General features: G+C 47.5%; 1 protein-coding gene across 1 annotated transcript; it reads right to left on the minus strand.

The window, feature by feature from the left end:
* Positions 1–2,159: 2,159 nt before the first annotated feature.
* Positions 2,160–109,237, minus strand: PAK5 (p21 (RAC1) activated kinase 5). The gene is made up of 10 exons (XM_056856119.1): positions 109,192–109,237; positions 73,817–73,898; positions 63,248–63,462; positions 37,245–38,030; positions 15,603–16,103; positions 14,957–15,090; positions 12,366–12,492; positions 4,157–4,282; positions 3,402–3,536; positions 2,160–2,315 (listed from the first exon to the last, which is right to left on the minus strand). Exons 2-10 carry the CDS (start codon positions 73,896–73,898, stop codon positions 2,160–2,162), a joined length of 2,262 nt encoding a protein of 753 aa, XP_056712097.1. The 5' UTR covers positions 109,192–109,237.
* Between the last annotated feature and the right edge of the window lie 34,942 nt (positions 109,238–144,179).

Below are 144,179 nucleotides of genomic sequence, written 5' to 3' on the forward strand. Positions count from 1 at the left end.
AACTCCATAATGCAAAATGATCTAAGGTGATATGTCCAATTCAGAGTCCGATATAATTTTCAAGTCAGATCAATAATAACAAAAAGAAAATACATGGCTTTCATATTATGCATCAGTTTTTTTGGGGAAAAATAATAATTAAATCAAGTCTTCCATTGTTGAAATAAATATGGAGCACTTATAAGGACGAATCTCTATAGGCCTATGGTTAACATGCAAATCTATCCGACGAGTAACACAAAATTGGTTGTAGTAGTCACTGCTGAATTAACATTCCAAAGGGGTTCAGACATTCCCCCTCGTATGGCAAACACACATCGACATATTCTCACAACACTTTGTTTCAAATTGGAAGATGCCCCCACTCAGCAGCAGGACTTCTTGAGCCAGGTGTGATCCCCAAAGCATGAAATATAGTAATGAACACTAAGGTTAAGCCGGTGTGGTCAGCACAGTTGAACGTGAAGAAAAGTCCATGTGGCCAGTCAACTCAGATCTGCAACTTTTTGGGGGGGGGGGGCGAGGATGCACGTCGTGTGGAAAACGGTGATAAACGACTGCGTTTCAGGAGCTGTGAGCCACAGTAGGGCGCGTGGTGTGAGTGTGTGTATGTGTCCACGTGCAACTGGATGCTTTTCCTTTTTGTGCAAAAATTGCATTTGCTGCCCGGACTGCAAAACTGTAATTTAGAAGAGGCCTGTACAATCTGTACAACTTGCGTATCACCCACCAAATTGAAAGCTCCCCAATAATTCATGTACTGTGGTACCCCCACCCCAATGTTTTTGCAGTCCGTGTTAGGCAGTGAAAACAGGATTGTTGGATTCTGGCACGATAAAGCATGCACTTGGTAGGATAAATTTAACTTCCTGGGGCAATCTGCAGGGCCAATCCTAAAGGCAGTGGCGTGTAATGGTGGGAGTGTAGATGTAAGCAAAACCACCCAACTGCTGCCACTGCAACTATATACCGGGCCTGGCTTCAGGTTTGGAAGGGCCACTGCTCTATCATGCGCACAGATGTGCATAGCCTCCTGGAGAAAGGCGTGGAGTGTGATACTTTCAAGCTCCCATAAGTCACACTAGTACTGGCAAGGCTAAAAAGGGTGTAAAAGAATTACGCTCCATTCCCTCGAGGACACTTCTTCCAGCATGAAATGGGAGAAGCCACCTGCAACCACACAATCTCCCATTCATAGTGCAAGTATATAAACTTTGGGAGTTGGCATCAGGAGATTGCGCTACCAAGCCAGCTCTTGCCACCAGCTCAGGTGGGTGTAGTTATCAAGTATCAGATGGCAACCAAGCATTCTGGGACAGATGATTTGTGTGGCGTTTCCTGCGAGTTAACTACCACACAATAGCAGTGGTTAGGACATGATAAACATATCGATATGAAACAGCCCTTCACATTTTGCAAGGTCTTTAGCTCTTCTGAACAATACTGAAATACTTAAATATTATCTTAAGAAAAGGGAAATGTACTTTGCAATTGAAACTTTTGCAAAATGAAGATGTCCTCTTGACTAGAGCAGGTGAAAAAAATCTGGTCAACATTCTGAGCCTCTGAAAGTTTTCTTGAGTCCCTGACTCTTCAAAAGACATAAAAAAGTAGGAAAAGGTCTCGCTCAAACGCTTGCTAAGTTTATACCCATGACCTCTACTAACACGACCGTTATGACATCAAAGTACTGTAAATTATCAAAAGCCATGTACAGAAAATTACAAATTCATTTCAAAATACGTCACACTGCTACAACCGAGATAAAAAGGTGCTTCTTTTTTTTGTCAGAAAAGTGTTCTTCTGAAGTAGAAATGCCATTTCACAGATTCTAAATAAAACCCAGGGGTTCCTTCTGTTGTGCTGCCAGCCCCTCTCCCCATTTCCAAGTAGGGTCACGTCCTTCTGCTTTGTGAGCCGGTAGGCGAAAACACCATCCGAGCGTAGAGGACGCTGCCCAAGTAGGAATTTGGGCTGCCGACACATCTGGTTTACAAGCGAAGGAATCCCATTTCAAGCCTAGAGCGGCCCTCCTTCACATCCACTGCGGCCGATGATCTCTCCCCATGAGCGCTTTCCGCTCAGTGTTCAGTTTCCCTGACGGTTTCCGTGCCACAGAGAGAGAGAGAGAGAGAGAGAGAGAGAGAGACTGGCTGCCCTCAGCGGTGCCGGTATTGCCTCATGAGCGGCACGATGCACGATGGAGGGCCGGCCAGTTTCAGGAAGGGATGCCTCAACAGTTCTTGGGCTGTTCCTCTCTGGGAAGGTTCCCGTACCAGCATCAAATCGAGAAAGCTGCGGAGGACTGAGGAGACCTGTGGAAAGCCAATGGCCGTCAGGTAACAGGTACGTTATTGACACTGTATGTTATTGACACTCAGCACCGGATCACTAATGGAGGAATTGGCAGACCCTTTAGAGAAGGAGTCGGCAACCCCTAGGATGCGGGCCAAAGAGTGGCACATGGGCCACAAACACACACCTGGGAAACTGCCATATACTGAACCAGACCACTCATCCCTCATGGTCAGTATTCTCTACGAGCAAAAAGAGAGGGGGGGATGACGCACCAAAACAAAACGGAGACAATTAAACAATTATGAAGCCAATTAATTGTTTTATTGCTTGTAGGGGATGCTTGAGCAGAAAAAGATCCCCCCTGAAGAAGTTCGTGCAAAACATGCAGGGGTGCTTCATTTATTAAATTTTGTTCCCTTGCACTGTTCATTGCTTTTTGTCTCCTGCATTCTCTACCCCGACTAGTAGAGGCGCTCCAAGGTCTCAGGCACCGGTCTTTCCCATCACCTACAACCTGGTCCTTTTGGCTTGAGATGTCAGGGGGGTGAACCGGGGACCTTCTGCATGCTGAGGAGAAGCTCTACCCACGGCCCCTCCCCAACGCTGAGCCATTCTGCTGGGCATGCAGGGACGGCCCTTTGCCCAAGGAGTCACAGACAGCCCCTGAAGCAGAGGCAAGAGGACAAGGCCCTCCCTCCATCTCTTTCCTAGGCCCAGCTGGGGAACAAGATGGCACCTTCCTGGTTGCCTCTCACTGGGCATGCTTCGTACACCCCTGCAAGGATGCCGCATTTGAAGATGGGCATCTGTGTGTGTGCGCGTGTGTGCTTAAGGCCACACTGACAATTCAATTCTTCCATTTTATTTGGTATATCATTTGCGCTGTTTAGCTGTTTGGATTTTATGCACGCACACTTTATCCACACATCCATGTGCTGATGTACCAATGGGGAAGATGTGAGTGGGGCAATTGGGAGAGAGCCTCCGGTCATCCTCACTTGTGATCAAAACAGAGATAGGCCCAATATTTAGGCTCCATTTGCCCATGAAGATGCAGGAGAGGATTAACGGGACGCGTTCCATGAGAATGTGGGCAGTCTCACCTTGTGCAGATCCTTCACTCTCGGTGGTAAATTGTCTCTGATCCTGCGCATTGCCTGGAGAGGCGGCTCATTGAAATACGGTGGCTCTCCATCGATCATCTCTATTACCATGATACCAAGGGACCAGATGTCCACCTGCAATAGACATCCATTGACCAGAAAAGTGAAATCGGTTGGGTACCATTAGCCCTTTACAGATGATGAAGAAGAGTTGGTTTTTATACACTGATTTTCTCTCCCTTTTAAGGAGAATCAAACTGGCTTACAGTCTCCTTCCTTTCTTCTCCCCACAACAGACACCTTGTAAGGCAGGTGGGGCTGAGAGAGTTCGGAGAGAACTGTGACTCGCCCAAGGTCACCCAGCTGGCTTCATGTGGAGGAGTGGGGAAACCAACCCGGTTCACCAGGTTACAGTCCGCTGCTCATGAGGAGGAGCGTGGAGTCAAACCCAGTTCTCCAGATCAGACTCCACCACTCTTAACCACTCCTACGCCATGCTGGCCCTCTGGCTTAATGCTTCATCATAAGGGCCTTTGTCCTTCTGATTGCATTAAATATGTATGCTGGGACGTTTGGAAGCTAAATGTGTGTTTATGGAGACCAATTCCATTATCTGTTTTGAGAGACCAGAACCGGCAGGAAAGCAGTGGAGACACGTTGAGAACTGAAACTAAAATTAAAGCACAGAAATATTGTTTTTGTTGAGAGAGCTGATATCCGTTGTGTCTGCAGCCACGTTCCCAGTTCTTACTTACTTCTGTTCCATAAGGCAGCCTGGAGATCACTTCCGGGGCCATCCAGTACGGAGTTCCGACAAGTGATTTCCTCTTTGGAACGTCTTTTGAAACTTGGGCACAGAACCCAAAGTCTGATAGTTTTATCTGAAAAAGAAATAGTGCATCAGAAAAATGACAGCAGCAGGCCGGGAGTATCGTCCACACTCATGTCATTAGCAGAGTTCCATAATTCCACTTGTTATATCAATAACTCTCTAAAAAGCTAAAATCCTGCAAGGCTGCTGCGTGTTGTGAATAGTGATGAGCTCTTATGACACGTTTATCTCACGCAGCCTCCAGAATGATCTGCGTGGCATATCTGGTCTCCTCACAATCACCCTGTGAGGTAGACTAGGCTGAGAGGGAGCCAAACAAGGCCACCCAGGGAAGGTACAAGGAGGCTGAAGGAACATTTGAACCCAAGTCTCTACCGTTCTAGTACAACCCTTGAACCATGAAGCCACACTGCAGAAGCGCACCATTCCAAAACTGATCACAAAGGAGAAAAACATTCCTGCCTCCGCAGGGGAAGGGGGCTCTGGGGCCTCCGTGCCCTGCGGTTGGCTCTCCGAGACCATCATGTTAGACAGGACACCGCATTAGATGGACCTCCAGCAAGGCACTTCTTATAGCTTTTGGCATCATTTGCTAATGAAAACAAACAAATAAAGGGAGGAGAAAAGACGTAGAGATGTGGTGACCCCCCCCTGGAGTTGTTAAAAACAACAACATTGGGCTATCTGTCCTCCCAAACCAGCAAATTCCTTGGTTTTGTTTGAACCCTGTGCTGCGTTTGTGAAAGGTCTTGTGTAGCCCTCATAAGACCATAAGGAAAGCCCTGCTGCTGGATCAGACCCAGGCCCATCAAGTCCAGCAGTAGGTTCACACAGCCAACCTGGTGCCTCCAGGAAGCCCACAAGCAAGACGACTGCAGCGGCATTATTCTGCCTGTGCTCCATAGCCCCTAATATAATAGGCCTGCTTCTCTGATCCTGGAGAGAATAAGGATGCATCTAGGGCTGTTGGGAAAAAAAATCGGTAAAATTCAGATTCGGCAAAATTCAGCCCGTTTTTATTCGGGAAGTCCGAACTCCCCCGATTTGGATTCGTGGAATTCGGCACCAAGTTCTGAGTTCGGGGAAAAATTCAGCCGAATAAAGCCATTAAAAACATATTCGAGCCTTTCCGCGGCTCCGGGGGGCAATTTTGGGGGTAGAGGTCCCAAACTTTCAGGGTAGCTTGAGGGGACACTTCTTGCAAGAACCCCCATGTTTTGTAAATAATGGGTCGGGGGGTCCCGAGATATGGGGCCCAGAAGGGGTCGCCCCCTCAAAAAAATCGCCCACAGGAATAAAGCCACTTAAAGCACATTGGCGCTTTTCCACAGCTCCGGGGGGCATTTTTGGGGTTTGAGGTCTCAAACTTTCAGGGTAGCTTGAGGGGACGCTTCTTGCAAGAACCCTCAAGTTTTGTAAAGATTGGGTCAGGGAGTCCCAAGATATGGGCTCCAAAAGGGCCCCCCCTAATGTGCATTTTTATTCCATTTACAGCACACATTCAAGCCATTCCGTGGCTGCAGGGGGCGCATTTTTGGGGGTACAGCCCCCAAACTTTCAGCGTAGCTTCAGAGGAGTCTTCTTGTAAAAACCCCCAAGTTTTGTAAAGATGGGATCGGGGGGGGGCAAAATATGGCCCCCCTTTTCCCTATTGGGATGAATGGGATCAGGCAATCCTATGCATCTAGAGAGCGGCAAATCCAAGGCAAAACCTCCCGTGCTAACCATTGCAATGCAAAGCAACATGCGAGCAAATGTATTGTGAGAGTCAGATTTTGCAAAAACATTTTTGAGCGAGCAGCAAAACAGACCGTGCAAAAAAAACCCCCCCAGACTTTGTATTTTCTGCCCTGCTCCTTCTTCTCATGGTGGAGGGACACTCCCCCCTTATGCAAACGATCCCACCAAACTCAAGCAAGTCTCACCAGCACCACCCCCCACCTCTCCAACCAATACGGCGCTGTGGTGCACCCCCCAAACGGGGGGAAAATCCAAGACGCAGGGGATCTCACGCAAGCCGACCAGTTGCACTCAACCCCAGGCTAGGGGCAACAACAGGGAAAAACACCAAGGAGGAGGTGCGGCCTGGGTGCCGAGCGGAGAGAGACTCGCTAGCCGCCGCACAGACTCAACTTTAAACTTTAAAACTTTAAAAGCAGTACACACACTCCCGCAGAGGTGAGCGGTCACACACCCCTTGGCAGAATGGGCGAAAACCTCCTTTGGCTCCCCCCCCACAGAAACTGCCCCCCCCCACAGACTCTGCTTCCCCCCACATACATACGGGAAAAAATTAGAGATTAAAGCAGGGGTGGGGAACCTTTTTCTTGCCAAGGGCCATTTGCGTATTTATAACATCATTCGGGGGCCATACCAGGCGTAGCTCTCCCGGTGGAGGGGGGGGTAGAAGCTAGGGTTGCCAGGTCTCCAGCCACCACCTGGAGATTGGCAACCCTAGCAGAGGCTATGCCGAGTAGGGAGGGAAGGAAGGAAAGAAAGAAAGAAAGAAAGAAGGAAAGAAGGAAAGAAGGAAAGAAAGAAGGAAGGAAAGAAAGAAGGAAGGAAACAAAGAAGGAAGGAAAGAAAGAAGGAAAGAAAGAAGGAAAGGAAGGAAGGAAAGGAAGGAATGAAAGGAAGGAAGGAAGGAAAGGGAGGCTTCCCCTCCCCAACACACACACATCCCTCATGGGGCTCTCTCTCTCTCCCCCCCGGGCCACCCAGCAGCCCAGGATCACACACACACACCCACGCGACAGGGGGAAGCAAGCGCGGGGCCCGGGAAGAACGGAGCACGGGGGTAGGTGGGCGGGAACCTTCTGGCGGCGGCACAGAAAGCGCGGGGCCCGGGAAGAACGGAGCACGGGGGGGCTCGGAGGGGACCCTCCAGTGGCGGCAAGACTAGCGCGCGGGCCAGGGGGAATGGAGCACGGGGCGGGTTGGGCGCAGCAAGCACACAGGGGCAGGGGGAAAGAATGGAGACAGGAGCTTTGGCCACCCAGGGAACATTTAAGCCGCGGTGCGGCAAGCACACAGGGGGCGGGGGGGGGGAGAAGAAGGCAGGAGCTTCGGCCGCCCCAGCAGCTTCAGACGGTGGTATGGGGTTCCACTCACCTGGAAAAACCTGGCAGCGAAGGGGGGGGGGGCTGAGAGAGCTGGCCAGACGCACGTGTTCTCTCTCACGAGGAATCGAAAACAAGGAAAAGGAAGACGGGAGACTTAGGGGAAATGCCCCCACAATCATCCAATCCACCTTCCGTTTTTTGTGCATGCGCTCCCGCTTCCCTGTGAAGCCTGAAATGCCAAGAGGAGGGCCTGGCTAGCGATAGCTAGCTCCGTGTAGCTCCTGGCCTCGGCAGGTGGGCTGTGGAGCTCCCAACCTCGGCAGGCGGGCCGGGGGCTTGGCAAAATGATCTCGCGGGCCGGATCCGGCCCCCAGACCAGAGGTTCCCCACCCCTGGATTAAAGCCCCAAAAGGGGTCTTACTGTGGATGTCTTCTGTTCCATCAGGAGGGACTGGGAGGAGTGGGTAATCCAATACGATTCCATTTAAGCACGGGAGGTTTTGCCTTGGATTTGCCGCTCTCGAGATGCACACAGGATTGGCTGATCCCATTCATCCCAATAGGGAAAAGGGGGGGACCCCATATTTTGCCCCCCAATCCCATCTTTACAAAACTTGGGGGTTCTTGCAAGAAAGCTCCTCTGAAGCTACGCTGAAAGTTTGGGGGCTATACCCCCAAAAATGCGCCCCCTGCAGCCACGGAATGGCTCAAATGTGTGCTGTAAATGGAATAAAAATGCACATTAAGGGGGGACCCCTTTTGGGGCCCATATCTCGGGATCCCCTGACCCAATCTTTACAAAACTTGAGGGTTCTTGCAAGAAGCATCCCCTCAAGCTACCCTGAAAGTTTGAGACCTCTACCCCCAAAAATGCACCCCCTGCAGCCACGGAAAGGAGCTAATGTGCACACGCCCCCCCCCACACGGGGATTTCTCTCTCACACAAACAGATACTCTCTCTTTCTCTTTCTGGGCCATGCAGCAGCTGGGCTCGCGTGCTCAATCGCGACTGATTGGCCAGAGGAAGACCCTGCTTGGCCACCGATTGGCTGCGGGAGAATGCTGCTTACTAACTGACGGTTATGCTGCTGCGCCGAACCCTGAATTTGCTGAATTTATTCGCTGAACACCCCGAACTCGCTGAATTCGGCTCCCCGTTTTCCCGCCTTTTTTGAGTTCGGTTCCATCCGAACTAAAAACTGCCGAATCGGGGGAAATTAGGCTGTTTTTTGGTTCGGGACAAACCGAATCGACGGCCCTAGATGCATCATGACTAGTATTCATTCTGACTAGTAGCCATGAATACTCCTCTCCTCCATGGACATGTCCCCTCATAAAGCCTTCCAAGTTGGCAACCATCACCACATCCTGGGGCAGGGAGTTCCACTCCTTTCCTGTCTTGTGCAAAACACAGAAACTATCTCGTCAGGGGGATTACACACTGTTTGATGGGGAGGAAGAAATCACTTTTGTCCGTGTGAGAGAGAGGCCAAAGACTGACTATAAGCAGGAGTCGGGTGTACAGATGATGTGGCGTTCTTTGAGATAGTTGCGGCTGTAAACAACAGAGTGGAATCACTGCTTGCTGGGTGAAGAAAGCTCTTCTGAAGAAGTGAGCTGTGACTCACGGAAGCTCACACCCTGCTAGAAATTTTGTTTAATTTTAAGGTCCTACTGGACTCTTGCTCTTTTCTACTGCTGGGTGATGTAGTCTGGTAGGACAGGAAATAGGAACTAGAAGGGAGATTTGGCCTGAGCCCACACTGACTTACTGAGTGATGCTGCAGTTGTTATCCCTGCTAAAGCCTGCAATAAACCTAGTTTGCAACTTACATTGTACTCTAGAGTTGCCAGGTCCCTCTTTGCCACCGGCGAGAGGTTTTTGGGGTGGAGCCTGAGGAGGGTGGGGTTTGGGGAGGGGAGGGACTTCAGTGCCATAGAGTCCAATGGCCAAAGTGGCCATTTTTCTCCAGAGGAACTGGAGAAATTTCTATTGGCTGGAGATCAGTTGTAATAGCAGGAGATCTCCAGCTAGTACCTGGAGGTTTGGCAATCAAAATAAAGACGAGTGCCCAAAATGTAGCTACTGGAAAATCACAGGCACTTATGGCAAAAAGCAACACAATGGTGCAATTATTCAAACTGTATTGTGTATGTAAGCACTTATCCAAACTGTTATGTATGCAAAATTACAAACAGTATTAACAGAACATATGTTCTGAAGAATTATTACGTGGAACGCCATTGATGAAAAAGAGAATGCGAAATAGGAACTTACTGGAGACCTATTTTGGCTTTCACCATTCAGCTTCAAGGACCTTTTGAGTCTTGCAGCTTTCTTCATTCAGCTTCTAGGACTTTTGAGTCCCACGGAACTTTGATGTAACATACTTAGAATTGTATGAGGCTTCACCTTTTGAGAATTGTGATATTTGTGCCTTTGCATTTAATACTGTTTGTAATTTTGCATACATAACAGTTTGGATAAGTGCTTACGTACACAATACAGTTTGGATAATTGCACCATTGTGTTGCTTTTTGCCATAAGTGCCTGTGATTTTCCAGTAGTACCTTAATACAACAGATGAATATTCAGATATTAACTAATGGGATCCCAAACTGAAAAGCTTCTTTTCTTTAATATAGATATTGCAACAAACCAAATAAATGATAACTGGTGACCAGTAACGCTTGGAGTAGAGTTCAGGCTGTCTTACAGCTCAAAGGAGTTGCACAATTCCACTGAAGCGAATGTGTTCAGAAGGGCATAACTCTTCTTAGGACGGCACTGTGAAAGACCCTTCGGCTGTGAGATCGCTGGTAGATGGCAGCTAATACTGAAATCTGATTTAATGTGTTCCAGTGGTAACAGATGTTGAAAGGAAGGGTCAGAAACAGAACAAATGCCTATGCGGAGGCATGAGGATGGGGAACAGTAGTGGAAATGAGTTCAAAAACAGTAGTTTAAGTGGCTCAAGGATTACACAGCACATCTGCTTTTTGATGAAGCAGTTCTCACAGTCTGTGGAAACACATGTGTTTTTCATTCTTGGCTCTCAGGAGCTCAGTCTGTAATGGCTACCATGTGGGCAGAGGCGGCTGGCTCGGTGGGCATAACCGTGCGCTTTAAGCATATTAAGGAAGCATTCTTTATCTATTTGAAGCAAAATCAATTCTGCAGAAGGCGGTTGTACATCACGATGGCTTAGGGGCTGATGACGGAGCGCTGACTTCGTGTTTGCATGTCAAAAATGGAGACTGCAGCCCCTCAGACAAACAGCCCATTTGTCATGTCCGGAAGCAGTTGGGGATCTAGAATGAGGAGCCGCAAGAAGAGTGAAGAAGGCTGCATCTCATAAGCGACCACGTTGTGGGAACTGGGGAATTTCATTATCGGCCTTGTCAATCTCGTTCTGGCACCAGTGCCGATGGAGAAAGAAAAATTAGGAAGAATAGTTGCTATTTATAAAACAAAGCCAACCACAGCCAAAGCTTATTTTTGGGAGTCAAAGAATAGACGGAGTGATGCATAGTCTGGGTGCCAGATCCATTTTGGGGGAGCTCACGAGGCTTTTATTTTACTCAAATAAAAGAGATGCGTGTCGTAAAAGAAAAGATGATTACACAACATCCCCACAACAAAAGTGTGCACTTCGCATAATAAGTACAAGGGCAGGAAGCATAATGAGGCTTTCCCTGGGACATCTGGAAAGCAGAGATCAGATCATGGCTAAATTTTAGCAGCACAACTACAAAGACTATAAACTATAACAACAAAAGGACATTCAGTGGTCTGGAACCTTCTTTTCTTTTGGAGGATGGCCTTGACCCTCCTGTTATGCTCCTGGGGCCTCAAATATACATCTCAGTATGGGAGGGATAGGGTTGCCAACCTCCAGGTACTAGCTGAAGATCTCCTGATATTACAACTGATCTCCAGCTGATAGACATCAGGTCACCTGGAGAAAAATGGCCGCTTTGGCAATTGGACTCTATGGCATTGGAGTCCCTCCCCTCCCCAAACCCTGCCCTCCTCAGGCTCCACCCCAAAAACCTCCCGCTGGTAGCAAAGAGGGGCCTGGCAACCCTAACCCCCTGGGAGGGATTTGAGGTATGCAAAATCACTTCCAGTGAAAAACCAGACATGACATCATTATGTCAGACAATGCTCTAGGATTTGTCCCAAACTCTATGGTTATTTCCCTCCATTTAATTTGGTTATTTCCCTCCGTTAATTTCATTTTCTATCTTTACAGTTTTCACTCCCTCTATGGCATTTCGAATTTTAATTATCAGCTCCAAACTACATGTTTATATATTTTTAAAAATCCAAAATTTCGAGTTGTTTAAGGGGGGGGGTATTGCAAAGTGAGCTGGAGAACGTAGAAAATCAACACTCAGTTGTCCTTGCTGAAAAGAATGAAGACCTGCCCATCTATAAGGGACCAGACTTTTTACTCTGGACAGAGATCTTGCCTGGATATGATCATAAAGGTAATGAAAATGCCCTTGATTATCTGGTGAGTCTTTTACAAAACCATCTGACCGGGGTTACAGGTGGAGCCACTACCCAAATTCATCATGGAAGAGAGCTGCCTCTACTGTTCCAAAATCTTTATAAGGTTCTTATTGTTATATTATGGATGTTTTATATGTTCCTCTGAAATACATGGTCGTAATGTTTGTTTGCGGCACTGGGGAGGAGTGAGTGAGTGAGTGAGTGAGTGAGTGAGTGAGGCACTCTCTGAAACAGAAGTTCGGGTTCCTATTCTGTGGCTGGGATCCAAAGCCTTGGAAATGGGGGCCTTTTCAGTTCCAGCAGCCTGCTCTCCAATGTCCAGCCTCCCCCGCCCCCCACATGGCCAGGAATATCATCCTTTTGAGCAGAAGTGCTTCCCAGGTGGGTGGGTGGGTGGGACCAGACTGGGAGGGTGTATGGATCCAGGATAAACCCCGGCCTATTGTCTTCTAGGGCTCCTTTCCACCCGTGTTCATGCCCCGCACGGCACAATCCCTTCCTGGCATCACCACCACCACCCATCAGTGCTAGAGGAAGCATTAAATACTTACTCGCCCATCACTCGTAAGGAGTATAGAGTCGCTCTTTATATCCCGGTGGATGACCCCTTGATTGTGCAGGTAAGACAGCGCTCTGAGGACAGACAGGCACACGGTTGCTATCTGTTCTTCATTCATCCTGGGATGAAGACACACACACACACACACACACAGAGAGAGAGAGAGAGAGAGAGAGAGCATGTGAGAATTTAGTCTGAAGTACCAACTGAGAACCCTGACCTGGATGGCCCAGGCTAACCCAATCTCATCAGATCTGAGAAGCTGAGCAGGGTTGGCCCTGGTCAGTATTTGGATGGGAGACCACCAAGGAAGTCCACGGTAACTACGCAATGGGTAAACCACCTCTGAACATCTCTTGACTTGACCTGGATGACCCAGGCTAGCTCGATCGGTTCAGATGGGAGACCACCCAGGAAGTCCAGGGATGCTATGCAGAGGCAGGCAATGAGAAACCACCTCTGAATGTCCCTTGCCTTGAAAACCCTGCAAAGTCACCATAAGTCTGCAGTGACTTGACAGAACTTTCCATCACTACATCAGGGGCAGCCTCGGACATTTGGGTGCCCTGGGCCAACATGAGGAGGGGGCCCTGGAATCAGTAGGTGGGGGCAAGGTGTGGTGTGACCCCCTGCCCTGTTCATTGCCACCACTAGGGCTGTCATGGGAAGTGGGGGGGGGTCCTCCCACCCCCTACAGATGAATGCTCGGTGCTGTAAGTCTCTCACTGTCCTTGTCCACTGAGGGAGGGGTCCCCAACAAGGCAGTTTGTGGCTGGGGCCCCCTCCCCAGGGCAGGGCCTGGGGCAGCTGCCCTGATTGACCCATGGGAAAGGCTGTTCCTGGGACCCCTGCCTGGGGCCACGCCATTGACTGTGATGGACATTTCTCCCCGCCCCCTGCCACCATAAATGTTGCAAACCCTTGAGTCAAATCTTAGAAAGAAGGCCATAAAAATGTTCAAAAGAAGATTAAGGAGTGATTCTACTGCGTCCAACCATAATGACAGCACTCGAAAAAAAGAGTTTCTCTGGAAGCATCTGTTTGCAATTAAAGTCCTGTCAAAATATTTGGCACGGTGACGAACATTTCGGAAAATAGCTCTTAATGAAGGCTGCGGGAATCTTTGTGGTCTGTGGGTAAAAAAATAAAAATAGCTGCAGTTCTGCATAAGAAAAGTCACCGAACAAATGAGATAATGGGGCACAGTTTTAGGGCCAATTAGTGTGCCAAATGCAGCATGCAAACTTCCAGCTTACACAGAACTCTTCCTCAAGCCGAATACTCAAGAAAGGCAAGGCGGAGTTCCAGACTCAGAGTTTCAGGGGCTTCTCAAAGCTCCAAAGGGTGCCGGACTGTGAGCTCGGCACTACAGGCTGTCCATCGGGAGTCCTATGCAAAGGCCTCAGCTCGCTTTTATGGCAGTGTGGTATAGTGGTTAAGAGGGGTGGTTTGGAGCGGTACATAGCCTCTGATCCATCAGCAGCTATTAACCACACGCACTACAAGAGACCTCCCTGTTCAGAGACCAGTGACCGGAGGTCAATGATGGGGAGAAGTTCCACCTCCATGCCTTCGTACCTCTCTCGTACCTTCCCATCCCACCTGGATTCCAAGTCGCTCAGCCTAGGGTAGGTGACCTTCCCTCCCCCATTTTATCCTCCCAATACCCCCATGAGGCAGGTTCTTCTTCCCAAATAAAGTGACTGGCCCTGGGTCACCTAGCAAGCTTCAAGGAAGTAAAAAAAAAAATGAGGTAAAGGTAGTCCCCTGTGCAAGCACTGGGTCATTCCTGACCCATGGGGCGATGTCACATCCCGTCGTTTCCAAGGCAGACTTTGTTTGCAGGGTGGTTTGCCAGTGCCTTCCCCAGTCATCTTCCCTTTACCCCCAGAAACCTGGGCACTCATTTTACCCACCTCAGAAGGATGGAAGGCTGAGTCAACCTTGAGCCGGCTACCTGAAACCGACTTCCGTTGGGTTCGAACTCAGGTCATGAGCAGAGCTTTTGACTACAGTACTGTAGCTTACCACTCTGCGCCACGGGGCTCAAGGAAGTAGAGGGGTTTAAATCTGATTCTAGTCCTACACTTTAGCCCCACTGGCTGCCAAGGAGACCTGCTCGTAGGCCTTCCAGGGGAACCGGTTGGCCACTGAGTGACGTGACAAAATAGTTCGTTGGTCTGATCCAGCGGGCCTGCTCTCATGTTCTGAGGTGCATCTGCAGGTAGAGGAACAATCAACATGTTCTCTGTAAATCCACAGGTTGCCATAGAAACCGGTGAAAGCATTAACAGGCATTATAGGATGTACCTAATCAGCCCATCCTCCTACACTTCTTCCTCTGTTGCTGATAATGACAGAGAAACACCAGAAACGGCTGCCTCTTCCTTTCCTTTTCCATTAACTTGGAATTCTCCGAGGTCCCTTTGGACGGGTCCCTGGTGCTGCCACACATACAGCAGAGGAGTTCAACCCTGATTCAGCGCCTTCCAACAAGCTCTGCAGGTGGCAGAGCTCTTATGAGGCTCCTCAAAGCAGCCGCTTGCCAAAACCGGCGCATGCAGGATCCCAAACGGAGCCTACCTGGTATGAGTCACGATGTCCGTCAAAGCGCCGCCTTCCAGAAACTCCATGACGACCCACAACTCATCTCCCACCAGGTAACTGTTGTACATGTCGACCACGTTTTCATGATGGTAATCTCGCATGATGACGACCTAGGGGAGCAAAAGAGTCCTTAAAGAATTGAGATGGTTGAAGAGGTGTCTTGGCCCTCTCTCTGAAGAAGCATTTTCCAAATGCTTGACTCACAAATAAACACATCTTTGCCATCAGGGAAATCGGCATTTGTACGAGAAGGGTGTGACACTAGTCTGACACTTTAACCACTACGCCACACTGTGTCTCGGCATTCTTCCCCTCTAAACTGCCGGCACCCTGCACCGTGTTCTCTCTGAGTTTAGAGCAGGGGTGTCAAACATCAGGCCTGCAGACTGGATCCGGTCCCTTGAGAGCTCTTACCTGGCCCACGAGCCATCCAAGGCATATGCTCGATTAACTTCATTTTAAGTACCTGGGGGTTGGCAACCCTATCCCTGTGGACAAAGGGGGGGGGGGTGAGACTGAACAGGAATCTGGCAGGAGCGAACCCATTCTGCTTTCGGTATTCCCCAGGACGACACATGTAACCAGCTCTCCCAGAAGTCCAGGCATCCACAGAGTGACTCACCTCGTTGAAGAGCAGCTCCCGCCTCTGCTGTTTCCGGAGATCCATCTTCTTCACGGCCACCTGCTTCCCCGTGTGCTTCTCGGTGGCGATGCAAACGATCCCCGTGGAGCCTTCCCCGATTTTGATGAAGTTGTCCAAGTACTCTCGGGGGTCCCCGGGGCTCACGACCAGCTGCAGGGCCGCCCGGAACTGCTCGTGGGACACCCGGGAGGGCTGCTGGTCCGAGGAGGAGCCCCAGCTGGGTGGGGGGTAAGCGCTGGAGGCGATGCTGGGGGAACTCGGGTAAGAAGCCGTGGAGATGTAATGGGAGCTCTGTGGCTGCTGCGGGGGAGGCTGGTGGTGATAGTGGGAGAACTGGTGGTAGGCGGCGGGGTACTGGTAGGCACTGCCGGAGTAACCGGCCTTGCTCGGGCCTGGCAGGAGCTTGGAGGGGCCCCTGGGGTAAGTGTCCGAGCTGGACAGCGGCGGGCTGACAACCATCTCTGCTCTCTCGTAATCCAGCTGCGAAGAGAGGCAAGAAAAGAAGTCAGTGCAGTTTCGCACACCTGGGCGGCTGGAAAGAAGGAGCAGGAGGAAGTGGAGACTTTTGGCTCCACTGGTGCTTTCCCAAGTGGGACTGGCTCACTAAATGGGGCATGGCAGGAGTCTCCCCAGAGCCTCCTGCTGTCTCCCAAATGTTTCGTGCTCCAATTGGTACAAAAGAAATCATCCCAGTCATAAAACTACCCTTGTGCATCTTTGCCCCCCCACACACACAGGTAGCGGAGCAAATGCCATTCCTCAGTGGTCAGGAAGGCAAAGCCTGTGGACAAAAGCACCAGAAGCCCCCCAGGCAGGGGGCTCAATCCCTCAACAGCACACAAAACATATGTACGTACAGAGTAATTGAATCACAGAGTTGGAAGGGACCACCAGGGTAATCTTGTCCAACCCCCTGTACAATGCAGGAAATTCACAACTACCTCCCCCCCCTCACACCCCCAGTGATCCCTTGACCCCTTCTCCATGCCCAGAAAATGGCCAATCCCCCCTCCAGGATCCCTGGCCAATCTGGCCTGGAGGAAAATTGCTTCCTGATCCCAAAGTGACGATCAGCATTACCCTGGGCATGTAAGAAAGGGCCACCAGAGCCAAGCACTGATGCAACCCCTCCTGCCCTCGCTCTTGTGATCTGCCGAAGTCCACAGAACCAGCACTGTTGTCAGATGGCAATACGTCCAGTCAACCAACTTCTGGCAACTCCAGCAAGGGACATGCAAAGCAAGTGATGAAGCAGAGGGGGTCTGCCATTGCCTTCCTCTGCAGAGTGTTTCTTGGCAGGGCCCCTTCCAAGTGCTGACCCTGCCTAGCTTCTGAGATAGGATGAGATCCAGCTGTCTCATGCTGCCTTCCCTCATGCACAAACATATCCAGTTTGCAAATCTCTCACCTTTTTGGGAAGGTCAATGAAGGCTCAGTGACAGGCCTCACACCAAAGCTCCCAGGTTCAAGCACAGGCTATCTCCAGTTAAAAGGCAGAGTAGTAAGATGGGGAAAGATCCCTGCCTGGGATTCTGGAGAGCTGCTGCCAGGCAAAGAAGATGAGGTGGATCTCATGCTCAGTGCGGCAGCTTCCTTTGTAGGGAGCTTTCCTAGGTCTTGTTTTCTCAATTGCGCGGTTCTCCAACTCAAGCAGACTCTACTCAGCCCTGTAAACAGTGCTGCCTTCTTCTGCAGATCCCCTGCTATTACAACTGATTTTCAGCCAATAGAGATCAGTTTCCCTGGAGAAAATGGCCTCTTTGGCAATTGGACTCTATGGCATTGAAGTCCCTCCTCTCCCCAAATCCTGCCCTTCTCAGGCTCCATCCCAAAGACCTCCCGCCGGTGGCGAAGAGGGACCTGGCAACCCTAAGTATGGTCCACTCTTAATGTTGCCATAGAGTCCAATTGCCAAAGCGGTCATTTTCTCCAGGTGATCTCTGTTGGCTGGAGGTCAATTGTAGTAGCGGGAGATCTCCAGCTAGCACCTGGAGATTGGCAACCCTGCCCATTCTACCACCTCATTTTGCTGCATTTCTAAATCAGTTTTGTTCTTCTCCTCAACAACAGCCTTTTAATGGCTTCCTAGCATCTAGGATCCCTGGCCTGGACTGTCCAGGCGAGCCCTATCAGATCTCAGAAACTAAGCAGGGTCAGCCCTGGTTAGAATTTGGATGGTAGAAGACAAAAGAGGGGAATAAAGCCCAACTTAGAATTTGGATGGGACACCAAGAAGGAAGTCTGGGGTTGCTATGTGGAGGCAGGCAATGGCAAACCACCTCTGAACGTCTCTTTTCTTGAAAACCCTAAGGGACAGTAAATTGGCTGCAACTTGGCAGCACATTACACACACACAAAGAGCATTTAGGGTTAATTAATCAACAGAGGATTTAATCGCAGATTTAAATTTTCCTGCTCTGATTTATCTCTAGGATTGATGACAAGCGAAACATTCAACAAATGCTTGTCCTTGGATTGTTATGGTAGGCCTGGATGTCTTCCTCTGTGTGCCATATTTGATGAAAAGAAGATTTAAAATAGTGCTTCTTGTAAGTTTAAGCTAGCATATATATATATATACACACACACACACACACATATATATATATGAGACAGATGAAACTATTATTCTAACTGCACGATCCATTCATGACTGAAGCTGCATTCCCATTCAGCGCCAGCACTCCAATATGTCTTTTTGATCAATCTACTATAATACCGATGGAACTAGAACTTGTTTATTCTTGGAAGACATTTTAACTCTGGTGCATTACTGCCAATAAGAGCTATTGCATTATTATCAAATACAATTAATAATTATTATGCTATTTCACACTTCTATTGGGTCAGACTAGTCATCATTCTGGCCCAGTATTAGCCATTCAGAGCTAATTCTTTTAGTATCTGTTGGTATCTAAGGTGCTCCTGGACTCGAAAGTCCTTGTTCTAGTGCCGATCAACACGGCCACCCTGTGAAACAAGACCTTTGTGTTTACCCGGAGGCAATGTTACCTGAGGCAGAGTTCCGTTCTGGCTCTTCTGACTGAGATTTTTTAAGAAGAGATGATGAAGGTTGGACATCGGACTTTCTGCATGAAAGAAAATGTGCTCTACGGCTGAGCCACGCCTCTTCCATTAAGAGAGGTACATTGTTTACTCACTGAGAAGGTCCTTTCCACTCTGAAGTAGAAGGGCATCTTGATCTTTGGGTGTTTCTCGCACATTGCTAGGGGTAGGCAGGACTAAACTAACAACTTCCTGTCTCCAGGCAAGGAACACCTCCCCTTCCAGTTATTCTACAGCAAACTCAAGAGATAGGGAAAGGCACTCACAAACAAGGAGTACAAACAACAATAAACTAAACGATAAACTTAGAACCATTCTATATTTATTGCTACAATATTATTAGGCAGATCGTATCTGTAGGCCAGTTTGGTGTGCTTCAGTCCACCCTTGTATGATGATGTTGCCATCTACGGGTGGGCAAGATGCCCTTCTACTTCAGAGCGGAAAAAACCTTCTCGGTGAGTAAACAATGTACCTTTCCCACTCTGAAGGAAGGGCATCTTGGTCTTTGGGATCTCCAAGAGCAATGAAATAACGGGTGGGAACTCAGTCCTCATCATGTTCCACCATGTGCTGTAAAATACGTCTGCCGAATGCTGCTTCGGCGGATGCCATAGTATTGATTCAATAATGTCTAATGAAGGTAGTCACGTTGGACCAAGTAGCCGCTTTACAAATCTCTTCAGTCGAGGCTTGTTTGAAAAATGTGGCCAACGTGGCTGCACTTCGCAGTGAATGGGCTGTGATCCCATTCAGAACTTGGAGACCACTGGCTAGGTAGGCTTCTCTGATGCATTGTCTAATGGATGTGCTGATAGACTGTTGGGACATGCGAAGTCCCTTGTTGGGTGCAGAAACGGAGATAAACATAAATTCCATTTTCTTAATGGATTCAGTTCTAGATATATAAATATGAATAGCTCTACGCAGGTCCAAGGTGTGCCAACTCCGCTCTCTGGGAGTAGAAGGATTAGGACAAAAGGAAGGGAGGTGAAGTTCCTGAGACTGATGAAACCAGGAACCCACTTTGGGGGTGAATGAGGGATCAGTACGTAGCACAACTTTATCTTTGTGAAAGATACATAAGTCTTTGCGAATAGAGAGGGCACCCAATTCTGAAACCCTCCTGGCAGAGGTTATGGCAACTAAAAATAAGGTCTTCATCCGTGATAATCATAAGGGAACTTCTCTCATAGGTTCGAAGGGACTTTTGGTTAGAGCAGAAAGTACAGTGATCAGTCTCCAGGTAGGGAAGCGGTGAGTCACCGGAGGGGTAGATTGAGCCACTCCTTTTAATAAAAGCCTTAACCTGAGGGTGCGATGACAGAGGAATCCCATCAATATCTGGACAGACTGAGGCAATAGCAGACACTTGCTTTTGTAAGGTTGCCACTCTAAGGCCCTGCTGCGCACCGTTCTGTAAAAAGTTCAGTAACTGAGGTAGTTTAGGAGAGATAGGGTTGATCATCTTCCGGTGACACCACCTGGAGAAGGCTTTCCAGGTGTACTGATATATCCTTGTAGTAGAAGGACATCTGGCTTTAAGGATGGTCCCCACCACCTCCACGAAAAGCCCAAGGGCTAAGAGCCTTGCCCTTTCAACCTCCAAGCAGTCAATTGAAACCATCCAGGATCTGGATGAATCATTGGTCCCTGTTGAAGGAGATCCGAGGATGTTGGAATCTGCCAAGGTGCCCTGGTGGAGAACTCCATGAGTGCCGGAAACCATGGCCAGCGAGGCCAATTGGGAGCGATCAGGATGCCTTCTGCTCTCTCCGCCCTTATCTTCCCGATGACTTTCGGAAGGATAGGCAGTGGTGGAAAGGCGGATAGGAAACCCGGAGGCCACTGAGTCAGAAGAGTGTCCACTTGCTCTGCTTCCGGATGGTAGAACCAGGAGAAGAACCTTTCCACCTGACGATTCTGGACTGAGGCGAACAGATCCACCGTGGGCATTCCAAACCAGCTGGTGATGGCTTGAAAGACTTCAGTATTCAGCATCCATTCCCCTTCCTGGAGGGTCTGACGGCTTAACCAATCTGCCTGAGTGTTGTGGATGTCCCGTACATGTTCTGCCCTCAGAGACAAAAGGTGTTTTTCTGCCCAGATCATGATGGCCGATGACTCCTGGTGCAGGCGAGAGGAGTGAGACCCACCCTGCTGGTTGATGTGGGCCTTGGTCCTTGATTAGCACATGTTTGTTTCTGACAAGGTTGTGGAATTTGATGAGGGCTAAATGTACTGCCCTGAGTTCAAGGAGATTGATGTGGAGAGATGTTTCTGACTGGCTCCATACACCCTGAGCAAAGGAGTCTGCCACCGTGGCTCCCCATCCCTCAAGGCTGGCGTCTGTAAACACCTGGACTGGCTGTTCATGTAGATACGGTTGTCCGACTGTTAGATTGTCGACTTTGGTCCACCATAAGAGGCTCGTCCTGGCCACTGGACTGAGGGAGAGGGTCTTGTCTATCTTGTGTATGATGAACAGCTGGAATGGACGCAGTGCTGCTTGAAGTGGTCGGGAGTGGAAGCGAGCCCAAGGAATCAGGCCTAGACATGATACCATGAGGCCTAGGAGCCTTGTCAGAGCCATCAGTCGATGTCGTGATGACTTTACCGTGGACTTGGCCACTACCACAATTTTGTGGGCCTTGTCTGTTGGGAGGAATACTGAATTGGTGGTGGAATCTATGACCACTCCCAGATGTAGGATCCTCTGCGACGGGCTTAGCAAGCTTTTGGCTTTGTTTATAAGAAAGCCGTGCGTTTCGAGTGCCGTGATGACTCGAGTGGTGTGCTGAAGTGCTAGGTTGTATGAGGGGGCGCATATGAGTAGGTCGTCTAGGTAGGGATGTACTTGGATTCCTTCCTTCCTTAACATCACCACAATAGCCACCATCACTTTGGAAAAAACTCAGGGGGCAGATGTCAACCCAAATTGTAGAGCCCTGAACTGTAAATGAAAGTATTGTCGAAGGCTTTCACGGTCAGAGTTCATTGGTTCTTGTAGGTTATCCGGGCTGTGTAACCGTGGTCTTGGAATTTTCTTTCCTGACGTTTCGCCAGCAACTGTGGCAGGCATCTTCAGAGTAGTAACACTGAAGGACAGTGTCTCTCAGTGTCAAGGGTGTAGGAAGAGTAATATATAGTCAGAAAGGGGTTGGGTTTGAGCTATTGTCCTGCAAAAGTATTGTCCTGTAAGTATCAAGATAATGTGCTAATGAGGGTATGGTATGTTAATATGGAACCATTGTATCCTGAAGTGATCTGTTAATGTGTGTAATCCAAAGCTAATCTGTATGGCTATTGTTGAATGTTGTCTTTGTCTGGAGGTTTTTCAGGGCAGGAAGCCAAGCCTTATTCATTCTTAAACTCTCCTCTTTTCTGTTAAAGTTGTGCTGATGTTTATGAATTTCAATGGCTTCTCTGTGCAATCTGACAAAATAGTTGGTAGAATTGTCCAGTCTTTCAGTGTCTTGGAATAAGACCCTGTGTCCTGTTTGTGTCAGTCCATGTTCAGCCACTGCTGATTTCTCAGGTTGGCCAAGTCTGCAGTATCTTTCATGTTCTTTTATCCTTGTTTGTATGCTGCGTTTTGTGGTCCCGATGTAAACTTCTCCACAGCTGCAAGGTATACGATATACTCCTGCAGAGGTGAGGGGGTCTCTTTTGTCTTTTGCTGATCGTAGCATTTGTTGTATTTTCTTGGTGGGTTTAAACACTGTTTGTAGGTTATGTTTTTTCAAAAGTTTCTCCATCCTATCAGTGACTCCTTTAATAAATGGCAAGAATACCTTTCCTATGGGAGACTGTTTTTCTTGAGTTTTCTGATTTTTGTTTGGTTTAATGGCCCTTCTGATTTCATTCTTGGAGTAGCCGTTTGCTAGCAGTGCGTGATTTAGATGATTAGTTTCTTCCTTGAGAAACTGTGGTTCACAGATCCGTCTTGCACGGTCCATTAATGTTTTGATTATTCCTCTTTTCTGTCGGGGGTGGTGGTTGGAGTTTTTGTGTAAGTAGCGATCTGTGTGAGTTGGTTTCCGGTAGACCTTGTGACCTAACTGAAGGTTTGATTTACGGATGACAAGGGTATCAAGAAATGGGAGTTTACCCTCAATTTCCTTTTCCATGGTAAACTGAATGTTTGGATGGATATTATTAAGATGGTTTAGAAAGTCCATTAATTTTTCTTCACCATGGCTCCAAATGGTAAATGTATCATCTACGAACCTGAACCAGACTGTAGGTTTGTAAGGTGCTGATTCTAATGCTGTCTTTTCAAAATATTCCATGTAAAAGTTTGCTATTACTGGACTGAGTGGACTTCCCATAGCTACTCCATCAATCTGTTCATAAAATTCTTGATCCCATAGGAAATAACTTGTTGTCAAACAATGGTGAAATAAGGCTGTTATATCTTCTGGAAAAATCTGGTTAATCAATGAGATTGTGTCTTTTACTGGAACCTTGGTAAAGAGGGATACAACATCAAAACTGATTAATATATCCTTTGGATTGAGTCTTAACGGACTGATTTTGTTGATGAAGTGAGTTGAATCTTTGATGTAAGAAGTGGTTTTTCCAATGTGGTCCTGTAGGAGGGTGGTCAAATATTTAGCTAATTCATATGTTGGGGAACCAATGGCACTCACGATGGGTCGGAGTGGAACGGAATCCTTATGAATTTTTGGTAGTCCATATAATCGTGGTGGTTGTGCTTCAGTCTTGCATAGTTTTCTGTGTGTGTCGGGATGAAGAGTGGAATTCTTGATCAGAATGCTAGTTTTCCTGGTAATTTTGCAAGTTGGATCTCGTTTTAGTTTTTTGTATGTGGCAGGGTCCAGAAGTTCCTCAATCTTCTTTTTGTATTCTTCTGTTTTCATGATCACTGTGGCATTGCCTTTGTCAGCCGGTAGAATAATGATTTCTGGATCTGCATTGAGGGTCTTGATGGCGTTTCTCTCCTTGAGTGTTATATTGCTAGCAGGGGGCTTTGCATTTCGTAGAATTCTTGCTGTCTCTCCTCTTATTTCCTCAGCATCTTCTTCAGTATATATCGTATACCTTGCAGCTGTGGAGAAGTTTACATCGGGACCACAAAACGCAGCATACAAACAAGGATAAAAGAACATGAAAGATACTGCAGACTTGGCCAACCTGAGAAATCAGCAGTGGCTGAACATGGACTGACACAAACAGGACACAGGGTCTTATTCCAAGACACTGAAAGACTGGACAATTCTACCAACTATTTTGTCAGATTGCACAGAGAAGCCATTGAAATTCATAAACATCAGCACAACTTTAACAGAAAAGAGGAGAGTTTAAGAATGAATAAGGCTTGGCTTCCTGCCCTGAAAAACCTCCAGACAAAGACAACATTCAACAATAGCCATACAGATTAGCTTTGGATTACACACATTAACAGATCACTTCAGGATACAATGGTTCCATATTAACATACCATACCCTCATTAGCACATTATCTTGATACTTACAGGACAATACTTTTGCAGGACAATAGCTCAAACCCAACCCCTTTCTGACTATATATTACTCTTCCTACACCCTTGACACTGAGAGACACTGTCCTTCAGTGTTACTACTCTGAAGATGCCTGCCACAGTTGCTGGCGAAACGTCAGGAAAGAAAATTCCAAGACCACGGTTACACAGCCCGGATAACCTACAAGAACCAATGTAAATGAAAGTTCATATAGTTGAATCTCAGAAGGCGCCGGTGGGACTGATGGATGGGGATATGCATAAAGGCTCTGTGAGATCTATGGATGTCATGAAGGTGTTTGGACGCAGTGCCTCTATGAAAAACACATTCGCTGCTTTCCACGGCTCCTGGGGGCATTTTTGGAGGTAGAAGTCCCAAACTTTCAGTGTAGCTTGAGGGGACCCTTCTTGCAAGAACCCCCAAGTTTTGTGAAGATTGGATCAGAGGTCCCTAGATATGTGGACCCCCCATCTGCTCATTGGAATGAATGGGAGCAGGTGATCCATAATGTGCATCTAGAGAGCGGCAAATCCAAGGCAAAACCTCCCATTGTTTCTGGGGCAGCCAGAGAGAGACTCACCACCTACCCACACTGATCTCCAGGCGAAGGTGGCAACCACTGAAAACAGCAACAATCACACTCGCAAAGAGATAAAGCCCCCCCCCATCAGGACAGGTCACCCCCCCTTTGGCTTCCCCACACACACAGTAGAAGCCAGTCCGTGGCTTCTTAGAGCCGATGTAACTACGCCGAAAGTGCATCCTGCTCAAAGCGTAAGTGAACAGCGTAAGTATCATGGGTAACGTACGTATCTTTTCATTTCAACACAGCCAAAGTGCATCTTATAAAGTTACTTGCATAAGTGCGACCTGCGCATATTGCGTATCTTCAGTATTGATAGATTTCATGCTGCTGGATTCAAATCTTCCACAGCAACAATCACACTCGCAAAGAGATCAAGCCCCCCCCAGGACAGGTAACCCCCCCCAAATCAGACTCCACAGAGGCAATCAAGCCCCCCCCCCAGCAGAATAGCCCTCCCTGAACCAGAAGACGCAAATTCCAAACGAATGAGAAGAACGGGCCAGACAGAGAGACTCGCTGACATGGGATGTACTAAAATGAATGACAGGCTAGCCCATTATAAACAACAGGAGCGACTGCACAGCCCATTAGAAACAATAGGAGTCAGCCAGAGAGAGACTCTGTTAACCCACAGTTAACTCCAGACAAAGTTGGCAACCGGTGAAAGTACAGTCCCACACAGAGGCAATCAAGCCCACCACCCGGCAGAACAGGTAAACCCACCCCCCTTTGGCTTCCCCACTCACACACACACACACACAAAATCTCCCCCCTCCACATACACACACACAGGAAAAAAGTTATAGAGAAAAGCCCCAAAATGGGTCATACTGTGGATGTCTTCTTCTCTTCCATCAGGAGCAGGGACTGGGAATCAGGAGTAATCCAATATGATTCTAGCAGACTCACACATACAGACTCTCTCTGGCCACTTATGCACGGGAGGTTTTGCCTTGGATTTGCAGCTCTCTAGATGCACATTAAGGATCGCCTGCTCCCATTCATTCCAATGGGCAGATGGGGGGGACTGCATATCTCGGGACCCCCTGACCCAATCTTCACAAAACTTGGGGGTTCTTGCAAGAAGGGTCCCCTCAAGCTACACTGAAAGTTTGGGAGTTCTACCTCCAAAAATGCCCCCAGGAGCCGTGGAAAGCAGCGAATGTGTTTTTCATGGCTTTATTCCAATGGGCGATTTTTTTTGGGGGGGGGACCCCTTTCGGGGCCCATATCTTGGGACCCCTGACCCACTCTTTACAAAACTTGGGGGTTCTTGCAAGAAGGGTCCCCTCAAGCTACACTGAAAGTTTGGGACCTTTACCTCCAAAAATGCCCCCCGGAGCCGTGAAAAGCCGCGAATGTACACCCCCCCCCACCCACAGGGATCTCTCTCACACACAGACACTCCCAGTCTCTCTTTCTCTCCTCGGGCCACGCAGCGGCCGGGGTCACACTTTCATCCATGACTGATTGGCCAGACGAAGACCCAGCTTGGCCACCGATTGGTCGTGGGAGAATGCTGCTTTGGGGGCGCCGAACTTGTACGAATTTATCTGGCGTTCACCCGAACTCACCGAGTTCGGTTTGTCATTTTCCTGCCTTTTTTGACTTTGGTTCTATCCGAAGTAGAAACCGCCGACTCAGGGAAAATTCAGCTGTTTTTCTTGTCGGATGGAACCGAATTGACAGCCCTAGTTGTGAGGGGCGGTTAAATCTGTTGAAACATTGAAAGGAACCTCTTTGAGGAGCCCAGTGTGGGCGTCTCTGATCCTGTCTGAGCCTGGATAAGGTATGGTAGGATCGAAAGGACTGAGAGTATTGGCCAGGACGGGGTTCCTTTTTATGGGATTTAAGGATCGCCTTATTTTTATCCTTAATTTCGGAGAGCATCTTATCTAGTCTCTCTCCAAATAACTTTCCACCCTTGTATGGGTGACTCATTAACATGGTCTTGGACCTGTACTCAGCCAACCATGGCCTTACCCATAGGGCCCTGTGAATGGCCGTATTGGAGGCGACCGCTCTAGCAGCGAAGATCACTACGTCCAAGGAGGCATCTGCCATAAAGAAGGAAGCCATTAGCACTCGAGACAGGCCCTTGGCTATTTTTTTAAATCTGTGGTGGGTAGAAGCTGAGTGAGCTTCTTTATCCAGGCATTTGAAGCCCTAGCCATGAGTGCTATAGTGGTATTGGCCTGAATAGACAGTGCAACTGCCTCATGCACCTTTCTGGAAAGAAATTCCATTTTCCTATTGTGCTGATCTTTAATAAAGCCCACTCCATCCTCCACCAGGAAGTCAGAGAATTGAAGGGCAGAGATAGGAGCATCTACCACAGGCAATTCCAACATATCCATTGCATATGAGGCCATATAATCTAGTTTCTTGGCATTGCCAGAGAACTGTTTATTATGTAGGGGTTTGTCCCATTCAGCTCTAATAACTTTCTCAAAGTATTCTGGTAAGGAGACCTTAATAGTCTGGGCCTCACATTGTGGGAAATATTCCTTGGAACCTTAACGTCTGGATTTAGGCTTAGATTCCTCAGGAGCTTCAGCTTCATCAGATAGGTCTAAAGCAAAAAGTGCCTTGGCCAAAAGAGGCTGGAAATCATCAAAACAGAACAGCCGAGGCTGCTGTTCTTGAACAATGGGGAGTTCTTCGTCTGAAACAAACTCTCCTTCCTCATCGTCAGCCCCAGAATCCCTATCCACAGGGTAGGTTCCATTTCTCTGCTCTTGGATATTTGGCACTGCTTTCATAGCTGCCTTAGTGGGCCACTGCCTAGAGAGGGTGTTTTGGCTGTAGCCAGGCTCCTCCTGCATGGGTTCAAATATGGCTGAGGACCCAGGGGAAGATGTCCAACTATATGAAAACCCTTGAGGAAGTGGCTGAGGGAGTCTTTGAGGAGGGTAACCCTGCTGGAAGGGTAGGATAAGAGATTGGAGCCTCTGAAAATGTCTTTCCATGGAGCCCTCTATCATATTATGTACCTGTTCAAATGTGGGGTTCTTGGGGGATCTCCCTTCCTCAGAAGGGTGGGTTACTTTACCCTCTGTAGATATCCTGGGCTCCACATCCAAAGGCACAGCAGAGGATCCGGCGGGGACTTAGAGGTCGAAGTGGAACTCTGCTTAAGCTGGCGCTTGCGGCTGCCACCTTTCCCCCAGCCATTAGACTTGTTTTTCTTCAGTGGTTTTCCAGCCGAAGTAGATGGCGGCGGCGACTTTCCGGTCTCCCTCTCCGATAGTCCGCCAGGGCGGCTAACGGCGGGAGCTGATTTTAAGGCCAATTCTTGATCTGCATCAGAAAGGAGCTCAATGTCCTCCGATGCAGCTTCTCCGGCAGCCATTTTTCCCGCAGCTTAGCTGTTTCTCCTGCGGCTCAGCTGATGGTCGGCAGAGCCGGGAGCTTAAATTTAAAAAACAAATGTACCCAAACGAGAGGGAGGGTAGGGAGGAAAAACAATTGGATACGGCAAGGTAAGGAAAAGAATCTATTCTAACCTAATTTCACTAGACCTAGGCAGCAGCTATGGCTGCAACGCTCTCACCCCGGGGGAGGCAGGAGAAGAACTGGAAGGGGAGGTGTTCCTCACCAGGAGACAGGAAGTTGTTAGTTTAGTACTGCCTACCCCTAGCAATGGGCGAGAAACACCCAAAGATCAAGATGCCCTTCCTTCAGAGCGGGAAAAGGTGTATCCCATATCATCAAAAGGCTACCATGTTTGAGGTTTTATTTTTAAAAAAATTCAAAATGAAAAGATACACACAGCAAATATTTCTCTAGCTGTTTTTACATATATATTTTTTTTACAAATCTGCAATTTTGTATTTTTTTACTCTTGTCACGAATATCATGCAACTTGGATGAAGGAGCCCTACAGAATCTAAGAGAAATGGTAGTGTAGCAGATCCTACTGATATCTCAGAGAAAATGTCTAACGTGAGCCCATAAAATAGGAGCTCCCTCTGCAGAATTTACACTGGCCTTCATTTCGCAAAGAAATACGCAGTAGTTTGCTGTTTGCCGAATGGTTTTCATGTTGACACGCTAATTTTTAAAATTAGGATGATTTTGATCTATAATCAGAATCAGTCTTGGAGGAAACTGCAGGAGCAGCCCTTTAAAGACTGCTCCAACAATGGAGTTTTACCCACACAACAATGATTTCAGTCTGATTCACTTTCAGGTGATTCAGATTTAAGCTGCTGCATTCTCCGTATATATTTCCATACATGCATGTCTGTGTATTTTATAAGAATATAATATACACCGAATGCATTGCCTGGCTTTCAAACCGTTCATTCCTGATATTCCTAGATGTTCCTCTGAGCCTTTATAACCCAAAATGTAATTCTGTGTGGGTGCAGGATTAAAAAAAAAAAAAAGGAAACCATTTCTGAAAAGAAAGACTTCTTCTCTGCTTTAAACAAAGCACAAAAGAGCTTGAGAGAATATGTGTAACATCACTGAGGTGGGTGGAGGCATTAGACACACGCTCATGATGTAGCGCAATTACAAATAATTATAGCGGTGAATTTATTTAATCCATCACTTTCAGCCGAGGAGCAGAGGGGTGGACGGAGCACAAAGCTCCATGCGGCTCTTGGCCGCTACTACTCCAGCTGGCTGTCAGCCAGAAGGTCCCCGATCCATGTTAGTTAAATGCACATTAATCTGAATTTGGCAGCGTAATCAAGGGCCCAACTGAACTGTGAAATTGAATTCTGCGGTGGAACATCATTTGACCGTTTTATGTGACGACTGTGGGGAGAAAGAAACCTCCTGCCGCAGCAACCATTTGTCACCGCAGCCCTGCCGCACAGCGAGGGAGTGCGCACCACCGGGCGGATCCAGGAGCGCAGAGTCTGAGCAGGGCTTTTGCAGCCCCCGGCGTCCAGCCGGACCGCCTGCCCTCCAAGGAAGCTTTCATGCAATAGGGGTTTCGCTTGCTCTCAGTAGACCTTCTGGAGCTCGGAGCCCCTTTTCTTTCTTCTAGATGCTCCGGAAACGCTGACTCAACGGCTGCCACCGCCTACTGCCTCTTAGCGCAGCAGACTCTTAAGAAGATAAATTACTTTGATCCAAACAAAAGTAGGTATAATTATGGTGTGGGCTGAGCTCAACCTGTGGGGCAGAGCGCAACCAACCTCCCACAAGACAGTGCGGAACTAGCAGGGGTGTTCTTGTCACTGTACAGAACAGTAAAATGGCGGGCCTCCATGGGGATGATGAAAACCACACAATGGGGCCACCCACCGAGCAGGTAGGGGTCTCTACCTGCTCAGGAGGCTCCCCAGGTATGGAAAAAAGGAATTTGTAAATCAAACAAAAGTTAATGGGGGGGTATTTGCAATAACAAACTGGTGAGAACTACCTACAGTCCCGAAGGAAATGTGGAGAGTAGCTGAGTATCAGCTTAATGGGGGAGGGACTGACCTGCTTAACACTTCGAGAGCTTGGAGAGTCCTCAAGGGAGAGATTTTAGCGAATGGAATTTCTAAATCTTGTTCCCCCTTTTTTGTGGATTTCCAGCTTATCAACAATGATGTTGTTTTTTAATTTTCTCTTTTTTCTTTTTAATTTCTTTGTTTGTAACTTTTTTTTATATTGTATGTTTTGTTAAAACTTAATAAAAAATTAAAAAACCCCAGTATATTTAAGATAGAAAACTGACAGATAATGAAAGGGAGGTACACTTGTTTCTGATCTTCTGCCTCTTCTCAGATTCAGGGTGAGGCCTCCTATTTACCTGCCCAGGGCTGAGAGTTACTTGCCTCCAGTCCCAATTTCTAGCTCCCGAGTAGGGTTGCCAGGTCCCTCTTAGCCACCAGCGGGAGGTTTTTGGGGTGGAGCCTGAGGAGGGCGAGGTTTGGGAGGGGAGGGACTTCAATGCCATAGAGTGCAATTGCCAAACGGCCATTTTCTTCAGGTGAACTGATCTCTATCGGCTGGAGATCAGTTGTAATAGCAGCGAGTACCTGGAGGCTGGCAACCAACCCTACTCCAGAGTGATTGAGCAACAAGATAAAAAATGGCCTCCAACTCTAGGAATTTCCTCTAGTCTCTATGGTAAAGACCACAGAGACTAGAAAGGAAGCCGACAGCACCACCCACTAGTGAGATCACATCTTCCTCAAACTCTGCCCTCCCCGGGCACCATCACCAAAATCTCCTGGCATTTGCCAAGGTGGTGTTGGGAGCCTTAGCTTGAGTCCATAATATGATCCTTTCAGGATCTGATCTAGTCTCCATTCAGCCCCATTTCCAAAACGTATCTCACCCAATTAAAAAAAGAATCAACCCCTACAGAATAACAATGGCACGCTACAAGTAGCTATTGAGGGGGAAAGAGACTGGCCTTTTTACCTACAGAAGGCCTACTCTCCCTTCAGCCCAGTCCCCAGCAAATAGCCCAACATATTTTTAAACCATCTATCTACAGGAGGGACTGAAAGTAGCCAACCTCTGCACTACATCATATGGTGACCAAGCGAGCACTGAATACGCACACAGTTGGTGCCATTTAAGCAGATGTAGAAAGCTGCTCTGGTCTTGGGCCTGGAATACATTTGTGGAAATGGGAATTTTGGCAGGCAGAAGTGTGGCACGTGTTCAAATGTGAGTTTCCACACAACCGTGAAAGATCCAGACTATGCTACAATGGGTGAACAAAGGTCCTACCCCTTTCTATCAACCACAAATCCCTTTTATGCCTGTTTGGGGTGTCTGCAGAGTGCTAACAGCCAGTCAGATCCCCTGGGACGCTGGAGGAGAGGGGGGAGAAAAATCCATTAAACCGCCAGTTTTAGTCAGAGAGGGTTGAACCTTCTGAGTCTGAGGCTGGAAGGACCCTTCCCGTGTTGTCTCCGGGCCTGAGTTTCCTCAGAGAAAGCAGCTGGATACACCCTGCTTTAGGAGACATGGTTTGTGCCTTCCAGTGGTGAAAAGACATCCTTTCTCAGGAGACTTCCTATGTCTCAGAGCCTAGCTTCCAGGGAAAGCTAGCTAAAGAACTGGCATTGCTAGGAAGAATTCACACACTATGAATTTTCCTAAAGCTGGGTAAAAGTCAAAGTTTATCTCAGAAGTCTAACACGTCCTGCCCTCAGAATGAGTCAACTGCACCGTTATTACTGAGTGAGCCCAGTTAATGCTGTGTGCTATAAACAGTTTCTTTGCTGAACATCCTTAATCTCCTTGCCAGGAAGTCAATAAAAGTCACTGTTTTTCCTGTTTCTCTCATGTCTCCTGCGAAGTCCTGGGGAGGGTAAGACAGTTCTTCAAGTATAACTTTAACAGGCAGCAGCAACGCTAATGAAGCTGTGGTCAATTCCCCCTCCTGTACTAAAAAAGCTATGTTTCGAAGCCACAACTTGGGATCTGTCAGACAGAGGCTGAGATAGAGGCCTCACCGGAAAGTGATTTTGGGGGTGGAACCTAAGGAGGGTGGGATTTGGGGAGGGGAGGATATAATGCCATAGAGCCCCACCCTCCAAAGCAGCCATCTTCTCCAGGTGAACTGATCCCCGTCGCCTGGAGAGCAGCTCTAATAGTGGGAAATCTCCAGCCACCATCTGGAGGTTGGCAACCCTAACCATGAACACACACATGAAGCTGCCTTCTACTGAATCAGAGCCTTGGTCCATCAAAGTCAGTACTGTCTAATCAGACCGGCAGCGGCTCTCCGGGGTCTCAGGCAGAGGTCTTTCACATCACCTACTTGCATGGTCCCTTGAACTGGAGATGCCACTGGAGATTCAACCTGGGGGCCCTCTGCATGCCCAGCAGATGCTCTACAAACTGAGCCACAGTCCCTCCCCTTATCAGTACTACTCAGACTGGCAGCGGCTCTCCAGGGTCTCAGGCAGGGGTCTTTCCCATCACCTACTTGCCTAGTCCCTTTAACTGGAGATGCCAGGGATTGAACCTGGGCCTTCTGCATGCCCAGCAGACGCTCTACCACTGAGCCACAGCCCCTCCCTATCATCCAGTTCTTCCCTGGGGACACATCTGGCACCGTTTCCACTCCTGCCTGGCATCCCCACACTGCCAGCGAGCCTTTTTTGCTTTTCAAACAATGATCAGTAGTAGGCATATCTGTTAAAACACTATAGCAGTATACAAACCAATAAAAAATACCCTTCAAAAAGCCAGCTATAGGCCGAGTGGTGGGGCTGGGGCATGGCCGGGGCTGAGGGGGAGAAAAGGGAATTGCCTTTCTTGTGCGAAGCAGAAAGCCATCTGGTTCTGTCAGCTCACAGCACTGTAAAAGGCTACCAGAAACCGACTGCTGAAAAAGCATTGAGGAACAACAGACGTGTGTCCCCCCCCCACCCCTGTAAGCCTCTTTTTTTTAGCTATTGTGTATTAACTTCTCTCCATATAGGAGGAGGGCTCTCCGCAAATATCTAAGGAATAGAAGGTAGAACTGAAATGTTTAATCCCTTTAAATTTCTTATTGCTTTATGTCTTCTGTGAGCAGCTCAAGACTTTAGACACAAGTTAGTTGCCTTTCAGCGTTAGTGACTGGAAATTTATTTGAATGAATATACTGAATATATAAATATATATATATATTTGCATGCTAAGACTACAAGACACAGATTTAACAAAGAATAGAAACAAAACACACTTTTATAAGAGGTATTCATGCAGGCCTTTGGCACATACGTAGGATGCAAGATGATCCATGTTTTTACTCGCTGCAAGATGTATAACAAAATATCTCTAAGTAAACCTGACACGGCTTACTACCTATTAAGGTAGTATCTGTGACATCGCAATAGGTATCTGTGACATCGCAAAGTCGTAGAAATGTGCACTAGGTCGGGTTTTGTTCTCTGTGTGCATATTTACATTTATGTTTCAATTAATCTCCCAAAGGGAATTCTTTTAATGAGTGAAAAACAATAAAGGCGAGGGGGGGGGGAGAAATTCTCTGTTCTAGTTCAGCCGAGCAGATTAAGTTCTGACAAGAAATCCATCAAACGCACTGCAGTGAAACGGAGCCGGCTGCCGCAGAAGACTCCGCAGCGACTAGTCTTAATGTCACCGAAGCAGGAACGGCTCCCCCCCCCACACACAACAGACCCTTCAGTGGCTAAGAAAATGCTATCATCTTTAAAAAGTCGTTTCCTCTCTCTCTCTGTGTGTGTGTGTGGGGGGGTGAGTAAAAAGGAATGCCAAAAATGCCGCCACCCCCAATAATCCCAGCCATTTTGTTTCACTTTAACAGTGCAATCCTAAGCAGTTATACCCTTCACAGGGATCTTATAAGAATAAAATAGAGGAGAGGGAAATGAGGAAAGCCCCCTTAGGCCCCCAATGGGGAGAAAGGTGGGCTATAAATGAAGTAAGTAAATACGTAAATAAATAAATTGTAAATCCGCTGAAGTCAGTGGCTGTAGAAGAATCTACCTCTTTTTAGGATTGTATTATTAAAGGTGTTCAGTATAAGAGCTGCAGGCAAGGGTGGGGAGGGCCACTGGTTCTCATGCAAATAGGGGCATCCATCCCAGAATCTCAGCCTCTAGGTGGATAGGAAATACCCCAGTGGGACTGCGCCAAAATATACCCAACATCAGACAATGGAGAACTCACATATAAATTACAAGCGCCCACTGACTCCTCCGCAGCTGATTCACGCGATTCATTGTGTGTCTTGAAATGAGGACGGATGGCTTGTGATGGTTCAGCCTGTGATGAAACGGTCATGGATAGGTGCCACCGGGTTTCATTACGGGCTGAACTGGAATATGGAGTGGATTCAGGGCAGGCAAAAGGAAGAAGAAGAGTTGGTTTTTATATGCTGATTTTCTCTACCTTTTAAGGAGTCTCAAACCGCATTACAATCTCCTTCCCTTCCTCTCCCTACAACAGACACCTTGTGAGGTAGGTGGGGCTGAGAGAGCTCTAACAGAGCTGTGACTAGCCCAAGGTCACTCAGCAGGCTTCATGTAAAGGAGTGGGGAAACCAACCTGGTTCTCCAGATTAGAGTCCGTTGCTCATGTGGAGGAGTGGGGAATCAAACCCGGTTCTCCAGATTAGAGTTCAATGCACTTAACCACTACACCAAGCTGGCAGTTCCTCATGCAAAGATTTTGGCTTTCAATGGGAACAAGACAAACGCAGGGAGGAGAAGAAGTCTACCACAATGTTTGTTAGTGATGGTAGTTAAATAGTTTAAAGGCAGTCTATCTTGGGAAATAAAAGTCCACCTGCCGCCACATGACTGAGGAGAGCGATATCCTGCCTGTGTGGGCTTCTCAGAGACATCCTAATGACCACAGTTGAAAAAAGAAGATGGCATGGGCAGTGCCATCCTAAATGGAGTTATATGCTGCTCAGACCATTGACTCCAATGGACAAGACGCATGGAACTCTGTTTAGGATGGTGCTGCTCAGCCTAATCTCACAGAACCCGCTATAGAACCCACATGCATCATCCAAAGTTTAAAGGTTAAGCAGGTCAAGTAAACTGGCCCTTTCTCTAGAGTAATCTTATTAAGTCCAGAGGGGTGTCTGAGGGAGCAGAGGCTCAAAGGCTAAAGGTTCTTAAGCCAATTCATTTGCACAGTCAAGGGCTCAACTTCTTGCGGAGAGGTATTATATGAAGCTGACCAATACGATTACATGCAAGACGGCTACCTACAGATCTGCCGACATGTAACAAACTAGCAATATGAAATTATTAAAAACCAGGAAGGCCCAAAATACTGTTGCTGTTAGTACAGTTTTTGAATTGGGGTGTGTGGGTAACAGTCCACAAATGCAAATAAAAATGGGGTGGGGGGTGGAAGCTCCAGAGTACATTCTTAATTGAACGTAGAAAACACTGCCATCTTTACTTAGGGGTACTTCCACGTTCTTCTGAAACAAAGCATTATTAGCTGTCCTGAAAAAGTCCTGCTTTTAGGAGACTGATAAATTGCATTTTAAAAGAAAGCCACCAAATGTGAGAGGGGATCTTGCAATTAGATGGGATTTATTACAATGTGTTCAAATGCTCCTCATGGAAGAAGGGAGAAACATCTCAGTCGTCTGAAAACCAGGGCATCGCACACAGAATAAGGCCATTTTAAAATCTGCAAGGACACTAAACGTGCCCCCAAACCTTAGAAGCTGCAGGTTTAGCCCCCTCTCTGTCATGTCTATATTTCCCTGGCTCTGCCCCATAAGACCAGGCGCTGGTGAGAAGCAAGAGGTCCAGAATATCTTCATGTCAGAGCGCCGGAAAACTCTTAAGAAAAAGGGGGAGAGGGAACCTAACCATTTGTCAACTGGTTTTGAGGACAGCCATACTTTTCGTGTCCCGTCCAGGAATATCACAATAATTGAAGTGGTCCCATTTCTAGCCTAGATCCTGGAGACACCCTGGGACACGCAGGTATCCTAAACCCAGCTTCCTTCCAGGGCTATCTGATTTTATTTTCCACTGGGGTTGGGGGGGAATATTGGTGCATATTGTAGCACAAGCTGATTGGGGAGGGGAAACAGTCTGAGAATCGTTATGGACAGTGCCTGGGTCCATGTAAATGCACATCCTATTGAAAACAGTGACGCCTATGCCTGCATCTAGATCCATATTAGGATGTGCATCCAAATGGAATGCACTAAATGCCAAGGACGCCCAAGACTTTCTACAGAGAGCCAAGAAACTGCAGCGTGCAAAAAATGAGATCTCCATAGAAAAAGAAATGGGAAAGGTGCGCCCCATCCCTAGCTGATGTCTACTTTGGCCTTACAATGATAATCCAAATATACGCCTTGTATAGTTTCAGTCCTATTTTCAATTACTGTGTTGGATCAAGGAACCCATCATTGGAAAACCCTGGGGGTCATGAATTTTCCCTGCTTCCCCCATCTCTACAGCAGCCATTTCCAGCCCCAGGAACCTTCATCCCCAGACCAGCAGAGGCTGCGTGGAAGAACAGCCCATGCAAATCAACCGCCTGCAGTGAAGAGTGGGAAGGAAACGAAAGGACCAATCCTGCCATCTGCAGAGCTCCACTGAAGGAAGACTGGGGCAGGGGGTGGGTGGGATTTAGTTTTCCCCTGCCTCACCGTAGCTCACTGAACCCCTCCTCCCACAGCTATTACTCCAAGTGGGTCCCAAGATCCTGAAAATCAACTTTCCCAGAATCAGAAGGTGGGAGGAGAGAGCAGAGAAGATCCATGATCCTTTTGCGAGAAGATCAACGGATCCACCCCCACTGGGCAGAAGGAGCAGAGTTGCATTTAAATACAAAAATGTGGGTCTCTGGTGAGAGACTGTTCTTCACATGCAGGTCCTCTACATCAGCTTCTTCCTTTTCCATCTCTCTGTGATATCAACAACCGAAGCGACAATCTACCTAAGTTCTGAAACACCTGGACTACAGTGGACTGCAAAATAGGTTTTGAACTCCAGATAATGAACTGACCACAGTGTGGAAAAGGTCGATCTGTAAACGTTTACCTTTGGAATGCCTGTCGCAGTTTCTGATAACCGAGGATAGGTATATGAGCTATATGAGTGGCCTTGCTGACTGGACTTAAAAGCACTTGCTCCATAGGGCACGGCAGGCTCCTGGAGGCCAGAGCCTGACCGGGACCTCTGCCTCATGGTTGGTTGAGGGCTTGCCGGGTTTACATAGGATGACTTGGGTCTTTTCTCATAATCATCCTTCCCCCATTCGCTGTCACTGTATTCTAGCCTTTCCCTTGAGCACTGGCTGTGGAGGGAAGTTCTAGAGGGAGTGTAGTGAAAAGGTTCTTTGTAATCCAGAGAGGATCCACTAGTCGCCCTCTGGTATTCCAGCTTCAGACCTCCATAGTCACTCAGTTTGCTTTTTGTGTCCAGGTGAGCATGATAATCCGGTAGGAATCGGGAGAGATCAGACTTCAGAGCCCTTGCTTCTGAAAAATACATATCACTGGGATGCATTTTCATGACGTGCCCGTTCTGTTTTGTGGCATAGCTGCCTCGGGAATATTTGTCCAGTTCTTCCCCGGGAAGGCTCTTGTCTCTGTATTTTTCAGTAACAAAGTCCATGGCGGTCTCCGACTCGCTCGAGTACTGGGAATACGTGATGTAGCCATTTTCTTGCTGGTGACTTTCTACGTGGTTCGGATGTCCCAGGTGAGGCGTGGGGGGGCTCTCCTTCCGGAGGGAGTTGGAACGCGTCACAGAGATATTGTCAAATTCTTCTAGCAAGCCGTTGATTGAAGTATCCTTGCAGGGTTTATTTCCTCTAACGATGGTCTGGGAACAGAAGATAGCTTTTGATTAAAGACGGTCGTAGATTTAATGTCATACTGATAAAAACTATTGAGCAGAGCAATTTCAATGATACAGCAAGAAGCATACTGGCAGTCCCCAATGTATCACTGTGGGACAAAAAATGTCATTTTCCTTAAAGATGCATTATTGCATACACTTGCAAACTCTATGCACAACGACAGACTATTACAATAAATGACCATTTGACGGTAGTCTATGCAATGCTAACAACTAGTTTGATGCCCTACAGTTGAATGAAAAGCAATGACTCCCCTGTTTGGATTCACTTACACAGGTTATTACGGAGAAAGTGGTTGAATGGAAAATGGTGTAGCTATTACTGAGAACTTTATACTTCCATAAAAAGTTCATGTAGGGTCACACTGTCCATGCAAAGTGAGACACATCTAAGACACCCAAATCCACTTTTCCCCACTACCATAGATTCTCAGTCTAAACAATAATACTTTTGAATCCCTCAAAGGGGCAGAACTTTCTTTGTGGACATTGTCTGCAGTGGGAAACTTGGGAGCTAGCGCAGTGCTTGATGTGTTCAAGGTCCCAGATTCAGTCCCAGTGGTCTCAGATTGTTCACCTGTTTGAAGGGCTGCTGCTGATCGGCAAAGTCAACAGTGGGTTAGATGGACCGGGTATTGCTCCCTATATTCCTATACATTCTGCTCCAAACAGTATTTTTGTGATCACCAATGCTGAGAAGTGCAGGTCAGTCTCTTTTAATAATTGTTAGATATTTTAATCAGGTGGGGGGGAAGCAGGCAAAGTGACCCTGGTCTTGGAGTGAGACTGAACATAAGAACATCAGAAAAGCCCTGCTGGATCAGACCAAGGCCCATTAAGTCCAGCAGTCTGTTCATCCAGCGGCCAACCAGGTGCCTCCAGGAAGCCCACAAACAAGACGACTGCAGCAGCACCATCCCGCCTGCGTTCCATGAGCACCTCATATAATAGGCATGCTCCTCTGATCCTGGAGAGAATAGGAATGCATCATGACTAGTGTGCATTTTGACTAGTAGCCATGGATAGCCCTCTCCTCCATGAACACGTCCACTCCCCTCTTAAAGCCTTCCAAGGTGGCCACCATCACCACATCCTGGGGCAGGGAGTTCCACAACTGACACATATCTATCCATTCATGGGCAATGCAGATGTGGATTCTACCACAGAGATTTTAAAAGTAAGCATCCGTTAAAGCAAAATATTGATTGCCCTCCAATCTCTTCATTTAAGTAAAATTTACTTCTGGTTTCAGGATTGGGAGATTGATGTTAACAGTCGGCTGACACACTTGATCACTGCAAAGTTATGAATTGGGGAGCACCTACACTCCCTCCCAGGGGTCCCCAGCCAAGCTGAGCTGCGGGCACATCTGGAGCTTTGAGAAAGGATGGGAGGTGCCACCAAAATGGCTGCTAGGGGCAGTGAGACCAATCACAACATGGCTGCCACGGGGAAAACGAAAAAATGTCGGGCAGTTCCAAGCCCAGCGTGCTCCTGTGCGCTCGTTTTCTCCTTCCTTTACAGATGGTGCCCTGCTCAGTGCAGCAACACACACCTACTCTGACCCCCTCATCGATCTTGGTAGAGATTCGAACAAATGTACTCGTGTAATTACTTTGCAAGAAAGGGATTTCAAACACAGCATCCCCTCAGAGGAAATGCCTGCAAAGGGGTTCCCTCTCAGTAGGGGGTGGGGCCTTGGCTCAGGGGTAGAGCCTCTGCTTGGCTTGCAAAAGGTCCCAGGTTCAATCCCCGGCATCTCCAGTTAAAAGGATCAGGGAGTAAGTGATGGGAAAGGGCTTTGCTGGAGACCCTGTCAGAGCAGACCGGGCTGACCTCAATAGACCGAGGGTCTGACTCGGCCGGAGGCAGCTTCCTGCGATCCTTGGTGCAATTTTGAAGTTGGTGGATTTTGAAACAAGCTGGTAGAAGCAGAGTATGCAGATGGATTCCTGTTGGCTTTGGAGCCATTCGAGTAACATTAATGTGTTGTTTATGTGCTTTTCCTTGAGAGAAAGAGAGAATGGTTTTCTGTCATCCATATTTAATTGTCACATCAAAAGCCAGCCCAACGGACAATGAAATGCTTTATAATGTAACGTCAGATTGAAGCACCCGGGAGACCTCTGCTTCCCCGGTGTCAGTGAATGGCTCCAGATACAAGCGCTAATTTAATATTCTCCTGAGTTGATGCTTCAGGGCTGAAGGGACTCTCCACCTCCTCTGTTCAGCAGCCTCCCTTATTATTTTGCAAGGGCGTGTGGGTTCTGTTTGCTTGTAGGAACAGAGGGGGCCATTTGCGGCTAGGAGGCGGCTCTTCATATAACATTATACTATTTCCCCCCCCTCTGACAGATGCCTGTGTTTGAAATCCCCCCACCCCCTGCAGAGGACTTGGTGCAGGCATGTTTATTTTCTGGCTCAGGTTACCGTAGAAAATCTATCTGCTTGGGTGGGAAAGGAAAGGCAGGATCCGAACAGTCGTCACCCACGTGCACAAACCTGTGCAGGCAGCTGGCAACACTGATATATGGCAGCCCCTGCAGACCTGTGCATGGAGGAGGTGTCCCAGGTTCCAGTATAACCATTCCACAATGCTTAGAGAGCCAGAGTGGTGTAGTGGTTAAGAGGGGTGGACTCTAATCTGGAGAACCCAGATTCAGTTCTCCGCTCCTCCACATGAGTGGTGGACTCTAATCTGGAGGACTGGGTTCGATTCCCCTCTCCTCCACATGAAGCCAGCTGGGTGACCTTGGGCTAGTCACAGCTCTCTCTGAACTGTCTCAGCCCCACCTATTTCACAAGGCGTCTGTTGTGGGGAGAGGAAGGGAAGGCAATTGTAAGCCAGTTTGATTCTCCTTTAAAGCTAGAGAAAATGGTGTATAAAAACCAACTCTTCTTCTTCTATCACATTTTTACATACGCTTCATGGATTGCTAGAAAATGGAGGGATTTAAAAGTCACAGCACTTTAGTTATTTTGTTACTTCATTTATACCCAATGTTTCTTCCCAATGGAGAGCCAAGACTGCTTACACCATTTTCCTCACCTCCATTTTATTCTCACGACAACCCTGTGAGGCTGGTTAGGCTGAGAGTGTGTGACTGGCCCAAGATCACTAAGCAAGTGGCAGAGCGGGGATTCGCACCTGGTTCTCCCAGTCCCTAGTCTGACAGACTAACCACTGCACCATGCTGGCTCTTCATTTGACAGCAGAAACAAACAAACCCATTCAGATGTTTTACAAAAAGAAATCCTGGTCTGAGTGGGCCAGCAGATGATGGTGAGCAGCAGTTTGCCCTAGGGGCAGTTTACAAACCGTCTTCAAGGGCCACATAGAGAGGAGTGCATACATGCAGGAAGCCAGCCATCCCCGCGGTAAGCAGTTGCCAGGTAGCAGGAAATGCAGTCTCAAAGCAGCTTACAATCACCTTCCCCACAACCTTTGAGGTAGGTGGGGCTGAGAGCATTTGGAGAGAACTGTGACTAGCCCAAGGTCACCCAGCAGGCTGCATGTGGAGGAGTGGGGAAACCAACCCGGTTCTCCAGATTAGAGTCCGCCGCTCTTAACCACTACTTCACGCTGGCTCTCTTAAATAAACCATAAACCATGGTTTATTAACCACAGCTAATCTTAACTAGCACGTGCTCGCTATTGTGCTCACCAGATACAGAGACGCCCAACCAGAATCAATGCAACAGAGGCACCATTTGTCAAGGCAAACCAGGATTCAAGTCTGTGAACCAAATCCTGGTTCCACAAGCTAAGCATAGCCCTGTTCATGTGTTACAGTGAATGCTTTTGCTTCCTGCCTGTATGTTTGTAAGAAAGAGCCGACGTACGTTCACTTTACAAATAAAACCGAGGACCAGGACCCGGGGGAATTTAAATCACACATTCAGTTGTACGTGCATGGAATGTAACATGAGAATTATTCGACATGCAGATAAAGAAAAATCAAGTGGGCACTGTTTGCAGACCGCAGCTTGTGAACAGGGCTACTGACATAAACCATGGTTTCATGTGATACTTCAACCAAGCCAGCAAATTGGATAAAGGTAGAGATGCACTTGAGGGGGGGGGGGATCATATGCAATTGCAAACCCCAAGGGGTAGAGGTTGGGCAGGAGATGATGCATCTCCTCTATAATAACACACACACACACCAAAAATCACAACTTACAGTATCATCAAACTTCAGCAGCTAATTGCCTACATCTGACTAGTGTTAAGTTGCATATATTAACGCAAACCAGAGTGCTGCTTCGGAGAAATCAAGTTTACAACGGGGAGTTGCGCCTGGCTGTTGTGTAGCGGCAATTGCCATGCATTAGAATCAATGAAAGCCAATCTATTTGAGTTCAGGGCCCGCTTCTTCCCGAGCGGGTGCCTCCTCGGCTTCCCCCCTCGCTCTCTGAAGAGTTCCAGCATTTGTTCTGGCTCCCGGTGACAACAGCCATATTTCATGGCGTTGCGCTAGCGGTCTGTCCTCTGGTGATAAGCCGTAATGGATCTGCTGGTCAGAGCAGCTGTCTCACGACGTCACCAAGAGGTGATGAGAAGGAGCTTCCATTCCCAAAATTGCTGTATTAACTCTGACGATAATGAAGTAGGTAATTAACCGCCTTGCCCCAGTAAGACAGCCTGGCAAATAATTCTGTACTTTTATGTCCTTGTTCAGAATTCATTCAGTCCCCACCCTTACCCCCTGCACCTAAAATTTCAGAGAATATTACTAAGGGTGCCGGGTTAGAGTGCTTTACAACCGCAGCCAAACAAAAGCAGAAGCAGACAGCCATTTAAAAAACAGATTTCTTTAAATGGCCAGCCCTAACAAAGATAGCATCACCAGCTCATGGATTCGCTTATTTTAACATACATCTGATTTTTTTCTCTCTTGATGAAAAGAAAGGCACATTCTATTAAAGATAAATTAAGTGTAATGTGTTACTATCTATTGCAAATATAAATAATCGTGCCTTTCTGTTCATCTTTTCAGATGGCGCTGGCAAGATGTCTGCTTCGCAAAAGCATAGGCATTGTGTATTTCTTAGGCTTTTGTTGATATCCTGCTTTCTTTCCTTTGTGACACGCACAGGGTTCTCAGAAGATAGATGACAATGGGAAGCCGTGTTTGTCAATGGCAGCAGAAAAGAGCCAGAGTCCAGTAGCACCTTAAAGACTCACAACATTTCTGGCAAGGTATGAACTTTCGTGAGTCACAGGTCACTTCAGATACAACTAAAATGTGAGCATCTGTCCTTAAGTAGAGAAGAGTGGATTCAAACACCTAATGGCAATAGCATGCACATGTCAACACCAGGCAAATAACATTAGCAGGGGCTAAACATGCAAGCGGGCATGTTTGACTTTTAGTGCAGTTCTGGTAGTTCTGTTGGCACGGGCAGCTATCTGAAACCAACTTTCTGTCTGATGCTATCTCAGCTACACTGCAATCCTAAGAAGAGTTACCCCCATTTAAGTCTATCGAAACCAAAGAGCTTAGAACGGGGGAACTCTGTTTACGACTGCACTGTTATTTCCATGTGGGGAGGTGGGATTTGGGGTGGAAAATGCAGCCGATAACAAGGTTCCAAACATTCCCAGTATTCACAAAATTATCAGTGTGGTTGCGGTGCCCACGCAACCGTGTATCTGTTAAATCACCACAAATGAGAAGCCAGTGACTCGCCGCACCTCTTTAGACTACCGGTCTCCTCGTACATCCCAGTGGGTTGGATGCAGCCACCTTTTGCACTCTGTCTGACCCACTTTTCCCCCTTTCGTAATGCAGGCCCCATAGCCCCCAGCACATGGTCCCTTTTCTTATTTTCTTTTTTTGGGGGGGTCAACGGGGATTCTTCCTTCCGTTTTCACCGGCAGAAAAGCTGATGGGCTCCAACCCAGCGCATTCACACAGCTGCTTCGGCATTTACAACAACAACCCTGCAGATAGAAATCTGGAACACTGGTGAGATGACTGGGCTTCGAACCCTTCTACATGACCTGCTGGTTTCCTATACGGAATGATTTTTATTTTTGTATGAAAAATAAATGATGAAAGGTGACCATTACAGGCCAGCAGTCTGAAGTGGTCCATTTCAAGCCCCGGGACCTGTGTGTGTTTGGGGTGTGGAAGGGATGCATCCGGAGCATCAGCAGTGAGCGTGTGCAGACTGGCGTTGAAGCAGAGACTGCGTGTCAAGAGACTATCAAAGGCATTGTCTGTCCTGAACTGATAAATTGGCTTCCCCTTCACTTTCACTGGTGTCATTTGAGTTCTACCAATGATGTTTTATTACGTAACCATCTGCCTTCCAGGCCAAATCATGTGGGTGAGCAGATGCAGCGAGGAGTACACAACGCATAATGCACTCAAGGGGCTATCTGGAGACAACTGAGCATGGGGAAAAAAGAAAACAGAAAGTGGGCAATTTTGAGAACTGGTACCGTGAGGCTTACACAGAATCAGGATCAAATGAGGGCTTTTCCCTGTGCCACACAGCTTTTCTAATGAGCAGAGCAATTCTAAGCAGAGTTACACCTTTCTAAATCCATTGAAGCCCATGGGCTCAGAAAGGTATAACTCTGTTCAGGACTGATTGCACAGTGGGACCTGGAATTGATCCTAAGTGTCGGGACTTCTGGGCCTCCCGTCTGGTTTTCTCCAGCATTTGGCATTCAGCTTGCCCCAGCCCCTCGGTGGGCAAATAACAAGGCAGTAGTACCTATAATAAAATATATATGCATATATATTCAAAACATAAATCACTGTTAGTTTATACAGTATACAGATTTCCAATGTTGAACACAGTTTGTTAATACAGATACAACATATATATTTCTTTAAATCTATCAAACATCTTTTTGTTAGTTATACAAAAGGAAATGAAAAATATATATTGAATATATATGCATATATATTTTATTATAGGTACTACTATTTTATTATTTACCTTCATTATATTTGGTACCTATACTCCAAGAAGAAGAAGAAGAGGAGGAGGAGGAGGAGGAGTAGTTGGTTTTTATATGCTGACTTTCTCTACCACTTAAGGAAGAATCAAAACGGCTTACAGAATAAAAACATCAAAACTACCATTAAAGTAGCACAATACATTCGAACAGCGTCGAAAAATGAATATCTGGCTGCCGCTTTCCTCCCACTAAGCCCCCTTCCCAAATTTTGTTTCTTGCGGGGGTCAACAGATCCTCAGGAGTAGAACAGAGGGCAAACTTGAGGCTTTCAGCGGGAGTCGGGAATTTGGCGGCAATTGCTCAGGCCCCTGGTTTTAGTTCCACCTGAAAAGAAGGGGAATAGAGTTCCGCCTCACTCCTCTTTGAGAACTGTCCTCCCCCCCACAAAACACCCCCCACTGCTTAAAGGTTTATTTTTCAACACTGACCATCTGCTAACGCCCATTCTCTGCTCTCTCGAAGTGGAGGAGACTCATGAATCAGCCAGCCACACACCCCAAGCAGAGCAGGGACTCCATAAACAAAACGAAGGCCAGCGATTAAGTTTATTTACACTCAATGCTTGCTTTGTAATTAAGAATAAGCGTTTAAGGAAATAGAGTGGCGGAGAGGGTGGGAAAGAAATTTCGCCCAGGAAACATGTGGGAAGAGCTCTTTCGAGGAACAAGAGAACCGGCTTTCATATTAATGACGCCCTTGAAATGCTTCTGACGTCCATTGGATCTGCTTTTTGACTCATCCATTTCCACCTGCATTCCACTATCAGTACTATATTTGATCAGCCACTCTTAATAAATAAAACTGTGTAGCTGTTAGCCAAATCATGTTAGATTTTGTAAGCTAAGCAGGGTCTGCCCTAGTTAGTTCTTGGATGGGTGACCACTGAGGAAATCCAGAGTTGCTACGATGGAGGCAGGCAATGGCAAACCACCTCTGGACGTCTCTTGCTTTGAAAACCCCATGGGGTCACCATAAGTCAATCCTACGGGTTCACTTGACTTGACTCAAGAGGCATTTTTTACACACACACACACACACACACACACACACACACACACACACACACACACAGAGCTGTTAGCCGCTGCTACATCCCCTTGGATTGCCTCATAATTCTTTTTTTTCCGGAGTCCCTGCTAATAAAATGTTCTCTTTCCAAAGCAATTATTCCCCCGGCAGTGTGACATATACATATCTTGGTCACCCAAATTCTGTGTGTGTATGGGGTCAAGCACCTGATCCTTGCAGGGGAAAGTGGGCTGCAGTTAGGCAGGAAAATATTGGAGGGGGGGAGATGTAACACCTCTGCTGGTTGACATGGACAGAGAGGTTGTTGAGAGGCACCTGGCTGCATAGGATGAGTACCAATCTCCCAGGCCAGATGGTGTGCACACGAGAGTGCTCAAAGAACTTTCTAGGGAGCTTGCAGAGCCTTTGACCATCATCTTCCAGACCTTTTGGAGGACGGGAGATGGGCCACAAGACTGGAGGAGGGCGAACATTATCCCAATTTTCAAAAAAGGGAGGAGAGTTGACCCAGGAAACTACAGGCCAGTCAGTTTGACCTTTGTCCCAGGGAAGATACTGGAGCAGATATTAAAGAGATCTGCGAGCATTTGAAGGACAACTTGGTGATCTAGGGAAGCCAGCACGAATTTGTCCTCAACAGGTCCTGCCAGAACAACCTCGTTTCCTTCTTTGATTGAGTGATGAGCTTACTGGATCATGGGAATGCCATAGACTTTGTTTACCTAGATTTCAGTAAAGCCAGCATGGTGTAGTGGTTAAGAGTGGTGGTTTGGAGCAGTGGATTCTGATCTGGAGAACCAGGTTTGATTCCCCACTCCTCCACATGAGCGGCGGAGGCTCATCTGGTGAACTGGATTTGTTTCCCCACTCCTACACACGAAGCCAGCTAGGTGACCTTGGGCTACTCAGACTCTCTCAGCCCCACCTACATCACAGGGTGACTGCTGTGGGGAGGGGAAGGGAATGACTGTAAGCCAGTTAGAGTCTCCCTTAAGTGATAAAGTCAACATATAAAAACCAACTCTTCTTCTTCTTAGAATTCACATTCTAGCTGTATCTGAAGTGAGCTGTGGCTCACGAAAGCTCATACCCTACCAGATAATATTTTTGTTAGTCTTTAAGGTGCTACTGGACTCTTGCCCTTTTCGACTACTGCAAACAGACTAACACGGCTACCCACTGTGAATTTTCTTCTTCTTTTGACAGGGTTCCCCATGATGTTCTGATGGGTAAACTGGAGGACTGTGGTCTGGACTTTAGGATAGTTAGGTTGGAGAGCTGCACCCAAAGAGTAGTTGTCAATGGCATCTACTACTAGGAGCACCCCTGACCACATCTGGGAGGCTGGTCCAGTGGCACGGGGGGGGGGGTGCATGGAAGAGACCGGAGCCAGGCTGGCCGTCAAACATGCTCTGGAAAAGGGGGGTACTGACAGTAGACTTTGATGGGTTTTTTGTTCTATTCAGGATCCTACGACATAATTTTTGTACCGCCCAACGTGTCATGTGCATAAGAACATAAGAAAGGCCATGCTGGATCAGACCAAGGTACATCAAGTCCAGCAGTCTGCTCACAAAGTGGCCAACAGGTGCCTCCAGGAAGCCCACAAGCAAGACGACAGCAGCAGCATTTATCCTGCCTGTGTTCCACGGCACCTAATATAATAGGCATGCTCCTCTGATATTAGAGAGAATAGGTGTGCATCATGACTAAGAACATAACGAGAGCCCTGCTGGATCAGACCCAGGCCCATCAAGTCCAGCAGTCTGTTCACACAGTGGCCAACCAGGTACCTCCAGGAAGCCCACAAGCAAGACAACTGCAGCAGCATTCTCCTGCCCGTGCTCCACAGCACCTCATGTAATAGGCAAGATCCTCTGATCCTGGAGAGAATAGGTGTACATCATAACTAAGAACATAAGAAAAGCCCTGCTGGATCTAACATTATAATGCATTGCTTATTGAACTTGGCTGACTTTACAGACTCACTCTGTGTAATCCAGCTTGAGAAAGGCAGACCATAAATGATGTAAATAAATAAATATATAAAATAAATAATGTAAATATGCCCTCCCCTAGATAGCCCAGGCTAGCCCATTCTTATCAGGTCTCAGAAGCTAAACAAGGTCAGCCCCCGTTAGTATTTGGATGGGAGACCACCAAGGAAATCCAGGGTTGCTCTGCAGAGGCAGACAATGGCAAAACCACCTCTGATCCTCTCTTGCCTTGACGTGGATGGCCCAGGCTAACCCCATCTCATCAGATCTCAGAATCTCAGCAGGATCGGCCCTGGCAAGTATTTGGATGGGCCACCTCCAAAGGATACCAGGGTCGTGATGTAGAGGCAGGCAATGGCAAACCACCTCTGGACGTCTCTTGTCTTGGAAACTCTTTGAAGGGCCGCCGTAAGTCTGTTTCAACTTGACAACAATAATTTTTTTTTTTACTAGTAAGCCACCTTCCTCAGAATTTATAGAGAAACAGCACAGAAACATCTAAATTAATACATAATAATAAAAAGATTTCATGTCCAAGGAGAGTTTGCCATTTAGGTTAGAAACTAGACACTTCTTTATGACTGAACCGCATTCAAGATGTGCTAAGTGACTGTGATGGGGAGGGGGATGTTGCCACGTACATCACCACTGTGACATCATAAAAGCAGCATGTGATGCTAGCAGTGGGGGGAGGTATTTGGCTGGTCCAGTGGGGGCCAGCTGGCAAACTTGGAGAAACGGTTAGCTCCTTCAACGGCTTTTGTGATGGCGACCTTGTGAAACAGATGTTCAGGGTTTAATCTCCATGAGACAAAAGCAGGCAAGCGAAAAGTTAGAGGGGAAAAGTTTTGGTCATTTTCACCGTTTGCTTCTAGCCTGAGGACGGTTTTACAAAGATCATCATTTCAGGCTTCTGTTTTATGCCTTTTTAATGCTATGGCTGGGTTTTTGTTTGTTTTTCAATGGCCTTGTTTGGTAATTCTAAGGATTTTATCCTGTTTTTATGATTTCATGATTTTTTACTGTGTGAGCCTCCTCAAGCTGGTCTTTTTAAACAAATCCATAAATTAGAGAAGGACTGAAAAAGCCCCGGCCTTAGTTGAGGACAGCCAGACATGTCTTGGGCCAAGGATCACCAGCAGGTTGGTTCCAGTTGAGTGCAGCACTCTTTGGGGGATAAAGTGCGAGCGGCGGTCCTGTAGGTATGATGGTCCCGGACCGTTTAGGGCTTTGACAGAAGGAGCTGGCACCAATCAAACCCCATCAAGAGTTGGGAGCTGAGGCCCATACTATGGGCCTCCCCAATCCAGCCACAGAACCTCCATCGTTGTTGGATTCAACTTCAGCCAATTTGGCTTCAACCGATTCACTACAGCTCCCAGGCACACGGCCAACATATCTGGGACGGTGCCCAGCCGGCCGGCCATCAGCATACTGATGACACCCTGGCCTAGCCCGAAAACCTGGAACAACTATTCTAAGAAAATAAATCATGGGGCCTGCCTGAAGCCTTGGGAATATCTAACACAGCTCTTTGGATTCTGGCCATTGTGTCTGCTTATTACAGTAAAGATCTCTGGACAGCCACATCATGGATTCTAGTCCATGGAAATTTATGCAACAGTGAAGTCTGGGAGGTGTTATCAGACTCATCCCTGGTTTTACACATCTTACAGTTACGCCCTTCTAAATCCATTTAAGTCCAGGCCTAGAAAAATGTACTGTACTTTGTATGGCACGGTTAGTTCTTTAGTTAGGGTTGCCAATCAGTTGCTATTACAACTGATCTCTAGCTGATAGAGATCAGTTCCCCTGGAGAAAAATGGCTGCTTTGGCAATGCTTATCTTCAGTAGTATTATTACCATGCTTACGGAGCTACTTGCAGGCCGTTTTTTAAAAAAATCTGTGGGTCAACGCATTTGTATATGTGGTGGGTCAGTAGAAGATCTCCCCCATTATGTTCTGGCCTGTCCTTTATATAAAGAACAGAAACTTGTTCCGGGGCTCAGTATATAAAGTTTCTGGCAAACATTCTCAGCGTCACAATTATCATCTGATGCTGACAGAGTAATCTATTTGTTATCAGATATGGACCCTTATATTTCCCGAAAAATGGCACTTGTATGGGCCTGGCGGCCAAGAAAATCAGGGCGAAGCAAATCACGAAAGGTGATAAAGCCGGACGGAGCTAAATGGGCGTATTTTAATTTCTTAATTTCTGTACTTTTAAAAATGATTTTGGTTTTGTATATTTTAACTTGTTGTTATACTGTTTTAGATTGAAACGGCCTATGGCCTTATACAATAAGCTTGATCTGATCTAGAAGTTTTTAGAAGATGTTGTACAGTAGTATTATCTGTAGCCACTGGGTGGTGCACCAAAACCGTTCTTGTAGGGCTTTGCAAGAGCAAACAGCTGACGCCCCTCCAGCACAGGGAAAAGTTTCTACTAGATCGAAAAGTCACTACTAGTGGAATTTGCACCGAAAACATGATTCTGTCCAGTTGCAGGAAGCCTTACTGAAATCCATAGTGCTTTTGCTGAATATGTTGTGCGTGTTCAGTTAAGAGGCGCTCTACTTGTTTTGATCACCGTAGTACATTCTGTTGTCCTTGTGATTTTTTAATCCCTTAACACCAAACCCATAATCTCATCTATACCCACAATTTTGTTGCCAAGAGGTGACCCATTATACTTCTTTGGTTCTTGTAGGTTATCCGGGCTGTGTAACCGTGGTCTTGGAATTTTCTTTCCTGACGTTTCGCCAGCAACTGTGGCAGGCATCTTCAGAGTAGTAACACTGAAGGACACTATACTTCTGTTTGCTGACAGCAATTTGAAAGGAAGTAGAAAGCATGGTGTAGTGGTTAAGGCATTGGACTAAGACCTGGGAAATCCCCACTCACACCATGGAAGCTTGCCAGGTGACCATGGGCCAGTCACACACTCTCAGCCCTGATACTGGCTACTATGTGGATGGGAGACCTCCAAGGAATTCAGGGCTGTGACACGGAGGCAGGCAATGGCAAATCACATCTGAACGTCTCTTGCCTTGAAAACCCTATGAGGTTGCCATAAATCAGCTGTGACTTGATGGCAAAAAGAAGGAAAGAAAAGTGAAGAGGGACTATGACTCAGTTTGTAGAACATCTGCTTGGCATGCAGAAGGTCCCAGGTTCAATCCCCGGCATCTCTAGTTAAAGGGACTAGGCAGGTAGGTGATGTGAAAGACCCGTGCCTGAGACCCTGGAGAGCCGCTGCCGGTCTGAGTAGACAATACTGACTTGGATGGACTGAGGGTCTGTTTCAGTATAATGCAGCTTCATATGTGGGTTCATGTGAAACAGAATGACCCCCTCCCCTGGACTGAATACCAAAGCTCGGCAAAAAGTTCATGCAGAAAACCTGCTTGGTACATATGGAGTTTCAAGACTGCTGTGCCCATGATGCAGTGTGACACTGACTAGAGAAATCAATTGTGGAGCTTTCCTGTAACACTTTCACAGTCTACTGATTGGCACATTTAGAATGTCATATTTCAATGTAGAGAACACAGTATATACATACTGTAGGTTTTTGTACGCATCTAAGGTTATTCCCACCCCTTTCCCTGTCTTATGGGGAGAATATATACCTATGAGACTCACTTGTGCGGTTTTTATGGGGCTGTTGATTCGGTTTGTCCCGAACCGAAAAACAGCAGAATTTTCCCCGATTCGGCGGTTTCTAGTTCGGATGGAACTAAATTTTAAAAAGGTGGGAAAACGATGAGCCGAATTCGGTGAGTTTGGGCGGACGCCGAATAAATTCGGCGCCCCTGAAGCAGCATTCTCCTGCGGCCAATCAGTGGCCAAGCTAGGTCTTCTTCTGGCTAATAAGTTGCGGTTGAGTGCGTGAGCCCAGCTGCTGCGCAGCCCAGGGAGAGAGAGAATGTCTGTTTGTGTGTGAGAGAGATCCCCGTGGGGGGGTGCGCGTGCACATTTGTGCCTTTCCGTGGCTCTTGGGGGGGGAATGTTTGGAGGCAGAGGTCCCAAACTTTCAATGTAGCTTGAGAGGACCCTTCTTGCAAGATCCCCCAAGTTTTGTGAAGATTGGGTCAGGGGGTCCTGACTTATGGGCCCCGGAAGGGGTCTCCCCCAATCTGCCCATTGGAATAAAACGATTAAGAACACATTCGTGGCTTTCCACGGCTCCAAAGGGGCATTTTTGGAGGTAGAGGTCCCAAAATTTCAGTGTAGCTTGAGGGGACCCTTCTTGCAAGAACCCCCAAGTTTTGTGAAGATTGGGTCAGGGGGTCCTGACTTATGGGGCCCGGAAGGGGTCCCCCCAATTTGCCCATTGGAATAAAGTGATTCCGGGGGGCATTTTTGGAAGTAGGGGGGGAGCTCCATTGGAATAAAGCGATTAAGAACACATTTGCGACTTTCCACGGCTCCGGGGGGCATTTTTGGAAGTAGAGGTCCCAAACTTTCAGTGTAGCTTGAGGGGACCCTTCTTGCAAGAACCCCCAGGTTTAGTGAAGATTGGGTCAGGGGGTCTGAAGTTATGGGGCCCAGTAGGGTTCCCCCCATCCTTAATGTGCATCTTTATTCCATTTACAGCACAGTTGCAGCTTTCTGCAGCTCCGGGCCGGGGGGGGGGCATTTTTGGAGGTAGAGGTCCCAAAATTTCACTGTAGCTTGAAGGGTCCCTTCTCGCAAGAACCCCCATGTTTTGTTAAGCTTGGGTCAGGGGGGCCTGAGTTATGCGGTCCCCCCCATCCACCCACTGGAATGATTGGGAGCAGGCGATCCTGTGCATCTAGAGAGCGGCAAATCCAAGGCAAAGCCTCCCATGCATAAATGGAATCGTATTGGATTACTCCTGAGTCCTGACTCCCAGTCCCTGCTCCTGATGGAAGAGAAGACATCCACAGTAAGACCCATTTTGGGGCTTTTCTCTATATTTTTTTCCTGTGTGTGTGTATGTGGGGGGATTCTGTGTGTGTGTGTGAGGGGGGAAGCCAAAGGGGGGTGGGTTTACCTGTTCTGCTGGGAGGTGGGCTTGATTGCCTCTGTGGAGAGTGATTTGGGGGGGTTACCTGTCCTGGGAGGAGGCTTGAATTCTTTGTGAGTGTGATTGTTGCTGTGGAAGATTTGAATCCAGCAGCATTGAAATCTATCAATACTGAAGTTACGCAACTAGCGCAGGTCGCACTTACGCTAGTAGCCTTATGAGATGCACTTTGGCTGTGTTATAATGAAAAGATACATAACCCATGCTAGTTACGCTGTTTACTTACGCTTTGAGCGTTGTTGGATGCACTTTTGGCGTAGTTACATCGGATGGGGGGGCATAAGTCAGGACCCCCTGACCCAATCTTAACAAAACTTGAGGGTTCTTGCAAGAAGGGTCCCCTAAAGCTACACTGAAATTTTGGGACGTCTACCTCCAAAATTGCCACCCGCCGGAGCCGTGGAAAGGTGCGAATGTGTTCTTAATAGCTTTATTCCAATGGGCAGATTGGGGGGGACCCCTTCCGGGCCCCATACGTCAGGACCTCCTGACCCAATCTTCACAAAACTTGAAGGTTCTTGCAAGAAGGGTCCCCTTAAGCTACACTGAAATTTTAGGACCTCTACCTCCAAAAATGCCCCCCCTCGAGCCGCAGAAAGCCGCAACTGTGCTGTAAATGGAATAAAGATGCACATTCAGGATGGGGGGACCCCTTCCGGGCCCCATAACTTTGGACCCCCAGACCCAATCTTCACAAAACTTGGAGGTTCTTGCAAGAAGGGTCCCCTCAAGCTACACTGAAGGTTTGGGACCTCTACTTCCAAACATGCCCCCCCTGGAGCCACGGAAAGGCGCAAATGTGTTTTTAATGGCTTTTAACGGCCGAATTTTCCCCCGAACTCCGAACTTAGTGCTGAATTTCACAGATCCAAATCAGGGGAGTTCGGCATTTCCTGAATAAAAACGGGTTGAATTTTGTCCAATCCGAATTTTACCGAATTTTTTTTCAACAGCCCTAGCAGACTGCAACATTCACAGTGCTGTAAGGCTACTAATATAGACAAATTCTATGGGTTTAGATGAAACACAACCACTGGGAATATGCTGAATGAAACTGGGATTTAGAACTGCTGACAGAATTTCTTTTGTGATTACAGATGTTTACTTTCTACCCAAGTAGTTAAAAAAAAAATTAAAATTACATGTTGGCAACCCTATTAGTTGTAAATTGGACCTACTCAGTTTATCAACTATTTAGCAGGTTTAATTTTTTTAGGTATTTCTTGAAATCAAGCAATCAAAAATGGATAATACAATTTTACCTTCATTTTTTGAGCCTGGTCTCTCCTCTGGGTATCCTTTAGGCTTTTTGCATCAATTTAAATTAATTAACCTATGGCCATTTCTCCCATGGGAAAGGCAACATTTTATGGAAAAGAACACAGAGAGACTCAGTGACCGAGAGGGGTATTGTTCTTAATGACAAATGTATAGAAAGAATATTGGAGTTTTAAAAAAACCCACACAAAAACCCACACGCAGAAAACCTTCTGCCCTCAGCAATGGTGAGCAAACAGTCCACAGAGGGAAAGAACAGTCTTGACCACTGTGTATTCCAAGCACAGGACACCACAAGATGGCAGCAGAACCTCAAGCATCTCAATTACTCCGGCACCTTTTACTATCTGAGCTGAATTTTACCTGTGTGTTACATTGTACTATATCCCAATATTAATTCTCCACAGCAAAAACCTGGGGCACAGAAGATATGTGATTGAATTGACAGTGCTTTTTGGCCAGGAGGGTGAGTGGGCAACCAGCTCCAGGACACCCCAATTGGGATTAAGATCCTGGTGCAGTTGGAGAGAGTTTAATCCACCCACCCTGTGCCATTATCCTAAACTTAAATAAAAGGTCCTCCAGAACTGCTTTCTGCCCCATTGGGGCATCTACATAGGCTTACAATCTCCTTCCCTTCCTCTCCCCACGACAGACACCTTGTGAGGTAGGTGGGGCTGAGAGAATCATAGAGTTGGAAGGGACCACCAGGGTCATCAAGTCCAACCCCCTGCACAATGCAGGAAATTCACAACTACCTCCCCACCCCCACACACACCTCTAGTGACCAGAAGATGGCCAAGATGCCAAGAGTTCGGAGAGAACTGTGACTGGCCCAAGGTCACCCAGCAGGCTTTGTGTGGAGGAGCGGGGAAACCAACCCAGTTCTCCAGATTAGCTTCCGCCACTTGTGGAGGAGTGGGGAATCAAACCCGGTTCTCCGGATCAGAGACCACCGCTCATGTGGAGAAGTGGGGAAACCAACCCGGTTCTCCAGGTTAGAGTCCACTGCTCTTAACCACTACACCTCGCTGGCTCTTGTTGACTTGAGGAGGGAAAAGTTACATTTGTTTATTGTGCAATTTTAAAAAAATAATGGACTGATTAGTTTATTACTGTAAAGGAACCGGGCAGGTGGATCTTACCACTGTAGTCCTGCTCCACTGAGGAAAGCTTGAAGCCTTCGTCCATCCTAAAGAGCATTCCGTCAACTTAAGTGGCTTTTTCATGGAGGAAGAACCACTTAAGTTGGAGGAAGGTTCCTCAGGCAGGGGAAGGGGTTGCCTTGGTCCCACAGAAGATTCTTCCTACTGGAAGGGAGGGGGATTCCCTGCTACCACTGCAAACCCTCTTGTCCACCACAATCAGCTTTGGAAAGCAGGAAGGGGAGGCAGGAAGTCCTACTTGTCTGATGAATGTCCCTTCCCTCAGTGGTGATCCAGCCGGGGTCCTTCCAGCACAATTCTTGTTCCCAATCCTAAGTGACAAAATTTCTGTCTGGAAATGCAGGCACATTGGTGGTTAGCAGTAACAAAAAATGATAATTTAATTAAGTATGAATTATTTTTGCTCTCTGCATACAAATTACCTACTATGTAAATCTCCTTGACTTTAAAAAACCCAACTGGCTTAGCAAATAGTGCTTATACTTCTTTGCTATTTAATTTTTGACATAGTTTAATAGAAAATGTAGCTCACAGTTTGCCAGTCCTGCACAGAGAAACACGCGAGACTGAATTTCAAAGCAAACAAGCATCAAAAAGCTTAAAAGCATTTTATGAATAATTAGGGTGACGGGGTGAGAATGGAAAATGGCAGGCGTTAATTCCTGCATTAACAGCATTTTATGCAATTAAGCACTTTATGTTCAGATGTATTGGCTGTTTTACAGTGCCATCCTAAACAGAGTCAACCCTTTCTAAGGCCACTGACTTCAACAGAAGCATTAATAGATTAAGGGAACAATCCTGAGCAGGCCTATGCAGAAGTAAGTCTCACGCTATTCAATGGGGCTTTCTCCCAGAACAGTGTCCTTAGGACTGCAGCCTTATAAGACCACTGATTCGAAAGGGTAAGTTGATAAGAGAGGAAAGGGTCTGGAAAAAGGTTGAAGTAAGATAGAGGTTGACAACCTTCAGGTGGGGGTTGGAGATTTCCCAGACTACAGAGATCAGTTCCCCTGAAGAAAATGGCTGCTTTGGAGGGTGGACTCTATGCCATCATACCCTGCTGAGGTCCCTCCCCTCCCCAAACCCTGCCCTCCCCAGGCTCCACCTCCACATCTCCAGGCATTTCCCAACCTGGAGTTGGCAACCCCAGAGGAAGCTGATTCCTTGATGCTTGATAGGAAGGCCGCCAGTGAGGTTGCCTTCCTAACAACCCGCTTTGTTTTATGGCCTTGTTTACATGTCATGTTGGCCTCCGCCTAAGGGGAATTTTACTCTTGTTGTCCCAAGTGGCTGATGGTGCGGAGAAGCAGCCAGCTGCTTCCGATCAGCAGCTCTTGAGGGCTCTTTGCACTCTGAAGAAAGGCTGCTGGTTTAGTCACAGGAAGGCGGTGGTGTGGCTTCGGAACTGAATTCTCAAACCAAAAGATAAGCAGGCGCTTAATGGTTGTTTTGTGAGTCAGGAACAGATGACTCCAGGATGACCCTCCTGCTCATCAGGCAACTTGATGTTCCCCTCACCAAATCAACCAGTTCTTTCTGGCTGTGCTTTGGTCGAAGGTACCTAAACCACTGTCTTAAGCACTGTCTGAGGTTCTGGCGCGGACCTTTTGTCTATTTAGCACACATATAGCAAAGCAAGATCCATTTAGGGCCACAATCCTAAGGGTGCTCAGAAGGAAGTAAATCCTGTTAAATCAGTCTCCACATATAAACTCAGGTCACTAGTTCCATTATGATTCCCTCCCCTACTGTTTGCATTGTGTGTGTGTTTGTTTGTGTGTGTGTGTGTGTTTTAACATCAGTCCTGATGGAGAGTTCTGGAGAACTCAAAAGGCTTGATTCTCCCTTAAGTGGTAGAGAAAGTCGGCATATAAAAACCAACTCTTCTGCTTCTTGTTGTTGTGTGGTCCTTACGTGATTTTATCACCCTCACTGGGCGAGGATCCAGGATACAAGTAGTGGCCAATTTAAAGTATCACAAGATAAAAAAAGAGGAGGGCCAGCTGTACCAAATATTAAATTGCATCATCAAGCTGCAGCACTTGGGGTGTCTTAGGTGTCAGACTGGGTTACTGATCCAAATCCAAGAAATGTAAAAATACATCGCTTTCTATGGATTAAGAAGTCATTAAGAACAATTCAAACTCAAGACGGAGGACATATTTTGAGAGATGGTTTGTAAAGACTACGGTTTCAATGCAGAGGTAGAATAAGTCCGCCAATCTCACCATCGACATCTCCAGTTGACGTTTACTGAGACCAGTTTCTTTTCTTTTTAAATTTTTTAAAGAGTTTTTATAAACATATTCTCGTAGGTTATATAATCAGTTTTCTTCCTTGTACTTTTAAGAAAACTGATTATATAACTTATGAGAATATGTTTATAAAAACTAAAAGAAAAGAAAGAAAAGAAACTGGGTCAAAATGATCCATAAATAGCCCAGGTGGTGTATTAGGCTTTTCTTCTGGCGTACCTATGTTATTACTGATATCCAGATCAGAGCGTCTTCTTATCATAGAATCACAGAGTTGGAAGGGACCACGAGGAATATTTTGCAGGTCCCAGGAAGTGTCCATGAGTGTCAAGGAGCCCATGGGCACTGTACTGGGGACCCCAGTAGAAAGGGAAAGTGCGGTGATAAAATGAAAACACTTACAGCTTTGCAAAGCGTTCACATCATAAGTCTGCAACCAAAATTATCAGGCAGGGTTGATGGCTCATATAGAATCATAGAGTTGGAAGGGACCACCAGGGTCATCTAGGCCAACCTCCTGAACAATGCAGGAAATTCACAACTACCTACCCCCCACACACACACCCAGTGACCCCTACTCCATGCTCAGAAGAGGGCCAAGGTGCCCTCCCTCTCATCATCTGCCTTAAGGTCATAGATTCAGCATTGCTGACAGATGGCCATCTAGCCTCTGCTTAAAAACCTCCAGGGAAGGAGAGCTCACCACCTCCTGAGGAAGCCTGTTCCACTGAGGAACCGTTCTAACTGTTAAAATATCTAACTTGATATTTTATCAGCAAAAAACTTGTCGAAGGTATCACAGCTTACTGTCTCTTCCTGGAACTTTAGAAGCTCAGATTTAGGCAATAGCAGTTGCTGAGCTCCCTTGGACAATCGAGATGAGTGTGAACTAGCCGATGCTATAATAGTAGAGAAGTAACCTTTCTTTGCTGCCGTCACCACCGCTTCATAGGTCTTACAATGACCTCTATAGCAAGATCTGTCAGATTTGGTAAAAGTGCTCTGCCAGCCCCATTCTAGACGTCTCCCAGCCCTTTTTGGATCACCCACCTCCGCAGTCCCACGGGCAGGAGCGGTCTGTGAGGGGCAACATTGGTGATAGCTTCAAGGAGCGTCACGTTCTATGTTCCCACTCCGGCCTCAACACAACACATGTTTGTAATCCTAAAATTCCTCAAAGAGTTCTGGAATCCAGAAGGATTCATGAGCCTCTGTGGGAGGAGCGTTTTAACCGGCCTCCTCTCACGGCGGGTGTCAGGGCCACATTCACCTTGGTTTTAAGCAGGTATAAAAGGTTTTAGGTGGCTTCTGTTTTTAGATTGACTACAATAAGAACCACACACACACACACACACACACACATATATATATATATTTCCCCCCTACGCAATGCTGTTTGATGGACGGTTAACTGATGGTTTAACTGATGTTTTTTCCCCTTTTCCTTTTCTTTTTTCCTGTATCCCTATTTAATACTGAAAACTAATAAAATATTTTTTAAAAAATAGATTGACTACAATAATTTACTCTCATTTCCTATTCTAAGTATCCCAACATAATCATATTAATGGTGTCTGTTTTGAGAAAAAAATCAATTATGCAAACGATTTGTTTCACAGAGAGTGGGGGGGGGGCAAGCGAAGATGCCTCCTCTGCTCCTGTTGATTCAGCAGATGCTAATGTAATAGTCACGACTCAGCATTCCTTGCAGGGTAGCGGCAGTGAAATGAGTTGGAGCATCTGCAAATGAAGAGGTCAGAGTGCATCAGCTCCAGAGGATTCAAATATTGGTTGCTGAGTTTGCATTGATCACATTTTACGTGGGAAGGGTTCTAAACCACTGACGGGTTTTTTGGATGTAAAAGGAGCATTCGACTCCATCTCTAGAGAATTGCTATGGGATAAGCTTTTAAAAATGGGGATAGAAAGAAGACTTTTATTCCTGATAAAAAGGCTTCACACTTCTACAAGCTGCCAAATTAAATATTCTCACTTGGGAGAGCTAACAGAAAAAAATCCAACTAACAAAGGAGTAAAGCAAGGATGCTTATTGGCACCCCATCTTTTCAACCTGTTTATAAACTGGCGTCCTTCTTGAAGGCTTCTGACTGTCATAGCCCCAAACTGGGCCAGATTCATGAGCTGTGACTTTTATATGCAGATGATGTGGTGGTCCTTTCCCTTACAAGGATTGGTCTGAGACAGTTATTAACACAATTCCCAGATTACTGCGATCAGAATAGATTAACAGTGAATTCTGAAAAATCCAAAATTATGGTTTTGGCTAAGTCATGGACCCCCTTTTATTGGAGGATAAGAGGAGTTCAAACCCTTGCCTATCAGATCCTGCTAAATCCATCCGCCAAGCCAGCACTGGAGGCAAGGCAAGCTTTGCATGCAGAAGACCACAGGTTCAAACCCCAGCATCCCCAGTTAAAGGCATCAGGTAATCACTGATGTAAAAGTCCTTTGTCATCATCATCATCATTCCTTTATTGGCATAAAAACATAATACAGAAGGGTACAAAAGGAATGGAGATATGAAAAAGTGCCCTTTACAGAATAGTTAAAAGACAGTTACATCGAGTAGCACTGTTTGTTGACCCTGCCATCTAATTAACTGTTTGGCGGGCTTTTAAAACAAACTTTAAAAACTGGGCCACCGTCCCCAATATTTGGGACGAACAATTGTTCAGTAAACAGGAAATGTGAAAAGAATCTGAGACTTTCTGTCTATTAACGAACAGGGGGGTTAAAAATTTGTTACGAGATTCTGTAGAAACTGCAGTAAAATAAGACATGAGCCACCGTTTCAATACAACTGTCGCTATGAGGGCAGAGCCTGTCAGACAGAGGGATTTTCCGAAATCTGCCTTCGAGTAGCACAGATGGCAAAACATTAAATCTGGCCAGAGAAATGGCTCTACGTTGAGAAGGATCACACAGGTGAGATAAGTATGGGGAGGGCTGATAGAAGTCAAAAGGTACCCCTAAATTTGATGGGGAGCATGTTTTATTAGCAGTGCTATTTAAGTCTTGAAGTCCTATATCCAAGAGTCTGCATTTTATTATTTGAAAAGCTTCTGCCTCAGTAAGCAAAGACCTTTGTTCAGAAAGCTGCTGCCTGCCGGAGCAGCCAATACTGATCTTGAAAAGCCAATGGTCTGGGTCAACGTTGTGTGGCTAGTGGGGATACAGGAACACCTCCCCACATGGTATCTCTGGACTGTATTATTGTAGATTTAATAACCTTGCCTTTCCCAATACAATTAAGACTGGTTCCCACCAGCATATGATAAACTGTTAAGAGGTTACTGATTGGTTCCCGGCTGTCTGCTTCCACACCTTGAAATCACAAATATTCACCAGTTAATACAGTCCTCAGATGTCACACTTAGAGATTGTATAAGTATGAGGTAGTATGTAACTGATTTCCTTTTTTAAATGCTGGTTTGTCACCTTCATAGCACATGAGTTAATGGTTATTACTGCTTACGCCACCTAAATAAGCCTGTCTGAGTATTGGGGTTAAATAATATATTAATATTAATTTCTGCAGAGAGGACAGAAAGTATAGCCTATATACTGCGATTCTTCATCGCTAGAGCTGGGAATTCTGTAGTGGCAGAAAAAAAGACTTCGATGCGCACAGGAAAAAACTGCGATGGAGGCTCATAACCTTGACAGGTGCCAAAGTACGTCTTGTGTAGTGTTGACACTTTTGTGCATGCAAAGATCTATTTTAGGCCGTTCTAATGAAGCATTACAATTTTACAATTGTAATGTTTCTTTCTCTAACAGGGATTCATTTTGTTCCTGGTACTTCCCTATTACTGGCCTATTTGTTGCTGTTGGCTTCAAGATAAAGAGCGGCCTCATATCGCATACTATATATCCTCTGGTTGTGCCTGGGATGAAAGCTGTTGACAGTTTAATGCACATGAAGATCTATTTTAGGCTTTTTTAACAAAGCATTAAAATTATGTGTCGGGAGCGATATAAAAAGTCATAGGCGTAAACAGTCATAGCCCCACTGATCTCCGTGGAGGTAGGAGCGTTTGAAATTGTCACTTTCCCACTTCTTAGTCTCATACATCTACAGAAACACCACGAAATCTCTCTGATATCCTTGCTTTTAGGAACAGCAAGTGGAAATTCAGTGAGCACCAGAATGCACAGGGGTGCTGCCCATTACTTTCAGTGGGATGCACATCTGAATGTGCAACCAAATGCAGATGCTTTCACCAGGATGCACATCTCAATCTCCTTTTGTGTTGGGCAATGAATTTGAATACCCAGCCCCTAAGGATTATTCTCCCTGATACAAAGTCCACTGGACAGAACTGGGAAAAAGGTGGGTTTGGGGTAACCCCCTGAGCTACAGCACTACAATCTGTGTCTTGTATCTGCCAGATTGCTGTGGCACCCTTGCACGGAAGTCTACCCTGCTGCATTGCTTAGGGTCATGTGCAGCTTGTGCTTTGGAGTGGGAATGGGGGGCTGTGCCCTTATTCAAGGCGTATCAGCAGTTGTCGCCTGCAAAACGGTTCCCCGGATTTCAGCAGAGGCAGCAGAAAAGAACTGGCATTATGAGGGGGATCCAACCATCCTTCAAGGAGCCCTTCCTCCCATTCAAGGGGTTCATTCAGCAGAAGAGCCTCTTGAGAAAGGCTCCTTAGGGCTAAAGGCAGGCTTCAAACTTTGCTCAGTGGAGCACCCACCCCCCTCCAATGTCTCCGACAGAAACAAGAGTAGCTCTTGTTGGAAAGACGAATTTTTTTGGGCACGGAAGCATTCACCCTTCTAAGGAACGGCTCCCTCACAGTGGCCATCTTTCCCTGTGCTTTTTTTTTAGAGTTAACTGTAGCGGGACTGGAAATAAGGTTGCCAACTGCCAGGTAGTAGCTGAAGATCTTCCGCTATTACAACTGATCTCCAGATCAGTTCACCTGGAGAAAATGGCCGCTTTGGCAACTGGACTCTATGACATTGAAGTCTCTCCCCTCCCAAACCCCGCCCTCCTCAGGCTCCACCCCAAAAACCTCCCGGTGGTGGTAAAGGGGGACCTAACAGGGATTGAACCTGGGACTTTCTGGATGCAAACAGAGCCTCTTCTACTGAGCCATGGGCCCCTCCCTAGGGCTGCCAACCTCCAGGTACTAGCTGGAGATCTCCTACTATTACAACTGATCTCCAGCCAATAGAGATCAGTTCACTTGGGGAAAATGGTATCTTTGGCCATTGGACTCTATGGCATTGAAGTCCTTCCCCTCTCCAAACCCTGCCCTCCTCAGGCTCCACCCCCCAAAAATCTCCTGCCAGTGGCAAACCCTAACTGGAGATGGGAAATACCCATCCACACAGAAGCAGAGCAGCTGACGAAGGAGGGCAGAGTCATAGAAGCGAGAGGGGGATACCTTCATAGGAGCCAGCTGGATGGGGGTGATGCAGGAAGGGTCCACCATTGGCTTCGGCCGGTTGGCGGTGTCGGCCAGCAAACTGTGCCACTGCTGAGGTAGTCCGGTGAACTTCTGTTCTCGGGGGTCGAATCCGGTGTGCACCCTGTGTTCAAAATTGGAAGGACTGGAGATTTCAAGCTTTTTCTTTTTCTTTCCAAACATGGTGGAAAAACCTAGGGAGGGAAATGAGAACTTTGCGTTAGAATATTTTAAGGTGCACAAAGAACACACAATTTTGCAATACAGATGAAAAGGATCCGGGTTCTGGGCAGTTCCAGAACAATGTATCCTGCTCTAGAATATAAAGGTACCAAGAAGAATATATCAGGAAGGAGAAATTTTGCAATGGAATTTGGGCTTTTGATAGCAGGACAGCAATGAGGAATTAGCCCTACCAGAAGCTAAAAAAATCCACTTCTTCAGATGTATTAGGTATTACCCTCCACTGGCAGCCAAATAGAAACATAGGTGTAAACAGAAGAGAGGCAGAAGGGAGGGGGGAATTGTTAACAAAGGAGGCTGGAAGACACAGCTTTCCAAATCACCAGGGTCTTTCCTTACTAGGCAGATCACGAACCGAAATGATCAGGGGACTGGAGCAACGGCCCTATGAAGAGCAGTTAAAACGCTTAGGGCTGTTTAGCTTGGAAAGAAGGCGGATGAGGGGAGACATGATAGAGGTCTATAAAATTTTGCATGGCCTGGAGAAGCTTTTCTCCCTCTCTCATAATACTAGAACGTGGGGTCATCTGCTGAAGCTGGAGGGTAAGATTCAAAACAGATAAAAGGAAGTATTTCTTCACAGAACACATAGTTAAATTGTGGAACTCCCTGCCTCAAGATGTGGTGGTGGCTTTAAGAGGGGAGTGGACATGTTCATGGAAGAGAGGGCTATTCATGGCTACTAGTCAAAATGGATACCAGTCGTGATGCACCCCTATCCTCTCATCACAGGAGCATACTTATTATCTTAGGTGCTGTGGAGCACAGGCAGGATGGTGCTGCTGCAGCCGTCTTGCTTGGGGGCTTCCTGGAGGCCCCTGGCTGGCCACTGTGAGAACAGACTGCTGGACTTGATGGGCCTGGGTCTGATCCAGCAGGGCCTTTCTTATGTTCTTATGTAAACAAGACCCAGTCACAAGATCAAATGATCTAACCAGAGTGGGAACGGATGGGCAAAGGAAGATATGGTAACAGCTGAAGAGAGACTTTATTTACCAAGGGTCAATTTCCAGAATTCACAGGGTGGGGAGGGGACCACACGGACCCAACATGTAACAAAGGCCTATATGACTTGCAGATTGTTCTCGATTCCCACACTCTTGTTCTAGATCAGGAAAGTGGCATGCATGCAGAAGGAGACCCTTCGCCCATGTTGTTACCCTGAACTGAGATGGTCCGCGGAAGGAAGTATTTGGCCCATGTGACCCAATGGGCCAAACAGCTTTTCCCTGGACAATTTTTGTATGGGGTAACAGCAAAGGGCGGAGGGAGGCTGCAGCTCCTTCTACATGACAGTTCTACTAGATCAGAATCCTACTGCCTCATTCTGCTGCATGAGCAGACCTTGCCTTGGTCTCCACATGCTGCAGGATGGGTAGTTCCCCTTTTGAATACAGGCACAGAGAGCCACATTTTTAATGTTTTCCCATGTAATTTCTCTGCAAACTAAACTAAAAAAAAAAAAGCTCACCACAGGAAGAAAGTTTCCAGTTTAGGTCCAGCGTGGTGTAGTGGTTAAGAGTGGTGGACTCTAATCTGGAGAACCGGGTTGGTTTCCCCACTCCTCCACATGCAGACTGCTGGGTGATCTTGGGCCAGTCACAGTTCTCTCAGAACTCTCCCAACCCCACCTACCTCACAAGGTGTCTGTTGTGGGGAGGGGAAGGGAAGGCAACTGTAAGCTGGCCTGATTTCCTTAAAAGGCAGAGAAAATTGGCATATAAAAACCAACTCTTCTTCTTTGTCTTTAATTTAATTTACTTCATTGATCCCCCATTTCCCCCTCTGGTGGGCCCTGCAACATCCTCCTCTTCTCCTCCTCTTCTGCCATTCAACATCCAGCACTCTGTGTTCTGGCCTAGTTCTGCATGTTCTTTTCCACATTTCCCACTCAGTGTGTCCATGAACCAAGGCAATATCCCTCTCCTCAGTCTACCTCTTGTCCCTCTCTACACAAAGGAGACTGTAATCACGACGTTCAATTTATACAATAGATATATCTGTAGAAGTACTTGGATGAGCTTTGTAATTATGGGAGAAAATGAGATTATTCCCCCCCCCAACCCTGAAAAACTAGTTGTCTGTAGCCTTGAAATACCTTTTAGAGTTTCCCAAGTAGTTCTTGGCTCTGCGCTTAGACTTAAAATCACAGGAGGTAGATCATGGACTAAATTTTACAACTCTTATTTCTATGAACAAATGAAGTTGCCTTCTACTGAATCACACCCTTGGTCCATCAAAGTCAGTATTGTCTACTCAGACCGGCAGCGGCTCTCTAGGGTCTCAGGCAAGGGGTCTTTCACATCACCCACTTGCCTAGTCCCTTTAACTGGAGATGTCAGGGATTGAACCTGGGAACTTCTGCATGCCAAACAGACACTCTACCACTAAGCCATGGCCCCTCCCCAATCTCAAGATGTGACTTACTCAGCAAAAAATTATGGTAGTTTAGGTTATATTGGACACCATATGTGTGTGCTGCTGTCAAGTCGCAGCCAACCTATGGCAACCGTGTAGGGTTTTCAAGGCAAGAGACCAACAGAGGTGGTTGGCCATTGCCTTCCTCTACACCACAACACTGGCATTCCTTGGTGGTCTCGCATCCAATTACTAACAAAGGCCGACCCTGCTTAGCTTCTGAGATCTGACCAGATCAGGCTAGCCGGGGCCATCCAGGTCACGGCATTGGACACCATAGCTCCTTTTTAGTAAAGGACTAAGTAAATTGCCTAATCATTGTAAGCTTGTCCAGTTATTCTGTCTTTTGGGGAGGAAGTATATGCCCATATCCATTTTGTATTAGAATATTTATCGATCTTTGGTACACTTATGTACTTTTAAACTATTTGCCTGTCTCCTGGAGGCTAACTGAAGGTCAACAAAAATGGACCCTCTGTGTCCTTACTGTGGCTAAAAGACTTGTAATATTTGGGATTTTATTGAAGCCCGTAAGCTTGCAGGCTTGATTTGAATACCCCCATTTCAGTGTTGCTTCTCCCTGGCAAATCAAACTTATGAGTTTTGCGCCACTTCCTGCCACTTCATGCTAAATATCCCCAATAAAATGTGTGGGTTTTACAACATTATCTGTGTATCAATAAATCATTACTATACATTATATGTATAAATGATGTATTTTGGACAAATATCACATAAATGTTACTCCTCTGAAGATGCCTGCCACAGCTGCTGGCGAAACGTCAGGAAAGAAAATACCAAGACCACGGTTACACAGCCCGGATAACCTACAAGAACCAATGAACTCTGACCGTGAAAGCCTTCGACAATATTTTTACCACATAAATGGCGCAAAAAAAATGCTTACAAGAAACAAACGGCCAACAGCATCCAGAAACAATAATATATACGTAGAAAAAAAGATTCATAATGTCAATATACAGAAACAAATGAACAAAAAATAAAAAGGGCATATCTGTTCACCGTTGGTCGGTATGCACCCATCAACGGCCAGCCCTTGATGGTTAGAGATGGGAGAGTCTCCTCCCCCATCCCGGATCTCTCCCTGGACTGAAATGCAAACAATCCAAACACTTTCCTGGTCAGCCCAAAAGAGATCAGACTGATCAAATAAGGGCTCAGGTGGCGCGGCAGAGAGATAAGCCCCCGGTTCGACTGCCGTCCCTTCTGTCTTCGTACTCACCCTTCCCCCCCCTCCGACCCCGTGCGTGAGTACAGGGCTTCCCACCGGAAAGACTGCACAGACGTGAGGACAGATGGGGAAATAATCACTTTAACATCGCGAGGAGGAGAGCCGTTTGAGTAACTGTTAAGCTCACCTTAAGGGCAGGCTGGGGAGTTTCAAGGACCCCAGAACAAGCCAAGCCGGGGGGATTCCTCCAAAACTGGGAGGGTTCACAGCTGGCCAGAAACACAAATGGATCCCAAGAATGGGAGCACAGGAAGAGGCAACGGGTGAGCTGACGCCAGCCACTGTCAGCACTGGGGGATCAGAGCCCAGCGGCTCCTGCGGAGAGGCCAGAGCTACTGGGGCTTTTGGGCTCTGCTTATGCCTCAGCCACCGCCCACCGCAACCCTTTCCTGTACGTTAAATGGGCCAGTCCAGGCCAGACTTCTCTTGCAGCGTGTCTGGGTATAATATGGCTATGGCACAGCATTGAGCTATGACTTAACAATGTTGGGGCTGGGGCCTGTCTCAGAGGTGCAGCACCTGGCTGGGCTTGCAGAAGGTCCCAGGTTCAATCTCCAGCATCTCCAGTTAAAAGGTTCAGGTAGGTCCAGGCTAGCCTGATTTAGTCAGATCTTGGAAGCTAAGCCGGGTCAGGCCTGGTTGATACTTGGATGGGGGGCCACTAAGGAAGTCCAGGGTCGCTACGCAGGCAATGGCAAACTGCCTCTGGACGTCTCTTGCCTTGACCCAGATGGTTCAAGCTAGCCTATCTTGTCAGATCTCATAGAATCATAGAATTATAGAGTTGGGAGGGGCCATACAGGCCACCTAGTCCAACCCCAATGGAGCATCAGCCTAGAGCATCCCTGACAAGTGCTTGTCCAGCCTCCGCTTAAAGACGCCAAAGCTAAGCAGCGTTTGGCCTTGGTTAGTGTTTGGATGGGAGACCACCAAGGAAGTCCAGGGTCCCTATGCAAAGGCAGACAGTGGCAAAACTACCTCTGAATGCCTCTTGCCTTGGAAATCCTAGGGGGTGGCCAGAAGTCAATTGCAACTTGATGGCCCTTGACACACACAGTAGATGATGTAGAAGACCTCTTCCTTAGACCCTGGAGAGCCACTGCTGGTGAGAGGAGGCAAGACCCGCGACAGACCAAGGATAAATACAAGGCCACTTAAGAGTCTTCACACACATGAGCAGCATCCCTAACGATGACACAAGTGGAAAAAGTGGAAAGAGGGTCATGGTGGGCTGAAGGGTGAGTCGGGGCACCTGCAGCTGAAGGAAACGGCTTCAGCAAGAGCCCACCTACTGTCCGGATATCCCGTTTCCTTGAATCTTGACCACTTGGCAAAGACGAAATTCCATTCCGGTTATCGTTCCCACCCTCAACCAAGGGGTGGAGAATTACAAGCATGCTGAAAAGGAAGCAGTTCAGGTGTCCTTTGCCCCAAAGCTCACAGGGTTGTAAGCAAAAGCTACTTGGGAAATGCAAAAACAAACAAACAAAAAACCCTAAGGGATGTTACAACAACGCAAGTGTCCTGCAGTTCCCTCGATTAAAAAGGGCCTTTGTTAACTAAGAAGGGGTTTCTGCAAAATACCTGCCATAGATGGCCCTACATGCAGGGTGGTCGGATGATAGTGTTATCCCTTTTGCAAATTTCCACTTCCACCCCTTGGCGAATGTCCTTTCTTAATGAGACTTCAGCAAAGTCTCAAATACAGTCATCCTAATTCGCTTTAGCTGTTCATTTCGTTAAGCGGCTGGGGCCCCCATTCCATGATTGAAAACCCATGCGCATGCGTTCAAAGCTCTGTGGGCTTCTTCTAACATGTTGTAAACTGATGTGTATATTCACTGTCGGATGAGTGGAACTATCTTCATAGGCATTTTACTACAGGGATATGGTATGCAATGAGAAGTTACTTTTTTCTATTTACTCTTGTCTATTTACAGCTTGATTTACCTGGCAGGTAAAAGAAGTTTCCCAACTGCTTAAATGTCCAGAATCCCACTGAAAATAAGATTGGCACACTGAGGTAACAGCAAGTATGAAAGGTTTATGTGTACCTATTTGCATCACTATGATTTAAGACAGGCCTTTCAGGTGGGCAACAGACATTCAGAGACTTTTTCATCTTTTGCAGAACAAGAAATGAACCAACACCAATTCTCAGCCTAGTATCATTTTGTTCGGTGGTTGGGAATAGATTTCGTTATAAGGAACTGCATAGTAGGCAGTTTCGTTTTTATGGTAGCCATTGATTATGACTTTGGTCTATATTTAGGGTTGCCAGGTGCCTGTTCATAGAGGGGCACCTGCCCGCCAATTAACAGGCCTGCCCGCCTGAAAACATTTTGATGCTATTTTTCTTAAACTCAAAGTAGCTCACATTAAAAAACCTATCACAGTCTGAAGGACAATCTCAAAAGCATAAAGACAGTCTCCTCTGTGAGACAGAATCATAGAATTGGAAGGTACCACAAGGGTCATCTAGTCCAACCCCCTGCACAATGCAGGAAATTCACAACTACCTCCCCCCTCCACACCCCTAGTGACCAGAAGATGGCCAAGATGCCCTCCCTCTCATGATCTGCCTACGGTCCCAGATCAGCATTGCTGACATATGGCCATCTAGCCTCTGCTTAACAACCTCCAGGGAAGGAGAGCCCACCACATCCCGAGGAAGCCTGTTCCACTCTGTTCTTCCGCTCTGACTGTTAGATGAGGTGCACCGAGCTGGATGTATTTCAGTAATTGTCTCTGCTCCACTTTCAGGTGTTGGGTCCCACCAGCTTTGGCAGTTCGGTGCCACATAATAGGACGCCTCCAGGTAGTCCTTCCTTACCCGGCTGGACAGAAGTTCTGACTTGCTGATGTCCTTCTCAGCCCTTTTTTTCTGCTGCTGACCTAAAATGGGATGGCACCTTTGCAAGCCCTCAACAAAAACGCCCTTTCTGCCAACACTGAAGTTAGAAATAGTCCAAGAGCAGAAATAAACGTCCACTTTCTAAGACCAAGAAGGGCTGCAAATTAACAATCAGACAGGAGGGTTGCCGGCTCTGGGCTGGGAAATACCTGGAGATTTTGGGGGTGGATTCTGGGGAGGGCAGGTATTGGGGATGGGCGGTATAATGCCATACAGTCCACCTTCCAAAGCAGCCATTTTCTTCAGGGGAACTTATCTCTGCTGCCTAGAGATCAGTTGCAATAGCAGGACATCTCCAGCCACCACCTGGTGGTTGGCAACCCTATTCTACAGCCAGTCTGATGATGTGGTTTAGCGGGCATCCCCTGAAAGGTCGGTGAGAAGACCGTGGCAAGCAGGAAGGCTGGTGTGTAGCTTAGCCAGGCCATTAATGCTGTGATACGCTCGTCCTCCCTGTTTGCTCAGGAGAGCTGGGGTGCTGCAGCAATAAGCTGATGCTTCTGCCACTTAACAAAAGGGCAAGGAAGGAGCACCTGAATTGACAAGAAACATGAGGGATGAAGCTGCTAACCAAGGTTACAAGTTACACCACCCTGGTGACGGCCTTATTCTTTGAAACAGGCTTCCTCGGGAAGTGGTGGGCTCTCCTTCCTTGGAGGTTTTGAAGCAGAGGCTAGATGGCCGTCTGTCAGCAATGCTGATTCTATGATCATAGGCATTGAGTTGAGCATCATTTAATAGCATGGTCCCAACCCCACTTTTGCTGAATTAGGGATGCAGGGATGGGAGGGGCATGGGCCATTGAGAGGAGGTGAGTGAGAAGACAGGTTGTTCTTGACAGCCTCTGCGCAATGCTGATTTTGTGGAAACCTGCACAGCCAATCAGATTGGTCAATGGCCATCAAAAGCCCCGCCTGGCTCTGCCCACGTTCTGAAAACACTTGGCGAATGCCAGGAAAGGTGTTGGCATGCGCCACGGCACCTGTGGGTAGCACCCTGAGAGCCCCGATGTAAAGAGTGCCTTTTCTTTTCCCGCCTTTTTATTATTTCTTATAACATCCAGCATGTCCATATTGAATTTATTTTCACACTTAGAAAAGTGTGTCTTAATAATTAATCATTATAGACCATAATTGTTTGATGTTGTTTATATCCTTAGCACTCTGTAAACAAGTTAATGTCATAATCACTGACAGAGCCTTTATTTTCCCTGCCTGAAACTGCATATTCAGGAAAAACGGTTGTTTCCAGTATCTTGCAAGCACCAGATGAGCTGACAGAATTATATTTAAGAGAATCACCTGAAACATTCTTACCTCTACTAACATATAATTAAGAAGCGGCACCTCCCTCTTGAGCGGAAGATCAGTTTTATTTTTAATTTTGCCCCAAAATGCTTTTGCATGTGGATGCCCCCCCCACCACATATCCGGGGGTGGGGGTGGGGAGTAACACCACCAGCACAGGTGCCTGTGGCTGATTTGTAAATCTTAGCTAGTTTGGGGGGGGGGGCGGCATGCACCATTTCCATCATGTTTTCTTTGAATGGCAGATATGCTGGAAAACGAGCCGTAAGAAAAGAGATGCTTCCAAACTGCATCTATAATTACATTGCCTCGAGCTCACGGAAGCTCAATACCCTGCCAGGAATTTTGTTGGTCTTTCAGGTGCTGCTGGACTCTGGCCCTTCCACAGCTCATGACAGACTAACACGGCTGCCCATCGTGATCTACCACTTTGACGGCTGGCAAACTCTCTTATTAGAAAACCCTGAGGCACCACTGACCTAACCCTCTCACCTCTGGAAGTTCTGCCCCCACCAGTGTACCACCCGCCCCATTTCCTGCCGTTTCTATGGCCATTTATTCATGGTAATTAGCAGCGCGTTCAGGGCGGTTCCAGGCTGAATTGCCCCGCATATTTTTTTGAATTTTACGTCATTCCGGAAGTGACTGCGAAGCTGCCGCAGACCTGCTTTACATTACTAAAGAGCTCACTTAACACAATCTTTGGCGTTTGTCCCGAAGAATCACCCTCAAAGAACCATGCAAAGCAACAGCAGTGCGTTAGCTATGCACATGCTAATGACTATGCTATGCTAATAGGAACAAAGGAGCAGGCGAGTGGTGGGGGTGGAATTTCTCCTTTTGCCTCGGGACCGTGAATAGGCATTTTTTAAAGTCGCATTTAAAAAAATAGCTTTGAGTATGCATCAAAATTGACCATGAATAAATGGCCTATAAGTTTAGCTTGCAATTTCAGGGAATGTTTTCCAGGCAGCATGCCCTGCTCCCTCGAGCCTTCTCATTCAATGAACTACAGCAGGGGCAGGTGTTGCCACAAGAGTCACGCGACTTTCCTCCTTGGGTCCTTCTTGTTGTTAACACGTACCCTCATTTTCCACAGGCCAGTCCTGCGAAGGGAATGGTGAGGGAGGAGAGGCTGACACCACTCGGTAGGGAGGTTCATCGCTTAGCATCTCTTCTTGAACCCTTAAGTTCTCTGCAGAGTCTAAGGTTGCCAGGCTTGCAACTGGCAATCCTTCAGAGGGTTTGGGAATGGGGAGGAGAAGTATTGCGAGACATGGTGACATCACTTCCGGGTTTTCCCGAAAGCACTCTGGAAATTCTCCCAGATGTCTATGGTAAAAACCACAGAGATTGGGGAAATCTCTAGAGCTTTATAATCGCAACAACTAGAAGAGACACTGCTGTGTTTGTGGTGTCATTCTACCCCCCAGCCCACCCCCGGTCATTTTCTACTGCTTCAAGAGAAGGCAGTGTTGGTGAACCAGCAGGGGCAGGCCATCTGGCAAGCCTAGCGTGGCGTAGTGGTTAACAGCAGTGGACGCTAATCTGGAGAACCGGGTTCAATTCCCCACTCCTCCATATGAGTGGTGAACTCTAATCTGGGGAACTTGTTGGATTCCCCACTACTCCACATGAAGCCTGCTGGGTGATTTCGGGTTAGTCACAGTTCTCTCAGAACTCTCTCCGCCCCACCTACCTCACAGGGTGTCTGTTGTGGGGAGGGAAAGGTGATTATAAGCTGGTTTGAATCTCCTTAAAAAGGTAGAGAAAATTGGGGTAGAAAAGCCAACTCTACTTCTTCTTCTTCTAGTGCAGACGTTCATCAAGTCTACGACTGAACATATTGAGGGGGGGATTTGGAATGGGCCGGCCAACCCTCCTCCTGACCTCTGTGCATTCAAAATCTTGTCTCCTTCCCTATGCAGGATTCATCCCATTAAAATGGAAGATGTGGCTCCCGTGGAGGAAGACTATAGCTGTCCATATGGACATGCATACTCTACAGCCTTGAATGCACAATTTGGGGGCAGAGCCAGTGTGGGCTATCTCAATCCCCCCTCCACCTGTTTATTTGTACACAAAACGAGCATCCATGCAAGTCTACGGTAAATCCTGGGTCTGGAGTTCTAGAGGCGCCTCGCCTACTCAATTTACTCTTCACATTGTTATTAAACAATTTTTACATCACAAAATACAACTTTTCCATGAAGGTGAAGTTTTTAACTGCACATAACGTTTTTCTGGAACTGCACATTATTACCCCCACCCCACCCCCTGGAATAGCACATTTTGTGTCTGGTTGCACATTAAAAAAAAAAAAAAGCAGCCCTGTGGTAAGAAGAAAACATTGAAGCAATTCCAAGCCTCCTGAGCTTTACCGTTGCCAATGTTTCTTCTCAAGTGCACAATACCTTGTTTATTGCTGAAAAGGCCGTCACTGGTCACACCACAGCACAGCAGGGTGTCTTGGGATGGCTGGCCCATGAGAAACATCTAATAGAGATGCACAATGGAAACAAATACAACTAAATAAAAGAAACCAAAGACAACGTGGGCTTGTACAGTAGTAAAAATGGGCACAGAGTTACTGTCAAAGGCATGCCGTTGCCGTTCAGGGAACAAGGGCGTGTGTTCCTTCTCTTTCCTGAAAGACGCTTTTGTAAGGTACCAGTCGTCATACTACAGTGGATATTAGCAAGCAGAGTCTCTAAAATAAGAGGGAGGTACCCTTGTTGGGCACGAATAAACATGTGAGCCTTACCTAGCAGATACTGCAACTTCCACTTCGGGTTTAGAAGCAAAGCGCACAGCCTTATCTCAGGAAGCGGTGGCCTTGCCAACTAACCTGGGACAGCGGAGGACTTCCCACTGTCTCCTCAAGACCCCTGGCACTGCTTGAATGAGTCGAGAGAGGAAAGGGAGGGGGGAGACAGAAGTGAGGTCAATCGGCATTGTGATGTCACAATGCTCAGGACAGGGGTGTCACACTCAATTGTTACGAGGGCCGGATATGACATAAATCGAGGGTGAGGTGGGGCTGCCTTGCCGGCCGGATAAGAGCTCTAAAGGGCCGAATCCGGCCCCCGGACCTTATGTTTGACACCCCTGCTCTAGGAAGTCCTAGAAACCCTATGGGATTCTTAGAGTGTTGTGACGTCACCTGGAAGTCATGTTGTGACGTCAATCGATGCTTCCCCTTCCTGTGCCTCACCCCAAAACCTCCTGGGGGTTGAGGGCAGAGAGCCATGGCAACCCTAGGAAGCAGCAGCCCTGGTGCTCAGCGGTGGCCTCGTGACGCAAGACAAAAGTCCGCGTTTGTTGGTTTGGCCACACCAGGACTTTGCACGAGATGCGTGATGAGAATGTTCTAAAAATATTGAGGTTTAATTAACAACCTTTAACGTTGTCATTATGTTTTATTTTGTAAGTGTCAGGCATGGCCTGAGAAAAGGATGTTGTGGTTTCTCCAGGTGCTGGCCAAGGCCAGCTCTGGCCCTGCAAACAACGTGTTTAGACTGGACTCTGTGGGAATGCCGGTAGAATCCTACCTCCCTGACAGCTCCTGGGAGAGGGGTTGCCATGGCATCCAGATCTACCCTGATTTGCCCTATGCTCTTTCATATATGCCCTGTACCGTGCTTATAGTTTTCATTAGTGTCCATTTGACTCTTAGCTTCTGTTAACCTGTGGATTTTCCAATAAATCAACTCTCTTTTGGACTACTTGTCTATGAATGTCTGTTTATGGGATTATCATGGGACTAGAGCTGACAGTAAGCCACCTCGGTTCCCTGGAGAGGTGGAATAAAAAAATTCTAAATAGATAAACGTTCCCTGCCCCTGTCTTCCACAGCAGTCCCGCCTGCCCCCCGCATCACCAGGGTCTGGGGTGTGTGGTTGTTTTTAAATCAGCAATTGACTTATAGCATCATAATGAGCTATCTACTAGGTCCTCTAAATTCCCAGCTTTCATTTTTTGTAAAAAAAAAAAAAAAGCCTCTAACCTCTTTTCTTGCACAGACACATCTCTGCAATGAAACAGGCTAGCATCATACCTTTCTTTAAAAAAATGAAACCTGGGAATTCAAAGATGTTGAGAGAAAGATTGTTATAATGTGATGCTACAGTGACAGATCCCTCTTCCTTGTTGATAATTATTCTGTTGTCCGGTTCTTCCCCTCTGTATGGTTTCCCCATCATTGTTTGATGCTGCTTGTAGCTGAGGGCACCTGATTTTAATTAATGAATTTAGTTTTAATCTGTAAATGATGGTTTTAAATTGTATTGTAATGGTCGTGAGCTGCTCAGAGCCTGACTTGCTTAGGAATGAGCAGCATAGAAATCTAGCATACAAACAATTGCTGGTTTAAACCAACCCCCCCTTCCCAAAAGCTCTCTGGTGGTCGGGTGGAAAATGGCTGCTGTGGAGACTGGGGGAGAGGAAATGTCGCCAATGTGGGCAGGATCAGAAAGATTCAGACTTTTATGTCCACATGAATAGCCTGTTCGGGAAAGATGGCAGGAAAAACAGGGAATACCCTGGAGATGCACAAAAGAACCCCGATGCTCGTCTGATCCAGTGTAGAGGACCAGAGAATAACAAAGACCTCCTTATTGGAAAAAAAATATATAAAATAATAATTCTTTCCACTTTCAAAATCTATAGCCCTAGAATAATTTCCACTGTGATCTGGCAGACGGAAGAGAAAGCACTTACAGGAGGGAAGAGGCCTGCTCTCTATCTTTTCTCGATTTGCATTAGTAAAGAAATTTCATTCATGTTGCAGAAGCATCAAGGACAGAGATTGTGATTGAGCTGGGGAGGACAAGAGGTGTGTGTGTGTGTGTGTGTGTGTGTGCGCGTGCACCCATGTGCTGAGGTGTGTGTGGGGTGTGTGTGTGAAAACATGTTTGCATTTGCCTGGGGGGGGGGATCTAAACCAGAAGCCTGAGATTTATTTCTGCATTAATGAAACATATTAGCATTAATTGAGCCTTGCGATAATTGAAATGATTATAAAACAGTTGCTGCAGAAGTGTGAAATCAATTTGTCTTGCGGTCAAGTCGTTAAAAAATAGTCTTGAAAATTCGCTTGGACGGTATCAGCTGATGAAAATAAGTCAGCAGCTTTAGATCTGCCCAGGCCCAAGATAATTCCCCAAAATTACGTCCTTCCCTCTTTCACTGAAGCAGGGAAGAGCAGAGCCGGGAGGGGCACAGCCCTGAATCTACTCTGGACCAGGGCAAGACGGCCCATTTGCACAACGCCTGCTCTGCTCAACTGCCTCATTTCTAGAGGACCAGCTGTAATTAAACTGCGTTTCTTAAGGCAAAAGGAGTAAACGCAGCCTCTAATGAAACATAATTAGAGTCCGTTGTTAACTGAGAAGTTCTGGTTGGGAAGGGGCGGGAAGAGGCAATTGCCTGGATCAGCCATCCACAGATGGGCAGTAACCCATGCACCCAGACTGCTTGGACCTACAAGGAAGCAACACCATAGAATCATAGAGTTGGAAGGGACCACCAGGGTTATCTAGTTCAAACCCCTCCGCAATGCAGGAAATTCACAACTACCTCCCCTCCCCACACCCCCAGTGTCCCCATGCCCAGAAGATGTCTCCCTCTAAAAATCCTCCAGGATCCCTGGCCAATCTGGCCTGAAGGAAAATTGCTTCCTGGCCCTTGAGTGGCAATCGGCACTACGCTCAGCATGCAATAAAGGGCCATGAGAGCCAAGCACTGATGCAACCCTTCCTGCCCTCCCTCTCATGATCTGCCTAATTCATAGAATCAGCCTTGCTGTCAGATGGCTATCTAGCCTCTGCTTAAAAACCTCCGGGGAAGGAGAGCCCACCACCTCCCGAGGAAGCCTCTTCCACTGAGGAACCGCTCTCACTGTTAGAAAGTTCTTCCTAATGTTTAGCCGCCAAAAGTTTTTTTTTTAAATCAATGGTAAAACTGGCCCTGAAGCAAAGACCATCTTTTTTGCCACACAATAAGCTCAGCGTTACTGTATCTTCCAGTGCAGTTAGGGGCTGCCAACTCCTGCTTGCAACATTCCTGGAGATTTGAAGGCAGCACCTGTTGGAATTTGGGGAAGGAGGGGACTCAGCTGGGATCTGATGCCATGCTGTTCCCCCCTCCCTCTGAAGCCACCATGGATCAGGGGCCACTAGGGGTGTGTGTGTGGAGGGGGGGGAGGTAGATGTGAATTTCCTGCATTGTGCAGGGGGTTGGACTAGATGACCCTGGTCGTCCCTTCAAACTCTATGATTCTATGATTCAATAATTTCCTCCAGAGAAACTAATTTCTGTAGTCTGGAATTCATCGTAGGGTTAGAGGTTGTTTGTTTCTGTCCCTTGACTGTTCTGTCCAGGAGATGGAAAGACACAACTAACAACCTGTAGTCCTTTAGTGCACAAGTTGAAGAATGTAACTTGGTTCATCTTCTGATCGAGGAGTCCAATCCTCTCCCTCCCCCAAGGAAGAACAGGGCAGGCGGGGCCAACTAGAAAAACAGCACAATTTTGTCTCTGTTTCTTTGCATTTTCAAGGCAGTATTTTGTCAAGTGAGTCACCTGTGTGTACGTTTCCCTAAGCCAACATCTTTGTTTGGCTCATTTTAAAATACCTGGTGCAACTTTGCTCCCCTCCCATCTCTCCCTCTCCCTCTAGGTGAGACAATTGGGTAATCTAGTGGCCCCCTCCTCACAGGGATCCTTTTAGCTCCTGCCAATAATATTTGATTTGATGAGAGGAGGTGATCTGTACACCTTCAAGGCATCAACTTAGCTTAAGAACGTCCCAAAATGCAGGCATTCAGTAAACAGGCCGAGCAAAGTGGACTTCTGGGTCTTAATCTGACAAGCCTCGGTAGTTTAGCAAGATGGGTTCTTGACATGCGATGTTTGAGCTGAAGACAACTCAGAACTCTCCCTGACCTGAATTCTGCAGCAGCTGAGAAACAATTTAACTCACAGGCAGGACATCAAATGCAGACTACGACAGGTTTTGAATTGCTGATGGAGATGAAAAAGCTATTTCCAAACAGTGGGATTTTTTGTTTTGTTTTTTGCTTCACTTACCTCTGGAATAGTTACAGGTTCTAGACTCAGAGGCGTCTGGTGGGTGGCAGCCATACTGGAATACCTAGAACACCGCTCTTGGTCAAAGGTATTCTCAGAAAAATCTACCTCCTCCAGCCTCAGCTGCAGCGGTGGTCAAAATGAACTCTATAAACTCTTATTTTGCTTCCCTTTGTTTAGCCTGCAGTTGTTTGCTACTCAGCATAAGATAAGGACAAAACAATGATACAAATTTGCACAGCTCCTGCTGAAAACGCGGCCCTTTACCAAAGCTGAAACGTGATTGTAAACTGACTCTGCTGCTGGCTGGATGAATCCAGTGAGGGACGGGAACCCTTTTGTTTTAAAAGCATTGCATTTAAGAAGAAGAGTTGGTTTTTATATGCCGACTTTCTCTATCTTTTTAAAGGAGAATCAAACCAGCTTACAATCACCTTCCCTCCGCCTCCCCAGGCACCTTGTGAAGTAGGTCGGGCTGAGAGTTCGGAAAGAACTGTGACTAGTCCAAGGTCACCCAGCTGGCTTCACGTGGAGGAGTGGGGAAACCAACCTGGTTCTCCAGATTAGAGTCCGCCACTCTTACCAAAGTGGCCATTTTCTCCAAGGGAACTGATCTCTGTCGTTTGGAGATCAGTTGTAATAGCAGGAGATCTCCAGCCTCCACCTGGGGGTTGGCAACCCAAATCCAGACTGATGTGCTGTAACAGTTTCACCAGGTTTGGATGCCACATTTTGTGACGTGATGGCTGATGGTGTTACCGTGCCTCTCTTCATTATCTGCCCCCCACCTATTATCAGATCTACAGCCATCTGCCTTCAGTTTCACTGAGAAATATGGATTATAAATGAAGTAAATAAACAAACACAACCATTTCTGGGCTGCAGGGATCCTGGGACTGACACTGTAGCGAATACCATTAAAGCAGGGAACGACCATCTTTTTGGTGGGCAGACCCCCTGACCCGGATGGCCCAGGCTAGCCTGATCTCGCCAAATCTCAGAAGCCAAGCAGGGTCGGCCCTGGTTAGGACTCGGATGGGAGACCACCAAGAGAAGTCCAGGGTTGCTACGCAGAGGCAGGCAATGGCAAACCACCTGTGTTCATCTCTTGCCTGGAAAGGCCCTACCTGGCCCCACCCACTTCCTGAAAACACTTGGTGGTACACCAAGTTGAGGAACCCTATACATGTCGGGTAACCCTATACTACAGTTTCAAGACCCCACCCCCGCAACTGGTGAAATCGATAAGGGAATTGTTAATTTCACCGCATTCTTTTCTTTTGCCTCCATATCCACTAGCTGCAAATTCCTGCTTGTCAATTCCAATTTTTAAAGCTCAATTATCTGCTGTGCATGGCACACTTTCCCCACACGCTGCAGTGCTCTAGAGGCAGCCCCGGAGGGAGAAGAAGTAAATTGTCCCCCCGCCCCCAGAACAGCAGCAGCTGTGACCCTGAAGCCATGGAAAAGGGAAGATGCGGCGGGGGGGGGGGCATTTCCATAGCTGCAGCTGTCAGAAGGTTAATTCCTGGGAGAACTGTCTTCTGCTTGTCTCCACAGCAGTTTTGGCAATAGTGGTGGTAGAGGACCTGTTTATAGGGAAGGTGGGACTCCTTGAAGCCCCCCCCCCCAGCAACAGCACACACTCCACTGAAGGGGGCTTTGGGCTGAGCAGTGAAATTTCTCCAGCTGAAACTACCTCTTCCGCAGAAGGCCACAAGTTACAAGGGGCTGGAGTTTTGCACCGTCAGCCCTGAATCAGAGTGGTGCTCGTAACAGGGTTCTTTGTTGTCACCTGAAAGCACAATTACTGCCTCGGGGGCTTTAGAATAATAGAACCATAGAGTTGGAAGGGACCACCAGGGTTATCCAGTCCAACCCCCTGCACAATGCAGGAAATTCACTAATACCTCCCCCCACACACACACACCCAGTGACCCCATATTCCATGCCCAGAAGATGGCCAAGATGTCCTCCCTCTCCTGGTCTGCCTAAGGCTTTGCTTATATGGTAGGTCATATCCTGTTATCACCATGGGTGAAGAAGAAGAGTTGTTTTTTATACCCCGCTTTTCTCTACCTTTAAGGAGTCTCAAAGTGGCTTTGGCAACTGGACTCTATGGCATTGAAGTCCCTCCCATCTCCAAACCCTGCTCTCCTCAGGCTCCGCCCCCCAAATATCCAGGTATTCCCCAACCTGGAGCTGGAGACCCTAGTTCGGATCCCACAAGACTGCAGGACACATTTGCTGGCAACATTAAAGCATGCAGTGGTTTTAAAAATCACTAATGTAAGTACCCAGGGTGACACCTGAGGGGAAAAAGTAACACCACAACTGTTGGTAAGAAACATTTTCAGGATCAGGGATGCCGAGGACTTTGCAGTGACCATCTTCCGCAGATGAGTCTTCCTTTATTGGGAACCATTTATTGCTACATGACTGTCTTGACTGATTCTTGGCAGCAGAAGCCCAGCAAGACAGAGACAACAGGGGAGGGGGTGCGGGTTGGTGTGCCCTGTTCTGGACTGTCTCCATGTGTGGAAAGCAACCTGAGCATAGGGCTGTTGAAAATTTTTTTTGGGTAAAATTCAGATTCGGCAAAATTTGGCCTGTTTTAATTTGGGAAATGCCGAAGTCCGAACTCCCCTGCTTCGGATCCGTGAAATTCGGCACGAGATTTGAGTTCGGGGAAAAATTTGGCTGAATAAAGCCATAAAAACTACATTCCAGCCATTCCGTGGCTGCAGGGGGGCACATTTTTGGGGGTAGAGCCCCCAAACTTTCAGCGTAGCTTCAGAGGAGCCTTCTTGCAAGAACCCCCAAGTTTTGTAAAGATGGGATCAGGGCCCCCTGAAATATGGGGTCCCCCCTTTTCCCTATTGGGATGAATGGGATCAGCCGATCCTGTGTGTATCTAGAGAGCGGCAAATCCAAGGCAAAACCTCCCGTGCTAACCATTGCAATGCAAAGCAACACGCGAGCTGTGCATTGCATGCTATTAATTAACTCAGCAAAAAGGAAAAAAGGAGCAGGTGACTTGGACCATGCAAATGTATTGTGAAAGTCAGATTTTGCAAAAACATTTTTGAGCGAGCAGCAAAACAGACCGTGCAAACCCCCCCCCCCAGAGTTTGTATTTTGTGCCCTGCTCGTTCTTCTCATGGTGGAGGGACGCTCCCCCCTTATGCAAACGACCCCACCAAACTCAAGCAAGTCACCAGCACCACCCCCCACCTCTCCAACCAATACGGCGCCGCGGTGCACCCCCCAAATGGGGAAAAAATCCAAGACACAGGGGATCTCACGCAAGCCGCCCCGTTGCACTCAACCCCAGGCTAGGGGCAACAACAGGGAAAAACACGAAGGAGGAGGCGTGGCCTGGGTGCCGAGCGGAGAGAGACTCGCTAGCCGCCGCACAGACTCAACTTTAAAACTTTAAAAGCAGTACACACACTCCTGCAGAGGTGAGCAGTCACACACCCCTCGGCAGAATGGGCAAAAGCCTCCTTTGGCTCCCCCCCACAGAAACTGCCCCCCCACAGACTTTGCTTCCCCCCACATACATACGGGAAAAAATTATAGATTAAAGCCCCCAAAGGGGTCTTACTGTGGATGTCTTCTGTTCCATCAGGAGGGACTGGGAGGAGTGGGTAATCCAATACGATTCCATTTAAGCATGGAAGGTTTTGCCTTGGATTTGCCGCTCTCGAGATGCACACAGGATCGGCTGATCCCATTCATCCCAATAGGGAAAAGGGGGGACCCCATATTTTGCCCCCCCGATCCCATCTTTACAAAACTTGGGGGTTCTTGCAAGAAAGCTCCTCTGAAGCTATGCTGAAAGTTTGGGGGCTTTACCCCCAAAAATGTGCCCCCTGCAGCCACGGAATGGCTCGAATGTGTGATGTAAATGGAATAAAAATGCACATTAAGGGGGGGACCCCTTTCGGGGCCCATATCTCGGGACCCCCTGACCTAATCTTTACAAAACTTGAGGGTTCTTGCAAGAAGCGTCCCCTCAAGCTACCCTGAAAGTTTGAGACCTCTACCCCCAAAAATGCGCTCCCTGCAGCCACAGAAAGGAGCGGATGTGCACACGCACCCCCCCCCCCACGGGGATTTCTCTCTCACACAAACAGATACTCTCTCTTTCTCTTTCCGGGCCGCGCTGGGCTCACTTGCTCAATCGCGATTGATTGGCCAGAAGAAGACCCTGCTTGGCCACCGATTGGCCGCGGGAGAATGCTGCTTACTGACGGTTATGCTGCTGTGCCGAACCCCGAATTTGCCGGATTTATTCGCTGAACACCCCGAACTCGCCGAATTCGGCTCCCCATTTTCCTGCCTTTTTTGTGTTTGGTTCCATCCGAAGTAAAAACTGCCGAATCAGGGGAAATTCTGCTGTTTTTCGGTTCGGGATGAACCGAATCAACAGCCCTACCTGAGCAGCTCATGAGCGACACAAACTGCCCACCAAGTAACTGCCTTCTTGCTCAGGGAAGGAGGGCAGACCATGAGCCAAACAGGTGAGCGCTTGAGGCTCTCCAGACAGGATCTTCTGGAACAAACAAGCAAGCAAATGGTGCTCGAGTATTTTAGAAGACTGGATTTAAGGCAATCCAGTGATGCTGACTGGCTGTAGATTCAGGACAGGAGCAGAGAGGGGGAAGAACTTCTTACCAAGCAAGACATAAATAACTTGTGGAGCTCACAGGATGTAGTGGTGGACACTAGACTAAATTGATAAGAGGATAGGTCCATTAGTTGCCCAGGGTGACTAAACAGAACCTCCATGTCCAGGGGCAGTATATCGCTGAGCCTCAGTCGCCACAGGGATAACCAAAGGGAGAATCTTTGGCCTCCGTCCCCCTAACTTGTGGGGCTTCCCAAGGCACATGGTTGGCTACTGAAAGAATATTGGACATTTACAATAAGTGTATCTTTGTAACAGTTTATACTGGTGGTTTTATATGTAGCCTGCATTCCAGGCCCAGTGTTTTAAAGAAATCTATTGTGTACACTAGATAACAAATATAATTATTTTATAAGATTTTATAGTTTCCAGTTCAATCTTTGAGGTTCCCCTGTACTTTTCTGGTTGAGTTCCCCCCTCCTTTTGTTGTTGTCTATTTTGCTACTGAAAGAAACAGGATGTTGGATGCAACACACCGTTGGTCTAAAGCATCTGATGTTCTTAAACTAGATGAGAAACCTAGTGGGGAAGCTAGTTACTAGTTAAGGGTAGACTTTCCCTTCATCTTCCTTTCAGTAGATTTCAACAGACAAATCACGACTTGTAGACTGCAATGTCTGTTGTGCGCCAGTCAAGAAAAAATCTTGGTGCAAAACAGCTCCAAATTGGCTGACAATAATTCGGAGTCCCAGAGATGACTAAACCATCTGTGTATCAATGTATCATTCTCTTTAACCCAAATATATTAATTGGATGCTTATGCAATGCTTATATATTACAAATGTTTGCTCTGTCAATTCTTAAGAGAGATTTCACATTTCCCCCCCTTTCTTTGCACCCTTCCCACCCTGAAAAGGCTATTAAATATTTATTCTTACCACCACTTCTCAGACAAAGTGCACTATAGCTTTTAATACAGGGTTCTGCTGAAGGATGTTGCTATTAAAAGCACGTGAGATCATGTAGCTATTCTCTTCCAAATACCGCAAAGACTATTCCTGTGATAAATGCTTACCTGAAGAATGAACCCTGAAATATATCGAAATATAGCAATCTTTTGTCTTGCTCTAGGACAAAAAAGCCCGTAATTTAAGATACTGCATGGCTGAGCACCATGGGGGCCTGAACCCTGGGGGTCTCAACAGGCCTGGCCCCACATTCTGTCCCCTGGGCCCTACTGGCATCCTCCTGAGACGAAGGCACAATTCAAACTATAAGAACGGGGCTTAGTATCACTCCTCCAACAGGTTTTCTTTTGCAGCACAGCTCTCCCCTGTTCTTTTTATTACAAGGGTCCGTTCCAAATAGGGCAATTTCTCTTTGCCTCTGAAAATGTTCTTGGCCTCTCCAAATGTTCTCATAGCATCACTCTGTTCCCTGACTCACCTCTGATCTGCCTCTTCTGGACACAGCCCGGACACTGGATCACCAGGGCCTGTTCCTGCCGTCTGCCTTCCACTAGTCCTTTCCCGTTAACTTTGTAATTCTCTTTCTACACAACTCTTCTCCGCTAGGTTAATGTATTGGCCCTGCTTTTCTGCCCATAAAAAGCTTATTTGGTGTTCTGGCAAGTCATGGTTACGAGGAAAGAACATTTTTTATGTCTCTCCTGTCATCTCATTCAGCAACCAACAGGACCAAATTTTAATGGTTATCTAATTTATATTAGTTTAACCACCTCGGATGTTTGTTGACGTTGTTGTCGACGCTGCTTTTTGGTTCCTGTGCATGGAGGAGAGAACAGGTAGCCATTTTGACTCAAGTTTGCATATTACTCTGCACCAACGGCGGCCCAAAAGAACTCATGCCAATTTGGAAATCCCACCCCGTCCCCCAAAGTCTACCTCTTGGGCTTTTATAAGCTCCCAGGGGCTGATTTCTCACCCCCTTTCCCCCCATTAACTGATGCTCAACTGCCCTCACATTCCACCCCTTAAGAAGCGTATGGTGCTTTGAGCTGTTATTCATTTGGCTAAGTCACATATTTTTCAGCATCTCTCTTGGGACGGGCTGGTTTTGTCACTTTCAGCACACGAGCAGCCTGTTTACTATCAGATAGAGTGATTCTACTGAGGGAAGGGAGACCACGCCAGGTGCCCCTTAGGAAAGCATTTGCTCCGCTTGTTGAAGGACTGAGGAACTAGTACTCCGCAGCCGGGCCGGTTGACAACAATGTCATAGTCAGTGAAAATCAATTTCTGCAGATAGATACCCGGTCAATGGTGTTTAACACAGAGGACGCTGCTCATACCCCCCCCCCAGGGGCCTGAAATGCATTATGATTGATGGACAGAATCTATTAAGGTGCAGGGATGCTATGCAGAGTGAAAAAGAAAAATACAAGTCGCTCTCCGGAGCGGTTCACAAACAAAAAATTGACACTTCTGAGGAAATGAAACCAGGGAAGAAGAAGAAGAAAAAGAGTTGGTTTTTATACCCCGATTTTAAGGAGACTCAAACTGCTTTGCAATCGCAAAAAGACAGGTCCCTGCCCCAAGGACCCACAGTTGCCAGGCAGTGCCTTGCACCTGGTGGGAGGGTTGTGGAGGGGGGCAGCATCCCCGGATAAAAAATTAAAAAGAAAAATAAGGCCTCATCTACTTACAGGAAGTCCTGACCATAGAGTTTCTGGCAATTCCTAGAGCTACCCAGATGTGACAAGGGTAGCTCTAGGAATCAACAGAAATTCTTTGATAAATTCCAACTGCATCCTCCCCCCACCATCTGGCCCCAGTTCCTGCCCACTGATTGGGTGAGCATGGGCAGGCAAGAGTCACAGTTACCTGGAGGTCTCCTGCCAGAAGTTAAAGTATACTTAATTGCAATGCACAATCACCATGTAATAAAGAGGCCCATGCGAGGTGATTAACTTGCTGAGTTAACAAGCTTTTTACCGTAAGCGAGACCATCCACACTAGCTATCAATGCATCATCCACAGCAACTGTTGTGAGTTCCAAAATTCCAGAGTAACAAATAGAAAGTACCGTATAAACATAACGATCTTATCTGGAATGATATGGCTATGTGTAATTGTTGTGTAACTCCCTTCGCATGTTAACATAAGCTAAACCATGACATTGAGAAGAAAACAAAGGGGAAAGGCGAAGACACAGGCTCTAAGGCTTGATCTTGGTTCCCCTGTTTTAAGCATGTGTCTATAGTTCCTGAAAATGAGATTGCTGGTTGTTGAATACCTTCAGTGGGCCTTAGACCCAGGGAGGAAGTCTGTATGGTGGATGGGTCAGTCATAAAGTGCCAGGACATTTTCCTAAGTAGGGTTGCCAACCTCCAGGTACTAGCTGGCGATCTCATGCTATTACAATTCAACTCCAGCTGACAGATATCAGTTCACCCAGAGAAAATGGCCACTTTGGCAATTGGACTCTATGGCATTGAAGTCACTCCCTTCCCCAAACCCCACCTTCCTCAGGCTCCGCCCCCCAAAACCTCCCGCCGGTGACAAAGAGGGACCTGCCAACCCTACTCCTAAGCAAGTGCCATTTTTCTCTGGTCTTCTAAGGGCTGGAACCTTTGGAAAAGGCGAGATAAATCTCCAACAAAGATGATCCATGGCCTATCCCAGGGGTCGGCAAACTCATTAGTCAAAAGAGCCAAATATCAACAGTACAACGATTGAGATTTCTTTTGAGAGCCAAATTTCTTAAACTTAAACTATATAGGTAGGTACACTGTTTATTAACTTAATAAACTTTAATTAAAGTTTTAAGTCTTAATTAAACTATAGGTACACTGAATAAAACTTGATATCATACTTAATAGTGATCTTATTTATTGATAAAAATTAAATTGTAAGTCCCTGCCATTTCCCCCTCCCCGTCCGGAGTCCTCGTCTGGAAGCCTGGTCTACCGCCATAAAAGCCTATTGGTAGACCGGGCCTCCGGCTGAGTCCCATTGGGAGGCCAGGTCTACCCATTGGCTTTCTTGGCAGTAGACCTGGCCTCCGGAGGCCCATAGAAGCCAATGGGTAGACCTGGCCTCTGAAGGGGGACTTTTTCCCCTCCTCGGAGTCCAGGTCTACCGACAAGAAAGCCAGTGGGTAGACATGGCCTCTGAGGAGGGAAAAAAGTAAGTAAGGCATCCATAAAATTAAATCATGACAATGACTGACAAACACTGTACATTTTCCCCATCTGCATTCTCAAAACTCTGCAGGGGGGCTTATTGTTGAGTTGTGCATCTGAGTGGCAAATCCAAGGCAAAGCCTCCCATTCATAAATGGCCAATAACCCCCCATGCAGAGCTTTGAGAATCTGGATGGGGAAAATGTGCATCTGAGCGGCAAATCCAAGGCAAAACCTCCCATTCACTGGCAGGGCGAAGGTCTCGCCTGTCCGCGCCGACCCCCGAGCCACGGCCCCTCCCAAGAAGCCGACTCCACTATCTCTCCCCTCCCGGTCAGCCAAACGTCCAACCACGCTCAGCCAGAATTGAGGATTTTGTCCCGAGTCGGCAGACTTACCGGCCGGCGTGGGACGACAAACCGCCAACTCCGCCGACTCTTCCACCCCTCGCAGACAACGAGGGGAGCTGAGGGAGGGGGCGGGCTCCCAGCGGAACAGCCGGCCGGGAAAGAGGCGCGGGCAGCCGGGGCAGGGAAACAGCCCGGCGCACCCTGCCTAACAGCTGGGCAGGCGGATCCCCACCAGCCTCGAGACGGCCCAGCGCGAGGCGGAGCCTGCCTCTCCCCCCCCTTGCAGCAGCAGACTGGCTGGCCGGCCGCCGCCTCTCCCCGCTGCCTCTGATCCCATCCCCGCTGGGGGGAGAGAGAGAGAGAGAGAGAGGAGGGGAGGCCGGGGGAGGGGGGCGCCGCCTCCCGCTCACCTGCTGGCTCCTCCCACCTGGGGCGCGCTGGAGCCCGGCGGGAGCGCAGAGCCTCTGCCTGGCTGGGCTCGGAAATGCGGAGGAGCCGCATCAGCTGACGGACGGTGGGTGGGGAGGTGGGGAGCCGCACTCAATGGGCCAAAGAGCCGCATGCGGCTCAGGTGCCGCGGTTTGCCAACCACTGGCCTATCCAAATGTCACCTAAAAATGGTTAGATGTACCTGCATTCTGAACAGCGTGCATCTTGGCAATGAGTCTATCAAGTGGAATTTACATCTCTTGAAAAACGAGAGGTCTGTGGGTTTTAACTTTATTTAGCAATACTTCATAAATTGCAGTCAGGATGTTTTTGTTGACGCAGTTGGTACACAATTTCGCAGATTGGAGGCCTACAGAGTTCGGCTTTCTCTGTCTATTCATACTCTCCCTTAAACGGCAACTAAATTAAACTTGCTGCTGACATCTGCACAAAAAGGGAATTCGAATAGTGCAGCGCCGGCACTTCCGTATCTTGCTTAAAAGAATCTACAAGAATTCTAGGTGTCGGGGTGAAACCTGCTACACATTACCATTGGGCAAGGAAGCTTTCTTTATTGTCATGGTGATGTCTGTGAACAGTGTCTATCAAATGTACCCTATGGTCGTAGTTCGAGTGCCAGAGTAGGGAGACCCAGGTTCAAATCCTCGCACTGCCGCACTTGCTGGGGGACCTTGAGCCAGTCGCTGAACTTAAATTATAGGGGGAAGTAGGGACCCCAGCCACCAGGTGGGTCCTGGGGATCCCCCGGAATGACAGCTCATCTACAGAAAACAGATCAGTTCCCCTGGAGAAAATGGATGCTTCTGGGGGTGGGGGGGACTCTGTGGCACTGTAAGAATGTAAGAAAAGCCCTGCTGGATCAGACCAAAGGTCCATCAAGTCCAGCAATCTGTTCACACAGTGGCCAACCAGTTGCCTCCAGGAAGCCCCCAAACAAGACGACTGCACCAGCATTTATCCTGCCTGTATTCCACCGCACCCAAAATAATAGGCATGCTCCTCTGATACTAGAGAGAATAGGTATGCAGCATGACTAGTATCCATTTTGACTAATAGCCACGGATAGCCCTATCTATCCTCCACGAACATGTCCACTCCCCTCTTAAAGCCTTCCAAGTTGGCAGCCATCCCCACATCCTGGGGCAGGGAGTGCCACCATTTAACTATGCCTTGTGTGAAGAAATACTTCCTTTTATCTGTTTTGAATCTCTCACTTTCCAGCTTCATCAGATTCTTCTTTTACGAGAGAGGGAGAAAAGCTTCTCCCTGTCCAGTCTCTCCATACCATGCTTGATTTTATGCACCTCTCTCATGTCTCCCCTCAGCCGCCTTCTTTCCAAGCTAAACAGCCCTAAGCGTCTTAACCGCTCCTCATATGGAAGTTGCTCTAGTCCCCTAATCATTTTGGTCACTTTTTTCTGCACCTTCTCAAGCTCTGCAATATCCCCTTTTAGGCGTGGTGACCAGAACTGTACACAGTATTCCAAATGTGGTCTCACCATAGATTTGTACAAGGGTAGTATGACAGCAGCAGTTTTATTATCTATTCCTTGTCTATGGCCAACATGGAATCTGCCTTTTTCACAGCAGCCACACACTGGGTTGACACCTTCATCGAGCTATCCACTACCACCCCAAAATCCCTTTCTTGGTCCTTCGCTGCCAGCACAGATCCCATCAGTTTACATGTGATTTTTTTGCTCCATTATGCATCCCTTAACACTTGCTCACATTGAATCTCATTTGCCATTTTAATGCCCATTCCTCCAGTTTGAAGAGATCCTTTTGGAGCTCTTCACAGTCCGATTTTGTTTTAACCACCCTAAATAATTTGGTGTCATCTGCAAATTTGGCCACCTCCCTGTTCACCCCCAACTCCAGGTCATTGATGAACAGGTTAAAAAGCACCAGTCCCAAAACTGATGCCTGAGGGACCCCACTGCTCACATCCCTCCATTGGGAGAACTGACCATTTATTCCTACTCTCTGGAGGAGGATTCCCTATCTTTGGGAGATTAGATATACACACACACACACAAGAGAGAGGCCTGAAGGGAGAACTTTTGCTTCCTCCCTCAGGCTAAATATGCACATAACTCCCAGAATGAACAGAAATGGAGAAACAGCGAACAGAAGTTTCTTGCTTGACTAGAGGTGGAAGGAGCTGGAAACTAGAACATATGTGCATTGCATTAATTCAGTTTGCTGTTCTAAAAATATGACAAGGTAGCCAAAACTCATTATCATCTGCTGAACGTGCAATTTCCCTATTTCGGCTTAATTTCAGCCAATTGCTGGTTGTCTCTGTTGAAGAAATAGTATTACGGACAGTGAACTCATTTCAACATCTCCACTTTGGTGGAAGTTTCGTGGCAGAGAACTGTCAACCTGTCAACCACAGCAACTCAAAAATTCTGCCATGTCCCCAAGCCACGAGAGGAAACGTTTCTTCCCAAACTGTCTGTGTTGTTAAAATCTCAGGGGTGTCTTTCATTAGGGCTTTCTTTTTGGCTGGAGTCACGTTAAAAGGGAGACTTCCTGGCAAAGAGACAAGATGTCAACTATTATTGCTGCTTCGGTTTAGCAACAAAATGTGTGATGGACGCAATCATGAGCGTTTCCAAGCTGGTTCGGGTATTTCCAGTTGTGACGTCCAGATCCTGTGAAATAACTGTAAATATTCATCCAGCTCACTGATTGCTGGTCTTGGAGAGCTGTATCGAAACCCCTGGGGCCAGGGGAGTCGGAGCACAGGCAGTGCTTGACGCATTCACTAGCAAGCTGTACGGATCGACTACTGTTTGGTCTGCAATATAAGGAACAGTATTTTTGAGCTCTCATGTATATTCTCCAATTTCTGTTTTCAGGCGATTTCAGAGGGATGAAACTATTTTCTTTAAGAAAATTGTACAAGTGACTCTGTAGTTGCTGCCTCAAGCGTCAATCCCTGCTGTACTCATCCTCCTCTCCCCACTGCCTGGTTTTTCTTCTGAGTTAGTCATAAGGGTGATCCTAAGCAATCTGGGATCACACAGTAAATGGTGCAACATCATAATGTTACCAAGCAAAACAGATTTTGCTATGTGAAGTTGTCACTGAGGACAAATTAAGTCAGGTCCTTGTTCCACAACATTGGTGTCTGCCTCAGCCTTTGGAATGGCGTGTTTCTGCTCCCAGTGCAGCAACTGGGCTCCTTTTTATTTCTATGAGGAAGCTCGATTGTAAGCTAATCATTCCCCTGGTCAGCCAAATCACAGTCAGCTCAGATGAAGGGAGAATTAAGAGTCTCCTCTGGGAAGGGAATGCCCAGATGCCAAAACAGGTAGCCAAATTTTGTACAATAGCATAAAAAGTTCAACCCCTAACATTGGGCAATTGCAATTAGATTAAATCATAATTTGGTCAATTTTAGTCTATTATAAATTATTTGGAAATTTTAATTAGGAATGTTTTTGGTTGAACTGCTATAATTTTTTCCTTTTGTATAAATGACACTTTTTTTTTACTGAAGAAGAAGAGTTGGTTTTTATATGCCGACTTTCTCTACCACTTAAGGAAGAATCAAACTGGCTTACAATCAGCTTCCCTTCCCCTTCTCACAACAGACACCCTGTGAGGGAGGTGGCGCTGAGAGAGCTCTAAGAGAGCTGTGACTAGCCCAAGGTCACCCAGCTGGCTTCATGTTGAGGACTGGTGAAGCCTGTTGGAATATGCAAGGCTGTCATATTAGCTGTGACAGGCAGACTTAGATGGAAGGGATCTAACTGTCAACCATAGGCTGATGCAATGGCCTGGAAAGCCCCTAGGAGGCCTGGTTATACTGGCCAGAGGCTGAGGTGTGGTGTTGCACCTGGAAAGTGACTAAGCATGTACTGCTAACTGATGCCTGGAGGTGGCATTGTATATAAGTGTAAGACTCTGTGAGTCTGTGTCGGGAGTTAAGGTGGAGAGAGTGTGTATATAGCACTGTAAATAAACAACTGCATTTCTATAAGCTCTAGTGGTTCTGGTGGTCATTCCTGGACGTTGGCACAATCTGCCAGCTCTCGCGTCAAAGCCAAGCCGGTTCACCAGATTAGCGTCCACCGCTCATGTGGAGGAGTGGGGAATCAAACCTGGTTCTCCAGATCAGAGTCCACCGCTCCAAACCACCGCTCTTAACCACTGCTGTATTAATAATAAATCTGAATCTGACTCCTTTTTATAAGGACTTGAGGAATGAGTAATCAGATGTAACCAACTCATGTTTTGTTGGTAACTGAATGTTACAGCGTCAAGTAAAACCCAGAAGAGGTGGCAGGACCTCTGTGACTCAGGCCTCCCCTCTTTGTGTCTTCTAACAATAAGTATCTTTTTGTTTTGACGAAGGGATAACCCTCAGACCAGAAGCCAGGGGCCTCGGTGTCTTGCAGTGACCTGGGACAGGAACCCCTTGGATGCCATTATCCTTGACCTATAGACCTCGTGGCTTGAGGGAATGGACGCGGAGCACCGCCCTCAAGCCCTAAAGAAGGCTTGGCTAGGAGGAGCATGAGCTGTACCCCACGTGACGGCTCCGAGCCAGGCTGGCCTCGCCCTAAGATCTTGGATGTGCAAAACAGAGGAGGCCGGACCCTTCTGCATCCCACCAGTGGGCGGAACTGCAATCAGCTCTGGCGGGTTTGGGGCTGTGTGCGCTGTCAGCAATGCTGATTCTATGACCTTAGGCAGATAATGAGAGGGAGGGCACCTTGGCCACCTTCTGGCCATGGACTAGGGAGTCACTGTGTGTGTGTGTGTGTGTTTGTGTGTGTGTGTGTGTGTGTATGTGCGTGCATGTGGGGAGATAGTTTGGAAATTATGACCCTGATGGTCCCTTCCAGCTCTATGATTCCATCTCTCTTGAGCAATAAAAATAAAGTTGGCCCTTTGATTATCCCAACTCTGGTGTCGGCTCTCTTTATTCCACATCCATGGACAATCATTTTTCTGTCTTTCACTTTTATCTTTGTGAGGGGGACATCCAGCTAATCGGCATCTGCCTTTGTCACGGCGGCTGTTCCCCTCTCTCCCCTCTCCCAGCCTTCCTGCCGGAGTTGCCTTGTAATGGCATCCAGCTGGCTCATCTCTTGGGCGACCCCAGCAATTGTTTAGCTGCCCGGTATGTGTGAACAAAATCATACGTCATTGCCATACGTCTTCGTTTGTGTGTGTGTGTGGGGGGGTTGTAAGCAGTCGGGTGCCTCCTCCCTCTAAAGAGTGCCACGAAGGCACGGGGGCCAAAGACTGGCATCAGGGCAAGACACCACCCTCCACAAAATGGATGTCTCTCTCAGAGAGTTCTGGGATCCATCTTGTGGGTCACGCCTGGGCAGGAAGGTGGTTGGCGGCTGAACTTCCCCCCACCCTGGCCCTAAGGTGTGCTTCACTGGACAATGGGGCCAGCTAATCCCCACTGCGTCACCCCTAAGGTGATTAATTAGCGCTCCCCCTTAAATCCCCAGGTACTTCCAAACCGAGCCTTGGCAACCCTATCTGGACCCAATCCCAAATACTTGAACAGTCGTAATGCTCCTTTTGCAAGAATTATATCACCTTTGTAAACATTCTGCTCACCATAAACAGTGGTATTCCAAGCCAAGATAAGCTTTCCATAAATACAGTGGTGCGCATACAGATATATGAGCACACATCTCATGCCCTGAGATATACCTAAGCAAACAGGAAGATTAAACATTGGCCGGGGGTGGGGTGGGGGGTGGGAGGAATGTAAGCCTGAGATTAGAGAGATAATTTTTTCCATTTCATTTCTGGCCCTCTTGGCTGAGATCTAATCTATTTTCTTCGTAGAAATATACTTTCTGCCCTTGAATCATAAACCGTATTATATAATTGTACGTATGTGACAACCTCCAATCTCAGAAACCCTGCGACAGCGTTCCTGTGTTCCGTCAGAGCTGGCTTCTGCCAGGCAGGCAAGGCGTTTGGAGGGGTGACCCCAGAACACGCCTGCCCCGAGACAGTCCAGGGACGGCAGACGAGTTTAATTTCCGGGACAGACGATTCCTGAGGCTTCAGCCTCGGAACTCTCTTTGATACACAAACGAAAGAGATAATGAAAGCAAGATTAAAACAAAACATTGCAGGGGCTTGTTTGAAAGAAGGGGGGGAGGATTGATTGGCTTCTCCAGGTGCCCGTTTTCATTCATTTCATCATTGGGAATATTTCCACCGAAGCTGTGCAAATCAATGGGCCAAAGGGGAAGCGTCATTTGTTACCGCGGGAAACTGGGGTCTCAGCGGCCACCACACAGGAGTCTGGATGTAAAAGCCTTTTCTCACTCTGTTGATGACCCTGAAAAAACACAGTCCCTTAAGTTCACATGGTGGCTTTCGTACGGGAGAGCCACACTGAGTTCCCAGGATCTAGTTTCGAATGTTAAAAAGTCACTGTGGGGTAAGCGTGTGCAATCTGGGTACAGCCCATGGCACAGGGTGGGGGAGGCTTTTAACTCTTCCCCCTCACCCCATTCCAACAACAGAAATCACCCGCCATGCACACGTGCATCCACCCCAGCCATACTGCGCTCTGTTTTTGCAAGCAGCTGTTCTTAAGAACATAAGAAAAGCCCTGCTGGATCAGACCCAGGCCCATAAAGTCCAGCAGTCTGTTCACACTGTGGCCAACCAGGGGCCTCCAGGAAGCCCCCAAACAAGACGACCGCAGCATCATTATCCTGCCTGTGTTCTACAGCACCTAATATGCTAGGCCTGCTCCTCTGATGCTGGAGAGAATAGGTATGCATCATGACTACTATCCATTTATGCTGTTCTTAAGTTTCAGCAATTCTCCAGGGCATTTGGGCATTTCTGAGTAACAGCTAAAGATGTACATCAAACACATTTAATGGAATTTGGGCGTTTGTTTTGTTTTGTTGCAGAAACTGGAGAGTTGTGGGCCGGGGAATGGAGGCAGAAGGAAGATAAGGGGCCTGTCATTGCTGTATACAAATGGCTCAAAACTCTCTGGTCTTTGCTGGCTGTGGGTGGGGGGGGGGGAGACTGTCAGGTAGGCACATCATAGCTGCCCTGCAACTTGCAGGGCCATCCTAAGCAGAGCTGCACCCTTCTAAGTCCACAGAAATCAACGGGTGTCGACAAGCAGAGCTTCACTTAGGATGGCACTGTTGATTATGCAGTTTGACACTTCACAACTGCAAGGCATGTTCCTTTAAAGAGCAGGACCGCGAACTTAATCCTGGATTTGGATGAAGGCAGAAACCGCACAAACCTGATCTAAACAAAGATGCTGTGTATGTGCCTGATGTGATTTTATCACAGCGCTGTGCAGATTAACTAGGTACGGCAATCCCCAAAGGCAAATGAAGCCTATTAGGATAAGAATTTCCTGCACTAATTGATCCTGGCCTATTAGGGATCACTCCAAAAATCAAAAAGTTGAAAGAAGGAACTCTTATTAGCTTTTGTTTAGGGTTGACAGGCCACAGCCGGCAACCCTCGGGAGCAAGCCGGGAGTGGGGACTAGTGCACAAGGGTGATTAAAAAAAAAACAAACAGGAAATGACATCACAACCACTGGTAAAAACTGGAAGTGAAATCATGGGACACTCTAGGATTTACAAAAACTCTATAGTAAAACCACAGAGTTGCAAATCCTAGAGCATCAATGATGTTACTACCAGTTTGAACCAGAAGTGGTGTCAACTTGGCACCACAATGCCAGCACATACCCCAGCCTCCCCTATTTTCTCCTACCAGCGCTTCAGGCTTCTGAGAGCAAAGCACCAGGTTGTCAAGTGGTCTCCTGCTATAGTCCGAAACTTGGCAATGCTACTTCTACGGGTTGCTTTATTCAGAAACTGACTCTCTCACCCCTCAATTTCCTGTCACTTTCTCCAACAAGATTTCACAGGTGGGTAGGATAACAATGTAATCCTCCACAGAGTTATTCCAGTTTAAGGCTATTGGCTGCAGTGGCTTAGACTGGAATAACTCAGCCTAGGACTGCACTGTAAATCATTCAGGAGCCCCTACAAAACAAGCGAACACCAGACTCAGTTTCCTTTGAGCACCTGTAAGTATAAAGGTAAAGGTCCCCTGTGCAAGCACCGGGTCATTACTGACCATGGGGTGATGTCACATCTCGACGTTTCCAAGGCAGACTTTGTTTGCGGGGTGGTTTGGCATTGCCTTCCCCAGTCATCGTTCCTTTACCCCCAGCAAGCCGGGTCCTCATTTCACTGACCTCGGAAGGATGGAAGGCTGAGTCAACCTTGAGCCGGCTACCCGAAACCGACTCCCATCGGGATCGAACTCAGGTTGCGAGCAGAGCTTTTGACTGCAGTGCTGCAGCTGACCGCTCTGCGCCACTTTGGGACTCCTACCTGTAAGTGTACCTGCCACAATAAAAGGCCTAGAGACAGAGCAGCTCCTGGCAAACTGAATCAACCACCGGCTCCCTCTGAGCCGGACAATGAAGGCACAGCCAAGAGCCGCTTCTCTGTTTGCTGCGTACTGACACTGATTGACAGATGCACAGAGAGGAGATCAGAGGCCTGATTATTCCCCCCCCCCTCCGCTGCCCCGGCCACCCTTCATCTCTCAGAGAAAAACTGATTACGGTTGTGCAATACACTTACAGGTCTGCATCAAACAATTCCTTTCAAAAACAACAGAGATATGCATGATAGTTTTGGACCCACTGAGGACGGAGACAAATAGGCAGGAGCCTGATAAACCCGAGAGACCGCCTGAGTGTTCTGCAAAGGAGAGCCACAGAGAACTCATTTTTCAGTTCATCTTCAGAAAATAAGAGTGCTGGAAACCTCCACACTGAGTGGTCCAGGGATCCACCCCACACCCCGTTCCTTTGCAAGTCTGTCAGTCTTCTGTTGCATGTCACGAAAATTAAAATTTATATGTAGATCAAAGAAATTAAAGAAAACCAGGGTTCTTTCTGTGACGGTGCTCATCACTATGGAGTACCAGCACCTTTTCCCAGGGCTGTCCCAAGCCCTGACTGTCATGCGACGACCCACCCCATTCCACCGGAGAAAGAGAGCAGACCCTCGAGACCGCGCTACTGGGGAATGGGTAGAAACCAGTCCTCCTTCATTGATGTGTATTATTTCCCCCCACAAAAAAGCACTGGGTATAACATAAAAGAGAGCCAGCACGGTGTAAGGGGTTAGCGTGTCGGACTAGGATCTGGGAGACCCGTGTTCGAATCCCCATTCTGCCATGGAAGCTTGCTGGGTGAACTTGGGCCTGTCACACATTCTCAGCCTAATCTACCTCACAGGGTTGTTGTGAGGATAAAACAAAGGAGAGGAGAACTATGTAAGCCACGTTGGATCTCTACAGGGGAGAAGAGTGTGATATAAATGAAGTAAATAAAGTAAGTAATAAATAAAAAACCTCCTTCCCTGGAGGTTTTTAAGCAGATTGGGGTTGATGCTGTTGGGAAGTGGTTTTTAAAAAAAATTATGTGTGTGTGTGTGTGTGTGTGTGTGTGTGTAATTCACAGTGGGTCGCCGTGTTAGTCTGTCTGCAGTAGTAGAAAAGAGCAAGAGTCCAGTAGCACCTTAAAGACTAACAAAAATATTTTCTGGCAGGGTATGAGCTTTCGTGAGCCACAGCTCACTTCTTCAGATACTGTGTGTGTGTGTGTGTGTGTGTGTACATACACACACAGAATATAAAAAGCTAAGACTACAGAAAAGAAAAACAGATTAATAAATGGAGCTTTTTCTTGTTCCCCCACAATATTGTGGTGCGTTGGTGCACCATTCTGTGGAATGTACACAGACCAGGCAAAACAGAATTTCACAACCCAACAATTTAAGATTGCAAAATACACTGAACTTTTAATACTTAAAAAGTCTAAACGAAAAGGAAGTACAGTTAGAAATGCTTATCTCTAAAGAGCTATGGTTTGGAATTAGCCAGTTCCTGACATGGGCCCACTGAAAAATGGTGGGGGAGAGCGCACAAAACCTCCTTCTGTTGCTCTATCCAGGCCCCGATGGTCTACTCTGACTGGGCAGGGTCTCTGCAGGCAGAGAGGCACCCCACATCGCCCCATCATTTTATCTGGAGATGCTTCTGGGGACTGAACCCGGGACCTTCCGCCTACCAAGCAGATGCTCTGCCACTGAGCTACAGCTGTGTCCCAAAAACTCTTTTCATCAGTGGCGATGGGCAGGCCTGTTTTCAACAGAGCAGAAATGCATCCTGATCAGAATTATTTGCAAAAGACAGAACCGCATAATTCCATGACAGACGGGTGGTAAACAGGGGGCCTGTGGGCAGGTCCTTCTGTTTGCCTTCTAGAAATGGATTTTTTTTAAAAAACAAAGCCACAATAGAAACTCAAACCTTTTCCAATGGTGACATATCCAACATTCCAGCTGGCTTATTAGTTACTAAGGGCGTCCTGGTTTTATTTGAAATGTCACTTTGATTTTTTTTTAAATTAGGATTATGATGGAGGTTGAAAACAGGCCAAACATTTCAGAAAGCTTATGAGAATCCAGAGATGCAGAAAGGGCAGTTCTGAGCCGAGCTGCCTCCTTCTAAGACCACTGACTTCAATGGTCTTAGAAGGGGGTAACTCTAGAAAGGATTTCCCTGTAAGGTTGGCTCTTATAGTTTCCTCCCTTGGCTTTTACGATGCAGTCCTCCGCCACTAGGTAGAAAAGGACCGAACTCTGTCAAATAAGGCTTCGCTGCACAAGCTGAAGGATTGCATAGTTTCCAATCATAGGATCATTTCTACGTTTGCCTGTATTTGTAATGATTTGATCTTCTGAAAACACGAAGAGGGAGAGGTCGACAGGAGCCGGAATCTTCTGATCCCTCTGTGAATTTTATGAGCCAAACATTAGATATTCATCATCTATTTATCATCTGGTCATATCTGAAAACGGGGATTTGACAGCCTTTGATATCTGACATCCGGTATTTTACTTGTGACAGTATGTGAAGTTTTTTGTTTCATTTTTTAAAAAAGTATGAGCAGTCTAATCACATGAGGCACTTAAAGAATAATTATTTAACAGACAACAGTCTTTTAGTAGAAAAGAGCAAGAGTCCAGAAGCACCTTAAAGACTAACAACGTTTCTGGCAGGGGGTGAGCTTTCGTGAGCCACGGATCCCTTCTTCAGATACAGACTTTTTAAAATTCACTATTGCCTATTCATTAGAATTTTATAGTAGTGTAGTGGTTAAGAGCGAAGGTGTAGTGGTTAAGAGCAGAGGACTCTAATCTGGAGAACGGGGTTGGTTTCCCCACTCCTGCACATGAAGCCTGCTGGGTGACCTTGGGCTAGTCACAGTTCTCTCCAAACTCTCTCAGCCCCACCTACCTCACAAGGTAGCTGTTGTGGGGAAGGGAAGGAGACTGTAAGCCGGGTTGATTCTCCTTAAAAGGTAGAGAAAGTCAGCATATAAAAACCAACTCTTCTTCTTCCGCTGCTGCTAACACTTCTGCCCATATGACAGGCTCCTGGAAAAACACGTGTCTTGCAGAAGTGTGGCAGCAGGGGAAGCGGGCACAACTGCCAGGAATCCCATTCCACTCCAAACAGTGGTGGCAGAAATTCTTTTTAAAAAATGCAGCATTACACACAACGCTACATCACCTCCAGTTTAAAAAAACGGAAGGGACCATAAGGTAGCTCTAGGAATTGCTGGAAATTCTATGGCAAACCATAGAGTTTCCAGCAATTCCTAGAGCTCCATGGCATTGCAACCCCCTCCCGCATATTCCCGCCAAGAACCCTGTCGCCAGTTGCCTGGCACTGCCAGGCAACCCTAGCCAAAGCAGAGAACTGCCTCCGCAGTGGCTGGAAAGAGATGTCACAGGATCCAAGTCAAGGAGAGCGTTTGCCTCTACATTAATGGGAGCGGAGGGATTGAATTTTACCAGGAAAAAAGCACCATCTCATACCTAGTTAGGTCCAAGGGGAGCAAATGCTTTGGATCCTACCCTAGATCTTCTCTGGAGGGAACAAAACAAGGGCATTTACTTTTGACAGGGAAATGAGAAAGCGAACTGCAGTTTTCCTCAGCACCTTGGGAAATCTAAATGCTAATAGCAGGAAGTAAACAGAGTCCATTCCAGCAGCGGCAGCATCATGCCAGCCAAATGCTCAGCGGACCGCAGACTACAGCCTTACAGAGTGTTGATTATGAAACAACGCCATGATAAAAACAAAAACTGGTGGCGCCCGACGTTCACTGACAATCACAGGAGAGTAGCCCTCAAGCAAGCAAACAGCGTGGATCTGGCTGGTGGGGCATTTTGTTGTATTTAAGGAAATATCTGTTGGAGGAGACAGAATTAAATGAGCAGAAGTGAAATGTGGAAGAAATGGTTGCAACCCAGCTCTGATTATGTGTGATTCCCCTGTAAGCTATCCTAGGTTCAGGAAGGGGTGAGTCAGGGGGTGAAGTCCTCTCTGTTCACCTTAGAACAGGTTCAGGTGCAACAAGATTTCTGTGAGTTCTCTTCCTGCTTGTTACATTACGACATCAGATGCATGCATCCCCCACACCCGGGATATGTAGGAAAGAAAAATAGGTTCTTCTGGGTAAGATTTTTTAAAATTAGTTTTTAATCGTTTAAAAAAATTTCTACTTGAACTGAAGTATTCCTGTGCTCTAGTGCAGAGGGGTAGAAAAGTTTAACATTTTTATGAATGCTGATTTTACAAAAAAACAAAGCATTCTTGAAAGAGAGTCAGGTAGGGGTCTATGCCAATTTTTTTTCTTCATATTAATTTCAGGATGGGCATGGAGTAGGGGTCACTGGGGTGTGGTCATCACCCCCCCTCCCGGGAAGCAGGAGCAGGGTGGAAGGACAGGAGTGAGAGAAAGGGAGCATGCTGGCAAACAGCTGTTTTATGGTGCATGCCCCCTTTAACTTTTAAAGGGCCATTATTTTCTATGGGACTATACCCAGCAAAGGAGGCTAGGGCTACTCCTGTAGGAAATAATGGCCCTTGATTTTAAAAGGCATATGCACCGCCAGAGAACTGTTGGATGGGCATGCTTCCTCTCCCCTTCCCCATGTTCCTGTATGTCCTGGTACCCAAAAAACCTCTGAAATTCCAAAGGGATAAATGATTTTTACTCCTGGGCCTTCGGGAGTGTTTTCACTCATTTTGGATATCCCCGAGATGACCCGAAACAGCTAATTTCAGGTGTAATTTTGGCCTGGGTATCTCCGAATGCACACCCCTAGAGTCATGCAAAATGCTTCATTCTGGGCTAGTTTGACTGTTTATGTTCTCTCAGCCATTGTGGACTCACCCGTTTTTAATCCAGACACAAGTTGGCGTTCACAACTCCAGTTGCTCTGAATTCACTGTCATTCTGTAGCTGGCATCTGTAAACAACCACACTACGTGAACACTCCATTGTGGTTCGTAGCCTTGGGTAATTTGGATATTATACTTTAGCAGCTGATAATTTTACAAAAACCCACAAAACAAATCCGCAAACATTTTCTATTACTCATGCCCTTTTCTCTGTGAAGCGATACACATTCCCTTAATTTCATTTGACAACTGAAAGAGGAGAAACGATTCCAAATAACAAATGGCTCTTCCCTTCCCTTGTAGCAAGGCTAGGGAGACTTAATGAAACATCAGCAATGAGACAAAACAAGCATACCTAGGAGATACTGCGGGTTCGGTTCCAGACCACCGCAATAAAGCAAATAGACCGATAAAGCGAGCTACACAAATTTTTTGGTTTCCCAGTGCATAAAATAATTATGTTTACACTATACTGTAGAATCATAGAGTTGGAAGGGACCACCAGGGTCATCTAGTCCAACCCACAATGCAGGAAATCCACAACTACCTCCCCCCTTCACCCCCAGTGACCCCTACTCCATGCCCAGAAGATGGCCAAGATGCCCTCCCTCTCATCATCTGCGTAAGGTCACAGAATCAGGGTTGCTGACAGATGGCCATCTAGCCTCTTCTTAAAAAACTCCAGGGAAGGAGCGTTTACCACCTCCCGAGGAAGCCTGTTCCACTGAGGAACCGCTCCAACTGTTAGAAACTTTCCCCTAATGTCTAGATGGAAACTCTTTTGATTTAATTTCAACCCGTTGGTTCTGGTTGGACCTTGTGGGGCAACAGAAAACAACTGTAGTCTATCAATGTGCAATTAGCATTAGGTCTTTAAAAAATAATGTGCCTTAATAATAATGAAAACGTTTGAAATATTGCGAGAATTACCAAAATGTGAAACAGAGACACAAAATGAGCACATGCTGTTAGGAAAATGGTGCAGTTAGAATTGCTCGAAAACGCAATATCTGCGAAGCGCAACAAAACAAATATTGCAATAAAGTGAGTCACATGAATGTTTTTGTTTTCTGGTGCATATAAAAGTTATGTTTACACTATACTGTAATCCAGCAGTTCCCAAACTGTGCTCCACGGAGCACTTGATACGCCGCAAAATATCTCCTAGTGCTCCGTGAAAAGATTGGAAAGAAAAATACTATTGTCATTTGGTTTAGTATACAGGTGCTAGGTGAAAATTGGTGCCCCGTGACGAATTTCTCTCCTGAAAAGTGCTTCATGACTCAAAAAGTTTGGGAACAGCTGCTGTAGTCTATTAATTGCACGATAGCATTATGTCTAAAAAATGTACTGTAATAATAATGAAAACATTGTCGAAGGCTTTCACGGTCAGAGTTTATCGGTTCTTGTAGGTTATCCGGGCTGTGTGACCGTGGTCTTGGTATTTTCTTTCCTGACGTTTCGCCAGCAGCTGTGGCAGGCATCTTCAGAGGAGTAACATTGAAGGACAGTGTCTCTCAGAGAGAGAGACTGTAATCCAGCAGTTCCCAAACTGTGCTCCACGGAGCACTTGGTACTCCGCAAAACACTGAAGGACAGAGACCCTGTCCTTCAGTGTTACTCCTCTGAAGATGCCGGCCACAGCTGCTGGCGAAACATCAGGAAAGAAAATACCAAGACCACGGTCACACAGCCCGGATAACCCACAAGAACCAATAATGAAAACATTTGAAATATTGCGAGAATTACCAAAATGTGACACAGAGAAACGAAGCGAGCACATGCTGTTGGGGAAATGGTACCAGCAGAATTGTTTGAATATGCAATATCTGCAATGTGCAATAGAGTGAAGCGCAATAAAACGAGGTATGCCTGTGTCCGCATGTTATTTCTGTACCTGGAAAACAATAAGCACTAAAAGCCCCTTTCCCCGTGACAGAGAGCAGGATCTATGTGCACCATCTCACCTCGCCTTGGAAACCTCATGACGAGTTGCCCTAAATCAGATACAACTTGACAGCGCACTTTCCTCCACCACCACTTCTGAGTGGGGGGAAACATTCCCAGCTACTTCCTCCCCCAGGTTAGCCCGATCTTGTCAGATCTCGGAAGCTAACTTGGATAAAGCCCTGTTAAGTACTTGGATGGGAGACCACCAAGGAAGTCCAGGGTTGCTTTGCAGAGGCAGGCCATGGCAAACCACCTCCCAATGTCTCTTGCCTTGAAAAAGCCAGCTGCAGCTTGACAGCACTTTCCACCACCATTTCATAGAATTATAGAGTTGGAAGGGACCACAAGGGTCACCTAGTTCAACCCCCTGCACAATGCAGGAAACCCACAACTACCTCCCCCCTACACCCCCCAGCGACCTCCACTCCGTGTCCAGAAGATGGCCAAGATGCCCTCCCTCTCATCATCTGCCTAAGATCATAGAATCAGCATTGCTGACAGATGGCCATCTAGCCTCTTCTTAAAAACCTCCAGGGAAGGAGCGCTTACCACCTCCCGAGGAAGCCTGTTCCACTGAGGAACTGCTCTAACTGTTAGAAAATTCTTCCTAATGTCTAGATGGAAACTCTTTTGATTTAATTTCAACCCACTGGTTCTGGTCTGACCTTGTGGGGCAACAGAAAACCAAACCAAACAACTGTTGAAGGCATGACATATCACAATGCTGAAGGTGGGTTATGAGGTAGTAGACAGTGTAGTACAAGGTCGGTGACACATGCAATAATAGAGCAACAGACTAGCATCCTAGGATATGTCTAATTTCAGAACTGATTCATAGAGTGTGGATAATTTGATATGCAAAACAGAGCTAGGGACAGATAAGGGATATTTCTCTACAATTCTGAAAGAAGTCCCAAGTTACTGAAAAATCTGAAATCTAAAAGGAATCAGGAAATTAACACTCCACGAAACAATACAAACAATGTCTGTAGCCTTAAGAAAAGAACGCCCACTGAGCTCTCAATGGCCATTTTGGAGGTTGCTAGGCACTGAGCCTTCCAAGCTTTGGTTTCTCTACCTTGGAGGCCTGGAAAAGGTTCCATCCACCTCCCCTCCATCTTCTGATGAAGAAGGACTTGCTACAGACAAGCCCGGAGGGGAGGGGAGGCGGGAGAGCCGAAGACAGGGGTTGGCTCAGGCTGGTAAAGGTAGGTTGATGGTTGGGTGGGAAGGAGAGAAGCAGGAGAGGGGAGAGGCCAGAGGGGCTGCCCAGGAAGGGAAAGAGAAAAGAGTGGGGGAGGGCAATACAGGGGAAAATGAGATCCCCCCCTCTTCTGCCACCACACGTTTTTGTGGGCCGCCCCGCTTGTTCCTTCAGGAGAGCAACTTCTGATTTGACTATAAATCTATTCCTCTTTCAAGTTCTGCACATCACCTTTCAGCTCGAGAAATCACGGCAGAGAGAAATTATTTAGTCCTGCACAAACCACGCTTGATCGTACACGAGCAGAGCTCTGAGATCTGCACAACCCGAATCACTCGCTGAAAAGGTGAGGCGGCGGCGAGCTCCGGCTCAGACCCAGAAACTGTTTCAAGGTGCCCCCGTTCAAAAGGCCTTTCGATGGGAGGGTCCCCTCGCAGCTGAGGAAGGAGCTGCTCACGGCTGCGCTATCATGGGGTGGTTTCGACTGGTTTTCCATCGCTGCAGAGCCAGTGACTACGGGGCTTCTGAAGCCATCTTGCATTGCCCCTGACGGTGGGAAAGGCAGGGCGTAAAGTTTCGAGGAAATACATGAAATGAAATTGAAATACAGAATGTTTATTGCTTTGTAAAAACAAAAAACAGTACCACAGATTTTCTAATGTTCTGGGATATGTCTGGATTGACCTGCTGGCCTGCCCATCGGTACTAAGATACACAAATCTCCGTCTTGGCAGGAAATGGAATTCACACATCGGAGTTGGTAGCAGGAGTGGGACACCCACCTTCAGTCTGCTTGTACCTTTCCAAGAGGCAGAAGGGAGGGTGGGGCTGGCAAACCGATTCAGTCCGTTACCTCAAGTTAGACTGGGCAGCTTGTTAAAAAGAGGCACCCAGAAGGCCACTTGACGTAGCCAACAGACTCGCAGTGTAATCTTATGCAGATCCAGATATATTTGCAGCTATGTGGATATTATAGCTATTGCAGTGTGAACCACAGTGCAATCCTGAGCAAAGTTATACTCTTCGGAGGAGGAGGAGTTTGTTTTTATATACAGACTTTCTCTACCTTTTAAGGAGAATCAAACCAGCTTACAATGACCTTTCCTTCCTCTCCCCATAACAGACATCTTGTGAAATAGGTGGGGCTGAGAGAGTTCGGAGAGAACTGTGACTAGTCCAAGGTCACCCAGCTGATTTCATGTGTAGGAGGTGTGGAGAAACCAACCCGGTTCTCCAGATTCGAGGCCACCGTTCATGTGGAGGAGTGGGGAATCAAATCCAGTTCTCCAGATTAGAGTCCACTGCTCCTAACTACTACGCCACGCTGGCTCTCAGGGGATGGCCAAGAGTCTTCCCCAATGTGCCAACTAGTGTATCCCTGGTATCTTTGCCGGTCAGTGAAACAGTGCATGGAAGTAGGGCTGTTGGGGGAAAAAATTGGTATAATTCGGATTCGGGTTTAATGGCCTCCCCCCCCCCCAGGAAATCCCGAAACCCAAATTCCCCTATACAGGTATAGGTAGGAATTCAGGTTTAAATTCAGGATTCCCTAATAATTTGGCCATCAATGCCATTTAAACACATTTGTGGTTTTCCGCGGCTCGGGGGGGGGCATTTTTGCAGGTAGAGGTCCCAAATTTTCAGGGTAGCTTGAAGGGACTCTCCTTGCAAGAACCCCCACGTTTGGTGAAGTTTGGATCAGGGGGTCCGATGTTATGGGGTATGGAAGGGGTCTCCCCCATTCCCCCCATTAGAAAGCATTGGAGCCGGCTCCAATGGGACCTCTACCTGCAAAAATGCCCCCCCAGGAGCTGTGCAAAAAACATTCCCTATGCATCTCAATGGTGGCAACAGCTCCTGGGGGGGCATTTTTACAGGTAGAGTCCCCAAACATTCAGGGAAGCTAGAAGGGACTCTCCTTGCAAGAACCTCCAAGTTTGGTAAAGATTGGGTCAAGGGGTCCAGAGTTATGGGGTCTGGAAGGGGTCACCCCCATCCTCCTCCATTCAAATGCATTGGCAAAGTGGCTGCGTTCACACTCTTTAATGTGATGTTTGCAATGTATCTGAATGGAGAAGCAGGGCTTTAAAAGTTGGGTAACTTCACCCCACACCTCCATAGACAAAGTGTATCACATTGCGTCTCTATGAAGGCACCAGGTGAACTTTCCCACCCAGTTTTTAAGCCCAGCTTCTCCATTCAGATAGATTGTTAACATCATATTAAAGAGTCTGCCAATGCATTTGAATGGAGAATGGGGGTGACCCTTCCAGACCCCATACCTTCGGACCCCCTGACCCAATCTTTACCAAACTTGGGGGTTCTTGCAAGGAGAGTCCCTTCTAGCTACCCTGAAAATTTGGGACCTCTACCTGCAAAAATGCCCCTGCAGGAGCCATGGAAAGCTGGATATTTGAGAATGGCAAATTTGGCTTTGCCAACCTCTCAGATTTTGCTGATTCAGTATACCCGAACCAGAAATTTCCCGAATCTGCATTTATTCAGTATTTTTCCGGTTCGGTTTTTACTGAATCAACAGCCCTACATGGAAGGAGAAGGTGGAAGCCCTTCTCCATGCACATCATGATCCTGATCCAAACTTGGCACTACATGAGCAAGAACTGAGGAGAACCCACACTTCACACCTGAGGTTCCATCTACACCTTACAAAGCACAGGAGTTCGTTGGGGAATTACACAAGGGTTTTGCATCACAGGTGTGATGGGAGTTGTGTGCTTCCCAGACGCGCTCTGGCTTTTTTCTGATGAGGCCAGAGTATGCTGGGAGAAGCAACTGCAGTTTTTCTCCCCTCCCCCCCCCCTGTTTTCACATCCTCAAATTGACCCAGGGAGCTGCTACTGGCTCTGTTGTGAAAATCGCATTACGTGGCTACACAAAGGTTTCACAATAGTGGATCCATGGGGCAGTGTGAGGACACAAAGACAGCAAGCGGGGGGGCTATGGCTGCTCCCCCTAGAGGTTTGTGGTGACAAGCAGAAAACAGCGGGTGTGGGGGCACCGGATGGGCATTGCATGTCCAAAACAAAGTCCTTGTGTTGTTTCCCAACAAACAGCAGGGCATTGCAATCGGTAGGCAGAGCCTGATTGTGACACTTGGCCCCTCGTGGGGACCCCCAGATCCAACCCGTGAACTGCATTATGTGTGAATTGGCACCAGGTATGCTTCTGCTTTGGATGGCAGCATCAGTGGGCCAGCACCAAAGAAACAGCCTGTCAGGCAACGGAGGGAAAGTGGACCTGGGGCCTCAGGTGGTGATCGGATGGATCCCCCACAGGTCTGTGCAGAAGTGAGGCCCCCCCCCCCGGCGTCTCAAGTGCCCGTCAGCACCATCTTCAAGATCTACTCATGCCGACGGAATCCAGTATAACTACACATTGTTGTGTTTCAGCAATTTTATTATTGCATGCCCATAATCTGAGCGTCAGTGGCCAGAGCAGGACAGTCACAGCACTGGCTTCTACGATCGCTGGGATTAACTCTGCCGAGAGAGGAATCCGTTACTTGCTTTGCTTGCACTCCACTAAGCTTCGGCAGCCCCAGTCTGGGGCTTTCAGAGCGGCCCACGGCTGCATTCATCGCATGTGCTCAGTGCCTTTGTGCACCTGAACATTCGAGCACAATGGCCTCTGCAAAAAGAACCGCGGGTTTTCACCAGCAAGCTCTGCAGAACTATTGCCGGATTGCACCTACCCTTCCCTGCCTCATCCGCACAGTAATCAATAGGAAAGACATTTGTCGCTTTCCAGGCTAGGATCCCCCACTTTCCTGATGGTTTTGCTGCTGCTTAAGGAAGAGGCTTTGGACACTTCAGAGAGCTTGCTTGAGATCATCACAGGCAACGCCTTTGACTTGGTAGATCAGTCCCTGGCCTCTACCCAGCCACACAGTAACTCTGACAGAGGAGACTGTGATGTCCACCAATTCCCTTCTTCTACAGCAGACCACTAATTTCCCACCATGCTGTTCTTCAGGGCCCACTCAACCCAGGAACAAAAAAGGGGGGGAGTTGTAGCAAGGAGAGCCAGCAGAAAAGTCCTGCTGCAGTCCACAGGTGGTTGGATGCCCACCACTAACCGAATGGCAGGTCTTGGGGACACACTGCCTTCAATCTCATCTAGGTTGCCAGATGTGCAAGGATCTGGTAGGAAACCACTGCATTTGGGCTGCTGCAGCAAGGGGCAACCAGTGGAAATCTCCCCCCTTTTCTTGAGCCTGCAGAAATCTGGGTGGGGGGATTCAGCCCGGAATACCCAATACTTGTGCACACCTTCTTCCAGGATACTGGTGGTTAAGACACATCTGAGTAAGGGGATGGGTTGCACAACCACCTACTTGAGAAAACTGAGATCAGTGCAGGCTTGGTAAGGGATTATGCCTCCTCCGTGAGACAGAGGTGCGAGGGCAAATTCTGCTCAAAAAACATTGGTAGGCCGGCAGGTGGTTAGAAAGAAGGTGAGTGCCCGCGCACGCAATGCTCACCAACAGTTCACTCCAAACACTGTTTTGCAAAGAAACATGAGCCTCAAAAAGCTGTGCTTCTTTTAGTTGGACCTCACACTGCCGCACAACCATTTTCTCCTCCAAAACCTTCTTAGAAGCCAAGGGATAAAAGTAACTGACTTACCTCAATCAACCAAAAGGCAAGCGTTTCAAGATCCCTGCTCTTGATCTCCCGCATCCATGCTTCGGGATCCTCTTCAGAGTGGTTCCATCTGAAAGGGAGAATAAATCACCACGATATTACACGGGGGGAAATTAAGAAGGAGGAAACACAACAGTGGGTTCTCGGGTACATCTGACAACTGTAGAAAAGAGCAGCAGCATCTTAGACTAACAAAGTTCCTGGCAGGGTAGGAGCTTTTGTGAGCCGCAGCTCACTTGTACCTGAAGCTAAAGTTTCCCTTCTCTTAGCAGACTCCTCTCGGGAGATAACCACTCAAGTAGCCAAGTTTTGCCTCCGGTCTTGTGGTATTCGAAAACCTTTCCTCATAGAAGATCTTTCCTCCTCTTCTTCAAATCATCCATCCCAGAGCCATCAACTTTTTATTATTTTAACCTAACTCAGATTTTTTTTCAGAGCTGATATTGTAGCAAAATAAAAATTTGATTGATTGATTAGGGATATGGAACTGGGGGAGGGACGAGATTCTTTAACTTCGGGATTCAAGTGAGTCATAGACAGGGGAGAGTGGGATACAAATATAAATAAGTACACAAATAAATATTGTGGAATCAATCCAGAGGTCATTTAAACAGAATTTTCCAATGAAAAACACATTTCCAGATGTAACTCTCCACCCCTCATCCAAAGCAATTCCAGAGGGGAAGCCGTATGGGTCTGCAGTACAACAGCCAGGGTCAAGGCCAGGAGTACCTTAGAGACCAATACGTTTTTCAGGAGTCAAAGTGCCCTTCATCAGGTATCTGACAAAGGGAGCTTCAACTCTTTCAGGTCATACCCTGAAAATCTTGTTAGTTTCTAAGATGCTCCTGGACCCGGATCTTACCCCTCATTCAAAGGGTTTCCCCTCCCATATTCCAGGCCAATAGGAGAAAGCATCCCTGTTCTATCAGTTATTAAATTCTCACTTGCACCCTGGGCTCCAGTGTTGTTTAAAAACAAACTCGCTTCCCTTTCCATGTGAACGGGCAGAGTTATGCATACTGGTTTCCCCCTCCTCTGACCATGGCTGCTTTTAAATACAGTAGGCGCTTTCGCACATGCTGAATAATGCACTTTCAAACCACTTTCAATGCACTTTAGCGATGGTTCGCAAGTGGATTTTGCCATTTCACAGTAAAATCCAGCTGAAAAGTGCATTGAAAGTGGTTTGAAAGTGCATTATTCAGCATGTGTGAAAAGTAACAACATCATAGAGATATCCGATCCTGAACTGTCGGTTCTCTCTTGTAAAAAGGAAACCTGATCCTTGAACACACAATGGTGCCTTCAGCGGAATCAGATAATTGGCATCTCAAGGTCAGGGCTGACCAGGAGTTGTTCTTCCAGATCTCAGACAGCCGTCTTTCATATCAGCTATTACCTGGTCCTTTTTTTTACATAAGAACATAATTTAAGAACATAAGAAAGGCCCTACTGGATCAGACCCAGGCCCATCAAGTCCAGCAGTCTGTTCCCACAGTGGCCAACCAGGTGCCTCCAGGAAGCCCACAAATTGAGATGCTGCAGCAACACCATCCTGCCTGTGTTCCACAGCACCTAAAAGAATAGGCATGTGGAGATGTGGGGAGTAAACCTGGGACTTTCCACATGCTAAGAGGGTGCTCCCACTGAACTATGTCCCCTCCTCTCTCCCCACTGATCCATGGGAATCACTGATCCTCCCTCATCATCAGATTATTCATGATCATGAAAACCAAAGTGCATTGTGAAGAGCTTCATAGAAAGATAGAGCTGGAAGGAACCTCCAGGATCATCTAGTCCAACCCCCAACACAACACAGGAAATTCACAATTACTCCCCCCCAACACACACACCTGTTACCTCTAATCCATGCCCAGAAGATGGGGGGGGGGAACCCTCCAGGATCTCTAGCCAATCTGGCCTGGAGGAAAATTGCTTCCTGACTCCAAAGTGGAGATCAGCATTACCCTGGGCATGGAAGAAAGGGGCCCCAAGAACCAAACATTGGCACAACCCTTCCTGCCCTCCCTCTCATGATCTTCCTGAGGTCACAGAATCAGCATTGCTGACAGATGGCCATCTAGCCTCTGCTTAAAAACCTCCAAAGGAGAGTTTACCACCTCCCGAGGAAGCCTGTCCCACTGAGGAACCAGGGAGTTCTTCCTAATGTTTAGCCAAAAGCTCCTTTGATTTAATTTCAACCCGTTGGTTCTGGTCTGATCTTCTGGGGCAACAGAAAACAATTCGGCACCATCCTCTCTATGAAAGCCCTTCAAGTACGTGAAGATGGTTATCATATCCCCTCTCAGTCTTCTCCTCTCCAGGCTAAACATACCCAGCTCCTTCAATACCTTTCCTCATAGGACTTGGTCTCCAGACCCCTCACCATTTTTGTTGCTCTCCTCTGGACACGTTCCAGCTTGTCTCCATCTTTCTTAAATTGTGGTGCCCAAAACTGAACACAGTACTCTAGGTGAGGTCTAACCAGAGCAGAGTAAAGCGATACCATCACTTCGCATGATCTGGACACTACACTTCTGTGGCTGGATCCCAAGATAACATTTGCCTTTTTAGCTACCGCATCACACTGCTGACTCATGTTCAGTGTTTGGTCTACTAAGACCCCAAGATCCTTTTCACACACACTCCTGCTAAGACAAGTCTCCCCCATCCTATAATTAAGCAATTGATTTTTTCTACCTAAATGCAGAACTTTACATTTATTACCACTGAAATTCATGTTATTAGTTTTAGCCCAATTTTCCATTTGATCTTCACAACAACCCTGTGAGGGAGGTGAGGCTCAGCGAGGCTGACTGGCCCAAGGTCACCCGATGAGCCTCCACAGCACATGCAGGGGTTTGAACCTGGATCTAACACACTTTCTGAAATCCTAATAGCCTTTGGACAGGATCTTATTGCCTACAAGCAGCAAAAAAGCCCAACTCTCTTTGGAAGGAAACACGTAACCGAATGTTAAGAAATTCTGTCATTACCCCAAGTTCCTCCATTAACTGCTCAGCTACGAAAACAGAAAGAACATCTCTGCCAGATACACAACTTCTGCCTTTTTATTGTGCAGCAGGGTCCAGCTGGGCCTTATTGCTACCACAGTTTGGCTTCTCTCCTTGCTTGTTCACATGCCAGGTGCTGCCAAAACTGCCATTCACTGGCACAGAAGTCCCATCGACTTGCTTTTCAGAGGACGCGCTGTACCGCTCAGGAAGCCACCATGACAACCAAGTAAAATCTGCTCCGTTGTCCTCTTTGCCATTTCAGTATTTATTATTTGCCTTGTTCCTGTCTTTTAACTGCTCAGATATGCACCATAAACCTGGTCTCAACTTGGCAAGATATCCAGTATTTGCCATAAGGAGACACAAGCGAGGGCCAATTTGATGTGAGTAGATAATGTTCTGATGAGGTAATGAGGCACGTGAAATAGAGGGCTTGGTCTAGGAGGAGCTGTGGATTAGTCTATATCAATGACGATAATGAAGAAGAGTTGGTTTTTATACGCTGACTTTCTCTACCTTTAAGGAGTCTCAAAGTGGCTTACAGTTGCCTTCCCTTCCTCTCCCCATAACATACACCTTGTGAGGTAGGTGGGGCTGGGAGAGTTCTGAGAGAACTGTGGCTAGCCCAAGGTCACCCAGCAGGCTGCATGTGAAGGAGTGGGGAAACCAACCCGGTTCTCCAGATCAGTCTCTGCTCTTAACCACTACACCACGCTGCAATGGCACCCATTTATTTTTCCCCAAAGGAAAGAGGTACTCCTAATTGGAAGAGAAGGTGCTTTGGGAAAGCCCAGGAGGCATCTGCAGGAAGAGCCCAGTCAGAAACAGCGGCGGGCTTTATGAAGAGAGGGGGCTGAACAAGTGCTTCCACACTTTCCTCAAGTCAGTCTACTTAAGTGACCATGAGGGATACGTGCTTCCTCTCCAGTAACTGAGGTGATTTAGTGCTCAGACAGAGCAAAAGCAGGGCCCATTTATTCTCACCCCAACACTTCCATAGTCAAGTGGTTACAGCCTGCACGAGCTCTCTAGAACATGAATCTACGGAGGACTGTATTTGTATGCATGTCTGCTTCAAAAATGTTGTTTCTACCTCAACACCTTAACCCCACCCCCTTTCTTGAAGAGGAAGCCATGATGTCTGACCAGGCATTGGCAAACCAAGACGCTTTCTGCATCCGCCCTCCATGCTGCCCTTACGCGTCTGCGGACGACTCTCTCCAAACAGGCTCAGCTGCCAGCTGAGGGTCTCCCTGTCAGCACAAACGACAGACAAAGCGAGGGATGTATAGACTGCCTGGAAAACGACTAGGGCTTAAAGGATATGTAGCGGTCAGCATTTGTGTGTCTGTGTATTACTTCTGCCTGATGATCAGGAATCCCGCAACCTTACTTTGCTCACAGGGCCATCACTTGGTACACAGCTAATGTGGCTCTCGTCACTTCAACACACAGGAGCATTTGCAAGAGGACACAAACCTTCAGATCTGTTTTTTTTAATTAACTGAGAATAAAGGGTTATTGTGGTTTTTTTTAAAAAATAAGCAGCTTATGCATTGGGAGGGCATATAGGATTCCTCGGGATCCAGAAATTATTTCATTGTGTTGTGTTAAAGAGGCACTACAAAAAACTGACCTAGAAATGATCTTAAACCCTGGTAATTACTGCAAGGATCTGCACAGTAGAAAAGAGCAGGAGTCCAGTAGCATCTTAAGGACTCACAAAAACTCATACCCTACCAGAAATGTTGTTAGTCTTTAAGGTGCTACCGGACTCCTGCTCATTTCTACTGCAGTAGAACAGTTGGCTTCAAGCCCCACAGCACCTCACAGACCAACAAGAGTTTCAGGGTACCAGCTTTCGAGAGTCAAGGCTCCCTTCATCAGACATGAGGAGAAATGGAGATCTGAGGCCTTTTACCCTCATCAGAAGGTGGGAGGGGGTGTTGTAAAGGATGTGAAGGTACAGCGCATATCGTAATCTGCTTGATCACAGCAGAGGGGAAATGCTTGGGGGAAACTGTCATAACCCATGGAACCATTAATTATGACGCTCCCTTCCCAGAGATATTTGCCTGTCCCCTGCTATCACTGTCTTAGAATCATAGACTCATAGAATCATGGAAGGGGCCAAAGAGGCCATCTAGTCCAACCCCCTGATCAATGCAGGGTCAGCCTAGAGCATCCCTGACAAGTGCTTGTCCAGCTTCTGCTTATAGATGGCCAGTGAGAGGGAGCTCACCACCTTCCTGGGCAGCTGATTCCATACCAGGTTCAATCCCCGATATCTCCAGTTAAAAGGATCAGGTAGTAAGGAGATACGGACTTCCGGTAGAGAAGCTGATCCGAGCGCCATGTCCCCCGAGATTTCTCGAGGGAACCAAGAGGCGTTCTGAGCCGGGGTGTCCTTCAAAAGCCCCGATTCCGATCCTAAATGGTGGATCGGAAGGCAGGCAACCCCCTGCTGCCGATGAAGAGCGGTTTGACTCCCATCCCCTCCCCCCAAGAGTAGCTTGATGCGGAGGAGGGTTGGATGAAGTCCCGCCGGCTGAGGAGGAATTCCACCGCCATGAACGCCTCACGGAAATAGGCTCTGATCTCCTCTATCTTTTACCGAATATTGAACAAGCTAACAACAGAGAACCCCGACTTCCAACATCCGAGTAAGTTACATGAACTCCTTTTGTCTACTAATCCGATTTTGAACGACCGGAATTTCTCAAAATCGGCTAAAGACTCTATACCCTTTCGCCCAGGATTCTAAGTGATCTTCCGACTAAAAAGTCTACTTAATTAAACTATAAACTGAACTAGCAGGCAAACAAAACAATCTGAAAGAATTGAGTGGCACAAATAGCTACCAATCGGCGGCTGCGGCGTAGAAGGGGGGAGGAGAAATCCTTCACTTTCGATTCTCAATTCCTTTACCTTAGGAGAGTCCTTCAGCCACATTTTCATTCAGGAAGTGGCCTTTCTAGGAAGACAGGAAAACACAGTGGGCTGTTGGGCCGATGTGCCCCACTCAGTGTAGCAGCAAAATAAATCCTACCCTCTTTAATCATAGAGTGGGAGCGACGGAAAGTCCACTGCCTTATAACTCTCTGTACACTTCCTGGAACAAGATTTAAAGCCAAGCCAGAGCCTTCTAACAACTTATTAGCTTTTTTGCACTGAGTTGCCTGCTTATATTCAACTTACTAGTCTGGAAAATACAAAAGCCACAGACAATCATGGAAAGTAATCATCATAAAATACAAGAAATGTTGGCCATGCAAACTGAATTATTAAAGAAGAAGTTTGAACAGGTTTCCATACAACAAGAACAGTCAGCTATACAAATGTCTTTAATTATTTCTTTAAAATTTGATGGCATAATAAATGAGATCAAGGAAATAAAAGATAAAATTACAGTAATGAAAAATGGCATGAACAAGATGGAATTCACAGTTAAAAACATCACTGAAGAATTGAAAGAAGTTAAAATGGACATGAAATCTCAAGCACAACAAATTGAAGCAATACGACTTCAGGAAGAGTGAAGGATCAACTAGCTGTTTTGGACCTGCAACTGAGAGAATCCAACCTGCGTATACGCAATCTGCCTGAAAGACTAGGGGACACCAGAGAGACTATCATAAAATCACTTGCTGATATATTTCATTTAAATGAACAAGAATTAAATCACGCAATAAATAAGATATACAGCACCCCCTTGTCAACTCGAGTACAGAAAACAAAAGCTAGAGAGATCTTGATCTCCTTCTTTGACATCAGGATGAAAAACATAATTATGAAACTTCACTTGGAGAATCATCTAAGTGTAGATGATACATCGTTAATAATTCTCAAAGACATTCCTTGCCATCTGATTGCAAAGAGAAACATCTATAAAGACTTTACTGAGACACTGAAAACAAGGGAATAAAATACAGCTGGTTGCTACCACAAGGATTTACCTTCATCTACAAACAGGTTAAACATACTGTCAACTCATTGGAAGATATCAAAAACTTTTTTGACAAGAAATAATGAGCTGACAGACCCTACTCCAGGAATACAAAAAGAAGAATCAACAGTCCAAGGAGCAATGGGTGAAGATTGTCACAGACAAGAGACCACTTCAAGAAAGCATACAGATGGCAATAGAAACTCCAGACAGAAGAAAAAGTTTAAAAAGAAGGGCTAAGAAAGCCGGAAGAATACCAATTTGACTTTTAATATGGGAAATGGGGGGAGTAGAGGAATAATACTATCAAATTATTTTTTTACTAGGGGGTATATAAAGCTTCTTAAAATCTAATCCATTATAACATGACAGAGGTGAGTGACTGGAGAAAAGTAAGTCAATGTGTTTTGTTTTGTCTCTGCGTTTTCTTTTTTTAATGGTTTTCTTCTTTTTTCTCTTTTTATTATTAATATTATATTAATATTACTTATTGAAATGTATTAAATAAGGGGAAAATATAACATTAAAATAATAACCTATTAGGATTAGAAAATATTAATACAAAGGAGATACCAGAGTTATGTAGGGAGGGAGGAAGTCGGTGGGCAAGTCAATTATAACTAATTATATTTAATATTGAAGACATACACCTAATAATTTTTTATCGATTCAAAGATTGGTATACAGGATGTATTGTCAAAACAGATGTATAGTAATTTTTGAAAAACAATAAAAATATATATTAAAAAAAAAAGTAGTAAGGCGATACGAAAGACCTTGGCCTGAGACCCTGGAGAAGGACTGTCAGTACAAACAGACAAAACCCACGTTGACAGATGAATGGCCTGAAGATCAGGCAGGACGGGGTGAGAAAGAGGCCCTGGCCAGCGGATGCCAGTCAAACAGCATTCATGTGTCCATCAGTGTCTTTGGCCGGGGGAGGAGTAACAGGCATGCTTGATCAAGGTCTCGGGTTCTAGAGGATCCTGGACTACTCACCCACTTTACTTTTGACACCATTATCAGTCACTTTTTACATTACATCGTGGCTCGACAGACTTTTGGAATGGCACATTTTAAAAATCTGGTTCTCCTTCCACCCACAAAAATCCTTGTCTCTGCTGATGAAAACCATCTGGACCCGTTACTCACAGCAGAAAGTCAAGATTTTAAAAAAGGCTTTGGGGGGGGGGGGAGGAAGCCACAACAGGTGACGCTGGAGGCAAAGCACTACCGAAAATATGCGTCCCGTTGATCTCTTCCCTGAACAACACAGGTGAAAGAAAGGAAATTTGGCCTGTCTTAAAGTGAACAAGCAGATTTGCTCTGAACACCTGGAGCACTCTGCTCAAAGATCTGGCTGGTTTTCATCAGCTGTGGCAATTTCACCGGCCTTTCTCTCCTCCCTTGATGCATCAGTGATGGGATGGGATGAAATGGGGGGGGGGGACTCTCCCCCCTGTCTCCCACTGCTTTGCCCCATCGCTGCAGAGGTGAAGCTACAGGCCCAGTATTAATTGCACTAAAACCCATCCCAGCAAACTAAAGGGAGGCCTTTGGTTGGTAAAAATTTTATTAGTTTCACGAAAGGCGATTCAGCACATTTGCCAGCCACACTGCAAACCTACAGGCATCAATAATTAAAACGGATTTACACTTGGTCATGCAACCGGATTCCATTTTGAACGATGTATTTTCTTCCTTTTTTAAAAAGAAGGTTCATCCCAAATTCACAAAGCAACACAGAACAGCTAAAGCCCCGCTGTTACACTCCGCTCTGCGCTCGTGTTAGTACCTTCGACAGAGGACCTGCGTGCATCTCTTTAATAGCTGGTGGACTGCAGCCGCTATTTTGAACAAGAGCTAAAATGTATGCTGACAGAAAATTCAACACAAGTTCCCCAATGCCATGTTCTTTCAATGTGGGGGAGACAAAATCCCACATTCACCCCCCCCAATAAACCCCTCTGTGAGTTTATTGGAAAGTCAAAATAAGCCTGGCACCACTGATCCCAAAACATGGTGGTTGTCGGCTTCATCACGTGCCCGCCACTGTTCTTCTTGGCGCCTGCTTGCTTCTTCCCCAAAACTCCCCTCCCCCAAAAAAGAGCCAGTCCGGGATCTCCTCCATCCCACTGAAGCATGGGGTGTGTCAGAAGACCACAGGAGGAATCACTGTTGGGCCTGCAGAAAGCGGACATTTGGAAATACCCCCCCACACACACACACACACCAATCAAAACAGGAAATGTGGTTTGGAACCTCTCCGCAGTTTGTCATTCCCCCCCCACACACTCACACGCACATTTTTCTCAGCCTCTTTCAAAAGAGCTCACAGGTTTAACAAGGATGGGGACTTACACGCATCCAACTAGGGGCGGCTGAGAGGTTCCAAACCAGCGTGGTATAGTGGTTAAGAGTGGTGGACTCTAAGCTGGTGAACCAGGTTGGTTTCCCCACTCCTCCACACGAAGCCGGCTGGGTGACCTTGGGCTAGTCACAGCTCTCTTAGAGCTCTCTCAGCCCCACCTACCTCACAGGGTGTCTGTTGTGGGGAGGGCAAGGGAAGGTGATTGTAAGCCGGTTTGATTCTTCCTTAAGTGGTAGAGAAAGTTGGCATATAAAAGCCAATTCTTCTTCTTCTCCTCCTTTCCCCCTTTGATGATTCCTCCCCCCAGTGCTTCAAAGGCTGGTGGGTGAAGGGGGGGGGGGGTGCCAGTATTGTACCAGTGTGTGATGTCACTGTCAGTGAAAACCAGAAGTGACATCACTACGCTGGAGGCAACAATCTGGGCAAATTCTAGATGTCACCCATGACATCATGACATCGCTTCTGGTTTTTGCCGGAAGTGATGTTGCCGCACCCCATTGCAATGCCTGTCCCCAAAAGCACAGATCCTCCCAACGGATGGCCACCCACAGCCAGATGGACAACTCCATCTACACCGGTTCTCTCCATGCAACTGGGAACCTTGAAAAAGTTAGGATACTGATCACATGCTAACAGCCATATGCACAAACAATGGTACGTACTCTAGATTTATTCCAAGCATGCTAACGTAAGAACATACAAAGGGCCCTGCTGGATCAGACCCAGGAGGCCCATCAAGTCCAGCAGTCTGTTCACATAGCGGCCAACCAGGGGCCTCTAGGAAGCCCCTAAACAAGATGGCTGCAGCAGCATTGTCCTGCCTGTGCTCCACAGCACCTAATACCATAGGCAAGCAATGGCAAACCACCTCTGAAAGCCTCTTGCCTTGAAAACCCAACGGGGTTGCCATGAGTTGGCTGTGAATTGACAGCCCTTTCCACCCCCACGGAAGCAAGGGGGGCATTTCTCTGGATAATGTGACCTCTCTCTGACTGAAAGGACGGCGGTAGCTTGTTGCTTGTTTTCGTTCCGAGTGACAGCTTGACAGTTAAAGGAAGCTTAAAACCCTCTTTGACTTGGCAAAGGTGGCCTCCCTTCCCCTCCCCTGCCTCCCACATCCGGTTGCCCAAGATGATCCACGTATATTTCCATTGTGATCTTTCTCAGGTATCACTGAAACAAAAGAGCGCTATGTTGTCAGCAGGGGCCGTCAACCTTGTCTTTAATGAGAACTACTTCTGAGTAATGACAAACACTCCACCACCACCCCCAGCACAGTACCAGACAGACACACGGATTCAGAAGAGCTCCAGAAACTAAGTGATCAGCCAAGTAGCACACAGACAAATGCCACAACAGCTTTTTTGAAAAATAACCTGAGCATATCTTTCTGTGATCATTTCCTGAGTCTTCTAAGGGATGCACAAGTTACTCTAGAGCAGCTTGTGAGAGGAGACCCCCTGCGATCATGCTACAGCCAGGACTAGGGTTGCCAGCCTCCAGGTGGGAACTGGAGATCCCCCTGGGATTACAACTCACCTCCAGACTACAGAGCCCAGTTCTCCTGGAGAAAATGGCTGCTTTGGAGGTGTGTGTGTGTGTGGGGAGAGGAGGGTGCTCTATGGCATTACACCCTGCTGAAATTCATGTGGAATTCAGCCGAGTCCGCACAGGGAGGGAGGAATTCTATTTATACACAGGAACAATCTGCAGGGAGAAGAGTCATTCCTCAGCTGACATGTCTTGCTCATCTCTAAATTATTTATAATTGTCTAGGAAGTCCATATTCTCTCTCTCTCTCTCTCTCTCTCTCCCCCCCCCCCGAAAGTTGAAACTCAAAGACAGGACTGTATTTGTTGGAAGGGTCATTCATTCAATACTTTCTTCCAATCGAGGATATTCATCAGTGACGGATGCTCAGATTTGCATGTGCCTTCTTAAGGGACTCACAGAGTCAGAAGGGGCCATACAGGCCATCCAGTCCAACCCCCTGCTCAATGCAGGATCATCCTGGAGCATCCCTGACAAGCGTTTCTCCAGCCCCTGCTTAAAGACTGCCAGTGAGGGGGAGGCTCACCACCTTCCGAGGAAGCTGATTCCACTGTCAAACCACTCTGACTGTAAAAAACTTTTTCCTGATATCCAGCTGGTACCTTTCCGCCTGCAATTTGAACCCACTGTTGCGAATCCTATCCTCTGCTGCCAAGAGGAAGAGCTCCCTGCCCTCCTCTAAGTGAAAGCCCTACAAGTACTTCAAGAGAGCAATCGTGTCCCCCCTCGACCTCCTCTTCTCCAGAATGAACATTCCCAACTCCCTCAGCCTTTCCTCATAGGGCTTGGTCTCAGAAAAGGGATGACTCTTGGAAGTTACTCACACAAGCCAACTGTGTGATCAGGTCATGGTGGGGACATGATTCCTTGCTTCCCAATGATTCCGTGTATATTGGGGGGGATTCTGAGCATTCGTCCGTGACCACAAAACCAAAATGCTGTGCAAAGAAGGAGTTGCATGAATGATCCATTTATCCAATAGCTTTGAGAAATTTTCAAAAGATTGGTGGGAATCCCAGAACTTCGCCCCAAGGTGACGATACTTCTAGTTTTGCACTGGCAGTGACATCACACATCAAAGTGACACCTACCCCCCCACACATTATTCTTGCCCCACAGCTGGTGTTTACAGTCCACCCAGGTTTCCTAGAACAGTTGCATCTGGCCTGGGACGGACTCACCGCACATGCCCAAGGGACACATTTAAAACCCGAACGCATGTGCTTGCAATAAGAGTATGCAGGAAAAGAAAACTGCCGGCCATTAAATCTCCTCATTCTTCTACTCGCTCTCCCCCCACCTATGGATCATTTTGTTTTGCTGCTGAAAGCTTCTGTTTACACACAACAAGTGAGACGGAAAAAAAGGGGAATGTTAGAAGAGTAAGTGGCAAGATGCTTCCATGTGAACGCAAAATTAATGCCTAATTGTGGGTGCCAAGACTCTTCCCCAACATTTTGCGCATCCAATTTGGATGTGCAACCAGGTGTGCCAAAGCCCTGTTAACACGCAGAACTGGATACTTAAGCAGAAAGCTTATCTGCTCGGGCAAATTATCCCTTTGCCGCATCTCCCCACTGCTGGCTCCAAATGATCACAAGGCCCAAAGCGAGCGCCTGCCAGAACCGGAGGCGTGGCTCCAAGCATATCTCATTTGTCTTCCAGACCTAGAGATTTAAGGGGTTGCCCCTTTTAAGACACACCCTCCTTCCCAATTAAGGGGCTTGCAGCCTGGTGCAACCGGTGCCCGTTTATGGAGTTTTGAGAAAGCGGGCACCACCACAAAAGGGCTGCCCTGCGGGGGCAATTACAAAAGGTCAGGAGGTCACAGTCCATGCATCCTCCTGGGGTGGGGGCAGCTATATTGGGATGACGCAAAGGAGATGCCTCCCGAGATCTTCTGAAGCACCTCCTCATCCAGTACGATGGAGAAAAGCCAGGGATGTATCTTTCATTTACCTATTTATTAGAAACCTTTGTTTGTTTATCAGTTCCTGTAGGTTATCCGGGCTGTGTGACCGTGGTCTTGGTATTTTCTTTCCTGACGTTTCACCCTCAGCTGTGGCAGGCATCTTCAGAGGAGTAACACTGAAGGACAGGGTCTCTCAGTGTCAAGTGTGTAGGAAGAGTCAGAGAGGGGTTGGGTTTGAGCTGAGTCATTGTCCTGCAAAGTATTGAAGGTAATGTGCTAATCATTGTCCTGTAAGTATCAAGATAATGTGCTAATGAGGGTGTGGTATGTTAATGTGGAACCACTGTACCCTAAAGTGATCTGTTATCCAAAGCTAATCTGCAGGGCTATTGTGGACTGTAGTCTTTGTTAGTCTGGAGGTTTTCAGGACAGGAAGCCAAGCCTTATTCATTCTTAAACTCTCTTCTTTTCTGTTAAAGTTGTGCTGATGTTTATGAATTTCAATGGCTTCTCTGTGTAATCTGACAAAATAATTGGTAGAATTGTCCAATCTTTCAGTGTCTTGGAATAAGACCCTGTGTCCTGTTTGTGTCAGTCCATGTTCAGCCACTGCTGATTTCTCAGGTTGGCCAAGTCTGCAGTATCTTTCATGTTCTTTTATCCTTGTTTGTATGCTGCGTTTTGTGGTCCCGATGTAAACTTGTCCACAACTGCAAGGTATACGATATACTCCTGCAGAGGAGAGAGGGTCTCTTTTGTCTTTTGCTGATCGTAGCATCTGTTGTATTTTCTTGGTGGGTTTAAACACTGTAGGTTATGTTTTTTCAAAAGTTTCTCCATCCTATCAGTGTCTCCTTTAATAAACGGCAAGAATACTTTTCCTGTCCTGAAAACCTCCAGACTAACAAAGACTACAGTCCACAATAGCCATGCGGATTAGCTTTGGATAACAGATCACTTCAGGATACAATGGTTCCATATTAACATACCACACCCTCATTAGCACATTATCTTGATACTTACAGGACAACGGTTAGCACATTACCTTGGATACTTTTTGCAAGACAATGATTCAGCTCAACCCAACCCCCTTCTGACTATATTTTTACTCTTCCTACACACTTGACACTGAGAGACACCGTCCTTCAGTGTTACTCCTCTGAAGATGCCTGCCACAGCTGAGGGTGAAACATCAGGAAAGAAAATACCAAGACCACGGTCACACAACCCGGATAATCTAAAAGAACCGATGAACTCTGACTGTGAAAGCCTTCGACAATACTTTGTTTATGTATTTTTTGTTTCATTCGTACTCCACCTTTCTCCCCAATGGGGGCCCCAAGGTGGCTTATGTAATTCTTCTCTCTCCTCCCTTTTATCATCACAACAACCCCGTGAAGTCGACGGTGCGGTGTGTAACTGGCCCCAGGTACCCAGTGAGCTTCCATGGCAGAGTGGGGGATTCGAACCTGGCTCTCCCAGATCCAAGTTTGACACTCTAATCACGGCACCACTGCCCAATTAGAGCCCTCAAGGCAGCAATGAAAAAGACATTAAAAGCAACTTTTAAAAAACTGTACCAATATACACCTTTACACACGTGCTCCTCTTAGGAGGTGGGGGAGATTTTGGATGGATCACTTGAGCTTTGACTGCTGAGGGCCAACATCCCACTGCCGATTCCCTTTCACCTCTCCAGTGCTCGCAGGGCCCTAAGCGCAATTGATGTTTTCACCTCAAACGATTTTCTCTGCTCGATGAGCTGATCGGAGCTGGTATTTTCGCTCCTGGGGTGAAAGGCCCGTTTTTAATCTTGCCCTTGTGAACAGGGACATGAGAAATCCACCAGTGTGGAAAATGTTAGGCACCACAACTTGAAGCTCTGTGTGTGTGTGCGTGTGATCTGTTTCAAAGGCTCAGCTTTGCAATGCACAGAAGGTGCGTGTTCCCCGTTCTCATATCAGCACCCACATGAAAGCGCCGTCATTTTTGCTGGATTTGTGAAGAGCCCTGGCTCCGTCGGATGTCACTGTTCATTGCAACCAGGGTTTTTGAAACAAATACGGGCTACGAATCCAAAAGGGTTCCTGTGTTAATCAAAAACTAAACAGGTGTCTTGTGGCGCCTTCTCCAAATTTTTATTCTAGCATATACTTTTATATCCTTTTTATATACAGGCAGAGTATCCCTTATTTGGACATCCCATATCCAGACTGATCCAAAAACTGGACCCTTCGAGCCGGCATGTGGGCAGATCCCGCCTGCTTCCAATATTTCCTCCCACCTAAAAAAAATAATATACGGTGTACACTGCATGGTCAGTGGAGATTGAAAGCCTGACCTTGTTTGTTAGTTAGTTTGTTGCTCTTTTTTAACAGCTGATACGGGTATTTTTGTGAGATAGTTACACCTTTGCTTTCTGATGGGTCAATGTACACAAAATTATTAAAATTGTTGTTTAAAATTACATTCAGGCTATGTGTATAAAGTGTAAACAAAACAAATGAATTTGGGTCCCATCTCCAAGATACCTCATTATGTATATGCAAAAACTCCAAAATATGCCAATATACGGAAAGGTCTGAAATACGGACCACTTCCGGTCTCAAGCAGCCCAGATGAGGGATACTCAACCTGTACTTTTATTTTTATACGAGCCAGTGTGGTGTAGCGGGTAAAAGTGGTGGACTCTAATCTGGGAACCGGGTTCGATTCCCCGCTCTTTCACTGTCAGGCCTGCTCGCTCTGTCTGAGATAGTTTCGTTTTCTCACAGACTCCCGTTCAAGGATTGTTTCCCTATTGCTCACATTCCTGTTCCCTTTGAAGCTAGCGGGTGACCGTGGGAGCCTTGGTGTTTCTAGACTGTTTGGGTGACCTTGGGCCACTCACAGTTCTCTCTGAATTCTCTCAGCCCCCGTGGAGGCAGGCAATGGCACACCACCTCCCAAAGTCTCTTGCCTTGAAAACCCTATGGGGTCACCATAAGTCAGTTGTGATGGCACACACACACACTCAACCACTACTAGGGCTGTCAAAAAAAAAAAGTCGGTACAGTTCGGATTCGGCCGAATTTGACCCTTGTGGGTTCGGTACGTGCCGAAGTCCGAACTCCCCCGCTTCGGATCCCCGGTAATTCGGGGGGATCCAGAGTTCGGGGGAAAATTCGGCCCCCGTGCGCCTTCAGAGGGATTCCCTGAAGGCGCGCGGGGGCCCTTTAAACTGATCTGAGCCTCCCAGCTAAGAGGCGCAGATCAGTTTAAAGGGCAGCCCACACCTTTCAGTGGGCTCCGCTGGAGAGGCGCGGGCTGCCCTTTAAACTGACCTGTGCCTCCCGGCTGGGAGGCGCAGGTCAGTTTAAAGGGCAGCCCGCACCTTTCAGCCGGCTCCCCTGAAGGGGGGCGGGCTGTCCTTTAAACTGACCTGCGCCTCCCGGCCGGGAGGCTCAGGTCAGTTTAAAGGGCAGCCCACACCTTTCAGCCGGCTCCCCTGAAGGGGGGCGGGCTGTCCTTTAAACTGACCTGCGCCTCCCGGCCGGGAGGCACAATTCAGTTTAAAGGGCAGCCCGCACCTTTCAGCCGGCTCCCCTGAAGGGGGCCCCGAATTTGCCGGATTTATTCGCGAACTCCCGAACTCGCTGAATTCGGCCCCCCGGGTTGCCCGCCAGTTTTGAGTTCGGATCCGTCCGAACAGAAAATCACCGAATCAGGGGAAATTCGGTTGATTTTCAGTTCGGACCGAACCGAATTGACAGCCCTAACCACTACACCAGCATGGTGTAGTGGTTAAGAGCGGTGGTTAGGAGCGGTGGACTCAGATCTGGAGAACCGGGTTCAATTCCCCACTCCTCCACATGAGCGGCAGAACTGGTGAACTGGATTGGTTTCCCCACTCTATGGGGAGACTCTGGTTCCGACAGCTTAGCACCCGAGGCTCAGAAGGTCTCCTGATTTCCCTGCTCCTGTGGGTTACACGTTCTTTCATGCGCCCTCTTCCTGTGTTGGGTGCTCCTCCGTTTGGTGAGATGCCTTTCCCTCCTCCTCCTCCTGTTGCCCTCTCAAGAGTGCTTCATGTGTTCTGTCCATGAATCCTTCCCTTTCCCTTATAAAATGGGAGTGTGGACAAGTGCGCCTCAAGTCCCTGTATCTTCTCCTCCTGCAGGGCTACCAACTTATATTTGCTGCTAGTGTGATTGCTGTTACCCTCAGGTAAGAATACCAACGTGCCACAGACTTTGCATGTCACTGCCTCGGCTCCCTCACCAGCCACGCTGCTTTGACCCATTGCAGAAGGGGTTCGGGTTTTCCCTTCACTCCCCTGACAACTCCCCAGACAAACTGCCTCACCAGCCTCCCTGCTTGCACGAGCAAAAAGGTTTCACACATATAGGATGTAAGAACTTCTCAGCTTCTTACAAGGTCCCCCAGGCCTGACCCCCAAGCTAAGAGCCACAGGGCAAGAGGAGGAGCCTTCCATAGTTCAAGGCTCACCCGGCAGAGGGCGGGGCCAGCAGTCACCCCCGGGGCAAACAGGCCCTCCCCTGTCCGCAACCACAACCTCCCGCAATCGGATGCAATCAGCTACAACCCCAGCAAAAGAAGCAGGCAGAGAGCACACTGACTCCCACAGGCCCACCCCCACCCACCCCACGGCAGGCGACCCACACCTCCTCAAACGCCGTCCTCCCACACAGGAACCTCAGCTAATTCTCCCCAGCAGTTAAGCCAGCTGTAACGGGCCCCCTGGCTCCGCATCAGAAGCAGGTGGACAAGCCGACGGACGCAGGAACCCTCGAAATGCCCTCCTCCAAGGAGACCCTGCCTCTGTCAAGAATCCAGGCTATTCGGCCTTTATTAGCACACCATTCAACCTCCACAGGCTAAAACTTCCAGCAATTCAAAGTTCGCCAGCAAGCTGCTTCTGATCATTCAGACAGTCCGCTGCGCCATCCAGCCACGCGCAGTTAAAACGCGGATTCCAGCATTTGGGGCAGAGTCAAGAAGTAACGGGGGGGGGGGATCCGTCTTTCAGAGCAAAGAAGGAGAGAATGTACAGCTATTTTGGCCAGGGCACTGCAACCAAGAGGGGAAGAGGCAACAGCCTTGGTGGCAAATTGAAATAGAGGACAGAACTTTCACATGCAAGAAGAGCTCTGCAAATCAAAGATTTTACACAGAAACTCTCTTAAAGTAACCACAGTTGATGCAATCCTTTCCACGGAACCGATGGCACAAACAGGGTCAGAACTCAACACAAGGTTGCAAACTAAGGATGGGGGGAAACTGTGTGTGTGTGTGAGTTTTGTGTGTGTGTGTGTGTGAGAGAGAGAGAGCGAGAGCAGGAGAAAGTAAGTGTGTGGAAGAATGCGTGTATGAGAGCGCATGAGAGCAAGAGTGACTGTGTAAGAGAGGAGGCATATGCGTGTCACAGTGTCTGTTTGTGTGTGTGATTTTGTGTGTGTGTGTAAGGGAGAGAATGTGAACGTTTGAATTAGTGTGCATGTGTGTTTGTGGGCCAGAGTGAGAGAAGGAGAGTGCATCTGAGAAAGAAAACAGTGTTGGTTTGTGCGTGAAGGGAGGGGGGATTGTTGGCATATAAATTATATAATTTATTTGCCACCACTGTCAAGGGAGCGAACCCTGGCAGGTGGTACCAAGGGTCACAAAAAACCTGGTTCCAGGGAGCCACGATACAGCACCAGCGGCCTGTGGGCAACCCACGAAGGCGCCCCTGGCCTTACCCTGCATGGCCTAAGCAGGGAAACGAATCCCTACTTGGCTTTCAGCTGCAGATTCGCTTCAACATGTCAGCCAATTTAACAGGCCCTGTACCAAAGACGCATTGTTCCCACAACAAGCGGCATGCCAAATGTTCAGCTACTGTTGTTTCTCACAAACACCCGAGCCCAGTTGTAAAGTAATTCTGAGGCAATTTTTAACAGTTAATTGTGAGAAACATACTATGATACAAGAGTTATGAAATTAAAAGCAACCTAGCGATTGTGCAGGGGGTTGGACTAGATGACCCTGGAGGTCCCTTCCAACTCTATGATTCTATGACTGGATAGTCTGCCCAGTACCACAGTTGGAATATGAACCTGGCCCACATTTCAACAGTTACTTACTCCACATTGTTCCAAATTACTTAAGATATCTAGGTAATCAGAGTTGGTCATGTAAAATTCTCATCCCTTTGGCCCTCTGACAACGTTAGAATCACAGAATCACCGGGGTCATCTAGTCCAACCCCCTGCACAATGCAGGAAATTCACAACTACCTCCCCCCCACACCCCAGTGACCCTTATCAGGGGCCCCCTTAGTTGTCCTTTTCTAAACTGAGAAGTCCCAGCCTTTCCTTCATTCCCTTGCTATCCTGGTTGCCCCCTTCTGTACTTTTTCCAACCCTGCGGTGTCCTTTTTGAGATACAGAGACCAGAACTGCACATCGTATTCCAAATGATCCCCCCACAAATGCTCTTGGATTTGTGAGAGGCTCTATCAACCCTCCTGACTACATGAATCACTGTGGCATCCTTTGGAATCATAGCTGTCTGCTTCCTCTGCTCGCAAAGTAGAAGGGAAACAATAGAGCCAACGGGTATCAGCTGATGGGATGTAAACCTCAGCTTTCAGTACTGGAAAAAGGATTAGTTTTCCTGGCCTAACAGGTGACCTCCTCAACACAACAGCCAAGCGAGGAGGCCCTGAATGCGAGAGAGAAATCAACGCCCCACCAAAGACTCCCATTTTATCACCCTACAGCATTATCTTTGAGCACACGGCGCTGGGGTGCGCTAGATTCGAGCCCAGGAGTGTCTTAGAGACCAACAAGATTTTCGGGGTATGAGCTTTTGAGGGCCAAGGCTCCCTTCATCAGATACTGCTCTGGGTGGAACGTCTATGACCTGCTTCTCACCAAGGGGGTGACGCTGGATCTGGCGGTACCCCTTTCAGACAGTGGGCTTGGCTCACGTAATCAAATTCTCCTCTATTTTTTTTTAAGTGCCGGGAAAACGAAATTGTGGGAAGGAGGTTCCCAAGGTTGCCCTTACCCCTGACACACAGAATAAATTTTGTGTTATGGAAAAGCATTCATGATTCTGCAAGCCGCAACCTGCAAACAGTTGACCCAGGTCCCACGTCAGTCACCTCTCTGACAACTAGACTTCTCTTGCGTTGTACTCAACCGTGTCTTTTCTCTCCTTCTTTCCGCATAAATTGATCCTAGCAGCCCCTGCCTTTACATTGATCCTCTATCACGTTACAGTAGAGAGCGGAATAATGTCACCAGGGGTCAAAGCAGTTAGAGGGTCACACTAGAAGTCCTACCCCAGTTTGGCCACCGAGTTTGCTGGATGGCCTTGGGCCAATCAATCTCTCTCTCAGCCAAGCCTACCTCACAGGGTTGTTGTTATGGGGATAAAAATAAGAGGAAAGGAGGGCCACGGGTTGAATCCTGTGACTCTCTTTCATCAAGGCTTCCTCCCACAAAGAAAGACTTTCCTTCATCAGAACAAAATCATTGTCCACTGAAGGAAGATGTTGCAGAAGACAGTGGTAGGATCCAACCCCCATGTATCCTGCTCTGAACACCTGAACACATGAAGCTGCTTTATACTGAATCAGGCCCTTGGTCCGTCAAAGTCAGTATTGTCTACTCAGACCAGCAGCGGCTCTCCAGGGTCTCAGGCAGGGGTCTTTCACATCACCTACTTGCCTTTAACCGGAGATGCCGGGGATTGAACCTGGGACCTTCTGCATTCTAAGCAGATGCTCTACAAACTGCTCCACAGTCCCTCCCTCTGAGCTCCACACAGAAAGGGTGCAATGAAAACGTTATAAGAAGAATTCCAGGGTGACACAGATTCTTCTCCTAGCCCCACCTGCCTGACGGATGGACCTCGACTTATAGGAGCAACACTTCTGGATTGCAGAAAAGAAAACAGATTCCACCTGCAGATGTGGGGCAGAGGTCAGGCAGATTCACACACTGGATCCTAAAAAGAGACCCACCCAGGTCTAGACTGAACTTTTCCCTTATTAGATCACGGGTCAGCCCTAGCCAGGGGTCTTTGACATACTCCAGGGTTTAAATACCTGTGGGCAGGCCTAAGAGGACCTCACCTGGGTCACTTTCAGACTCAAAAATTGCAAATGGGATGTCCGGCAAATGTCCAGAAAGTCCAAGGTTTACCCAAAAAGCAACTCCTAGAGTACTGGATTAGAGTTGGGGAGCCCTGGAATCGAATCCTGCTCAGCAGTGAAGCTCACCTTGAGGCAATTTCTCTCTTGGCCTAACCGACCTCGCAGGGTGGTTGTGAAAACAAAAGGGGGAGGGGGAAACCATGAACATTACTGAGAGTGCCGCTGAGAACCTGTAAATCTATTGCATCAGGTTCCTCCCTTTCTAGTGGCAATCTACTAATCTGGGTCATGAATGGGGGTTTATTTAACATGTTGCTGGTTGTTGTTTTTTAAACTATGCTTTGGCATTTTTAGGGTCTTTCGGTACAAATTCAGAATTTAGCTGTGCTCTACTTCAAGACTCCTCAGTCTATGTTAAATAGTGCAGCCAGCTAGCAGACGTGGGGATCTCCCCCCCACACCACATTATGGGGGTTGCCCTCCCAGAAAGAAAGGTGCTCTCTCTCTCTCTCTCTCTCTCCAGGCCCAATTACAGAACTGGGGGCGTAATTCCTTGGCCCCTCCCAGCCCTTTCCTTTTGTCATTCCACCAGGTTCCCCCCCCCCCCATGCCACCCACAAGGTGAGCTGTGGTGTGACTCGGGAGGGCGATTGCCCCCTCCTGGGTAAATTCTCCTCCTCGGATATTATTCTTCCAGCGCTATCAAACCCCCCCCCCCCGTGTCGATTCATGTCCATTTATTCACTGGAGAGTAAGAGGAGGACAGAGGAAAGCACCCCAAATGATTCTCTCCCCCCCCCCGCCATCAAAACCCGCGGCAGAAATCCGTGGGGGAGAAGCAGCGGGCTCAGCGGGCTCTTCTGGGCGCCTCTCCCGCAAGTCCCCCCTCCCCCGGGGGCGCTGCTGCTGCTGCCGGGCTCGCCGGACCTGGGCCGGAGCCCGGGGGTCTGGGCTGCTGCGCTCCGGCTCCCGCGTCTCTCTCTCTGCAGGAGCAGGCGAGCAGGCCGGCCGCTTCTCTTCGCGCGCCCACCGGGCTCGGGGGCTGCCGCGAGGCCCCCGGGCTGCCGGGCTGGCCGGACCAGGGCCGGAGCCCGCGGGAGGCGCCATCCGCACCGGCCGCCCCCTTGCCCGGACCCGGGGGGACCAAGGCCGCCAGGACGAGAGCCAAGGCTCGCGGCGCCGAGTCCAGCAGCTCCCCGCCCAGCCCAGCCCAGCCCCGCGCCCACCGTCCCTCCGTCCCTGGGCAGCCGCGGCCCCGCGCCGCTCCAGCCCACCTGCCGGCCGCTCGCCGCCCCGCATCGCGGCCGCGCCAGACCCGCCGGCCGGCCGGCCCCTGGCGCTCCTCCCCGCGCCACCACCACCACCACCCACACGAGCCCCCCACGCCGGCCGGCCCGGCCCTCCTCGCCTCGCCCAGCCCCGCTCTTTGTGCGCCGCGCCGGGCGGGGGGGGGGGAGGCTCCCTGGGACCAGCGGCCGGCCGGCCGGGGGCTGCATGCATGCATGCATATGCGCTCTCGTGCCGCGCCGCGCCTTACCCCGCGCTCCCCGGCCCCGCCGGCCAGCCGGCCGGTGCGTCTCCGAGCGCCCGGCGCCACCGGCTGGGCGGCGGCTGCGGCTCTGGGGCTGCTGCGAGAGCAGCGCTACATCCGGGCTGCCCGCGCCGCCCACGCCCCCACGCCCCCCCCCCCACGGGCGGAGAGAGAGGCGCGCGGCGGGCGGGAGGGCGGCTGGCTGGCTGGCTGGATGGAGGGCCGGGGCCCCGTCCCCGCACCCTGTTCATCCAATCCTAGAATCGGAGAGTTGGAAGGGACCGCCGGGGTCATCTAGCCCAACCCCCTGCACAAGGCAGGACAGTCACAACCACCTCCCCTCCAGGCCCAGAAGATGCCCAAGGTGCCCTCCCTCTCATCATCTGCTTCAGGTCACAGAATCAGCACTGCTGTCCGATGGCCATCTAGCCTCTGCTGAAAAACCTCCAGGGAAGGAGAGCCCACCACCTCCCCAGGAAGCCTGAACCACGGAGTCGTAGAATCATGGTGTCAGGCCTTTGCCTTTGAGCTGGAACAAAGGCTCTTGACATGAATTAGGCCAGGTTCTGGCTACACGTCAAGTCCTTGGTTCTCATACCTGTGAACGTCTGTGTCCAGTTTCACTCGTCCTGTTTACTGCAGCTGCGGTAATGTTTAGTCTGTCTTCCTGGGAACCGCTTCTCTCGGGGTTGCTTAGCGATGTTTATCTTTTCAGCCCGTAGTGTCTTAAGCATGTAACTTGCCTGTGTTCTGACATTACCAGCCTTACCTACCTGAGGGTATTCCTTTCTTTAATCTGTCTTTTGGCTCCTAATAAAGTCTTACTGCTTCAGATCTACCTGTCTGGATGAGTTTGCTTATGCGATGCTAGGGACAGACGCCTGATCCTGACACATGGAATCATAGAGTTGGAAGGGACCACCAGGGTCATTTAATCTGACCCCCTGCACAATGCAGGATATTCACAACTACCTCCCCCCACACCCCCAGTGACCCCTCCTACATGCCCAGAAGATGGCCAAGGTGCCCTCCCTCTTTGGGGGCAGGGGAGGGCCCTCAGCTGTTGGAGAGCCGGGCCAGAGGAGAGCCCCCCCCGCCAAAGCTGCCCTCTGCTCCAGTGAGGACTCCCAACTGTGTGTGTGTGTGGGGGGGGGGGGGTTGGCAAGCCCACTGGCCCCTCCTTCTCCTGGCCTGCACTTTCCGAGGACTGCACCCCCTGGGCCCAAGGCAGGAGGCGCCTCTGCAACTTGGCTCGCCTATACAGACAGAAGGAGAGAGAGTGCCAAGATGAGAGACTTATTCATTATAAAGGTATCCCCCACTTTTCTCCCCAAAGCCTTTGCTCCAGCTAAAAGGCAAAAGGCCTGACAGGCGGAGCCCATTGGCCCGGTGCTGACACAGCCGGCCTAGTTTTGCTAAGAGGACTGATACTTGTAGTTGCTGACAAATACCCGAGGTTGGGTTCCACACGGAAATTTCTACTGATGGAACTGGGAGTGTTTTTTTTTTTTTTTTTACGAGTTCCCACTTCTGCTGCAGACCTCTGACTCCCCCTCCCATGCTATTCGGGGGGTCCCCTGTCACCCAGGAGAAAAGCTGGGGGGGGCACTTTGAGCCTCAGTGGGAGGCGAGGGAATCATGTTGAATTGATGGACATTCCTTCCAACACCTGGTCTTTGTTCAGCCTTGGGAAATGCAATCAGGTGTTTGGATGAACTTTGGCTCAGTCGTTTCACAACAGATTTTCCCTGTGCAGTTCTTTTGTTGAAGAGTTGTTTTATCCTCACAACAACCATGTGAGGTAGGGGAGGCTGAGAGAAAGACTGACCCAAGGTCAACTGGTGAGCTTGATGGACTGTGTGAATTCATACTTGGGTCTCCCAGAACCTAGTCTGAAAACTATGCTACAGCAGCTCTCAGTGTACAATAGACAGGGTACGTGGTATATTCCAGATCCAAGCGGGAGCCGGCAAACTGGTCATTAGAGCCAGTGTGGTGTGGTGGTTAAGAGTGCTGGAAGACCCAGGTTCAAATCCCCACTCATACCATGGAAGCTCACTGGGTGACCTTGGGCCAATCACGCTTTCTCAGCCTAACCTACCTCACAGGGTTGTTGTTGTGAGGATAAAATGGAGGAGCCGCTTTGGGTCCCCATTGGGGGAAAAGGCGGGGTACAAAATGAATTAAATACCTGGCATACAGTCCTGAAGCATGCTGTTTCTTGAGACTTAGCGAATACCTGTCCCTTCAGTTGTTGCATAAGAACCTAAGAAAGGCCCTGCTGGGTCAGGTCAAGGCCCATCAAGTCCACACAGTGTCTGTTCCCACCGTGGCCAACCAGGTGCCTCTAGGAAGCCCGCAAACAAGACGACTGCAGCAGCATTATGCTGCCTGTGTTGCTCAGCACTCAATATAATAGGCATGCTCCTCTGATCCTGGAGAGAATAGGGATGCATCATGACTAGTAGCCCTGGATAGCCCTCTCCTCCATGAACATATCCATACCCCTCTTAAAGCCTTCCAACTTGGCAGCCATCACCACTTCCTGGGGCAAGGAGGTCCACCATTTAACTATCTGTTGTGTGAAGAAATACTTCCTTGTTGCAGCCTCTGTGCCTTTCACAGGTTACAGGAATTTCAAACGATGACGCCTGTCAGGTAGGTTGCCCTTTCTCAAGTCAGACCCCTGGTTTTTCAAGATCAGCATGGTCTACTCTAACTGGGAGTGGCTTTGCGGGGCCTTAAGTACTTCCACATCACCTCCGACCTGATCCTTTTAACTGGAGAGTCCAGCGATTGAACCCGAGACCTGCGGTATACCAAGCAGATGCTCTGCCGCTCACCTTTCTTCCTTCACTGCTGAGGCACCATATCTGCTGACTAAACCGTGCCACCCTCGAGGTACCACCAAGATGGCATTACAAGCCTACCATCACCCTGGCCGGACGACTAAGGAAAGAGGCGCTGCTTTGCTTGATCCTGTAAGACCTCAGACTAGGGCTGTTGAAAAAAAAATTCGGTCAAATTCGGTTTCGGCAAAATTTGGCCCGTTTTGATTTGGGAAATGCCGAAGTCCAAACTCCCCCAATTCGGATCTGTGCAATTCGGCACTAAGTTCGGCGTTCAGGGAAAAATTTGGCCGAATAAAGCCATTAAAAACTCATTCGTGCCTTTCCGCGACTCCGGGGGGCATTTTTGGAGGTAGAGGTCCCAAAATTTCAGTGTAGTTTCAGGGGACCCTTCTTGCAAGAACCCCCAAGTTTTGTGACGATTGGGTCAGGGGGTCCCAAGATATGAGGCCCGGAAGGGGTCCCCCCATGATCAGCCCATTGGAATGAATAGAAAAATAGACGGTTTGGACTCAGAGTTTGCAAGTCCAAACTCCCCCCCACCCACAGAAACTGCTCCCCCCCCACACACAGACTCTGCTTTCCCCCACACACACACACACACAGACACAGGGAAAAAATTATAGAGAAAAGCCCCAAAATGGGTCTTACTGTGGATGTCTTCTGACTCTTCTGTTCCATCAGGAGCAGGGACTGGGAGTCAGGAGGACTCAGGAGTAATCCAATATGATTCCATTTATGCACAGGAGGTTTTGCCTTGGATTTGCCGCTCTCTAGATGCCCAGGATCGCAGTGGGTGGATGGGGGGTGCATAACTCGGGACCCCCTGCCCCAATCGTCACCAAACTTGGGGGTTCTTGCAAGAAGGGTCCCCTGAAGGTACACTGAAATTTTGGGACCTCTACCTCCAAAAATGCCCCCCCAGAGCCATGGAAAAGAGCAAATGTGTTCTTATTCGCTTTATTCCAATGGGCAATTTTGGGGGGACCCCTTCCAGGCCCCATATCTTGGGACCCCCTGACCCAATCTTCACAAAACTTGGGGGTTCTTGCAAGAAGGGTCCCCTGAAGGTACACTGAAATTTTGGGACCTCTACCTTCAAAAAGCCCCCCCCCCGGAGCCATGGAAAGGTGTGAATGTGCACATGCACCCCCCCACACACACACACGGGGATCTCTCTCTCACACACAAACAGACACTTTCTCTTTCTCTCCCCGGGCCGCACAGCAGCCGGGCTCACACACTCAACCGCTACTGATTGGCCAGAAGAAGACCCAGCTTGGCCACCGATTGGCCTCGGGAGAATTCTTACTAACTGACTAAGAATGCTTACTAACTGACGGTTATGCTGCTAATTCGGAGCCCCCGAATTTGCCGAATTTATTCAGCGATCGCCCCGAACTCGCCTAATTCGGCTCGTCGTTTTCCCGCCTTTTTTTGAATTCGTTTCCATCCGAACTGAAAACCGCCGAATCGGGGGAAATTCAGCTGTTTTTCGGTTTGGGACGAACTGAATTGACAGCCCTACCTCAGACAGGAGCCGGTTCTTCTGTTTTAGGAGCTTCAGGATAGAAGATTCAAGGCCCACATCTGGCCTGAGATTTTTAAAATTTATTTTGTATTAATGGTATTAATAAAAACCAAACATAAAACAAATTACAAAAAGAACTGAGTATACTACAAATGATATAGAAGGATTCATGCCCTGGTGTCCTTTAGAGATAACATAATAAACATATAATATAATAATGAGAACCAGCACGGTGTGGTGGTTAAGAGCTGTGGTCTGGAGCGGTGGACTCTGATCTGGAGAACCGGGTTTGATTGCCCACTCCTCCGCATGAGCGGCGGAGGCTAATCTGGTGAACCGGATTGTAAGCCATTTTGTGTGTGTGAAGTGCCATCAAGTCGCTTCCAACTCATGGCGACCCTATGAATGAAAGTCCTAAAAAATGTCCTATCTTTGACAGCCTTGTGCAGATCTTGCAAATTGAGGGATGTATCTTCCTTTATTGAGTCCATCCATTCTTTGTTGGGTCTTCCTCTTTTCCTGCTGCCCTCAACTTTTCCTAGCATGACTGTCTTTTCCAGTGACTCTTGTCGTCTCATGACATGACCCAAATAGCCTCAGTTTAGTCATTTTAGCTTCTAGGGTCAGTTCAGGCTTGATTTGATCTATAGCCCACTGATTTGTTTTTTTGGCAGTCCACGGAATCCGTAACCCTCTCCTCCAACACCACATTTCAAAGGAATCTATTTTCTTCCTATCAGCTTTCTTCACTGTCCACTGCTTTCACACCCATACATAGTAATAGGGAATACGATGGCATGAATTAATTTGATCTTGGTGGCCAGTGACACATCCTTACACTTCAAAATCTTTTCTAGCTCCTTCATGGCTGCCCTTCCCAGTCTAAAATCTCCTTTTGATTTCTTGGCTGCAGTCTCCCTTTTGGTTGATGGTGGAGCCAAGGAATAGAAAGTCTTGAACAATTTCAATTTCCTCATTGTCAACCTTAAAGTTGTGTAATTCTCCTGTAGTCATTGCTTTTGTTTTCTTGATGTTCAGCTGTAGTCCTGCTTTGGCACTTTCTCTTTTAACTTTCAGCAGTAGTCGTTTCAAATCTTCACGATTTTCTGCCAATAATGTAGTGTCATCAGCATATCTCAAATTATTAATGTTCCTCCCTCCAATTTTCACTCCACCTTCATCTAAATCTAAAGCCGGTTTGAGTCTCCCTTAAATGGTAGAGAAAGATGGCATATAAAAACCAACGCTTCTTCTTCTTCTTCTAATAGGAAACATATTACTTGGAAAAAGTTAAAAAATTCAATAATAATTACAAGAGTAGGCAATTTATGATAAGTAATTAAATGAATCAAATCGCCACCATATTTATATTTATCCCTGTACATAGATGGTTTCTCAGGTAGTTTAAATAAATACAGTATTGCTTATTAATTATTGAATTATATTTCTACTACGAGTTCAAAAATCTATTATTGCTTTGCAGTGTTTCAACGTGAGTTAATTCCATCTTATTTGAGATAACAGAACAATAAACACAATAAGTCTTATCAATAATTCATGACTTTCATATCAGGACATTTTGCTTCTCGCTGTTCCCACTCCTCCCCCACCCCATGCCTCTTTTTAAGAGCAGTGTAAGTAATACGCTTTCCAATTATCATAAAATTCGTTGCTTGGCCTTTTGTTCACATAGTTTGTCAATTTTGCCGTTACTGCATATTCTGCTAATTTACTCTGGCCTGAGTTTTGGGCTGCCTTTGACGCCGCAACTTGATTCTCTGGTCACTGACCATCCCTTCTGGAACCGGAACCATGTCCCACTCCCTTTTAGGACCCGTGTCCACTTTGCTTGTGGCTTTCTTAGGGGATGGGCTGTGGCTCAGTGGTAGAGCATCTGCTTGGCATGCAGAAGGTCCCCGGGTTCAATCCCCAGCAGCACTTCCAGTTAAAAAGACCAGGCAGTAGGTGCCGTTGACCTGAGACCCTGGAGAGCGGCTGCCAGACTGAGTAGACAAGAGACTGACCTTGACAGACCGATAGTGTGACTCAGTACAGGGCAGCTTTGTGAGTCTTCGTGTGTGCATGTGTGTTCTGCCTGCTGACCTTGGTGTCCTGTTGTCCGTTGGGATACTGATCGTCCCCACAGTGACACCCCACCCCCTTATCCAAGATATGTTGGATATTGGCACGTGGATGTTTCTGCAAAGGCAGATAATCTTTCTGGAGCTCACGAATTAATATGCAGAGTGTACCACTTATCTATCAGGAATCTGAATTACCCTGCTAGACTAGAAGAATATAAATTAGCCGGCTTGGAAGGGTAGCTAAAACAGTGAGAAATCTTACTAAAGAGGATACCCACCGTTGAGTTTCTGTGGTTCTCTTTTAGCAGCCTTTGGGGGTGCAGAATTTTCCTCCATGAGTTCATGGGATGTTGGGCTGGTGGCCTCAGTCCAGCCAATTCCAAGTGCCAGAGTCATGCCTGGTACATGAGATTGTGAGCTGCTGGCGAATGCTTCTAGTGCACAATGGTGCACGAGGCTGTAGATTTCTGTAAAACACAGCAGCATCTATGGCTGCTTTCCTGTTCAGTCAGCAGAATTCAGAGGACTCCAGCCAAAAAGGAGGAGAACTCACATGCTGCTGCAGTAAACCTTCAGATTCTGTTATGATACAAATGTCAACTCGGAGGAATTGAAATGTGTATTTGGGGCACTGAATTCTGCAAGTTATTTATCTCTTTGGCTGGGTTCCCACAAAGTCTTTGGCATCCCTGGGCAAAAACGTGTAGGCAAGCAATTTGCCTTATCGGTGGCAGTGTGCTCAGTTATCGGAAGCAAAGGCACGTCGCTAACCTTGGGAGTGCTGAATGCAATAGAAATAGAATTTTAAAAAGGGGAAACGCAATAGAAAACTGCCGTGCCTCCACTTGGCCCCCCTGCACACAGAGGGTTTCTTTCTAGGCAGCACTGTGAAACGTCTGAAGTGTCCCCTGTTGGGAGATTCATCTCTTACTTTGTTTTCATTTTTTGAAGGTATCCTCCTGGTGTCGCATGACATGGCATTGGGAAGGCCTCCTCTTACAAGCGTGTAAGCCCTTCAGGCTTGCAGCTATTGAAAATCTGTGAAGAAACTGCCAGATTAGGGGGCCCCTCTGCACACGGCTGTGTGTGAGAGCCGGCGTGGCATAGTGGTTAAGAGCAGTGTACTCTGATTTGGAGAACTGGGTTCGATTCCCCACTCCTCCACATGAAACCAGCTGGGTGACCTTGGGCTAATCACACTCTCTCAGCTCCACCTACCTCACAGGGTGTCTGTTGTGAGGAGGGGAAGGTGATTGTAAGCTGGTTTGAGTCTTCTATAAGTGGTAGAGAAAGTCAGCATATAAAAACCAACTCTTCTTCTTAAATGGGTGGGTGGGAAACAATCAAGGTTTAAAAAATTGTGCAGGGCATGGAGAACATGGACATTTTCTCCAAAATGACTAGAGCTTAGGGGGAAGAAGAAGAGGAGTTGGTTTTTATACCCCGATTTTCTCTACCTTTAAAGATACTCAAACCGGCTTATAATCACCTTCCCTCTCCCTCCCCACAACAGACACCTTGTGAGGTAGGCGGAGCTGAGAGAGCTCTAAGAGAGCTGTGACTAGCCCAAGGTCACCCAGCTGGCTTCATGTGTAGGCGTGGGGAAACCAACCCGATTCACCAGATTAGAGTCCATCGCTCATGTGGAGGAGTAGAGAATCACACCAGTCCTCCAGATTAGAGGCCATCACCCCGGGACACCCAATAAAGTCAATGGGCAAATGAATTAGGACCAACCAAAGACATCCCTTCTTCACATAATGCTTAATTAACTTCTGGAACTCACTGCCACAGGACTCAGTGCTACGTTCTACGTTCCTACCCGGGTGGAAGAAGAGGAGGAGGAGAAGGAACAAGGTGTGGGGAAACCAATAGACTGTTTCATGCTTACCTATATATTTGTATATAACCAGTCACTTAGTTGCTAAGTTTTCATTCTTTCCATCTTCATTACTCATTACAGACGTATTTTTTGCAACCTGTTTATGTGCATTTGTGTACCACTTTCCCGTGCTAATTTCCAAACCTATTTGGTATAGGCACGGAGGTGCCTTTGTTTTTGTTTTGCTCACCACCTGGAGGTTGGCAACCCAAGGAAAAACCATTTCAGTCGCCCTGAACCCAGCTTGTGCCAGGAAAGAGGGGGATAGAAATCAATAATGATGATGATAACAACAACAACAACAATTAAACAAACACTCATGGGGCTGGTGTGGAAATAACAAAGAATCTTAAATATTTATTGCAGCATTATTGGACATGGACTAGCAGGGCCTGCTTCATTATATGCATGAAGTGGTCACCTAAGCGGGTAGGCATATATAATGTGAGTACTGCAAAAAGAAAAATTGGGGCTGGTTTTTTTTTTTTTTTTAATGAAGTGAGGCCAAAATTCAAGTAGATGATTGAGGTTATGATTACTCAGTGGGGGATAGAAAGTTCCTGTCGCATATTCTTTGGGGCACAAATTTAAGACCCTATAAATGGGGGACCCGCAAGGAATATGGACAGAATGGAGCGGGTGCAGAGGAGAGTGACGAGGATGATCAGGGGCCTGGAGACCGAGCCCTACGAGGAAAGGCTGAGGGAGATGGGAATGTTCCGTCTGGGGAAGAGGAGGTTGAGGGGGGACAGGATGGCTCTCTTCAAGTATCTGAAGGGCTGTCACTTAGAGGAGGGCAGGGAGCTGCTCCTGTTGGCAGCAGAAGATGGGATATGCAATAATGGGTTTAAATTGTGGGTGGAAAGGTACCGGATGGATATTAGAAAAAATATTTTTACAGTAAGAGTTCTTCGACAGTGGAATTGGCTTCCTCTGGAGGTGGTGAGCTCCCCCTCACCCGCAGTCTTCAAGCAGAGGCTGGACAAGCCCTTGCATGGCACACAGATTTTAATGGTGCATCCTACATGAAGTACCTCCCAGCTCCATCCCAGAAAATTGGCCATCATGTGGCAGCCAGGCAGTTCTTTCCTGTCTTGCTGCCCCCCCCCACTAGAAATCGAATTAATGCTAGAACCTGAATTTGAACGAGTGTATTTCAAAGGACTGCAAATTGAATTTAAAGCGAATTCTTCATCACTTCTGTCAAAGTGGGCCTGATTGTTTTGAAATTAAGTCAAGAATGATTTGAAACTTTATTTTTTGGCTTGTTGCTAGATGTCCAGCCATCGTTATCAGAGGAACCAAGACTTGAAACATCAAAGCCAAAAAAGCGCCAGTGAAGAACTAAGCGGATTAAAATAACAAGGTGTTACTTTTCATCATATTCTCAAATGATGGGTGTTAGAATACTTGTCAAACCTAATGAATATTCACATCAGATGGGCTTATGAAAGAAGTGTCACACATGGAGTATCAGTCCGCCTTTCCAATCCCTGTCCATGGTTGTCCCAAATACTAATCCAAATGGATGGATTTTTGTCGGCCCCTTTTGTCCACCATTTTGAATTAGGGCCGTACCTTAATTCCACCGGACCTGTTTTTTGTTGAGCCTGTTCCATGACCTGGTACTTAGAGGTGTGCTTGTATTGTGCTTCACTGGCTTTACTTCCACCAACTGGTCTCCATTTTGGCTGTAGGACATCACAATCTTTCCCTAAGGCCAGCTGCTAACCCAAGATGCACAGAGCTCAAACTACACAGTCAGCCCAAAATGTCTCTTTTTCTTTTTGTTCAAGGTATGTCAGTTTGCTCGACAAAGAAGCAAATAGAATTCAGAGCCAGCGTGGCGTAATGGTTAGGAGTGGTGGACTCTCATCTGGTGAACTGGGTTGGTTTCCCCACTCCTACACATGAAGCCAGCTGGGTGACCTTGGGCTAGTCACAGCTCTCTTCGAGCTCTCTCAGCCCCACCTGCCTCACAGGGTGTCTGTTGTGGGGAGGGGAAGGCAGTTGTAAGCCACTTTGAGACTCGTTACAGTAGAGAAAAGTGGGGTATAAAACCAACTTCTTCTTAAGAACATAAGGAAAGCCCTGCTGGATCAGACCAAGGTCCATAAAGTCCAGCAGTCTCTTCACACAGTGGCCAACCAGGTGCCTCTAGGAAGCCCACAAGCAAGACGACAGCAGCAGCACCGTCCTGCCTGTGTTCTACGGCACCTAAGATAATAGGACTGCTCTTCTGATCCTGGAGAGAATAGGGATGCATCATGACTAGTATTCATTTTGACTAGTAGCCATGTGTAGAGCATAACACTGAGGGTTTTAATGGTAAATTGTGAAGAGCTGTGCTGGTCTATGACTGTTTTTAATAAAGACTGATTGACTAGGAGCCAAGGATAGCCCTCTCCTCCATGAACATGTCCACTCCCCTCTTCAAGCCTTCCACGTTGGCAGCCATCGCTACATCCTGGGGCAGGGAGTTCCACTATTTATGTGTTGTGTGAAGAAATACTTCCTTTTATCAGTTTTGAATCTGTCACCCTCCAGCTTCAGCAGATGATCCTGCATTCTGGTATTATGAGAGAGGGAGAAAAGCTTCTCCCTGTCTACTCTCTCCAGACCATGCACGATTGTATAGACCTCTTTCATGTCTCCCCTTAACCGCCTTCTTTCCAAGGTAAACAGCCCTAAGTGTTTTAACTGCTCCTCATGGAGCAGTTGCTCTAGTCCCCTGATTGTTTTGGTTGCTCTTTTCTGCGCCTGTGAAGGTCTCTCTCTCTCTCTCTCTCTCTGTATGTGTGTGTGTGTGTGTGTGTGTGTGTGTGGCAGAGGCTTGCTGCAGCTGGCTGATGGGCTGGTTCTGCAGAGACAGCTAACCAAGAGTAATCGAATGTGGTGTTGATCTGGCGTTCAGTGGCCTCAGTTTCAAGCCAAGCACACCAGCATCAAATGCAGTAATGAAAGCCCACAGGGTTACTGCCAGTGGAGGGATGCCCTCAGAAATAAAGCCGTAGGAATGGGCAGAGGATGCTACAGAGTTGCAAGAAAGAGCAAATGAGCTTAATTAGGGTCTCTTCAGGGCTGGAAGTCTACAGAACACTAATTTAAGAAGAAAGCAAAGAAGGGCTCTGATCAAGCGTGGCAGCCTCCCCCCAGCCCTTCACGCTTTGCCAATAAAGGAATGCATCCCAAATTTGGCTCATTGCAATTTCTCATCAGAGTCTGGAATTGCAAATTAATTGCCTGGTTTAGTTTTGGAAGTGGAACCCATGCTTCGTTTGTTCCATTTTTGTATCTGACTTTTGTCTGTGGATAGTGTGAATTGACTTGTTCCCCTTCTCCCCCCCCCACACACATTAACAATGTGTAAATGCCCTGTGAGAAATACTTGCAAGGAAGCCATGGTGCCAGGAGACAGAGATCAGTTCCCCTGGAGAAAATAGCTGCTTTGGAAGGTGGGCTCAATGGCATTATGCCCTGCTGTGGTCCTTCCCTTCCCCAAACCCCACCCTCCCTGGCTCCACCTAGGGTTTGGGGAGGGGCCGTGGCTCAGTGGTAGAGCATCTGCTTGGCATGCAGAAGGTCCCAGGTTCAATCCCCAGTGGCATCTTCAGTTAAAGGGACCAGGCAAGTAGGTGATGTGAAAGATCTCTGCTTGAGACCCTGGAGAGCCGCTGCTGGTCTGAGTAGACAATTCTGACTTTGATGGACCCTCAAGGGTCTGATTCAGTAGAAGGCAGCTTCATGTGTTCATGTGACCTACAAAAGAAGACTGTTTTGGGGAGGGGCTATGGCTCAGTGGTAGAGCATCTGTTTGGCATGCAGAAGGTCCCAGGTTCAATTCCCGGCATCTCCAGTTAAAGGGGCTAGGCAGATAGTTGATGGGAAAGAACCCTGCCTGAGACCCTGGAGAGCCGCTGCTGGTCTGAGTAGACAATACTGACTTTGGTGGACCGAGGGTCTGATTCAGCATAAGGCAGCTTTATGTGTTCCAAGCGGCCATGGCGATGCAGCACTTCCAGGGATAAACCCGAAAGTGACATAATTGTGTTACATGCGGCTGCACATGCACGTGATCCTTGCTCTGGAGCAGCTGGATGAATTGGTGGGGAATTGCCCCCTGAAACCTCCCACCTGGCAATCCCATCAA

This window comes from Euleptes europaea, chromosome 10 (genome assembly GCF_029931775.1).
Source record: "Euleptes europaea isolate rEulEur1 chromosome 10, rEulEur1.hap1, whole genome shotgun sequence".
Taxonomy (NCBI): domain Eukaryota; kingdom Metazoa; phylum Chordata; class Lepidosauria; order Squamata; family Sphaerodactylidae; genus Euleptes; species Euleptes europaea.

Coding starts and splice junctions, on each gene's coding strand:
- PAK5 (XM_056856119.1), bottom strand. CDS start 73,898: ATGTTTCTCATGGGCCAGCCATCCCAAGACACCCTGCTGTGCTGTGGT. Junction 63,463..73,816: donor CCTTTTCAGCAATAAACAAG/GTATTGTGCACT, acceptor TTCCCTCCCTAG/GTTTTTCCACCATGTTTGGA. Junction 38,031..63,247: donor TCCAGCTGGCTCCTATGAAG/GTATCCCCCTCT, acceptor TTCTGTTCCCAG/ACCATCGTTAGAGGAAATAA.